Source organism: Cucumis melo, chromosome 7, assembly GCF_025177605.1.
Source record: "Cucumis melo cultivar AY chromosome 7, USDA_Cmelo_AY_1.0, whole genome shotgun sequence".
Classification (NCBI taxonomy): domain Eukaryota; kingdom Viridiplantae; phylum Streptophyta; class Magnoliopsida; order Cucurbitales; family Cucurbitaceae; genus Cucumis; species Cucumis melo.
Genome location: NC_066863.1, coordinates 2,593,768 through 2,733,846, shown reverse-complemented (window position 1 = coordinate 2,733,846; position 140,079 = coordinate 2,593,768). Strand labels below are relative to the sequence as shown.

General features: G+C 32.4%; 15 protein-coding genes and 1 long non-coding RNA gene across 25 annotated transcripts in view; 6 read left to right on the top strand and 10 right to left on the bottom strand.

The window, feature by feature from the left end:
* LOC103493492 (choline transporter protein 1) overlaps window positions 1-7,312 on the top strand; it is a 7,457-nt gene extending 145 nt beyond the window's left edge. Inside the window, exons 1-10 of the mRNA XM_008454247.3 lie at window positions 1-758; window positions 2,024-2,382; window positions 3,009-3,154; window positions 3,415-3,598; window positions 3,924-3,997; window positions 4,075-4,188; window positions 4,451-4,807; window positions 5,096-5,356; window positions 5,527-5,754; window positions 6,815-7,312. The exon at window positions 1-758 is cut by the window's left edge and continues 145 nt beyond it. Of these exons, the coding sequence (XP_008452469.1) occupies window positions 574-758; window positions 2,024-2,382; window positions 3,009-3,154; window positions 3,415-3,598; window positions 3,924-3,997; window positions 4,075-4,188; window positions 4,451-4,807; window positions 5,096-5,356; window positions 5,527-5,754; window positions 6,815-7,015 (2,109 nt within the window). The 5' untranslated portion in view covers window positions 1-573 and the 3' untranslated portion in view covers window positions 7,016-7,312. The remainder of the gene's footprint in view (window positions 759-2,023; window positions 2,383-3,008; window positions 3,155-3,414; window positions 3,599-3,923; window positions 3,998-4,074; window positions 4,189-4,450; window positions 4,808-5,095; window positions 5,357-5,526; window positions 5,755-6,814) is intronic.
* A 723-nt stretch (window positions 7,313-8,035) lies between these two features.
* LOC103493493 (MLO-like protein 11) lies at window positions 8,036-16,909 on the bottom strand. Its single transcript, XM_008454248.3, has 15 exons — window positions 15,579-16,909; window positions 15,273-15,330; window positions 14,951-15,186; window positions 14,722-14,838; window positions 14,018-14,078; window positions 13,192-13,286; window positions 12,237-12,311; window positions 11,830-11,915; window positions 11,324-11,373; window positions 11,068-11,108; window positions 10,800-10,970; window positions 10,616-10,651; window positions 10,287-10,354; window positions 10,120-10,180; window positions 8,036-9,501 (listed from the first exon to the last, which is right to left on the bottom strand). The coding sequence occupies exons 1-15, from the start codon at window positions 15,705-15,707 to the stop codon at window positions 9,079-9,081; spliced, it is 1,707 nt and encodes a 568-aa protein (XP_008452470.1). The 5' UTR covers window positions 15,708-16,909; the 3' UTR covers window positions 8,036-9,078.
* A 9,985-nt stretch (window positions 16,910-26,894) lies between these two features.
* Window positions 26,895-31,781, top strand: LOC103493494 (ultraviolet-B receptor UVR8). Of its 2 annotated transcripts, XM_051087917.1 has the most exons (8): window positions 26,901-27,063; window positions 27,739-27,927; window positions 28,246-28,935; window positions 29,376-29,585; window positions 30,141-30,251; window positions 30,533-30,901; window positions 31,014-31,121; window positions 31,281-31,781. In XM_051087917.1, the coding sequence occupies exons 3-8, from the start codon at window positions 28,597-28,599 to the stop codon at window positions 31,617-31,619; spliced, it is 1,476 nt and encodes a 491-aa protein (XP_050943874.1). In that variant the 5' UTR covers window positions 26,901-27,063; window positions 27,739-27,927; window positions 28,246-28,596; the 3' UTR covers window positions 31,620-31,781. The 2 variants fall into 2 exon arrangements, with proteins under 2 accessions (XP_008452473.2, XP_050943874.1); XM_008454251.3 differs by lacking the exon at window positions 27,739-27,927 and having other exon boundaries at window positions 26,895-27,063.
* A 1,323-nt stretch (window positions 31,782-33,104) lies between these two features.
* On the bottom strand, window positions 33,105-35,133 carry LOC103493495 (CBS domain-containing protein CBSX5). Its single transcript, XM_008454252.3, has 2 exons — window positions 34,602-35,133; window positions 33,105-34,197 (listed from the first exon to the last, which is right to left on the bottom strand). The coding sequence occupies exons 1-2, from the start codon at window positions 34,967-34,969 to the stop codon at window positions 33,360-33,362; spliced, it is 1,206 nt and encodes a 401-aa protein (XP_008452474.2). The 5' UTR covers window positions 34,970-35,133; the 3' UTR covers window positions 33,105-33,359.
* Window positions 35,134-39,016: 3,883 nt separating this feature from the next.
* LOC127150331 (uncharacterized) lies at window positions 39,017-40,665 on the bottom strand. The gene is made up of 2 exons (XR_007822608.1): window positions 40,530-40,665; window positions 39,017-39,831 (listed from the first exon to the last, which is right to left on the bottom strand). It is a non-coding gene; the product is annotated as an uncharacterized LOC127150331 (long non-coding RNA).
* Window positions 40,666-54,379: 13,714 nt separating this feature from the next.
* Window positions 54,380-56,263, top strand: LOC103493498 (stem-specific protein TSJT1). The gene is made up of 4 exons (XM_008454256.3): window positions 54,380-54,782; window positions 54,867-55,107; window positions 55,243-55,363; window positions 55,805-56,263. The coding sequence occupies exons 1-4, from the start codon at window positions 54,574-54,576 to the stop codon at window positions 55,993-55,995; spliced, it is 762 nt and encodes a 253-aa protein (XP_008452478.2). The 5' UTR covers window positions 54,380-54,573; the 3' UTR covers window positions 55,996-56,263.
* Window positions 56,264-56,364: 101 nt separating this feature from the next.
* Window positions 56,365-59,265, top strand: LOC103493496 (lanC-like protein GCL2). 3 transcript variants are annotated; one of them, XM_008454253.3, is made up of 7 exons: window positions 56,365-56,510; window positions 56,710-57,043; window positions 57,138-57,316; window positions 57,960-58,071; window positions 58,170-58,295; window positions 58,372-58,686; window positions 58,786-59,265. In XM_008454253.3, exons 2-7 carry the CDS (start codon window positions 56,867-56,869, stop codon window positions 59,122-59,124), a joined length of 1,248 nt encoding a protein of 415 aa, XP_008452475.2. In that variant the 5' UTR covers window positions 56,365-56,510; window positions 56,710-56,866; the 3' UTR covers window positions 59,125-59,265. The 3 variants fall into 3 exon arrangements, with proteins under 3 accessions (XP_008452475.2, XP_050943872.1, XP_008452476.2); XM_051087915.1 differs by having other exon boundaries at window positions 56,374-56,510; window positions 58,170-58,286; XM_008454254.3 differs by lacking the exon at window positions 56,365-56,510 and having other exon boundaries at window positions 56,605-57,043; window positions 58,170-58,286.
* A 2,448-nt stretch (window positions 59,266-61,713) lies between these two features.
* LOC103493499 (protochlorophyllide reductase, chloroplastic) lies at window positions 61,714-63,856 on the bottom strand. Of its 2 annotated transcripts, none has more exons than XM_008454257.3 (5): window positions 63,474-63,856; window positions 63,256-63,354; window positions 62,573-63,104; window positions 62,134-62,492; window positions 61,714-62,038 (listed from the first exon to the last, which is right to left on the bottom strand). In XM_008454257.3, the coding sequence occupies exons 1-5, from the start codon at window positions 63,525-63,527 to the stop codon at window positions 61,883-61,885; spliced, it is 1,200 nt and encodes a 399-aa protein (XP_008452479.1). In that variant the 5' UTR covers window positions 63,528-63,856; the 3' UTR covers window positions 61,714-61,882. The 2 variants fall into 2 exon arrangements, with proteins under 2 accessions (XP_008452479.1, XP_050943871.1); XM_051087914.1 differs by having other exon boundaries at window positions 63,253-63,354; window positions 63,474-63,693.
* A 3,667-nt stretch (window positions 63,857-67,523) lies between these two features.
* LOC103493501 (uncharacterized) lies at window positions 67,524-77,892 on the bottom strand. Of its 2 annotated transcripts, XM_008454259.3 has the most exons (8): window positions 76,635-77,892; window positions 75,436-76,538; window positions 70,604-70,694; window positions 70,191-70,348; window positions 70,049-70,100; window positions 69,853-69,935; window positions 69,604-69,697; window positions 67,524-68,719 (listed from the first exon to the last, which is right to left on the bottom strand). In XM_008454259.3, the coding sequence occupies exons 1-8, from the start codon at window positions 77,110-77,112 to the stop codon at window positions 68,118-68,120; spliced, it is 2,661 nt and encodes an 886-aa protein (XP_008452481.2). In that variant the 5' UTR covers window positions 77,113-77,892; the 3' UTR covers window positions 67,524-68,117. The 2 variants fall into 2 exon arrangements, with proteins under 2 accessions (XP_008452481.2, XP_008452480.2); XM_008454258.3 differs by having other exon boundaries at window positions 75,436-77,892.
* Window positions 77,893-90,738: 12,846 nt separating this feature from the next.
* Window positions 90,739-92,896, bottom strand: LOC103493502 (uncharacterized). Its single transcript, XM_008454260.3, has 3 exons — window positions 92,541-92,896; window positions 91,415-91,620; window positions 90,739-91,312 (listed from the first exon to the last, which is right to left on the bottom strand). Exons 1-3 carry the CDS (start codon window positions 92,628-92,630, stop codon window positions 91,054-91,056), a joined length of 555 nt encoding a protein of 184 aa, XP_008452482.1. The 5' UTR covers window positions 92,631-92,896; the 3' UTR covers window positions 90,739-91,053.
* A 1,860-nt stretch (window positions 92,897-94,756) lies between these two features.
* On the bottom strand, window positions 94,757-101,558 carry LOC103493503 (COP1-interacting protein 7). 4 transcript variants are annotated; one of them, XR_538465.3, is made up of 11 exons: window positions 100,596-101,558; window positions 100,322-100,504; window positions 100,065-100,165; window positions 99,822-99,874; window positions 99,666-99,721; window positions 99,432-99,584; window positions 98,695-98,915; window positions 96,706-98,453; window positions 95,909-96,239; window positions 95,703-95,813; window positions 94,757-95,051 (listed from the first exon to the last, which is right to left on the bottom strand). XR_538465.3 is itself a non-coding variant. In XM_008454263.3 (10 exons), exons 1-10 carry the CDS (start codon window positions 100,652-100,654, stop codon window positions 95,037-95,039), a joined length of 3,126 nt encoding a protein of 1,041 aa, XP_008452485.2. In that variant the 5' UTR covers window positions 100,655-101,558; the 3' UTR covers window positions 94,757-95,036. The 4 variants fall into 4 exon arrangements, 3 of the variants coding, with proteins under 3 accessions (XP_008452485.2, XP_008452486.2, XP_008452483.2); XM_008454263.3 differs by having other exon boundaries at window positions 95,703-96,239; XM_008454264.3 differs by having other exon boundaries at window positions 94,757-95,813.
* Window positions 101,559-108,904: 7,346 nt separating this feature from the next.
* Window positions 108,905-113,737, bottom strand: LOC103493887 (beta-glucosidase 18-like). 2 transcript variants are annotated; one of them, XM_008454842.3, is made up of 12 exons: window positions 113,571-113,737; window positions 113,420-113,486; window positions 113,278-113,336; window positions 113,116-113,191; window positions 112,808-112,882; window positions 112,231-112,318; window positions 111,504-111,756; window positions 111,291-111,406; window positions 110,271-110,523; window positions 109,706-109,808; window positions 109,497-109,605; window positions 108,905-109,320 (listed from the first exon to the last, which is right to left on the bottom strand). In XM_008454842.3, exons 1-12 carry the CDS (start codon window positions 113,703-113,705, stop codon window positions 109,080-109,082), a joined length of 1,575 nt encoding a protein of 524 aa, XP_008453064.3. In that variant the 5' UTR covers window positions 113,706-113,737; the 3' UTR covers window positions 108,905-109,079. The 2 variants fall into 2 exon arrangements, with proteins under 2 accessions (XP_008453064.3, XP_050943869.1); XM_051087912.1 differs by lacking the exon at window positions 113,571-113,737 and having other exon boundaries at window positions 113,116-113,187; window positions 113,420-113,492.
* A 4,629-nt stretch (window positions 113,738-118,366) lies between these two features.
* On the bottom strand, window positions 118,367-121,103 carry LOC127150295 (uncharacterized). The gene is made up of 3 exons (XM_051087703.1): window positions 120,005-121,103; window positions 118,961-119,742; window positions 118,367-118,792 (listed from the first exon to the last, which is right to left on the bottom strand). The coding sequence occupies exons 1-3, from the start codon at window positions 120,939-120,941 to the stop codon at window positions 118,367-118,369; spliced, it is 2,145 nt and encodes a 714-aa protein (XP_050943660.1). The 5' UTR covers window positions 120,942-121,103.
* Window positions 121,104-123,793: 2,690 nt separating this feature from the next.
* On the top strand, window positions 123,794-126,714 carry LOC103493505 (ent-kaurene oxidase). Its single transcript, XM_008454266.3, has 8 exons — window positions 123,794-124,315; window positions 124,437-124,597; window positions 124,700-124,861; window positions 124,959-125,099; window positions 125,231-125,485; window positions 125,565-125,726; window positions 125,842-126,036; window positions 126,109-126,714. Exons 1-8 carry the CDS (start codon window positions 124,147-124,149, stop codon window positions 126,421-126,423), a joined length of 1,560 nt encoding a protein of 519 aa, XP_008452488.2. The 5' UTR covers window positions 123,794-124,146; the 3' UTR covers window positions 126,424-126,714.
* LOC103493504 (lysine histidine transporter-like 8) lies at window positions 126,646-130,786 on the bottom strand. Its single transcript, XM_008454265.2, has 5 exons — window positions 130,258-130,786; window positions 128,340-128,473; window positions 127,726-128,153; window positions 127,501-127,632; window positions 126,646-127,389 (listed from the first exon to the last, which is right to left on the bottom strand). The coding sequence occupies exons 1-5, from the start codon at window positions 130,638-130,640 to the stop codon at window positions 126,904-126,906; spliced, it is 1,563 nt and encodes a 520-aa protein (XP_008452487.1). The 5' UTR covers window positions 130,641-130,786; the 3' UTR covers window positions 126,646-126,903.
* A 5,994-nt stretch (window positions 130,787-136,780) lies between these two features.
* LOC103493506 (thylakoidal processing peptidase 1, chloroplastic-like) lies at window positions 136,781-139,472 on the top strand. The gene is made up of 6 exons (XM_008454267.3): window positions 136,781-137,832; window positions 138,326-138,394; window positions 138,490-138,558; window positions 138,691-138,777; window positions 138,873-138,940; window positions 139,121-139,472. Exons 1-6 carry the CDS (start codon window positions 137,128-137,130, stop codon window positions 139,236-139,238), a joined length of 1,116 nt encoding a protein of 371 aa, XP_008452489.2. The 5' UTR covers window positions 136,781-137,127; the 3' UTR covers window positions 139,239-139,472.
* Window positions 139,473-140,079: the final 607 nt, after the last annotated feature.

Here is a 140,079-nt window from a genome sequence, read left to right as displayed (position 1 = left end):
CCTTGTCAGCTTTGTGGTGGAATAAACAGAGTTTAAATCAATCCTATAAAGCCTAATTGTAATATTTGAGTTTTAATATCTAATACTCCCATACCGGCTGTTCTGGCTCGGCAGTCGGCTCCACTCAAATTTCTCTGTTTTAGAGGGAAAAAAATCACTTCTTTATCAAAATCTAATGTTTGCCCATCACAAATTAAAGATCTTTATTCCATTTATTCTACTTTCTTTTACTCACAAATGTCTTTAATTCATTCAAATTTGTGTCTTTCTTTAATTTGCTCTTTAGCTGAGCCTTTTCTTGAAGTTGAAACGCCTCTCTAAAACACTATAGTATCTTTGTCCAGAAGTCCCAAAGGAAAAAAGAAAAAAAAAAAAAAAAAAAAAGGAAGAAAAACTTAGCAGAAAGATTCCAAATCTGAAACCCTTTTCTTTGTTGCTTTTCTATTCAGACTGTAACCCCCATTGAAGCTTTACTTTGCCCTCATTCTACTGCCTTCTTGAAGCTTTACTTTCTTTCTTGCATTTGATTCTCTCTCTGTTTCTGCTTGGAAGGGGAAACCAGTGTGTGTGAAGATGAGGGGTCCTTTAGGGGCAGTGATTGGGAGGTACCCTTCAAGTGATGGAAATGCCCAAATGGGTGGAATTATCAGGCATAATAGAAAATGCAGAGACATTGTGTTTCTTGTGATCTTTATTGCTTTCTGGGTGGGGATGATTGTTAACTCAAGCTTTGGATTTAACCAAGGAAACCCATTAAGGTATGGAATCTGATGATAGTCTCCTCTTTTACTTCACAACTTCATGAGTACTGTTAATTCTTGCACATTTTCTTTTCCATTCATGGAGGTCCCAGAAAAATCTCTGAAGTGCTTTCCCATTTTGCAGATTTCCCTTCTCCCTTCTCATTTTCTCTATCATCTTCGTTTCTACTAATTTCAAACTTCTTGCTCTATTAACTTTTGCTCGTTAGGATGAGTTCGAGCTCGTCTTGCTCACTCTTTTGTTACTATATCTGGCTATGTCAATGTCTCGTCTTCAATTTTCTTTTACTTATCTCACTGTTTGCCAGTTTTGCAACCTTTCCTACTGTCGATTAGAACTGGTGGGTGCAACTTTGAATTGACATATGGCTGATATTTTTTAACGGTTGGAAATTTCAAGAATTTTCCATTGTTTTTCACACGTTATGTACTAGTTCGTCCTCTCAACGTGGAGTTCTACTATATCATCACTACCCACCTGACATTTTCCTTCGTAGTATATTGTATAAACTATCACTCAATGTTTGGCTAGATAGCTGCTGTTGGTTTCATTGGGCCTTCTTTGTTTTTCCCCTTTTTTAATTTGGAGGAGGTTTTGCATGTGGGTAGGATGGGACATATCCATTCTCTAGTTTTCCATGCTCTCCCTTCTTTATAAGCTTATGTGAAAACTGACAACGATGAACTGTACCCTGCAAGCTTCATACAAAACCCATTGAACTGAAGAACCAAGTACTCCCTTGCCCCTTGTCTTGCGTCGTCACAATAACTTCCATTCGCCACGGTTCTTCCATTTATCCACCGTGATATTGTTGAATAATTCTTGTTTAATTTCTTTCAATAGTAACAATTTGATGATTCCAATTTGTATTAATTGTGGAGGAACTAAATTTAGTCCTTTTAAGTTTTAAGTCATAAGTCACAATGAGTTGGAGTGTGTTCATGAGTGCTTCCAAGAGTAGTATTTTGAAAGAAATAACTTTTTGTACGAGCACATTTGATAAAACACCAGGCATTTAAAATGAATTTTTAGTATTTCTAAAAATCCTAAAAGTATGCTTAGATATGTAGTCAAGTTCTTTGAAAAATTTCAAAAGTCATGTAACTTGTTGACACCCTTTTGCTTTCTTTCTGCCATTAAATTCTTGAAATTGTAACAAAAACTGCTTGGTTGTTCCCTTTTCTACTTATTGTTTACCTTCTCCTTTTCTTTTTAATTAGCCTCATTTGAGTTGGCCTTTGTGCTACCGTTTATTTATCAGGCTTACATATGGACTAGACTACAAAGGAAATGTCTGTGGTGACAAGCATGCTAATCCTGGCCTTCGTGAATTGGAGCTTAAATATTGGTTGAATCCTAATCAGGTTTATCAAAGTGGTCTGAAAGACAGTCAATTTAAGTTGGCAGATGCTCGGAGTATATGCTTGATGGATTGCCCGACTCCTTCAGAAGATTCTCTAAACTGGGTTTGTGATTATCCAGAAGGTGAAATACGCCTCTCAATGGATGATTGGATAGACAGGAACTACGATTACTTCGAGTTCCTAACGCCTGAGATGAGGAACAGCTCTGTTAACCTTCAGGGTCCTTGTTACCCTGTCATTTTTCCTAGTGTAAATGGTAAGTAAAATTGAGCTATCTTGATGCTATTGTTATTTTCAAACCTTTTGATCTGGTATTGAATGGTTCACTTCTAGATTCTCTTGGATACAGCAAATCTTTCAAGCTTTTCTTCTTGGGTTACAGCATCTATTCTCTGTATGTTCTTGTATTCGTAGTAATAAAGTCTACATGTTCCTAACTTGCTTTAGTCCTTTAACACTTTAGGGTGTTAGGGTGTGCTTGGATCAACTTCCTTTGTTTGCTAACAAATAATAATAATTTCTGAATCAACTAAATTGGTTTGTAATCATTTTTAAAAGACTCACTTTAAAACTATGATGGGTTGGCCTAGTGGTTAAAAGGAGACAATCTCAACTAGGGCTCATTTTGGTTGTAAGGCAGACAAGTTTTTCCGTGAGATTAGTTCCACAAATATTAACAAAAAAGATCCACTTAAAAGTTGATTTATTCAAGAAGTGATTGACTGGTAATCACTTTGTAAAATAAGAAGTGCAACCAAACTACTTTTGATTTTGCAACCAAAAACAATTTTTATGAAAGTATTTTACTAACTTTTTTCTCCATAAAAATTGTATAAATTGGAAGGTTCACTGAACTCACCCTTAGAATGATGTCTTTCTCAGTTTATTGGAGCTGCCAGTTCCTCGATCGTCCCTCAAATGTGTCTTTAACACATTGGAAGCTGATGGGTGGAATGAACATAGATGCAGATTTGATCATTGATAAATCTATTCATAAGTCAACCAACTCTCGGTCATCTGTGTTAAAGGTATACTAGATTTTCTTTTCTGTAAATTATTCTTAACCCTGTTTCTATAATATATGCATTCATGCATATATCTTACAAAAAATTCACTATTAAATCACAAGTCTACTTATTTAGTAAATGTAAAGTGTCATATAAGCTCAAAAGTTCCATTTTGAAATTGCAAGGTTCTTTCAAATAACATCCTTAGCATCTGAACTTTGTTTGTTGTGTCTTACCGTTTCTGAAGTTTTTACTTGTTCTCTGCTCTACTCTACTCACAGAGATACATGGCGGATATTGGGAAATCATGGCCGGTATTGATCGTTTGTGGAGGAATTTTGCCTCTATTTTTGGCAGTGATTTGGTTGCTAATGATTCGTCATTTTGTCGCTGCAATGCCGTGGGTAACAGTTGTCCTATTTAACATTCTCATCATATCAGTCACAATGTTTTACTACCTCAAAGGTGAGGAACATGTTTTCTCCATCTTTCTACTTGGTGCTCAATGATTTCAAGTTTTGATTCAGTCAAACTTTAAAAATATTGAAAATCCTGTATTATAGTGGAACTCTTTCATATGAAAACTGAAGTTTTTGTCAGACTTTTAAAAGGAATGCAATCCATTTTTAAATGATTCTTCTTTGCTATACCAAAGATGCGTTTAGTTGAAATCAAACTTCTAATATCTGATAGAATTTCCAAAACCTCAAATGTTGTGAAGTTATACTATTTAGGTCAAAGTTGTGTCTTGTATTAGCATTACTGATTGCTATTATCTTTATTGCTATAGCTGGATGGATAGGAAATGATGCTATAACTCCCATCATTGGTGATCATGATCCTTATGTCCACATATATGGAAGGGTATGCAACCAAATCTCGTGAGCCTTTTTGATAAAAAATCTCATCTGATTCCAATCACTCAATTGATTATTGTTCAGGAGCTCAATCATATGCGCGCTGCTGCTGTTCTAATGACTTTTGTTATGGTGGTCTCTGTTCTTACGTCAATTGCCATCATCCGCCGAATCATAATGGCTACATCTGTCCTCAAGGCAAGTACTATACTGTACATGTATAAGTGGAAAAAGAATTGATGTTGATTATTTGCAGCAATTATCACAAACTAGAGTCCTCATTTTAAGTATATATAGTTCATTTGGCCTTCAACTTTAGCATTCAAGTTTTTTTCTTTTGATTTCGTTGTCTATTTATCACATATTTCCACCCATTTTGTCAATGCTTTCTTAGTTTCTGAACAGATTAATATAGTATAATACCATTATTTCATTTGAGTTTTTTACACCTTGTGTGCAGGTTGCTGCAAAGGTGATTGGGGAAGTTCAAGCACTCATAATCTTTCCCATCATACCTTATGCCATCCTTGCAATTTTTTATATGTTATGGCTGTCAGCTGCGCTTCATCTCTTCAGCTCTGGTCAGGTTGTCCAGAATAATTGCAACTCAAACTGCTGTGCCTATGATCTTGCTTCAAAACTGGTGAACTGCAATCGCTGTTGTGGTTATAGCATCCGTTATACTCGTCATATCGACATTGCCATCTTTTTCCATCTATTTGGTTGTTATTGGGCTACTCAATTTTTTGTGGCATGCTCTTCAACAGTTATTGCTGGTTCCGTTGCCTCCTACTATTGGGCTCGTGGTGAAACTTCGGTAAGTTACTAAGGATGGGTTGACATATCCAACGATTCTCAACTTATTTTAGGGCTATAGGTTCTTGCTGTCGATCCACGCCAACTATCTTGTTCTATTTGTTTGTTTCACCCTAAAAGCATTCCATTTAACTACTTTGGACTTAATTTCAAGTATGACAACGTCCACATTATAATTATGATTTTTACATAATAGTCTCATGTCTACTCTATAAATTTATCATTCTTGTGCATGCAATTCTTTGAAGATTATTCCCTCTTTAATGCTTATTGTTTTTGGTTATTGCAGCCTGAAATTCCATTTCTTCCAGTTTTCTCCTCAATGAAACGGCTAGCAAGATATAACCTTGGATCCATGGCTCTTGGTTCCTTGACTGTGTCGTTTATGGAATCAATTCGTTTCATACTTGAGTCTATTCGTCGCAAATTGAAAGTTGCAAGTACCACACCAGATAGTCGGATTGGCAGAGCAGTACATAATACGTCTCGGTTTTGCCTGAGATGCATAGAGTGGATCATCAAATCTGTTAACCGTAATGCATATATAATGGTAAATTGATACCCATTTACTTGGTCTAAATTATCTGTCATCATTGATTCCAATATAGTAGACAGCAAAGATCACAATGGTGTTAGTTTCCAGAATAAAAGTTCAGCAATCTCTCTACAATGTTTAATTGTGTTGAATAACTGTTTTCCATGCTATTCTTGTTCATGTAGATTGCGATAACGGGCAAGAGCTTTTGCAAGGCATCTGCTATTGCAACAGAGTTGATCATTAACAACATCCTTCGGATCGGAAGAGTGAATGTGATTGGAGATGTCATTCTGTTCCTTGGGAAACTGTGTGTCAGCCTCTCAAGTGCTCTTTTTGCATTCCTCATGTTGGATACCCACAAATACAGATCTGCTCATAACAAGATTTCTTCCCCATTGTTTCCTGTCCTGGTAAGTTCTTTTGTTTATTTGCTTAGTTCAGACTCGAAGAGCTGATAAAGAGGGAAGAGCAATCAAACTTATAATCTTATATATTTCATTTTATTTTTTTCATATAGTTGTTTTGGGGGATAAAAAGAGAAAAATAGTCTAACATAGATCTTTAAAAATTTATTAACTAAATAAATGACGAATTGATGAATTATTTAATAAATACATGACTAATAAGCGCGCACACAGATACGATACACAAATACAACATGATGACACACCATATTTTAAAAATCTAGGACACGACACGGCAATGACACATTTATTAAAATACTCACTTTTAAAATATATATTTATCATTTTTATAGTAAAAGAAAATTTATAGTAAATGAATTGATGCATTTATATGCTTAAGCATATAACTTAATTTGATGTATTTCATACTCAAAAGTTATTATTATTGTTTTATGTGTCTTTTTAGTCTACTCAACAAGTGTTCTATGCATGTCTAATACATTTGTTCCACTAGCAAGCGTCCGATAGGTGTCCACCAAGTGTCAGAGTGTTTAAGTGTCTGACACGGACACGCTATCCAAATTGAAGTATCCGTGCTTCTTATACACAACCATACGTAAGTTTTAAGTCACCACTAAACCCAAAAGCTTAGTTACAATAAATTTAACTATATTAATTCTTTAAGACTGCTTCTCACTTGGATTAAAAATCTGGGAGAAAGATACTGCAAGAGCTTGAATACATGATTTTTTATTCATCTCATATTTTGTTAAATCACTACTTAAGTTACTTAACCTAATGAGTTGTGGTAAATTTAATATATCAATATAGTATCAACATGATCGAAGGTCTACCTATTTCATATTCCTTGTGATAACATACCCAATCCAAAGTAGGCCGTTTCAATTGAGAACCCACTAAACGTGCCACTCTCGTTGTGATTTACTAACACTGGATCCTTAATTTGAAGATCTTAAAGCACAAAAGATTGTAGTTTCATACATATAATCTCATTGGCTAAAACTGCAAAATTTCTCATTCAAATCGTTTTTTCGCTTCGAAACAGGTTTGCTGGGGCCTAGGCTATGTGGTTGCCACACTTTTCTTTGGAGTGGTGGAGATGTCCATTGATACAATAATTCTTTCCTTTTGTCAAGATTCTGAAGAACATCAAGGCACAGCTCAGTATGCTCCTCCTCTTCTCATGGAGACTCTCAATGATCAAAATGAGATGCAGAGACTTACACAAGGACCTCCAAGTTCATAGCCTTCACCTTTTACTTTTTTTTTTATGCCCTTGATAATATTACCAAAATAGCCTTCACCTTCACCTGTTGCTATCATCTCCAACCCTTCATTGTTAGAGTTTTCCCACTGTAAATAATCAATTTCTTGGCAGTGTGGAAGTTGGGGGAAAAGTGATAGAGAAGAGACAGAAAGGGAAAACCTTTAGGCCTTTTTTCTTTTCTTTTGGGTAGGTTACTATTTTTGTTACTTGTTAGTGAGAAACTTTGGACATGGTACTACATAATTATTTGCAATGACATTAGTTAATATTATATGAGGTTCTTGTTGTCTCATGTTCTTTGCATCTAGTTTTGTTGCAATTTTTTCTTCTTTTTTTCGTTTTTCTTGGTAATTGGAGAGTAGTTTGGGAGAAGTGTAGGTTCTTTTTGAGTGTTTGTACTCTATTTCGATTCGGTTAAGTAAAACAAACCCAATGGTTTTGGTCAATATATTATTACTTGAGATATGAACCAAGTTTTCTCACACCATAAAACATTATCTTTATTTCTTAGATGATATATAACTAAAATTATTTTCATCCATCATCTTAAGCTTTTCGATCAATTAGTAATTTAAGAATTTCATCTAACTTTGTTCTCCCGGGGTATCTTAGTGAAAGAATTTGAAACATTTGAAGATAACTTTCAAGTTCTTGAGATTCATATTAAAAAATTCATAACTTAAAACTTAGAATCTCAACTAAAAAAGATGGTGAATTTTGTTTATGTATTTTTCTAACTAAAAAATCTTATAAATAATCAAATTTACATTAAAAATCCCTTGCACTTTGGAAAGAATCTTGTTGCTTGGAAATTCATGCAACAAAGACCCAAGAACTTCGAGCAATAACCTCACACAATGATGGCCTCCGGACTCTTAGGCCAAACCGATGCAAATGCTATTGTTGCCTTATCAATCGCTTCTCCAAACTCAACAAACTCCCCACCCTATAAATTGCAAAAAGCCCTTCGACTTTGAGAAGCACACAAAGTAGTCAACTTTCTCCTCAAAAGATAGACCAAAGTTTCAAGAAAATGGCTGTTACAAAAACTAGTTTACTGGTTGGTCTCTTGGCGTTTCTTTGCTTAAGCCTCAGCTCTGCCAATCGAATCCTCAAGAACAATGATGCTGAAAACCAACTAATAGGTGACAATGTGCCTTCTGGAAAAGAAAACCACCAACAAAATTCCAGCCATACTGAGTTGAAAAGTATATCAACAGGCAGCATACCAAAAACCAGTTCCATTGGTACAATAAATGGCGATTGCTGCAGCTATGGCACCAATTGTGGAGGATATTCTTGTCAGACCTGCGGATGCGGTGGAGGCTCTAGTTGCCAATCTTGCAACACTTGTTCTTCATGCCAATGGCAGGGATGTCATGGTTGCCAAGAATGGCAGGGATGTCATGGTTGCCAGGAATGTCAAGGGTGCCAGGGATGTCAAACATGCCAGGGATGCCAGAGTTGTGGGTGCCAAGCCCACATGGACGATTCTAAGGTCAAACAGGATTCTAAGGTCAAACAGGATTCTAAGGTCAAACAGGATTCAATTCAAACGGGTGAACCTGAACCATCCATGGTTACAATTGTTCCACCAGTCCAGCCAACAGATCATGACATAAAATCCAGTGGGGGATCAAATCAGGGCATAAAATCCAATGGCGGTCTGGTTTAGAGTTTATATCTTATCTCAAAGAAATGTCTTCTTGTAGCTTTTAATAAAAGCTCCATTCATGGAGTTCATTTTCTAATAAACTGATGAAATATAGAAAGTCAGGAAACACTTATATAATTGGAGTCTATACTTCCTTACATTGTTGGGACAAAATATTACAATACAAGCAGTTTCATGTACTGTTTTCTACAAATACAAACTCAGTATCCTATAAACAAATCTCTAGGATCTCACTCTGAACACTTCTTCGGATTTCAATTTTGTTTGTACTAACTTACATGGCACTTTTATAGTTTCTTTCACTAAAGTTTGATTCTAATTATATGGTACTTCTATAGCTTTGTTTACTAGCTGCATCTTTTTTTTTTTATCTCGGCAAAGATGAGCTTCTTAAAATGTTTTCGGCATCGAAGTTTTGAGCCGGCATAGATGAGGTTCTTAAAGGGGCTCCGCCATTGAAGTTTTGAGCCACAGGCAATGAAAGAGACACAGAGGGTTGAAGAAGGGGAGTTCTAACTGCACGTGATGCATCATTAGTAACAGAGGCGGACCCATTTGCTGCAGTAGGTGGCTGCATCTCAATTATGGCATAGCCAGGAGCAGCTTTAGGTGTATCAACAAGTTGGTTGTCGTCGTCCTCAAGTGACATCACAGTGCTTGTTTCCGTGTGGATTGTGGCATCATCAGTAAATATCCGGAGCCTTCTCTTCCTTCTAGCTGACTTACCCCACCCATGGATTGTTTCCCTTATTCTTTGAGGAATTAAGGCAGCCTTGTAGTTTGTTCCCATCTGCAAAACAAATATGGCAGAAGGAAACAAAATAAAGCAAAAAAAGATGAACCCCAGCCAATAGGAAATGGCAAACTGCAAATGATTGCATTTGGATGTTGTCATTAAGGTCAATCCTCCCATATACTACTAACCAGATAAAATTTCCCACCCTTGAAAACTCTCTTTGCACAAGTCAACATAGATGGCAATAATCCGAGAATGTGGGAACAAGGTACCAGAAAAAAGAGAAAAAAAATATATGAGAAAAGCTCTCCGCTTGCTCCACCTCCTCTGGTGTTCTCTTACCTAACAGTTCTCTTGACTAACTAACAGCCTATTACAGCGGCAGTCCAGTCCTCTTGGGCATCTTGCACTGCCATTTCCCCATATATATTCATGTTATTGCTCATCCATATTCCCCAAAAGTAGTGAATGCCACTCTAGTAGCAAAATCCTACTTTTCTTTACTACCCAAACGCTTCAATACAAAGACCTATTAGGGAGATGAAACTCAAAGAAATTGATAAGAGCCCACCCAAAAAGAAACTATATTTGTCTTAGTCTAATGACTTACACCAAGGATATCCATAATATTAATCAAACAATCGGAATGTAAGATATCACGCCTTAGATTACCTGAGTAACCAGTGCGTATAAGGGCAAGGTGCTATAGCTGCAAAGAAACTGTCCAGCAAAACTACGAAAAAGATAGAAGTAACATTTTCAGAATGCTTAATCTCGCACCACACAGTTAACATGGTTACTATTTGAGGTTGTGATTGTTACAAGTTAAAAATTCATACCCCAAGATTAGTCTTACATAGACAAGCAGATGATTGCTAATGAAGCAAGAACTATATCCAAATTGCCACTGTAACCAAATTAAACAAGATAATAGTTATGGCATTATGGGGGAGAAAACAAGAAGAAAGAATGCTCTGGAGCACCAAGAAAGGGTGAGAAAAAGTCATGAAGTTTTGACGGAAACTATATAATGTGAGCCCTTATTCTCTTCTTGATTTTTAGCCCATATACTTCAAAATCTCTTGTTAATGCCACATGCTTCCTATTTCACTAGAGGGACTGTTCTTTTCTGAGATCAAAGAAACCATGACTAGAGAAAAGGAAGTACCCAGAACCAGAAGAACGAAGCCAATTCGAAAGCATTCTGCAAGAGAATTGAGAGAAAAGGGGATAATACCATGAATATTGGTTTCTTTTATTAAAAAAACTAAAAACTATGGACAGATAAATTATTTTTCTTTCTGACGTAAGATGTCAACATGTAGGAGACATTGTCAATAATGAAGACTTGCCTGGAAAAGAACAAAATGGATCAAGGACAACAGAAGTTCAGGCTTCTTAAACCAGAAAAGATCATCACGGGGCCTCAGCTTTGCTCCAGAAAAGAATCCGGTTATACCAGCATTCTCCAACGTCAAAGTTGCAATAACATGCTGTAACTTTGTGCCCACCAAAAGAACAAGCTGTATACAAAATGAAAAGTAGTAATAGATCAACCGTCTTCAACCAGATGCAAACTGCAGCTTTTGAGGGGGAGAGAGAGAGAGAGAGAGGGCTCACAGTAACAGGAATAGTTGCTATCCAAAAGTAAAGGTTGGAGCCTGAAAGATGGCAAAAGAGATCAAATAGTAATGTGAGCTCAATTTATAGGGAAAAAACAGATAATTGCAGTTTAGAATTGGATTTAAAAAAACAAGGCGAAGGACAATCAATCAGCTCAGGTAAATAAATAAAACAGGATAATGGAGAATTAGTGAAAATGAAGAATGCTTTGATGAGAAAGAAATTACGATATTTCTAACAGGATTTATTATACCTTTCACATTAAACAGCAAAAAAGCAACGACAAATCCCCATAATGGACCACTGCAAAAAAAGTGAACGGGGAATTAGCTTTCTTAATTCCCAAAAGAATAAAATAAGAAATTTAGCTATGTTTGGTATTGAAACTTCAGAAATATTGTGGCAGAAATCACATTTCTTTCAATATATTCTAAAATTTTAGTTCCTGAAAAAACAACATCGAGATGCGAAAAGAAGAGCACAGAAACTATTTCTGGATGCCTTAAAAAATTTTCCTATTTCACCCAAGGGTGAAACAATTGAAACTAATACAAGAAAAATTACTTTGTTTGAGGATTCCTATAAAATGACAATCCCCACAAATAACAGAGGAGAAAATTTCCTTCTTGTGACAATATGATATCAAAGAGTAATAACTGAACCTGAACTCCTTTATCTTGATAGCAATGATTAAGGAAAAATGGCAGAATTACCACATGCATAAAGTCCTAAAATAAAAGTAACTGACACTTCAATTACCTCACACCAACTATTCTCTGGAATTCTTCTTCCATAGAACGAACCATGTAGCTATGGAAATCATATTTTGACGAGAGGTTGTGATTCTGCAATTAATAAGATGTAGGAAATCATATGATGACTAAAAGATTATTATTTTTATCATTAATTGTTTAATTATTAGAATACAAGTAGCTGAAAATTTGAGAATGTTACAGTTCTAAAGTGCAGTGTAATTGGTAATTGGTAAACACATGAAATAAAATTAGCAACCGAAACAAATAATTTGCTTTTACTATTTGAAAATCTAAACTAAGAGATGACAACAGAAAGAAAGAGATGAAAAAAGAAAACAGAAGAAAATTATAACTAGATGGCAAGGAATAAAAGCCAAAAAAATCATAGAGCACTTAAACATATAAGTGTACCGTGATGAAGCCTTTGCGAAGTGTAAGGTAGTCAGAACGAACAACAGAACGCCCAAATTGCCTAAAGAAACAGGTCTACAATCATATAATCATGTCAAAGAAGAGTTAATGCCGATATTTATGTGAATAGCAGTATAATTTCAATAAAACAGGACGAAAAGGACTAAAATATATCAAGTGTATATGAAGGCCAAGTTCAAAGGAACTAAAATATATCAAGTGTATATGAAGGCCAAGTTCAAAGGAAAATACTTTCTTTTTTAAATGACAGATGGTTTCCACCAGATTAGGAGGCAGACATAATCTTAAGGAACTATCAACCGATCCTAAGACATTTAAGATTAGAAATCACATTAGACATTAATATTTAATTTTTAACGAAAACATGAAATCATAACTTCAAAAAGCATTCAAAGTCCCAACTTTTTCTTTGATCACTGGACTGACTATTGACCATAGTCATTGACCATCACTTCGAGAAATCTAATTCACAACTTCAATTGTTCTCACTGGATAGTCAACAATTTGTTGATAACTCCAAACTAATTAACCAGGAATATAAAACACATCATTTGAATCAGTGGTTCAGAATAGGGTAAAAAGGGTATATTGTGGTTCAGTAAGATCAGATCGTGTGTAAACCAAATTTTGTTGATGTGTAGTTTTTAGCATCAAAATTTAAAGTATGTCAATAACTTCTCATTGTTCTCTAATTTATAAACAAAAACATAGGATCATTAAAGAGGGGTTGCCGTTCGCCTATTCCCCATTTTCCTTTGATTTCCTTACGCTCATTAAAGCATATACTTGGTCTGAAAACACCCAATATTTTTACTAAGTAGCCCTTGCAGATATACACTGATGAAGTAAGAGCAGATATAACCAAAATAGTGGTCGGTCTATGAATAGAGGCATCATGCGGCATGGTCTAAATGAAAACAAGTTCAATGCTTACCATCCAGATAAGAAAGCTATTCCTGGTTAAAGGATTGGAGGTGTGATATTGTACAAAGGTAGATTGTCTCTGCATTATCTTTTTTTTCGTTGTATCTATAATAATAGTAGAGAAATAATTGTCAGTTCACCCAAAATAATAATCTGAACCGACAAGAGAAAGTGAAGAGTGGTCATGCTAAATACCAAATTATCAATTACAAATAACCACTACACAAAAATGGTCTCTTGGAACAGAGAGTTTCTGTTCAAGGAGGTTCCTTGTGGACTCCTGGTGTTGCTTAGACTTCGGTGAGAGAATTGCAAATGCCCAATAATTACTTAAATAATATAAGGATGTCAACGAGGTAAGGACAATCTAAGAAAGATACTAACAATTAAATGTGAGTACTCATTAGGACTTAGAACTATAATCGAGCTTATCAGTAGATTCCCATCCAAACATTCTTCTTTTGCATATTTTTGTCTCTGAACAATTTGATCTGAAGTTTATGAGCACAGCAAGATGGTTTATTTAAAAAATTGAAGTCCTTGAGAATTTCTATAAAACAAAAATCCTTCAGAAGTTCAGATGCAAGATATCATACAGTACAGGACTAAGATGTGAAAGCTAGAAGACAAGAATAGGAAGTATTGTGGTCAATGGACAAAGAAATCTTTAAAATATTTGAACTGGAATCTGATATTATGGCTGGGGATATGGGCTTGGCATATGGTTGGAGATATCCTCCAAAGTTTTGGGTTTGAACTCCCAGATTCCTTGAGAACTCTAAGATAGCTAGAGTTACATGCTAAAGAATCACACATAACATTATCATATAGCTCACCGTTGAATAAATCATGGTGGTCCATGTGAGCTTCATTTTCCCATTCTCTCCAACTGTGGATCTGGTCAAATTATAAAATGTCAACCGTTAGAATAAATACTAAAAGTTATAATTTGTATATATCTCCTATATATTTTTAAAGAAAAATGCAAATATTTTATTTCATAATGGTGGACTAGTCAAGGCCTCAAATTGTTAACACACACACACACACACAAAACCCTAGAAATACACAAATAGAGATTGGATTTAATATCAGATAGGTCTATTCAACTTTCACTTGGTATGAATCAAAGTTATGAATGTTCAGTGCATGACAAACAAACGGTACTAAGATCCAACTCCCTTTACAAATATAGAAATCAGAAGGATTCCTATTATTTCTGATTTCTATTATGCCTAAACATCACGCATTATGTCCTAACAGTTAAAATTCTATTCAGTGACATAATCAAGGTTAAAAGAAATTGTTGCTATCTCAAATAAAAAAGAAACCAAAGTAATAATAAGATAAAAATCAATTTAGTCTGTATGATTTTAGAGAGTGGAGTTGACTGTTTGAATGAAGAAAATCGATGATTTAAACTATTGAAAAAAACAAAAGTAAATTAAACTATCACCAAAATCCCGTTGTATAAATTTCCTGAAACTGATTAATTTTTCAGAAAGATTTAGTGTAAATTGACTATGAAAAAATATCTAACCTTCACAATTGCCAGCAACATGGTTAAGCAACTATAAGAAATATGAGTAACTGCCATCACAAAGATAAAGCGATGCAATTGCTCAAGTCCCTCATATGAAACAAAGGGCTCATGACCCTGCACAATGACGAAAGTTTCAAATTTTAATTGACTATCGGGATGGAAGAAGACAATTTTCATAACTTTATAATTTTTTTTCAAAAAAACAATAATAACAATCATAACGTGCCTCTTTGCATCTATCTTTGTTCACAGTTAGCATCCTCCTATTCAAATGTGGGAAAACAGAAGCCATAAATAGCTTTCGCTTCTCAGATGAAGAATTATCTGCATTTTGTTCATCAATTTCCGACCGAGAGCATGGAATAAAAGATGTATCATAAAACTTGGATGGAATGCAGATATTTGATATCAGACTTGATGTTGCCGTCAGAAGCAAAGAAATAAAACCAAGCAGCATTAACTCTGCAAAGGCAAACAATGGGAGTTATAATGAGCAAAATAAGCTATTCTTGTCTGAGGTGATTGAGCATATAACATAGGCTAGTTACCTTCTTTCATTTTCTCCACTGCCTCAAATAAGGGTTTTCTATGAGTTTTTCCCAGCCACTGAGAGAAAAAGTAACAAACACATGTAATGATTAGAACAAAATCTGCAGTAGCTGTAGCAAAACACTATGTTTCAGGGAAATAATGTCTGAGTCTCTAAGGTACTTCTTAGCCAGAATATGTATCTTTTAAAGAGTAGAATCTCATGAGTACAAACCTGAGACTAAAAAGTTTCATAAGTATACTACTTTTGACCAATTGACATGCCAGATGTGTAAAGCATAAGAAGCAGTGAGAAATATACTTACAGAGCTTAGCCTATGAATGGAGCGTTCTACGAGCAATGAAACCGCAACGAAAATGGTCAACACGGAAGCAACAGACCAAGTAGGCGTCAGAGCCAGAGATCTCCCCTCCTGGGAGGCATTTTCAGCCATTTCCAACAAATCTCAAAGATTACAAGCTAAAAGCTAAACTCTCAAAGTTTCCAGTCCACCAGTATGAGTAGACTTTGCCAGATTTACAGTGAAAGAAAGAAAATAGAAGAGAGAAGAAAAAACTTAGTTCCCTAGATTAAAAAGGACATATTCCTATGAGTTTATGTATCACGAACTGATATAGGAAAAAGAGTATCAGTTGACATTTAAGATTTAATAAGGCCTCGTAGAAGAGACAAGCACAAATTTAATTTTCCAGGCTTCTCCAACCAATATCAGAAAAGATCAAATTTTCCCTCTGAAACAAACGTAATATAACCAACTGGACCTAGAAGGAACGTCAACAAATCTTCTTCTTTTTTTTTTATCCCTTTAAAAGAAAAAGGCAAACTTCCTGGCATTCCAGTTTGATAAAGTGAGATTGGAAATACCCCACAAATGAAACAGCTTCTTTGAACCTGAAATCGATCCAACAGAAAAAAAATTCTGAAAGAACAAATCATCATGTTCTGAGGAAGCAAGAAGAACCCATCGGTGAATGCTTTTACTTAATATGACTGAATCTAATGTACTCAAATTTCCTAAGATCCCCTTGAAATCTCACTGACATTCCCATTAAGAATCCAGAAGCTGACTCTGAAAAGCCCCATTCAGCTGCTTTCTACTTCACCTCCAAAAGCAGATGCAAAAGAGACAAATCCAACTCAAAGTGACAGCTGATTCCAAAAAGAAAACGATATATATAAATCAACAGCGAAAAGGATTTGGAGAAAAGAAGCCTCGGACTAAGGTTTATTATTAATAAATAAATGACAACCCCATGTGCACAAACTTCTTGGGGCTGACAAAGACGCAACTTCTTTAGTATTATTAACCCCCCCACAGAAAATGACGCAAGGCAACGTAATCAACAATAAACCAGTGCAATATATGAAGAAAAGGAACCAAATAGGAAAGTCCCAGATGCCATAAATGCAAGAAAAGGCACACAGAAGCCAGGAGAAATGCCATGAATTTGATTATGATTGGCTTTGACAAATGACAGTGTTCTTTTTTCTTGGTTTTCATTTTCTCACGACTCCGCAGATTGAGGAACCAGTAAAATATAAAAGAACCCTTTTTGTGATTTGGGTATGTGAAAAAGATTAAATAGAGAAGAGAAGAGGAAACTGTTCAACATGATTGTGTTTTCATTCTCTCATCTTATTGCTTTTTCCTCTTATTTTTCATCAGACGTACAATTTTTTGTTCGGATAAAAAACTAAATAACCAAGAAAATTTTGGAGAATGGATAAGAAAAAAGCACATGAGATGGCAATGAAAATAGGAAAAAAGAAAAATAAAAGGAGAGAGCAAAAAGAAAGAAGAAAAATGCAAAAAAAAAAAGAAAAAGAAAAAAAAAACTAACAAAAGAAACAAGAACGAACACAATGTGAAGAATAGAGAAAGAATGAAGGTTAAAGTATAATTTCATAGAATGATAATATTAGTAAAAAGGTCATTTTTCATTTGAAGAGCCCTCTATACAACTATTTTATTACATTCCTTGGTTCATTTCTTCGGTAGAGATAGTTGTCATGATTGGTTATGTATTGTGTGATTTGATCATTGTCTAGAAAGGGGTCTCATTCTGCAATAATTTAGTACTGTGCTATTGAGATAGGTCATTTCCTTTATGTCGATGAGACATGAAATTGGTTTGAGGTTTGGTAGGGATGATAGTGTGACCCAACTTCCTTCCAGGTATGTTTTTAATTAAGTCATCTTCATTTATTGCAATTTATTATTTTACAAAAGAAAATAATATTTAAATTAGTAAAGAAATAAGGATAAAATAAACATCCCATATAATTAAAAATTTTGACTAGGGATTAATAAAATCTAATTGAAATGTCTATGTAGTTTAAAACTTTTATTGACTATCTAATACCAAATGAAAAATATAATTTTGAAATTATATCCAACTCATGATAGTATACAATGTTATTAGAGATATGAATAGCAAGTTTTCAAAGGTAGGTATTGACAAAAATATAAAAATTTCGATCTTAATTATAGAAACGTCGAATGAAATATTGATAAAATTAAATCATCAACTATTTGAAAATGTAAATAGATGGTCTATGATAATTTAAGCGGTCTTTTAAAAAAATAACAAAACGACCAAATATTTCGAAAACGGAAAAGTGCAGAGGCCCATCGTGTAAAATAAAAAAAATGTCCCATCAACCGCGCCATTAATAACGGGCGCATAATATATTTTGCTACGTTTAACGGTGGAGGATCGTTTAGGTATGACTAAAATTTATATTTTAAATTGTATCGTTTAATTTTGTTACATTTAAATTTGGTTATAGTATCGTTTAGATTTGATCAGCTTAGATTTGTCTAACCGATGAGATTTTTCTAATCCATGATTTTTTTTACACGATCGTTTATATTTGACTGCTTCAATTTAAATGATTTTTTTTTGCAAGATTTTTTTATACACGATCTTTTGCTATTTTGTACAGTACGGAAGAAAGACAATGAAAAGAAAACGTAGTGAAAAAAAAAGAGTTAAAAAAGAATAAGAAGAAATCGCAACGAGAAAGACCATGAAAGAATAGGAAAAGAAGAAAGACGATAAATCGCAGCGAGAAACACTATAAAATAGACAAATTGAAAGATACATATTATGAGATTTTGGTTTTAAGTGTGAGATTGGACTATACTATTTGATTGAAGACTGTTAAGATACCCTTGGACCAAAGGTGTAGGTAATTGGAAGTTAAGAAAATGGATAAATAAAGAGAGTTTTTGTTGAAGGGTTGAGATTGGACTTTAACTTTTGTATTTAAGAGGTCTGGACATTCTTTGGAATATGAAGTAAAAATCTTTGTTGAAGAGTTCATAAAATGAATTAAGTTACGAGATCGTAGAATTTTTGTTTAAAGTTTGAGATTAGACTACAACTTTTCTATTGAAGATACCTAGACACTCTGTAGATGAAAATGGTCAAATGAAGAGAATTTTGATTTAAGGTTGGATATGGAACTTTCAGATGTGGATTGAAGAGGTATGACCATTATTTGGATTACAATGTAAAAAAATTGGTTGAGGAGTTCATGGAATTAACAAATTAAATAATACATAAGATAAGAGATTTTTTGTTGACTATTACTTTCTGATTGGAGGCACATAGACATTCTTTGGATAAAAGTATAGATAATTGGAGTCGAAGTTGAGGAAATGAACAAATAAAGAGAATCTTTGTTTAAGGTTGGAGATTAAACATCAATGTTTAGATTGAAGAGGCCTAGGCATTCTTTGGATTACAAATTTACAAATTAAACTTGGTTGAAAAGTTCATAAATGGATAAATTAAGAGATAAATTAAGAGATCCTATCATATAAGAGAATTTTGGTTTGAAGTTTGAGATTGAACTATTCTGTTTGATTGAAGACACTTAGGATTTCTTTGAACAAAAGTGTAGATAATTGGAAGTGAAGAAAATAAACAAATAAGGAGAATTTTAGTTGAAGGTTGAAGATTGGACTTGTATTAGAGAGGCCTAATCTTCCTTTGGATTGTTTAGTAAAAACTTGGTTGAAGAGATACATGATAAATAGAACTTTTGTTTGAAGTTTAAGATTGGAATACAACTTTTTTATTTAAGATAACTAAGAATTTTTTGGACGAAAGTGTAGATATAAGTGGAATAAAGTTAATAAAATTGACAAATAAGGAGAATTTTGGTTTAAGGTTGGAGATTGACTTCAACATTTGGGTTGAAGATACCTAGCCTTGCTTTGGATTATAATGTAAAAAGTTGGTTGAAGATTTTAATAAAATCGACAAACTAAGAGGTGCATAGGATATGAGATTGTTGTTTCAAGTGTGATATTGGAATATACAATTTGATTGAATTTCGTGAGTTAGTCGGGATTAGGGATTGGTAACCTTAGAATTTGTAACAGAACTTTGTTGGCAAGCTGGCTTTTGTGCTTCTATCTTGAATCTAATTTTCTTTGTCATAGGATTATTTATTGTGAGCAAGCATGGTCCCTATCCTTTTAAGTGGACGACGTTAGGGGTAAAAGACACTTTCCGAAACCCGTGGAAGGATATTTTTCTTGAGCTCTCTTCTTTTTCTTGATTTACTTGTTGTCTTGCCGACGTTCAGGGCACTTACTTTTGGGAGCACCATGGGTAGGGGAGAATGCCCTTTGTTCGATTTTTTCACAACTGTATCATTTATCCACTTCATAAAATAGTACTATCTTGAATCTTTTGGTGAGATATGAGAATTCTGTTGTTCTCTTTTTTGTTTCGTTATAATTTTTGTTTCGTTATAATTTTGACCAAAAGGGAAACGACGGAGGTGGCTTCTTTTTTTCCTTGCTTTTGAGAGGGGAGAATGGATGTTCATGTTTGGAACGCTAATCCTAGTCAGGGTTTCTCCTGTAGTCTCAGCTTAGTCTATTGTTGGATTCTACTCCCTTAAAGAGTCAATTTTTGATGTGGTGTGGAGGACAAAGGTTCCTAAGAAAGTTAGGTTTTTAATCTGGCAAGACTTGCTTGGTTGGGTTACTATTGTTGATAGGCTTGTTTGGGCCTTTTTATTGCATGGTAGAGGAAGATCTTGATCATCTTTTTCGGGATTGCCAGTTTGCGAGGACCGTGTTGTGCTCTTTCATTCAAGAGTTCGATGTTAGCTTTGCTGGTTTGCGGAGTGTCAGAGCAACACGTTGAGGAGTTCCTCCTTCATTCGCCTTTTAGACATAGGGGTGTGTGCAGTAATTTGGGACATTTGGAGTGAGAGGAATGATAAAGGGTGTTACAGGGTAGAGAGATGGGTCATGGTAAGATTTGGTCCTTACTCCTTAGTTAGATTTCAAGTGTCTCTTTAGGCTTCGATATCGAAGAATTTTTGTAACTATTCTATAGGTAATATTTTACTTAGTTGGTCCCTCATTTTGTAGGTGGGGTGGTTTTGGTGGGTTGATATTTTTGTATTTCATTGTACTCTTTCGTTTTTTTCTCAATGAAAGTTGTTGATTTCATAAAAAAAAAGTGTTGATACTCGGGAATGAAGAAAATGGACAAACAAAGAGAGTTTGGTTGAAGGTTTGAGATTGGACTTCAACATTTGAACCGAAGAGGCCTTCCCATTCTTTGGATTATACCCTTCAGACTTGACAAAGGTAGATAATTGGAAACAAAGTTATGAAAATTGGCAAATAAGGAGAACTTTAGTTTAAAGTTGGAGATTTGACTTTAACATTTGGATTGAAGAGACCAAACCATGCTTTGGATTATAACGTAAAAACTTGGTTGAAGAGTTCATAGAATAGACAAATTGGTTGAAGAGTTTATAAAATAGACAAATTAAGGAATACAGAAAATAAGAGATTTTGGTTTGAAGTGTGAGATTGGACTATACTATTTGATTGAAGACACTTAGGATTTTTTTGGGAGAAAAGTGTAGATAATTGGAAGTGAAAAAAATGGACAAATAAGGAGAGCTTTGGTTGAAGGTTGGAGATTGGACTTCAACATTTGTATAGAAGGAGCCTAGTCTTTCTTTGGAATATAAACTAAAAACTTTGTTGAAGAGTTCATAAAATAGACAATTTAATAGATGAGATAAAAAAGATGATAGTTTGAAATTTGAGATTGTACTACAATTTTTTGATCGAAGATATTTGAGATTGGACTTCAACATTTGTATTAGAGAGGCCTAACCATTCTTAGGATTATAAGGTAAAAATTTCGTTGGAAGCTTCGCAGAATGGACAAATTAAGGGATGATTACACAAAATAATAGAATTTTGATTCGAAGTTTTAGATTGGACTACAACCTCTTGATTAAAGACACCTGAAAATTAGTAGTTGTTCATTGACATCTCTTTTACTGAGATGTAAAGAACCTCTTTCCATTTTCTCTTCTCTGTTTTTATATCTTAACCCTCCCTAATTTGTTTTGTTCATTTTTTCTAATTTTTATTTTTGTTGATATGTAATTTTCCGTATTATAACCTCTTCTGAGTTGTGAGTTATGAACATGGGTATCTGAATATGGACTAATGAAAAAACAATTAATTGTTTAGGTTGTATCTTAAGTTTACTTGCATTGATTTTTCTTACCATATTTCTTTCTTTAAGTTAAATTGTTTTATATATTTTTCTTATTCAATTGTTTAGTGATATCGATGAAACATTCAATTTGTGTGGTGTTTTAACTTGTTCTTTGGGATGAACATTGTTGATTGATATTGAATTTCATCTGTTTAATGCCTTTGGAAAAGTGGAGATTTTGCTATTATATGATTAAAAATAATGTGATAGTTTTCTAAATGTCAAGAAAATCCTTATTTAAGGATTGTACATTCACATACAAAGACTAGAATATAATGGTTATTTAATTGTTACTAATATATTATGAAGCGCATTAGTTTCCAAAGATTTGGTTTAACTATGTTCTGATTGTTCTATGATGTTAGCATCATAAATATTCTGCATACATGCTCCTATAGCTAAGATTACTGATCTTTAAAATAAACTCTTTCGGATTTAGTTGTATGTATTAGATGAAGTGAAAGTTGTTGACATATTGGTGTGAGTTTTATCTTGCATGCTTATTCTTATCTACTTTTAGCCATGACTGCAACCATGATTTGGGTCTTATGGTGAGCTATTTTTCAGAAGATGGGAGTGATGTGAAACATGATATAATTTTTGTTGGTTTTTAAATCTATTTGTAGAGCATTAAACATCCTAAAAATTTAGTGTTGTATTAAAATCATGTAAAACAAAATCATCATTTCTCAATTCACGTGTGTCATTCCGTGCAATATTCTCTAGATCGTTCCAATTTCATGAGATGTCCCCAAAGGGATAAAACAAAATCTTTCATTTAATAGTATGTTCAATTGTGCTGTCAAATGTTTATTCTAGTTTCTCTTCTAACCAAGTTATTTGACTACCTATTGATTCCTATGTTATTTGGTGATGGTATCTAATTCAACATTGTTCAATATTTCAAAAAATAGTCTGTCATTGATACGATGCTATTATTTTAAGGCTTTCTGTGAGCTGTTAACCTAATGAAAACTAAAGGTAATTCTGATAATTTAATTGTTAGTGGCAGAGGCAGAATACTACAGTGAATATATCTTTGCTTATGAGTATTTACTATTTATCAGTATGTGGAATTATGGGGGGTGTTTTGTTAGATTGCACAAACATTTTGGTAGCTTATGTCAAAGTAATTGTGCAAACATTGAGAGCATGGAATAAAAGATGTATCATAGAACTTAGATGAAATGCAGATATTTGATATCAGACTTGATGTTGCCGTCAGAAGCAAAGAAATAAAACCAAGCAGCATTAACTCTGCAAAGGCAAACAAGGGGAGTTTAATGAGCAAAATAAGCTATTCTTGTCTGAGGTGATTGAGCATATAACATAGGCTAGTTACCTTCTTTCATTTTCTCCACTGCCTCGAATAAGGGTTTTCTATGAGTTTTTCCCAAAGCCACCGAGAAAAAGTAACAAACACATGTAACAATTAGAACAGAATTTGCAGTAGCTGTAGCACGACGCAATGTTTCAGGGATATGATGTATGAGTCTCTAAAGTACTTAGCCAGAATATGTATCTTTAAAGAATCTCGTGAGTACAAACCTGAGACTAAAAGTTTCAGAAGTATACTACTTTTGACCAAATGACATGCCAGATAGTTTGTGTAAAGCATAAGAAGCAGTGAGAAATATACTTCAGCCTAGCCTATGAATGGAGTGTTCTACAACCAATGAAACCGCGACGAAAATGGTTAACACGGAAGCAACAGACCAAGTAGGCGTCAGAGCCAGAAATCTCCCCACTGGGAGGCATTTTCAGCCATTTCCAACAAATCTCAATGTTTCTAGTCATGCACCAGTATGAGTAGACTTTGCCAAATTTACAGTGAGAGAAAGAAAATAGAAGAGAGAAGAAAAAACTTAGTTCCCAAGATAAGGACATATTCATGTTAGTTGACATTTAAGATTTAATAAGACCTCGTGGAAGAGACGAGCACCAATTTAATTTTTCAGGCTTCTCCAACCAATATCAGAACAGATCAAATTTTCCACCTAAACAAATGTAATGTAACCAACTGGACCCAGAAGGAACTCCAACAAATCTTTTTTTTTTTTCCTTTTAAAAGAAAAAAAAGGTAAACTTCCAGTTTGACAAATTTCCTAAGATACCCTTGATATCTCACGGACATCCCCAATAAAAATCCAGAAACTGACTCTGAAAATCCCCATTCAGCTGCTTTCTACTTCACCTCCAAAAGCAGATGCAAAAGAGACAAATCCAACTCGAAGTGACAGCAGATTCCAAAAAAAAACGATATATATAAAGGGTTTGGAAAAAAGCCTCGGACTAAGGTTTGTTATTAATATAAATGACAACCCCATGTGAACAAACTTCTTGGGGCTGACAAAGACGCAACTTCATTAGTATTATTAACCCCCCAACGGAAAATGATTCAAGGCGTCGTAATCAAGAATAAACCAGTGAAATATATGAAGAAAAATAACCAAATAGGAAAGACCCAGATGCCATAAATGCAAGAAAGGCACACAGAAGGCAGGAGAGATGCCATGAATGTGATTATGATTGGCTTTGACAAATGACAGTCCTTTCTTCTCGGTTTTCATTTTCTCATGACTCCGTAGATTGAGGAACCAGTAAAATATAAAAAAAAAAAAACCCTTTTCGTGATTTAGGTATGTGAAAAAGATTAAATAGAGAAGAGGAGAGGAAACTGTTCAACATGTTTGTGTTTCCAACAATTAAGGGAAAATGAATGCGATGGGAATTGATGGCTTTGAGGGCCGACAATTCTTGCTTCCTCGTTGCTGCAATCATAGATGATCACTGGTTATTGAATCTTCGTAAAATTTTATAATTTTTTTTTTTTCTATCAAGGATTGAATATCTTAACTAATTGAATCAACATACATACGTGCTTTATAAACACGACAATTGATTAATATTATATAGTTAGCTTATATAACACGTAAGACGTAAAGAAATAACTAAGTAAAACTTTTTTTTTATTCTATTTGAATTGTTGGCAATTTGATGTTCCCAATCACTATGGTGATACAAAATTTCATGCCTTAGTTAAGAAATCAAAAGCCCAAATTCCATTGTTGGACTGTTAGAACATTCTCATTTTTTTGGATCTTGAGCTAAAAGTGATTTTGAACTCTTCAAACATGCTTAGCCACTAAGGAATATGACAGACTTTGGTTTGAAAAACTCATATTTCTTTTACTTTAGACATGAAAATGAACAATGATAGCTAAAAGTATTTATTGATTGAAAAAGTCAAATTAGGAAGGGAGAATCAATTTGAAATTAATGCATTAAATATACTATATTTTAATAATTCAAAATTATTATTGATTATATAAAATTATAAAATTTATTATACGGAAAGAATTTTGAATTTTGAAGTCAGTGATTCTAACCCTTTCAGAATCATATCTAAGCCTGTCGATGATCCATTTTCTTTTCGTAAACTCATTTTTCTCAAATCTCTTCTTCCATTTTCTTCTAGTAAATCCATTTTAACACCGTCTTACCTTTTTCTTCAGGTCTGCAAAGTATGAAACTGCTTGGTGGACTAAGGAGAGAACGTTGATCTCGTTTCTTCCTCTTGCTTCTCACCCATCATTTTGATTTTTTTCCCTTATCATTTATTCTTTACGCTCCTCCTTAGATTCTTTCTCCCACTTCTTTAGTCTCATTCTCTCTTCTTGATCTCACTTAGATATGGAGAAGAACGTCAAAGAAGAACATAAATGTCAATTAACTATTTTAAATAAAATTGCAAACCATGAGCATGAATCGAGAAATTAAGGGCTCGTTTGGTAACTTTCTTTATTTCTTGTTCCTTGTTTCTTTTTTTAGAACAAAAAAACAAAAATGTGTTTGATCATGTTTCTTGAAGAAAAAAAAATAATAAATGTTTCTTGTTTACTGATTGTCTTCGAGATTTATTTTTTTTATTTTATTCACATCTAATTTAATTAGACATTTAATATATGTCATCTATTAAACATAAAAAAATAAAATTATCAAAAGTTTATTCATTTAAAACAAAGAAGTATCAACGCACAAATAAAAATAATAACATAAACATAAAATTGTATCTATCCTTCAAATTTTGTTAAATTTGATTGACAATATCATCTCTTACTCGACCATTTTCTTAGATGATGTAGACCCACTTCTTAATCCATCAATTTCAATAACCTCATCGATATTTTGTGACATGTAGAATATAATATTAATTTTAATGTAAGTTATCATGTCTTCAATATTCATAATTAAAAAAACAAAACAAAATTTAACCTTTAACTCTGCTACCTATGCTTTAGAGACAAACCCACAAAGAGAAATGACAAAAGTTATGAATGCGGGGAAGAGAAAGAGTAGGCGAAAACTATACATCTGCGAAAAGGAATGGTTCGGGTTGTAGAAGAAGACGATGAGAGGAAGAGGAAGATGATGATTATTTGGGAAAGACTATGGAGATAAGAGAAAAAGGAAACCAATAAAAATGATTGAAAAATAGAACGGAAGAAACCATTTTTTTTCCCAATAATTACTTATAAAATGGAAAGTTTCTGCTTTTTTAGAACGATAAATAAGTAACGTTATCGAACACCTTCCTTTTCATAAAAAATGAAAACAGAAACAGGAAATAGGTTACCAAAAAAGCCCTAAAGAAGTATAATCGGTAGAAGTTGCTACGTCGGGTATCTTAGTCAAAGACAGAAACAAAACAAACAAGAAAAAAACGACCAAAAAACAAGAGAAGAGGAAGAAATGACATAACCAAAAGACAAAAAAAAAAAAAAAAAAAAACATTTGCTTTCAAAATCTACTGTTAAAGTTCATTTGGTCTCCCGTCTCACTCCTTTCACAACATTTCTCCTAATTTTAGTTCTTATTAAAAATAATGGATAAAATGTTACATCATTATAATTTTTTACATATAAATGATTTTATTAAATTAATGTCAAAGATTTGAAAAAAGAAAACAAAACAAAAAACATTGATGCAAAATTTAAGTATTAAAAAAAGTAAAACTTTGGACTTTGGAAAAGTAATATAAATATAAATATGTATTTATTAACGAAAGAGGAAAGGGAGAAACTTGGGAGCATATTCTGTCTTAAAATTGAAGCTTTTTGTGTTTGTGTGCATATTGAAGGGGCATTCCATTTCCTACTCTCTCCAGAAATCGAGGAGGATTTTGCACTTTCTTCTAAAAGTCAGAGCTCAACCATCTCAATTCTCAATCCGCAGGTTTCATTCCTTTCCTTTCTTCCAATTCATTCTGTATACACTCAGTCAGCAGATAGTTTTCTTCATTTTAATTGTTGTTTACAGTGATTTGCCTAAAACAAGATCTGAATTGTTACGAAATCGATTATAATCCATAATGTCTAGCTGAAATCTCGAAGGATCTTGTTTGAAATGCTGTATATTAACTATTGACTGATTATCTGGGGTGGACTCTAGTAGTTTATTTCTCGGAGAGAAGGCAAAATTTTGTGTATGGAAGTAGGAAAATTGGGTATTTTTTTCAGGAATTATGATTAAACTCTTAAAGGGTTTTCAATTTGACATTTGGGTTTGCTGAAATCTGAATTTGTTGCGTTTTTAGCAATTTTTCTGAACGCACGAGCTTCTTTTATGGAACGAAGAATTTTGACCTAAAACAATGGTTTTCTGCGAATTACTCTTTATTTTATCAGACACATCGTCTGAATCCTTTGATTTTTGTTTTGAAATGATCTTCCTTGAAACGGAGAAAACAGAGTATGTTATTTGGAGAGAGAAAGAACTTTAAGGAAAGTTCTGTGTTCATCTGCCTCTCCCTTTCGCTTAGTTAAAGTCCAATTTCGTCCCCAATACACTTCCCCTCTCATTCCTGTTCCTTTTGTCATTGAAGGTAATTGAATCTTAGCTTTTCTGCAGAAAAGCGAGACCGGCACTTATAAGCTTTGTAATCATCACTCTGGCCTGCTCTCTCTGTCTCTTTCTGTTGTCGAGAAACCAAAGTTGTCGCTTATTAACATTCCCACTCTTCCTCCTTTTCATTTGTCATTGACGTGTTTAATTTGAAGTTTTCTGCAGAAAAGTCAGTGACCGGCACTAAAAAGCCTTGTAATAATCTCTCCTGTCTCTGATTCCAGTATTAATCTCAATTTATTGCATGCTTGGTCCTGTTCTAGACATTGCAATCATAAAGTCTCTTTCTTCTCTCATCAACATCATCGTTCATTTTCAAATTCATTGCTTTTCCTTTCATTAGCAGCATTGGTTACCAGAAGTAATTAATTATGGTTATCTCAACTACTTTTAAGCATGAACCACCTTTGGCTATTGGGTCAACTTGAAATTTGTTACTGCTGTTTTGTCATTATCTTTGAGGTAGTTTCCAGCATTCTGATTTTTTTCTACTGGCTTTTTTGATTTTTGCAGGAAAGAAAATTGTATTTCTTCAAATTTGGGATAACTTGTGCGGGTGTCATTTGTCCCAACTGATGATTTGTTTCCAATCACTGTACTCATTAAGGCTGAAATTCTTTTCAAGAACGCCTTTTTTGTACTCTATTTCCCATATTTTCCTTCCTTCTGATGTGTTCTTTATATGTTGCTTTAACTGCTTGAGATTTCGCCTAAAAATTTGACAACCCTTTGCGTGTTGGCCATAATTGGTTACATCTGTCAGCATCTGTGTAATTAGCTGGGAATCAGTTTTAACTGTATTTCAGGGGGATTTTTAGTTGAGATTTCATTCAAGCTTGGAAACCCATAGATTTGGCTGAAAACATGGCTAAATGGCTTCATTCAACTACATTTGTGGATTTGCCTTCACATTTGATCTTAGAAGTTCTAATGTCTGGTCGGTTGAACGCTCGTGATCTTGTTTGCTTGGAGTTGACTTGCAAGTTGTTTGGAGGGAGTCATGAGCTGTACCCTCTCAAGTTTCGGTCATTAGTTGATTTTGCAGCATTTCAATTATGTATATCACACAGCATTTATTCTGGAATGGGAGAGGATTCCCGAAAACAACTCTTTGATCGCTGTCAAGGGAAGTGGAAACGGGTTTTTCGGTTCTTGCAACTGGTGGATAAATCTTCCAACATAGTTGAGACCTCAGAAGGCAATGTATTATTTCTTCTAGAATTATTTTGCGTTTCAATCAAAATCATAAAACATTAAATATTGCAAAGGCTTTTCCCCCTGAATTAAAATGTTCTAGTTGTCATATTTGTCCATTTTTATTTTACAAATGGAGAATTTGATTGATAAGACATTACTAAGTAGTACAATTAGAGTTCACATTGTTGTATTGAATGAGTATACTAACCCAAAATATTTTTTATAGTCAGAGGCAATGATCGTCTTTTCAACTTTTAAGATGTGTAAAAACTGATCTGTCATGTCGGAGTATTTTTGTTGTAGCCGACTTTACTGGAATAGGATCCATTCTATAGATTGTACATTTGTGTCAATGAGTTTTAAGATTACATTTGCTGGAGATTCTTTTTTAAACATATGATTTGTGAAAGATAATTTGAAGTTATTTCCTATTTATTTTATACCAGATGCAGATTGCAACTGGAAGATATCATACGCTACTTATCAGCAATGGATCAGTATACTCTTGTGGTTCCAGCTTATGTGGTGTTCTTGGTCATGGCTCTGAGACTACGCAATGTGTAACATTTACCCGAATTAATTTTCCACCTTCTATATATGTTGAACAAGTTTCGGCTTCTCACAATCATGCTGCATTTGTCACACAGTCCGGACAGGTCAACAATTCAATCTTGTTGGATTGGATCTATGTTATAACTGTTACCTGTTTGATCTGCTATATACTGTTTTCATGCCTGTTTGATACATATTTTGTGCTTCCCCTCTCCATATAAGGATGTTTTTTTAGTATCTTTCTAATCCCATATAAAATGTACATTTTTAACTGTTGGTATTGCTCTACTTATTTGATCGGTGAGTATAAGAAAAGTTGATGTCTATGAGTTCCTGTATTATAGAATTTTGATAGTCTTATTGCTAATTTGAATTATTAGAAGTACCATGTTGGAAATTGGAGACTCTTATCTTCCATTCTCAAACCTTAAATAGCTGTAACGAATCTTTAAACTTCATAGTGTTTAGATTGATGCCTTACTAGTGCGTGAAAGGATTCAAAGGAACAGGTGTTGGCAGGTCGTTGTTAACTAGATTTTTTTTGCAGTAGTTGTTTCATGTATCTCGTTGACACTGTACTACATGCTTTTATGGATGTCACTCTCAATTACTGTCTTTGAATTTTTGGTAATCTTAATATGGCTTGTCTTCACCAATAGGTTTTCACCTGCGGGGATAATTCATCATTTTGTTGTGGCCATAGAGATACAAGCTGTCGAATCTTTAGACCTAGACTTGTTGAAGCATTAAATGGAATTCCTTGCAAGCAGGTAAATATGCTTTTAATCTTTGTTTAATTTGTCAAATATATTTTCCTTCCGTGAATTGTTTGAATTCAGGCTGAGGATAGAACTAAATGTAGTTAACCACTTGACAACAACGTGCCTTAATGTACATGTACTCTTTTTTGGAGTGGATTCACATATCTCATTGATGCAATGAAGCATTACAAAAGAAGGGAACTAAAGCCGTAGATACCTCCATAAACATGCATTCATGCTTGGTTGTAACGATAAATTACTTGGTAATTGTGGTATTAAATTTTCTTCAGGTATCTGTGGGGCATAACTTTTCAGTGTTTTTAACAAGACAAGGCCACGTCTATACATGTGGAACAAACACATATGGTCAGCTTGGCCACGGCAATACTCTAGAGGGACCTACTCCAAAGATTGTTCAAGGGCTTGTAGAAATTGGATCTGTAATTCAGATTGCAGCTGGTCCAAGCTACGTATTGGCCGTAGTTAATGATGGGAGAGTTTACTCTTTTGGGTCAGGATCTAACTTTTGCCTTGGCCATGGAGAGCAGCACAATGAGTTCCAGCCTCGTGTCCTACAGACATTTCGATTGAAGAATATTCATGTTGTTTCAGTATCTGCTGGTGACGAGCATGCTGTTGCATTAGATTCCAATGGACTTGTTAGTTCCTGCAACTTTGAACATATTAACCATATTAACATCCTATGTTTTAGTTTAGGCGAATCATTGTAAGAACAGTTATGACATCGATTTTGTTGATTTCTCATTACAGGTATACACTTGGGGAAAGGGCTACTGTGGTGCTCTGGGCCATGGAGATGAGATTGATAAGACTTTTCCTCAACCTCTGAACAGCCTTAAGAACCACCTTGCAGTGCAGGTTTGGATCATCACTAAACCAAAACTGTTGATGCATAGCTCATAGCACAAAGCTTTAAATATTAGATGTTAAATATTAGATGTTCCATATCTTACATAAACTGTGTTAGGATATAGGATCGTGTTATTAAGGGCTCGTCTGATAATGTTAGTGTTTCAGGTATGTGCAAGAAAGAGGAAAACTTTTGTGCTGGTGGACACTGGTATTGTTCACGGTTTCGGGTGGATGGGGTTTGGTAGCCTTGGATTTCCAGACAGAGGAGTATCTGACAAAGTTTTGAGACCTCGAAGCCTCGACAGCTTAAGAGTTCACCGTGTTTCTCAAATCAGCACCGGGCTGTACCACACTGTCGTGGTTACCGAGAAAGGAAAAATATTCGGCTTCGGAGACAATGAACGCGCACAACTGGGACATGAATCTCTGAGAGGATGCCTTGAACCCACAGAAATCTTTATCCATGATTTGGATGATGAGAATATTGTTTCAGAATCTGGGTAGTTAGCCTAGAAGTTATCTTCACTTTAGATATTTGTAATTTTATGTTTGATATTAACATTTCCAATCACTATTGTCAACTTATTCATCATCCAGTTGATTTGTAGTATTTTCTCTGTGTGAGACTAAAAATATTCTAATTTATCTCAGTTTTACGGTTCTTTATGACCAAAGTTATTTGTTCTGATAAGAAATAAAATTTTAAAATAGGTAAGTTCCTAATCAATAAGGTAGAGTTAAAAGCGGACAATTTCAGAAAATAGTAGAGGGTTGAGATTCTTATTTATCGTCTTGGTCGTTCCATTATGTAGGACAAAAACTAGTTCCATCTAAATTTTGCATGAAACATTGAGATAAAATTAAGATGTTTAAGGGTGCGTTTGGGGGAGGGAAAGAGTTATGGGGGAAAAGGATTATAATAATCCTAGGATTATGATAATCCTAGTGTTATGATAATATGTGTTTGGGGGAAAGAATATAAAAGGTAGTATTATAATAGTATGTGTTTGGGGGAGAGATTATGATAATAGTGTTATAGTAATATGTGTTTGGGGGAAGGATTATGATTGTAGTAATTTAAAAAATAATAATAGAATTTAGATTGGGTTATTTAGGTAGGGTAACGTAGGGTTGTAAGAAAGTAAAAATAGGATAAGATAGGGTTATTTAGGGATTAGGATTATTTATCATATTCCTTGGGCCAAACACGGTTTGGCCCAATTTCCTAATCCTTTTCCCTCTAAAACCCCACCCCAAACACGCCCTAAAAGTTTCAAATAGTTGAAATCTTTGTTACATTTAAAATCATTCTAAAACATGTTTTTGGTATTTCAAAATTAATTGAGTTTAGATAAAAGATAAAAAGAGAAAACTGTAAAGAGATGACATAAAGTTGGATGTATAAGGGTTTCAACCGCACTTATACAAGTAAAGAAGATCTTAAATACAAAACCTAGGTCCAATGGTCCATTTTACACAAGGAAAAAAACCTAGACTAATTATCAAAAACTATTACATAATATTAAATACTGTAACATACCTAACATAAAATACAATAACATTATATAGTCTAACAAAAATCAATACCAATGATACAAAAATTGTTACAAGTACATTCTATTTTGATATTGCATTACACATTGGGGAATCATTTTGTGATCCGAAGGAAGATCCAAATCTGATATGCTTCAGTAGAGGTTGAGTAGAGAAGGAGAACGACAGATGAACAAAAGAACTTAATCTTGCCTCTTGGTACTTTATTGTCCAAATGACAAAAATTGACCAATATTCAAATGACACGTAACACATTCTATAATTGTTTTATCATTCATGAGCTGTCATCCCATCTCATGAAAATGGTTACCTTTTTATTTTCTATGATCCCACTTTCACAATACTCAAGGATTTGTTTGAATTAATTAATCATGGTAATTTCATCATTAGTTAAACCTTCAAAAAGAAGCATTATATTATAAAGGCAAAAAGTGCTATCACAGAAAACTCTCTATTATATCTGCATTCTCTTTTCTTAAGCTTTTAGAATACAAGGGCTGAAACATGTAGATCCCGAAAGTTTATAGACAAACAAAAGAAAACATCACAAACAATACGTAACTTATGGATTTTAGTGCCCCAAATATGTCTCAATTTGGTAACACAGGTTCCAACTATTGAGTGTTTTATTTTTTAGACAAGGGATGAGGGGGAGAGGTGCAAAATTTCTAAGCCAAATGGCCTGAAAATCTACTCACTAGTTTCTAGATGTTCTCTAAAAACTTTTAACATATCAAGGAATGTGACCATTCCAATCAAACTGCAGTCATCTTCAATAACCCAAACATAGTTTACTCTATGCGCGATTGCCTGGATCATAACAGCTACCAAGGAGCTTCTTGGATGACAAACTATGGCCTCAGCACGACGTGTAATTCGTGCCGAGTAACTTGATGATCTCCTACACCTTCTCGATCTCGGAGATGGCGAGAACTCCTCATCCGATGATGAGGAAGTGAAAGATGCAAACCCAATTGAGGATGGTGAGTTAGTAAATTCCTCCAACATTCCTTCCAACTTGCTGTCTTTCAACCTAGCTTTCACAAGCTTAACAAGATCTTCAGGAGGACCCCCACAGTCAATGTAGGCCATCAGGTCTCCGGATGACAAGGTCATTATGGCAGCTGCAACGGCCTTGTCGCAACCAGCAAGGGCAAAAGGTGAGATCTCACCGATCAGAATTCCATCACCATCGATGACTGCGACCGAGGTTTGGTTGGTGATGCTGCGGGAAATGGCTCCAATGGCAGAAGAGGCAGGGGAGTGGTAGTCTACTGATAAGGCATTGGTGCCAATGATGCCAAGACTGTCAAGGGAGAGGGCAGCAATGGGGGAAAAAAAGCCAATTGAGCTGAGGAGATATCTGATTATATCTTCCTGAGTCAACCAGCAAAATTCAAGGCCACCATGGATGGCATTTGGGGAGTTCTTGAGCTGTTTTCTTCTTGAATTGCTTCCTAGTTTAGTCTTGATTGGGACAACTAGATTTTGAGCACCTTGGAGAACCAAATCAATGGCTTCTAGCAAGCTGGAATAAGAATATGAACACACAAACTTCAATTAACTTCATCTTCAATTCAAGAACATCGCAGAACTCTTTTATTCTCTTTCTGAATTCAGTATCATATAAAGTTTCTGAAGAAAAGTACATGCTAAACTATTTGGGGAAACAATTTTCTCATGAATAGCAAGAAAAACAACAAACAAGCCAAACAGAGTTCGAAAGAAAAGTTAGGAACACTTATTTGAGATCAGTAACTGACAAAACTTTAGACACCCAACTGAAGAATCTCAATATCGAACAAAAACATCAACAGAAACGCAGCAGCTAACAATTTTCTCACGAAAACCAATCAATTAAAGTTACTGCTGAAACAATCCCTAAAGCAGAACAGAATAAAAAGAAAGTTTTCATCAAATTGATCGTTATACCTAGCAGAGGGCTCCAAATGCATCACGATTCCAGGAATTTGAGGCAAAATCTCAGAGACAGAAGTTTGCAATGCAGCCGAAGGGGACAACAAATTCTCCTCCTTACAGAGATAGCAAACCACATCCACCATACACAGCTTCCCAACACACCGGCAGCACTCAAAATCGCCACCGACAGCACCACCATCGACACCGCCGCTGCAACCGCTCTTCGGCAAATGACAATCCCAGACACTGACGAAGTAATCGTGGGAGAACTGGAGAGCGAGCAAGGCGTCGGCGAGGGTTGCGGACAAGGACAGCGGCCTCAGCGCAGGCTTGCCGAGACAGAGATCAGAAACGTCATGCGAAAACAAGCTCACTGCCATACAAAAGCTAAGAGAGAAGAGTTTGAGAAAACCCGAAACAGAAGTGAATATAGGAGAAGGGCGGAGAAAAAGAGGCGGGTGGTGACCGGCGAGGTTGGAAGATCGGAGAAGATGGAGAAGAAAAGTGGTGAAGTTATGGAATATTTATATTAAGAGAGTTAAAAGAAACTGAAAATGGTATTATGAGATGTACGGTACTCTAAAAGGGTACCCAAAATAAAACATAACTCGGCCCCACTCCCCTTTTCTTTTCTTTTCTTTTTAATATTTTTAATTTAAATTACTTTTTAATATTCAAGTTATTTTGATGATTGTCTGTGCAAACACAAACTCTTAGTTAGTTATTGAGATTATGTCTCCTTCTTGCCATTCAGCCGATTCACGATGTTTTACACAAACACATATTATTATAATCAAAACTAAAATAATATACATTCAAAACACAAACTATTTATAATAACTCAATTTTTATCCCAAACATTCTTTTATATTTTTTGTTTTCTCTTTTTCAATACTCTCATCAAAAAGAGAAATATTTAGGTATAAATCGTCTTCTTAAGAGATATACAAAAATAAATAGTAATGAAAATATAAATGATAGCAAATTTTTTACATTTAATTTTGAGGATAATGAAAAATTAGTGAAAGTTAATTTAATTTGTTTAAATTAATTTATAAATATTAAATGAGAGTCCTTAAAGTTAGAATCGTAAATTTAAAGCCTTACCACCAAATTAAAACAAAACAAAAAAAAAACTTAAAAGTAAAAATGTACTATTTTCTAAAATCTATGACGACAATAGAGTTTAACTCAAAACTCGCAACAATTTAAAATTTATGAATATGATCAAAACTAGATCCAAATTTAGAAGAAAAAAAAAAGTACTTATCCCCTTTTTCTTTAATGAATTTTGCTTTTAAACTAACACGAGCACTATCCATATTTTTAGCCTCACTTGTTGTCGTTAGAAGATCGGTACTTATTGGAAAAAAAAAATGAGGTTGTAATTAAGTATTATTTATCGATGATAAATAAACATAAACATCAACTTTATAGAAATAGGATCAAACAAATCATTATTAAGTCTAACGATATTAAAGTTGGCTTTGTTAAGATCCAAAATTTTAAAAGAGCTCACATAACACCATAACAACGTCACAAAGTCACAAATAAAGAAATCCACCAAATATAAGAAAAACACGGCTAAATATATAAGAAAACACATCTTAAATGTCAAAGCACGTATCAAAAGCATATAGCATCCTTGAATATGCATAAAGAAAAAAAAAGATAGAATCTCAAATTACTACCTCGAAAGTCGATAGTTTCTCTCACCTTTCAATTCTTAGAATTAAATGATAATGATAATAAGGGGTCTTTTAAAAAATATAACAAAGAGACAAAATATTTACACCCTATAGAACCATTCTAAAAACGGAAAAAATCCACAAGTCCATGATGAAAAATATCAAAAATGTCCCGATAACCACATCGTCAACAATGCGCATAATATATTTGGTACATTTAGTTTTGATCGTTTAGATTTGACTCCAAATTTAAATGATTTCTTTTCAAAATCTTTTATATTTGATACACGATTTTAAATCAAATAAATGGCAAACCTTTTGACTTTTTCATTTAGGGTCGTAAATATTTTATATTTATAAAAACTTTTCTAATAATAATTTACTTTAGGAAAAATAAAAAACAAAAACAGGCTCACAAGGAAAATTGTCAAATGTTCGTAGTTTTCTTCCTTCTCATCATATAAGACATAAATAAAAAAGTGATTTAAGTTTCTAAAAGATGCTTTCTTTTTTCGAAATTTAGCATGATTTCTATCAAGTAAAAAGAGGAAAAAAACTATACCTAGAAATATTATTTATAAACTTTAATCTTTAAAAGCAAAATAGTTATTACATAGGTTTTAATACTAAGAAATTTAGAAGTAATTTAATTGGGTGCTTTTTTTTTTTTCTAAAGAAAGGTAGTGGTTAATAAAGTACCACCTACTCAACAAATAAATTATATACACACATACACATATATAAAAGACAATAAGCAAAATGCTGGGAAGGTTTTAAATAATCTTAAATGAAAGAAAGATGAGTAAGCTACTTATGATAGTTGGAACCAGTGATCCATAGCTTAATAATTTTAATCATTCAAGAGTGCAAAAAGATTCATTTATTCACCTACTCAACCTACCAAAAAGATTCATATATATATATATATATATATATATATATATATATATATATATATATATATATATATATATATATATATATATATATATATCATGTTTTAATAAGTATAGCACGATTGATATGTTTTCGTGTTAGTGACAATAAAACTTATAATTCGACTCTTTTTAGTTTTTATTGAACAAAAAAGAAAACTTGAATTTCGAGTCTCTCTAGAAGATGTAAAGTAAATAATTTTCATATTCATAGTTGTACTGTTTAAGCTTCAATCATCTAGTTTTTCTTTTTCTCTGTCTCAACTTCAACTTATCTTGAGAGTTTCTTACAATGGTTATTATGGCAGAAAAGCCTTAAAATATATATAGATGATAGTGGATTACAATAATTATTTTCAAACTGAAAAAAAAATTAAAATTATTATTATTATTATTTTTAATTTCAAAAGACTTTGTGTCGCTTTTAAAAATATATTTCTCACATATAAAAACAAACTGAAAATAATTCATGAGTGATAATAGTATTTATAAACTGAGTTGTTTCTCTCATTACCAAATGACTTTGAGATGGACCCCAATAATATCAAACATAGCATGAGAACTCATAAAACCAAAATGGAGTAAACACAAAAAATGTATCATTTCGAAATCAAAGGAACTCACGAACTACTTCTTTCTGTCTACACTCTTAAATTTTGAAATAATATTAATTTATAAATTGAACAAATGTTTTCATAGATTCAAATTTTAAATTTTCATGAGTGTACCAATTTATATCCTCCTCCTCATAGTACATCTAAATATGAGATCTTTTCAAAAATATAAAAAAAAACATCAAAATAACAATTTCAAAAACATAAAAAGATAAGAGGCCCATCGTATAAAATTTAAAAAATGTCTCGTCAACCACCCCATCAATAACACGCACCTAATATGTTTGTGAATTTGGTTATTGTTTGATATAGGATCGTTTAGATATGATCTTTTGGTACACGTTTAGATTTTTTTAAACATTTGGCTACTCTAATTCGTTTTTTTTTTCAAGATTCTTTATAGTATTTTTTTTACGATAGTTTACATTTGCTTACTCCAATCTAAATAATTTTTTTTCAAGATTCACAATCTTTTATTCTTTTTTTATTTACATTTGGCTACTCCAATCTAAATGATTTTTTTTTTAAGATTTTTATACACAATCTTTTAGATTTTGCTATTTTTTTACACGTAAAAAAAAGAAATCGCAGAGGAAAAAAAGGAGAAAAAATATAAAGACAATGGAAAAGAAAAAAAAAAAAAAATGATGGAAAGATTAAATGAGAATGACAGAAGAAAGATGAAAGAACAAATCTGAAATATTTAAAAAAATAACTAACTTTATTCTGCATATAGTTTTGTGGTTTGTTTCAAGTTTTTATCATAGCAATTTGTTGTATTTATAAATTATTGTTTGTTTTTAAGGAAAAAAACAAAATAAAAATTCGTTTTTTAATTTTTGCTTTTAGCAATACATCAGCATACTTTTTAGAAATAAATAAATAAAACGGATAGTGTGGGTCCACCACGTGGGAGTGGGAAAGTGACCGACACACGTCGTTCGGTCCCCTATCGTATCATCCCCGACCGCTGCCCTCTCTATACCTTTTCTTTCTTCTTTTTGGCCTTTTACAAAAACCATCCCTATTAACCAATACGATTCTAAATTTTTTAAAAGGGTTATAATTCACAATAATTATAAATAAAATTTAGACTTACAATCAGATTTTATTTTTTTATTAATTAATCTAAACTTAATAAAAAGTATTAAAATTCTAAATTGAATTAGAATTAACATAAAATTGAAAAATATTACAAAAATACCAAGTTAAATTTATTATTAATTAAAATATTAAAAAAGTACACGTTCTAAGTAGTTCAAATATAAATTACATCAATGATACAAAGTAAAAATGATAACTTAAACATAATTCAAAGCGTCGACGCCAGTTTCTCAACTTCTGCACATTGCATCAACATCACTGTAGCTAGTATGATCATAGGGACATGGACAAGATGTGCAAAGAGGAAAATCGAACATTATTACAAGTTGTGTCGAGAGAAACACGGGATTGCTTCAAACAGAAAGAACTCTTACTCTAGTGGTTCCAGAAAAATTGATTTGAAAGAGAGGAACAGAAAATGACAAAATCGAAAATTGAACAGGTAAGCCATAGAAAGTTTCTCACATGCATATTACCTAATATGTTAGTAAAAAACTTTCTATGACTTACCTATTCGGTTATCGATTTTGTCATTTTCTGCTCCTCTCTTCGAAATCAATTTTCTGAACCACTAGAGACGTTTGATATCCAAAAATTGCTCAGCAACAGTCGGACAAGTGGGGAATGCTGGGGCAAACCAGAAAAGTTTGGGTAGAGTCGGATCTAAATGTTGGCTAGGTAAGCGTCCTGTAGTAAGAGGAGTAGTTATGAACCTTGTAGACCATCCCCATGTGAGTTATGGTTCTTTCTGTTTCAAGCAAGCTTATATTTCTTTGGATGCGGTTCGTAATAATGTCCAACTACCATTTTTATACATGTTGCCTATGTCTCTACGATCAAATTAGCTAAAATAATGTTCAACTTCCCTTCCTCTGTTTGAGTTCCTCCGTTGCACATAATGCTGAAATACACAACAAGTTCGATATCAAAAATAGGTACAATATACATACAACAGAACGCACATTTGTAGAAAATAAATGAACAACCATCAATATACATTCAAAATTGTCAACATACATACAACAGAACAACCGTCAACATACATTCAGAAGCATTAACATACATACAACAAAACAACCATCGACATATATTCAAAAGCATTAACATATATACAACAAAACAACCATCAACATATATTCAAAAGCATCAATATACATTCAACAACATCAACATACATTCAACATCATCAACATACATACAACAATATCAACATACATACAACAAAACCCAATGTCTAGATTTGCAATGTCCTCAATGTTCAGATTTGAAAATGTCCATACAACAACATCCCATTTTTGTCTCTCTCACACTCTTGTGTTGTCTATTCCAGTGTTACTATTTATCTTGTTACGACATAGTGTGCGACTTGTGGTGTTCTATGTTACATATACCGTTTAATTGTTATTGCATGCTAAAGAAGTAAAGAATGATGGGGCAATGCCAATATATATGTTTATTAAACTAATAAGAACATAATGATCTAATCGTTGGGTTTTGGTAAGAATAAGAGAAAAGATAAAATTTATATATTTGAAAGGAATAAGAAAATCACCAGTTCTAACATCTAAAAGAAATTAATTGGAATAGTTTTAAATTTACCGAAAATGGAAGAATGGCGGTGAGGGAGATGGTGGCGAGAGCAAGGCACAACAGAAGAACGGACCTTCAACGGTAGTGAGAGAGGGCAAGGTATGATGGAAGAATGGAGAAGAACGGAGAAGGTGGATCGAATTTTTGAAATTTCAGTTCTATCTTTTAGAAAACTAAAATGGAATATATAGGAGAACTTTCGACGTTGTTATCTATTCGTCGAGAATAGTTAGATCAAGTCCCGACAAATCACTAATATCGTCGAGACTAGGTAATTAATTATTCCTGACGCTACATGCATGGCGTCGGGGATCTTGCTCTAACACATAATTAATGTTTAAGTTTATCCCAACGTCTCGTGTAACCCGTTGGGAACTATCTACCTATTTTTAACGCCATGCATGGACCGTTGGGGATCTTTCTCTTTCACATAAAAATGTTTTGAGTTTATCCCGATGTCCTGTGTAACTCGTCAGGAACTATGTTTGTATTTCTAACGTCATTTGATAAACGTCGAGACTTGCTTCTTTTTTCTGACGTTTTTCATGAAATGTCGGGCAAAGATGATATTAAAATAATAATTTTTTCGTGTCCCGATGTGTGGATTTCAGCGTTGGGAATAGCCGTTTGTCCTGATGTTTTGTCCTCCGACGTCATTTTGTGCGTCGAAAAAACCCTAATTTCTTGTAGTGGTACAAAATGTTTAGGAAATCACGAGTTTATCCTACGTTGGAAAGGTTTAGCTAGGAAAGTCATGAGTTTTTCCTACATTAAAAAGGTTTTGGAAATTAGTCATGGACTATAAAAAGAGTTTGTGTCTTTGATTTTCAATTGTTCCAATTTGAAACACTTTATGCTTAGTGTGCTAACTCTAATTAAATCCATTTTGTATTCTTCAGTTTGAAAATGTGAAAAAGGTATGAGATGTGTCAAAAAAATTTGAAAGAGTGCTCTTGTATCTGGGGTTGAAAGAGAGAAAATTATTTTGTGTGATAGTAGCAATTTTTCACACATATATATATAGTTGATCATTTTCTAGTTTGTGGTTTTTCTTCGTGTAAGTTTTCCACATAAATTTTGGATGAGTCTTGTCTTCTTTGTCTTCCTTTACATTTAGCTTCCTTCAACTTTTTCTTCCTCTTCCCTTAACTTGATCCTTTAAGACTTCCCAGGACATAGGCTTTGTCTGGCCATCTAATCCATGCAAGTGTGCCAAAATAACTCTCTTTAGAACAAAAATTTTTTTTAAAGAAAGGGTTTCTTTTTCCAACAACTTCTATAAGTGATATAGTTTATCTCACTAATAGAATTCTACCAATGATATGGTTTGTTAGCGACATATTTTCAAAAAGTGAATCTAAATTTTGTTATACCTGCAAATATTTTTTGCCTGGTTGTTATATTTCCAGTTGTCCCCTTATGAATATTTGAAGTTCTTAACGTTTGTATAATATTGGGTTTCTTCCTTTCCTTCATTTTTTTTCTTTGAAGCAAGCAACACAAAACAAACGATCAACTATGCATTACACCCTTCAAGAAAAAGGAGAACAACATAATCTAGAAAAATATGTTTTCCTAATCAAAAAACAACTTTAAGATGAGGCTAAGTTGCGATAGAATGAGCAAATTTGTTCTCCTTTCAAAAAATATGACAAAAATAAGTAACATTAATAATGCTTCTAACATAAAGTATATATTATATATATGATCGAGACTCCACTCATAACTAAAAGCGAAAAATCAACTGCTAATCAATTATGAAGTTTGAAATAAATATAGAGAAGGACCATGCAATATGCCAAAAGGACTAAAGGAGATGGTATATGTCCATAATGTGAAAACCTATCTCCAAAGTCCAAATTTTAAAATACACAAATACTTGTTGGTGGAAAGCTTCTTATATTATAAGTTATCGTTGTCATCTTATAATTGAGAGTTTATTAGGTCATGCCTATTGAATATTCTCAAAAGCCACGTTCTCCTTATTTAAAAAAATGGATTTTTGATCACGTTCAATTTATATATATATAATATAATATAATATATTTTTTTCATACAACAATAAAAGATTAAGAGATTCAAATCTTTTACCTTTAAGATGAGAAGTTATTATCCGGTACTATTGAGCTAATGTGTATATATTATCTATATACGTTATTTCACAATGAATTATTAGTGTTTGTAGTAATATAGTTTTTATAGTTTAAATTTTGTAATAATTTAACTTTCGAAAAAAGATATTATAAATATTGATAGTAAAATCATTTTGGAGACAAATGTGTTAATAAATGAAATCCGTTTGAGAGGTCAACTTTTGATCTATTTGGATGCATGACTTTAGGCCATGATTAGTTCAAGTTTTTATAAACTTTTGTTGTTTATTATATCATATTAAATGAAATAACAAGCAAGGTTTTTACCAAAGTAAATTAGCCACATTTTTGCTGTAGAAAAAGTTATTTAACTTTGTCACTATTTAAAATATCAATATTAAAAAAAAAAAAAAAAAACCTTGATTTAATAAAGAAATGGATAACTTTTATAAAATAAAATAAAAAAAGGTATAATAATATTCATGAAATAACCAATATAATATACCTACCAAATTGAGTAATAATATATAAGGAAAATGGCATTAAGGATATCAAAGCTGTGCTTGCTTCTTGTGCTTATTACTTATCAATGCCAAAATGCTGCTTATTATAAGTTATATAATAAGGCTTCATTTTAATATATACATATACACATATTAATAAAATTAGAATACATATATAGTTTAACATTCATTTGGTTTGTGGTAAAAGAAAAGGAATATTCTCACATGGCCTCTGACTTTGGGAATCCCTTTGTGTTTTTTTCTTCTTTAATGAAGACAAGAAAGCCAATAATAAATAAAGAACTATTTGAAGAAAAAAAATAAAAAAAAATTGTTTTTGTAGTCAATTGATGATGATGGGCATGTGTATGTGTGAGACAGAGAATCAATTCTTAACTTACCAATTTTGAATCCAAATCCATTTTCGTTTCTTCCAAAACAAAACAAAATATCAAAGAAGAAAACAGTGATTAAAACGAGATCTAAAATTTTGAAACATTAAGAAAATGGATATATGAACAATGTTTGAGGAATATGCATGATGGAGGTAATGAATGAAACGAAGTCTTACACACCACATAATTGAAGACTTGAAGTGAAGGAGTGTTTTGATAGATATCCTAAAGTGAGCATATAATTTTAAAGGAAATTGTATTCGGTATCACTATAAAATTATGTTTTAGCAATTTTTGTACATACTTTTTAAATTTTGTAAATATTGCAAATTTTAATTTTTAAAATATTTTGGAGATATTGTCTACTTTAAAATTTTTATTATTTCTAAACCGCTCCCATATATTCTTTCTCTCTTTATTGATCATCTCCCTTTGATGCTTCATCTTCTACTTTCTCTTCTTCTTTTTTGTAAACCTCTATATCATATTTGTATTTATAATAAAAAAAATTAATTTAATAATAAAAAATATTTATTTTTTTCAAACACTATTTTTCGATTGGTTTTCTGTAGATTCTCTCAAAAATTAAAATAATAATAATAAAAAAAACTATCGTTTGTTCAATCTCCGTTTTCAACATCTTTATCTTCTTTCTTTTTACCATTTTTATCCAGATTTTTTATCATCATTTTTTGTTAAATCTAAGTTCTTTCTTCATACTTCTTTCAAATGGTTGCTTCCAAACACGACAACATTCTCACTTTTTAAAATACATTCCATCTTAAATATTTTATTATTCTCAAACTACTATTCAATAACTTATTTCTTCTCCCGTTTTTAAGGCCCCAATCATTATTTTTTCTCCAACTTTGTATCAGTTTTGTACATTAGTGTTGTGATGTACTTATACTATATGTATTAGTAGGTTGATGTACTTACTAAATGATTTCCATTTTTTTCAAATTTTATGCAATTAAATGTAGTATTATTAAGTATATGAATGATGTAATTTAGTCTAGCAAACATATAATATGTATCAAAATGTACTAGTGAAGTATATTAAGTATATCATCAGAATCTCAAGTATATCAAGTGTATTTTAATCAATCGAGCGTATCGATAAATATAAAAAATATACCAAATAGTACATCAAGGATATCAAACATATGAACTACATCAAATGTATTAAATCTGTCGAGTGTATCGGTGAAAGTATAAAATGTTCATCAATGGTGTATTAAGTGTATCAAACTTATTAACTACTGTATTAAACCTAATCAAGTGTATCGATAATGTAATGTATCATGCTTAGTGCATCAAGTGTCCTTAATTGATTGAGTGTATTTTCAAAGTTTAACAAATGTAACAACATATCAAGTGTATCAAACCAATGATGTGTATCAAGTGTTATTTAATTCATCGAATGTATTAGCAAAACATAACAAGTGTATCAACAACATAACAAGTGTATCAACAACATACCAAGTATATCAACAACACATCAAGTGATGCGTGAAAATGTTGATAATTCTAATGGGTAGATTTGTAATTTTTCATTTTTCAAATGTGGGTTAGACTTGAATTTTGCTATTTTTACAAATTTAAAAATGGTGTACTATCAACCTAATTTATCAAACTAATTTTGCTAAATTTAACCGTGTGATTAATTTTAACTATATAATTTTGGTTTACTATAATTATATATAAATAAAGAATTTGAAAATTGAGGTGGCGAAAGGAGAGAGAATAAAAGGAATAAGGAAAAAGGAAAAAGTGAGATGTGAGGCATTGTCCCTCCGTACCTTTCACATGCTGACAGATAAGTACAACTACGACTTTCAAAACCCCTAATTTGGCTCTTTCTACCCTTTTTTCTTTTTATATATATATATACACATTTATAAACATCAATTTAAATTCTAAAGTATAGAGTTGTTTTGATTTGATTAGAAATTAATAAATCTATTTAAATCGATAAATTTGATAAGTGTATTTAAATAAAATATAATTGAGGGTTTATGTTGATATTGATCGTAAATTGACATATTTATAAAATTTCAAAGTTCGAATCGATACAATTATTAGTTTGAGATTTAAATTGATACAACTTTTAAAGTTTAGGGTTTAAATCGATATAGTTATTAGTCGTTTAAGATATAAATGAATACAATTCCATGTAAATTGATATTTTTCCTATACTTTTTTCTTTAAAAATTCAAATCGATATCTACAACGTTCTCTAATAAAAAATTATGATCTATTAATCAAACATGTATGTGTTTAAAATTACTTTTAGACTCTATACTTTCACAAATACAACAATTTAATCCGTTTGTAACAATTTAGTTACTAAATTTTACCGTATAACAATGTCGTCTAACAACTTAGCCTCTACTATAGAATTAAAGTGTGAAAATAAAATATCAATAGACATTACTTAGAAACTCGATAATTTTATAAAATAAAATATCTACATAAAAAAACGCTAAAAATCGAAATTAAATTTTATTTGTGTTGAAGATTAAATTATTACAAATTTCAAATAATAAGAACTAAATTGTTATATAAAAAATTAAAGAACTAATTTTATTTACTAATGTCGACCTCTTATCGATATTTTCACACACATTTTTATATAATCAAAATTATTAACATTTTTTAATAAACTATCAATATTTAAAACATATATATCGTGATTGATTTGAAGAGATGATGTTGATGTAGATTATTTTCTTTTACGGCATTTACTGCATAAATGTTGAACATATAAACTTGGTACATATCATTCATGTGTGGTTTTGTTTTAATCATGTGTGTGGTTGAGTTTTTGTCTCCTATCCAAATTACTTTTGTTTAGAGTAATGGTGATGTTTTAACTTTTATAATAATATTGATACTTGTCAATCAAATGTATGAATGGATTGATCTAACGATTTGGTGGTATGAGGTTTTGTCTCAAAATCAATAAGTAATGAATATTATTGGGACAATAATCAATCCTCACGGTTTTTTCAGTCTAAGATTCTCAACTTTGGTTCCACAATTTTATTTCAAAATTTTTAGATTTTATGTTCAGCTTTGTTTTAAACAATGCGTCTTTTAACCTCTTACTAAATACTAAAATTAAAAAGTAAATTAATAAATTGATTGAAAATCTAAATATAATTTCAAAAGTGGAAGTAAAAAAAGAAAAAAAAAATCATGACAAGGTTAAAAAATAGAAAGAGATATTCTTCCAATTTTAGGTTTAGACTTTAATATGTTTAAGTGCAATTTTTGAATGGTTAAAACCAAATTTATTACCTTCATTATTTGAGATTTCTATTTTATTTTAAACTTGAATGAAGAAGTTGAGTAAATGGTACTTAATATTTATTAATATATTATGATAGCAATTGATTTTTGTTTCCATCTATATAGTCTATTTGATTATAAATTTGGATATATAATATTATATTGTTTTTGTAACAATCAAAATCCTCTTGTATCATCTCTACCTACTCTTTGTTACAAAGTAAACATCATTAATTGTTCTTAGAACAACATACAATTATTGTCCCATAAATCATCCCTTCATGTCTTAATTAATGAGTTTATACATATACACCAATCAATTAATCACAAACAATCTATAAATAATAGCAAAAAAAAAAAAAAAAAAGAAAAAAAGCAATTAAAATTTAGAGAAAAGAAAGGCATCTTTTATTTCTACATCAACACAAAGGACACTAAGTCATTTTTATCTTTCCACATAAATAAAATTGCTTGGCTGTCCTTTTAGCAATTTTTGTGGTATGGGGTTTTCTATGCCATTTAATTTTCTTTTCTTTTTAGTAAATTCAAATTACTTTTAGTTTTTCTAATAAAATAAAAGTATATTAATATTCTTAAATCAAACTCATACTCACTTTACTCTTACAACAAAATTCAGAGTGCAAAGAAAAAAAAAAAATACAATTGATATGGATAGCAGTTTAGTTTTAGTTTTGATTTTCTCTCCATTTCTTATTGTGAGTTTCATTGTTCTCAAGTAAAAAAGTAAAATTTTTTGGTGAAATTTTAAAAACAAAAGTAAGTTTTGAAAAATTTATTCGTTTTAATTTTAAAAATTTGGTTTGGGCTTTAGAACGCGGGTAGGGACAGAACCAAATGATTACTAAACGGACCTAAAAAACAGTTTCCAAAATTTTGTTTGAATTTGCCTAAATATTAAAGTATGTGTTTTATTAAAGGCTTAACCAATTATTAATTAGCAGATTCATCAAAGTAGTTTGGTTATGTTTTAATAGATTTTTACTACATGGAAAATGATCGTACAATATTATTATTAGGCCCATGTGGGAGCTTTTAGAATTATTAGGGCCCAGCCTATCTTCAGGTCCATTTTATTTGAGAAGATTGGGTCCGGGCTTATTTTAAGGCCCATTTACTACTGCATTTACTTCTACATGGTTTTTTTTTTATCGACCAACATTTATTACATAGTTTATCGTTGATAGACTCTTAGATTTTGACAGATTTTGCTATATTTGCAAATTTTTTTTAAAATATTGTTATATACTTAATTATTTTGAATATAATTGATACATTTGCAACTATCCTTTTATTATTATAGGAAACGTAAATAATTTTATATTTTATTATATCTATGAATATTAACCTATACTTATTTTTGAAAATGAGAAGAGAAAAGAGAAAACAAGAATGGGAGGGTGAAAGAGAGGGAGAAGTATGTATAATTTTCTTCAAATAATATTACATTTTAAATAAAAAAATTCATTGAGGCCTATGATTTTATTTTCATCCATTCTAGAAATACTCTCAGTTTTTTAATTTTACAAAACGAGACCTTCTTCTTCACCTCACGCAGCGAGTTTCATCGAATGTCTTCTTCTTTATCTCAATTTCTCCTTCTTCATATTCCTCATCAGCAACAAATTGCATTGGACGGTGGTCACTGACGACGTCGTATCCTTCTTCGTTCCCTTCACAGTGGCGACGACGACGGTGGTAGTAGGACTCCATGTATCCATCTCCTTCGTTTTTTGCTTCTTTTTCTTCTTCTCCTCCTCCCAAAATCATATTTTTCTTCTTCCTTTTCTTGCGTGTTTTTTTATTTTTATTCCTCGGCAATTCTTCTTCTTTCTTCTTCTTATTCTTTTCGATAATTATTTGTTTAATTTGTACTTGAATTTCTTCTTCCTATTATTCTAGGGATCTGTCTTATTATTATTATTATTATTATTATTATTTGGTATCATCTTCTTCAATCATCATCTTTCATGTCTATTTCTATGGCCAAGTTTTATTATAGAAGAACATTGTCAACGGTTTACAACAGTTGTGTTCGACCTATTGAAGTCCATTTTGATTGGAGAGTTGAAGATGATGTCATGAAAATAATACCTTATATTGTTAGTAGATGTAAAGTTGGAAGACCTAGAAAACCAATAATTTCATATGTAGGTGAATCTAAAAGTTCATCAAAATATAGTTGTGATCGTAAATGTCATAATTATAGAGCCGGCAAACTTGACCCAATAAACCAAATGATGTAATCATTATTTTTGTATTGTAATACATATATAAACAGATGAACTGTCACCTTTCAGTTTATGAATGATATTTTCTGATTTCTTATGTTCTTGAGTTGTAAATATTTTCTGATTGACAACAGTTGCTTCCTAATAAGAATCTAATAAAACTTTATCTCTCATAAACTTAGTAGAATAAAATAAAAACACAAACTCGGAGGAATTGGATATTTTTCGATTTGCAATTATAGATGTAAAAGGCTTGACAATGATCTTATTCTTGTCTATCTATCTTTGTCTCTATCTTAGATAGACATTGATATATAACTATCATCATCTATCTCAAATACACAATGATAGTATTCTATATTTGTCTATCAGACAATGATAAAGTACTATCACTCTCTATCTTTGTCTATATTTCAGTAGAATTAAACAAAAACAACAAACCAAGAACTACAACCAAATCATTGAAACCCATTTATTGAAGTCTATTTTGGATAGGCAACAACAGTGGATCTCATTCTATCTTGGATAGAAAATGATAAAAAATTATCACTTTCGATCTTAAATAGGCAATGATAGTGACCTATCTCTATCTATTTAATTAGGATAGAAAATGAGATAGATCTTTATCATTGTCCACCATCCAAGAAAAATTAGCAAAATTAAACAAATGAATTGATGTTAGAGTCTATGAATGATATTTTCTAATTTATTATATTCTTAAGTTATAAATATTTGTAATGGTACCTTCAATTTTCAACCACAACAACTATTAAGTATTCTACCCTTATCTATATCATATAGACTCTGATAGTATTTTACATTAGTTTATCTTAAATAGACAATGATAAAACTATATCTATGTCTATTTAAGATAGACAACGATAATGGTGGGTTGAGAATCACAAAAATTATGTTAACTGAGATCCTTTTTAGTATTTCACACCACGGGTTTGGGCTTTTTACTTTTGCAAAATCTTTCTATAGAAGGTAAATATTTTTTTTTACTATATTTAAGAAGACCCTATAAATATAACATATTTTTAAATTTAGAAAACCACACCTCTTCTAAAAGAGAATATCATTTGATAAAGATGTCGAAGGACACAAACCTGGGTCGAGCAATATGATCATCGAATTGACCACAAATCTATCCTAAAATATGTGGGTTTTTTAACTAAGTTTTTGAAAGATCGAAAGAAAATGCCTACTTTGACTAGGAAATTTCACAAATATCCTAAAAAAAAATTTCTTGATTAGAATTTTGTATATTTTTAAGAAAAATTTAACCTTATCATTAATATTAATTATATGGGTATTTTGAATTTAAATAGTATATATTTCCTTATTTACATTATATTGATTACTAATATCTAATTCATAACTTTCTTAATTATTATATTAATTAATGTAAAATGTTAATTATTAATAAAAAAACGTTACCTTATATAATTTATTTTCATTTATCATCAAATAATATATCTTTTAATATGGAAATAATTTTCAAAATAGATATTGATTAATTCGGTTATTAATTCTTCATTCGCCACTTGATTAATTCGGTAGTACCTCTTGATTAATTCTTCATCTGCTGGCTAAATCATTTTAATTCTTCATCTGTCACCATCAACTTCTTCAATTTTCTCACTGGTAATATCTACAGTCATCAAATTCCGGTACATCGTCCATTTTTTGCCGCCAGCAACTTATCGAATTTGTTCACCAATTCCGGTTAGTTGTCTTCCTCAATTTATTCCGGTTAGTTGTCTTCCTCGATTCCTTCCAATTAGCCGTCTTCCTCAACCGCCGGCAACTTTCATTCTCCTCATACTTCCGGTTAGTTCTCTTCCTCAATTCCTTATATTTTTCAGTATTCCATTACATCGTAGTTTTCCTAAAACGTTTAATCTTATATTCCAAAATACTTGTTTTAGATATATATTACTTCATATATACAATAATGCATATAATTTTACATACATTCGCTAAGGAATATGAATTATCTATTATGTGAATAATGCATATAATTTTATATATACCCCTTCATATATGCAATAATACATATAAATTGACATACAGTAACAAATGAATGTGATATGTATGTTCTGTGATTTTTTATATATATACCCTTCATAAATACAATAATACATATAAATTGACATATAGTAACCGATCAATATGATATGTGTATTATGTGATTTCCTATAAATATACTAGGGGTGAGCATGGTGGGTCGAAAAACTGAAACAAACGACCGAAACCCAACGAACTGAAGTCGGACGGTCGAAATAGTACAATTGGCGATTGGGTTTCGGTTCTAGAAACTCAAAAACTGAGAGGTCGGTCAGTCGGTTTGAACCGACCTATGTATTTTTTTAAAAAATAATATATATATATATATATATATATATGCATATTATATAATTATAAGTTTAAGTTTAAAAAGAGAAATAAAATAAAATAATGCGATTCTTAATTTTTAAAACCGTTTATCAAAGAAAATTTTGCTCCAACCATAAACCACATAATATTTGTAAAAGGAAATTTAAAGGTCAAAGAAAAAAAGAAATTGAATCTATATATCTCACATTTCAAAAAACAAAGGAAAAAAAGAAAAGAAAAAGAAAAAAGAAAGGGAGGAAAAGAAAAGAAAGTAAAAAACATAGGAGGAGGAGGAAGAAGAAGAAGAAAACCGACCAAAACCGACCGACTGCACGACTATCGAACCGGCCGGTTTTGTTGGAAGCAGTGGCTGAAGTCGGTTTTGCAACATATGTACCGACTTGTGGTCGGTTTGGGGGCGGTTTGATCGAAAAACCAACCCCGACCGCCCGCTGCTCACCCCTAATATATACCCCTTCTTATTTACCATAATACATATATATATGGACATCCAGTAGCCGAGGAAGATTATATGATTTTTTAGTGATTTAGTATATATATACCCCTCCTTAATTACAACATAAATTATTAGTGACATATATTTCTAATACATTTCGTTAGGATGGTCAAAATTGTAGACTTTAAAGAAATTTGAGGCTGCGTTGCAAATATACCTCATTTTATTTCATATAAGACTGAAGAAATATAGACTCACCGGAATGGGAGATTGCTTCGCAACATAGTGGAAGACGGTGTCAGCACTGTCGGAGACGAAGAATGAAAACCCTAATGTGAGCAAAGAATGGAAGACGACGAATGACCGGGAGATTTTTGAAAAAATGATGGTAGTTTTCGCCGAACAGAGTGCAAATTCTTTATACGTGCAAATAGTTTCCCCTTTTCACTCATCTCCAAAGCTTTCCTTTTCAATTTTTTTCGTTTACATTAAATAAATAAGGGTATTAAAGTAAATTTACCCATTCTTTTGTGAAATAAAATAGTCCATTTAGGACTTTTATGTAATATATTAGGAAGAAATGTCCATTATGTAATATCATATAGCAATTTAGGCTATTTTAGTTAAAAGCCCTAACTTTTTTATACATAAACTAAAAGGTTTACTTTCGGTAGTAAAACTTTGACCCTTAAACTTCTAAAATTTTAAAATGGAACCCTCAATCTTAGCATAATTTTAAAAATTAGACCCTAAAATGATAAAAACTAAACACTCAAACTTAATACAATTGTTATAAATTCTACAATGATATAATTAGGAAGGTCCAAGTTTAACACTCGTATAAATTTGAAGGCTCAACTTTTACAACTAAAAATTTGAAAGTATAATTACAACTATTACCAGAATCTTAAACTTGTTAAATATAATACTCATTACATAAGTCCTACATGATTCGTTTCCGTCAAACCCAAACTTCAAATTCATGAAAACTATAACACTATAGTTTTCCATAATTAAACTACGACAAATACATGAAAACAAAAGAATTAGAGAGTATGAAATTATATATGTTAAAAGTTAAAGAAATAGTGGTAAAAGAAGAAACCAATGTGTAGAATATTTTTTGGATAGGGCAAGGGCATGAGGTATTTCTAGGTGCTAGGGTCTAGCTCTTCTTTTGAGAAGACACCCACAGATTTGGGAAAGAAGAAAGAATAGCAAACTCTGCTGATGTGGCTATGACTTTTTCCGTTTTTGGATAACTTCTTCCATACCAAACCATATCTTAATCCACTCCCATATTTCTTTAATATATTCCTTTTCAAATAGAAAATATAAAGTTCTTCATATTCTCAAAAAACAACACTATTTTATGTTTTCTTGTATCTAAGATTTTGAAATTTAAGATTTAAAATGCAATATATCATGTTATAAAGCCATGTTTTTATAACAATTCTGCTTAACGTAAAATGTGCTCATAATTTAATTTAATTAATAATAGTATGTTATCAAGTAATATTTAGTGGATAACTAAAATTAACTTGTAGATACAGTATCAAATATATAATTATTTTAATTAGATTTTAATTTCTAAATCTACTGTCACACTCATATTTAAAAACATAAAATATAATTGTTTTTTAATTAAATTCATTAGTGTAAAACTAGTCACATTTATCTCTGTTGAGAATAATTTGTAAAATTATTGGTTTATCTATTTGGAAATATCATAGACTGGATTTGCAACTTTTAAGACCTCTAATTTTGGTCTATAGGTGAGTTTATTCTCATTTTGAACTTAAAGTCTATTATATATAATTGATCTTTTATTTTTATTTTATATTTCATTAGGAAGAAAAAAAAGATTTAATTCAACAATAATCGACATAATTTTTTAATCGAATTTAAACTAAACAGTCTCATCAAATTAGTGGTTAACCTACAGTGTTTCAGTGTTAAATAGTGTGTATAATTTATAATTTATAATTTAATGTCAATCTCAATATGCTTTTATCATTGCCCTCACAAGTCCTTAATATTTGATAATTCTTTTTTCTTTTTCAAATACCACTGTCTAGGCAGATAGATTCACACTTCTAAATTTTTGGGCTTTCATAAGAGCAATATAAAGAACAAAATTAGATATTAGAATTAAAGAGGTTTACTTTTATACTTTTAAATATATTTTTCATACACCAATTTAATTTTTTTTATTTTTAAAAATAGAGATTCTTCATAAACTATTTTATATTTTCTACTTTTTACTTTTTAAAATTAAAAACATCAAATAAATTTATTTATTGAAAAACAAAAAAGAAAATAGGCTTAATTTTTAAGACAATAGAAAATAGAACAGAGCTATACCCTTCTCAAACAAAATTCAAACATGAATATCCCTAATCTTAATTTCCACAAATTCTAGAAAAAAAAATCAAATTTATGAAGAGAGAGATAAGGCCACATTGAAAACGAGAACCTTATCCCATCTCATCCCATCCCACAAAACTCCACGCCCACAATAATTACACAACATTGCCATACCATACCATCTTTTGTCTTTCTTTCTTCTTTTAGATACTCCGTTTTATGTTTTATCTATATATATATATAAGGCAGATTTTGGCTTAACCTACTCTCTTCTCCTATCGATTTTGATGAACCCATTAATTTCCATTTCTGAAAAATGTTAGCCATTTTCCACCAAACTTTTGCACACCCACCTGAGGAACTTAAGAGCCCTGCCTCTTTCAGTGGCTCTAAGGCCCCTAAGCTTCCTCAAGAAACACTCGATGACTTCATTACTCGTCATCCTCAAAACACTTTCTCTGTTAACTTCGGCCAAGCCGCTGTTCTTGCTTATGTTTCTCCCCAATCCTTTTCAGTACACCAAAGGTAATTTCAAGCTTAAACGGATGGGATGGATTATTTATGTTGATGGGTTTATGGTAAAAATTGTTTTTGTGGGTGAATTTGCAGGCTGTTCTGTGGGTTTGATGAAATATACTGTCTGTTCTTGGGAAGTTTGAACAACCTATGTGCACTGAATAAACAATATGGTCTATCGAAAGGCTCAAATGAGGCTATGTTTTTGATCGAGGCGTATAGGACACTTAGAGACAGAGGTCCTTACCCAGCTGATCAGGTCATTAAGGACCTTGATGGCAGCTTTGCCTTTGTTGTTTACGATAGCAGGGCTGGTGCTGTTTTTGCTGCCTTGGTATACTCTCTCTCTCTCCATCTTTTTTTTTTTTTTTTTTTTTTTTTTTTTTTTTTTTTTAATGAGCTTCTTAGCAAGAGTTTGTGTGAATTGCTACAAATTGCTTTGAAAGACTGGTTTTTGATAATCAAACAGGGTGCTGATGGGGGAGTGAAGCTCTATTGGGGAATTGCAGCAGATGGGTCAGTGGTGATATCAGATGATGTGGATGTCATCAAAGAAGGCTGTGCTAAATCATATGCCCCATTCCCAACTGGTAATCCACTCTAATCTACAAATACATTGGCAAAGGAAAATCACATCACCTGATCTGCAAGTGTTTGAACAGTGAATTTGTTGTCCCAGAAACAAATAATATACTAGAGTTTAGGGTGATCATCTAAACGGCAAGACTGTTTCTTAAAACCGAATCGAATACTCAATGAAATTAAAAAAATTCAAGAAATTTAAAATCAAATTGAAACGAAATAAAACCATTTCTAACTATTATATATTTATTTTTGTATTTATATACCTAAATCGTTTTAAAAATCGAATTTAAAATGGAACCGAACTCCACGAATATGGTTCGGTTCGTTTGGTCGCCAAACCAAACCAAACCGTTTTCTTGGACAACAAATTCACACCAAGGCAGGTGAGATTTTGCCTTAGTTCAATTATTGCATGAACTCATAAATTTGAATGAATGAATGAGCAGGATGCATGTTCCATAGTGAAGGAGGGTTAATGAGTTTTGAGCATCCAATGAACAAAATGAAAGCAATGCCTAGAATTGACAGTGAAGGAGCAATGTGTGGAGCTAACTTCAAGGTTGATGTTTACACAAGAGTTAATAGCATTCCAAGGAGAGGCAGTGAAGCTAATTGGGCTGAATGGGACACAAACTAGCTACCTACCTGATACACATTTACAATTTCTCTCCTCTCTGTGTGGATTTTGCTGCTGTTTTCACAATTTACCTCTCTTCTAAGTCCTAACATCTCTTTCTCACCTCCAATGGCTTGTAATTATTTTAGACAATAAAATTTCTCTTTCCCTTTATTACTTAGTTCATATATGTAAATAAACAGACAAAACTCATATCTTCTCAGAGAAACTATTTCGTTTCATTTCATTGTGAGGAAATATATCAAACACCTTGTCGGCACTATTTACATTTCTCTGTTTTCTTTTCGTAGTTGTATATTTCTTGTCTAATAGAGCTTGAATTGTCTCAAAATTCATCCAAACTCAAATATCTAAAACACTTAAAAGCATGAAAAGAGTTCAAAAAAACAATGTGTGAGATAGATATCAGAATGGGGTTTCAAGTTTCTTACCTCTTAAAATAGGTTGAACGAGGTTGATTTCAATTTGTTCTTCCACCATCGCGAAGTGAAGAATATGATCATACCCAAATCAAGGTAAGTAGTAAAATGAAATGAAATTCAAAGTACACAAACAAACATTAAATTAAGTTATCAGTATGTTATCTATCATATTTGGGTATTTGTAAATATTTTTCGAAACTTTTGTATATTTAAAATATTTCTTTTCATAGATTTTTTAGAAATATCGAAGTCCGGATAAGAATATTGGAAAAGTAACTTCGTATTTAAACAGACGAACACGTGTTTTCCCCGGCAGCCGATTCATCAGCAGCAACCGACTAAACTGCTTCCGAAATCCTCAATTCACTCTCTCTGGTGCACCGTCTCAACGTCCCTCACCTTCTTTTTCATTGAGGATCGGAACCACCATCTGAGAAGCACACGCAGAAATGGCAGACCGATTCTTTCCAAACCCAATGCCACGCTTCCCTGCCGAAGCACCGCCGGACGAACTCGTATCATCCCATTCTTATTCCGCCACTCTCATTCCGACAGAGCTCCTTTCACTTCCCGACGCTGCACTTTTCGATCGCCTTAGACAGACAGCTCTCAACCTCAAAGAAACGGTATCTTTATCTACTCGCTTCGTTTTGAGAAATTTCCGGTGGTTTTATGCTTTTCTAGGGTTCTGTTTTTTTGGCCTGAGATTTGTAGTTTTAGGTCGTGAGAGAGACGTGGACGTTGAGTGGAAGGCATCCGCAGGATTATACTTTGTATACTGGAGCATTAGGAACGGCTTTCCTGGCTTTGAAATCGTTCCTTGTTTTTAAAAATGAGAATGATCTCAAATTGTGCTCTGAGATTGTCGCTGCCTGTGAGTCTTTATCTAAAAAATCGAGGTAATCTTTGGATTCAATTTTTTTGGTCCGAATTTTGTTTTGTTCTTTACATTTTAGTTTGATCTTATGGATTGTCCCGGTATTAGTGAATGAAGTTCTTTCCGATTGTGTATTTAATGAGTTTATGTAAATATGAAAAATGGTTAACTGTTGAGAGAGACTATTAGTAAGACCGAATCAAATTAGATGACTGCAATGGAAATTCTGAAACTACAAAATAAACGATGGAAATGTATAGTTCAATGGTCTAATCTGAGGACTGAAATGATGGAGATATATTTGTTGATTTTGAATTCTGGTGAAATTGGTTATTTCTGAGGTCTGAAATGCCAATTCTGAAGCTACAAAATAGAAAATGGAAGTGTAGAGTTCAATCCAATCTTTCTTGTCTGATGTGGGAGATATATGTGTTGATTTTGAGTTCTGGTGAAATTGGTTATTTTGAGGACTGAAATGCAAATTCTGAAGCTTCAAAGTAAAATATTGAAATGTATAGTTCAATCTAATCTTTCTTGCATGATGTGGAGATGCACGTGTTGACTTTGAGTTATGGTGGAATTGGTCAATTTGGAATGTTGTATTTCAGCTCGTTCCTAATGTATCTGCCAATCATTTCCTCAATCTCTTTTCACTTGCTCTGCAGACATGTGACATTTATCTGTGGCCGAGCTGGAGTTTGTGCTCTTGGTGCAGTTGCAGCAAAGTTCGCTAATGATGGAATGCTAGTTGACCATTACTTGGAAAAGTTTAAAGATGTAATGCTTTTACATCATTGTTTTCATGTTGGCTTCTTTCCATTTCTATGCTTATGAATATGAATTTTGAGATTCCATTTATATGTCTGTGAGAACAGATCAAACTACCTAGCGATTTACCAAATGAACTGCTATATGGCCGAGCAGGGTTCTTATGGGCCTGCTTATTCCTAAACAAGCACATTGGACGGAACACGATATCTAACACTTTTATGGTATTTCATGTTGGTCTCATACTCTCAATTGACCTTAAATTGAGAATCTGCAGAATTTCCTCATCTAATGGATTGTTTTGGGTAGAGATCAGTGGTGGATGAAGTCATGGAGGCTGGTAGAAGATTGGGTCAGAAGAGTAAATCTCCTTTAATGTATGAATGGCATGGGAAGAAGTACTGGGGTGCTGCCCATGGATTGGCTGGAATTATGCATGTCTTGATGGACATGGAACTAAAACCAGATGAGGTTGAGGATGTCAAGAATACGTTACGTTACATGATAAAAAATCGATTTCTAAGTGGCAATTATCCTTCTAGCGAAGAAAGCGAATCTGATCGTCTGGTGCATTGGTGCCATGGGGCTCCTGGGGTTGCACTTACACTCGGAAAAGCAGCTGAGGTATCCATTATCAGTCTTGTCTTTAGATCTATATTACTAAAGATCCAAAGTAACCATAGTTCTCATCTCTATGTTTACATCTACACTACACTACACCAGGTTTTTGGAGATGATGAGTTTCTGCAAGCGGCAATAGATGCTGGGGAAGTCGTCTGGAACCGTGGTTTGCTGAAACGGGTTGGCATCTGCCATGGAATTAGTGGTAACACATACGTGTTTCTTTCACTTTACCGATTAACTGGTGATCTCATGTACTTACACAGAGCGAAAGCATTTGCATGCTTTCTGCATCAGAATGCAGAAAAGCTAATTTCAGAAGGGAAGATGCATTCTGGTGATTGTCCTTATTCCTTGTTTGAAGGAATTGGGGGAATGGCATATCTCTTTCTTGACATGGTTGAGCCATATGCAGCAAAGTTCCCATCTTATGAACTGTAAAGTTTTATTTAACACTTACCTTAGACATCTGCATGTACAAATAAGTTCAGAGTTTTTATTTTGTAAAGTTTGTAACAGTTGTACTTATGCCTTTGGGACTTTTGCACACCCTTTTTTAATAAATATACAATATTGTACGTATGTTTTTTTTTTCTTTTTTTGGAATTTTGTCTATTGTTTTATAAGTTCAAATGCTACTTTCCAACATTTTCAACTATCCGACTCTTTTTTCTTTTCCATTCATTTTAGTCTCTTCGAAAAACTGAATCCTAACAAACAGGATTGTTTTATATAAAAAGAAAAAAATTAGTATATATTTATTAGAAAAATGAATTACAAATTTCGTGGACCGAATTTGCAAATTTATTTATTTATTTATTTATTACAAAATTCGTATTTAGAAAAAACTGGAACAGATTGGGGCATTTTTAAGGCTTTTATTTTATTATTTTTCAACCAATTAAATATAATTGAACATTATCACTTGTAAATATTCTGTTAAATTAAATTTAACTCGGTCTCTTTCGGGAGTGTTTGGCAAACGTGGACAAAGTGTCAAAACATAGCAAAATTTGGATAATTAAAAATGACAAATTTGATTTGAAAAAATATTTATAAAATATACCAAAACTTGAAATATCTGTCATTTTAATTTTGCTATATATTATAAATAATTTTATATATTTTAGGAAAATTTTTATGAAGATAATGAAATACTAAATTATTTACGGTTGTGTAACAAATCTCATAAAATTAGTTAAAAAGCGATTTGTTTCGTCTACTTTTTTTTCTACTGTGATTTTTTTATCATTGTCTCTTATTTTTTTAAGTCGTTTAAATTTGGGTAACTAAATATCGTGTAAAAAAAATACTATCGTGTATATAGAATTTTGAAAAAATCAGTAGTCTAAGTTAGAATAGCCAAATATAAACGATGATGTAAAAAAGTAAACGAAGCTATAAAAAACAAACAATTGCGTACCAAAATAATTAAAAAAATCGTTTATCCAAATCTAAACGGTCGTGTACTAAAGAATCATAAAAAAATAAATGATCGTGTAGACAAATCTAAACGATCGTGTAAAAAAATAATCTAAAATGTGTAAAAAAGTAAACGATCGCATGTAAATTTTTTTTAAAAAACTCGTTTAGTCAAATCTAAATGATCGTGTACCAAAACAAAAACGATTTGATTATCTAAATCTAAACGATCGTGTAACTAATTTTAAACGTAACGAAATTAAAAACCGTGGAATCAAATTAAACGATATAATTAAAAGAATAATTGTCAAATTAAATATCCAAAACTAAACGATCGTGTACCAAACAATAGTCAAATCTAAACAATCGTGTATCAAATATATTACGCACGTTTTGTACCAAATATATTATACGTACTTTGTTAACGGGGCATTTTTGGTATTTTATACTGTAGACGACTTGTGAGTTTTTTTCATTTTCGAAATTGTTAAATATTTTGCCGCTTTGTTCTATTCCTAAGAAAAACCCCACTATTTTACTATATTTAAAAAATTCTAAAAAAATTAAAACTTACCATTTTAAAAACATATATTTATTGTGATTCTGATGTTTTAATTAATAACTTAACAACTATACTATTAAATACACAAATTAAGTAACTCTTTGTCAAAGCAAGTGGTTTTACTTGATAGCTTTCCTTGTCTTCTGATTCATCCTCTAATATAAAGCCTTTAATGGCTTTCCTCTCTTATATCCTCTTATTCCTCTTTTCTTTTCCTTACAAGTTTCTTCAATATTTTGGACCTTAGCTCCATCCAAGATCTTTTGGCTCTCTCTTTAGCCCTATCTCTCTTATTTCTAAGAGGTCTTCCTCCACTAATAAGTGTTTTCGAAAACTTCATTTATTCTAGTATAGGCGGTAGATCTATATTTTTTTTATTTTGAATCATTCTTCACTTATGATTTTTGTTTTTATTTTCTTGTTCGTTAATTCATTAATTCAAAAAACCTAATATTAGGAACCTACTAAAAGGAAGAAAGGAAAAAATGAATTGATATACTTTTTCTTTTATTGGATTTGGATCCACCAGGACTAACACGGTTCACTCTTAATACTGAAATAGGTTCCTTACAAGAAAGAATTATTTCTACCAAGGAAGGATTCATAACTTCTATTTAAATTGTTTACGTACAAGTGGACTTTTTGATCGATCCTACTCCTGCCGCCTCATTTGGATGCTACTATGTATACAAAAAAACTTAAATAACATACTTTCTTTCACTAATCATGTGACCTTTCTAAATAAGTTAAAAGGTTTATTATTTATATTATATTTACGTATAACATTTTATTACTTATTTCGTACGTTACATATATTTTCTTATGGTGCAATAAAAATGTTGATTTATTTCTATGTTCTAGATATTGGGTTGAACAATGGTACTATACTACGAGCAATCTATCCGAATGACGCAATTAATCCGCTCACGAAGTTCACCTGTATTATGAAGGGTGTATGTTTGACGAAGTTCATCTGTATTATGAAGGGTATATGTTTGATGCACAAGTTTAGATAGAAAAAAAAAATGCGAGAAGATGCCTGAAAGTTGGGAACGTTGAGAGTTTTATTAGCGACTAAACTCAAGTCAACCAACTACTTTTACAACAGAAAATTTGTTTACACAACACAACATCACAGTTACAAACTCCCGCAACTCACAATGAGCTTCAGTTTTAGCGATGAAAGACCATTATAAGAACTTCAAGCTTCACATTTTAAGCCAAACCAACAAGTTTCTCACTCAAGTCCCACACTTTCCGAGCTTTCTCTGCATCACTTGCTTCCTGAGACAACTGGTTCTCAAATGAAGCCGAGTTCTTGTTCCAGCTCCAATATACACCTGATTTTGTCAAGCTCGGCTCACTCACAACCTGCATTACAAGCAACCAATCAGACTCTTTAACGGATATATACGACCAAACATTTTGACATTGTTTTCGTTGCCTATGCTGAAGTTTCAAGCTACCTGAGCTAGTCTTTTTCCTGCTTCATCTTCTGAAACATAGCCCTTGGTGATGAACTTCTGGAATGGAGGGAAAAGTAATCTGAACAAGGGAATGTGCTCTCTGAACAAACCAGTTGTAGCTATGCATCCGGGGTAGAGGGAAGCAAATGTTATGCCGGTTTCCTCGTGATATCGCCTGTGGAACTCTTGCATAGTGAGCATGTTGCATACTTTGCTGTCCTTGTATGCCTTGGCCCCATCAAACTCACCACCGTCAATCATCGAAGAGCTGTTTAGGCCGTTTAATCCTCCAGCAAGTCCTCTAAGGTCACCAAGGTTGGCCTTAGGAGGTACATTTCCGGCCAAGGTATTTGTGTTCCCTGATCACGAAAATGTCAAAATTTAGCACAACAATAAGGCAATTACAAGACTGAGCACAACCACAAACAATAGAATGTACCGGTAATCGATCCGACAATGATGAGACGTTTTGAGGGGTAATCAGATTTGTTCAAATCCTCTAACAACAAACGGGAAAGGAGGAAATGACCAAGATGGTTAGTTCCAACACTAAGTTCAAAACCTTCAGCAGTGAAAGTAGGCTCTTTAGCAGTTGGTAGGTAAACAGCAGCATTGCACACCAACACATCAAGCGGCCTGCCAGACTGCCTGAAGTTGTCAACAAACTGGCGAACGCTGTCGAGCGAGGCAAGGTCCAAATGCATAACAGTGTAGTTTTCCTTGGCAATGCCCGCAGATTTAGCAGCTCTTTCAGCCTTGAGAAAGTCTCTACAAGCCATAATGACATGCCATTTTCCAGTTTCAGCCAAAGCCTTGGCTGTGGCTAATCCCAACCCAGAAGAGGCTCCAGTGATCACAACACTACCCTTTCTTAGAGTTTTCTTCCCATCTGGAGCAGCTTTGTTAACTGCTGGACTTTCGGTAGCAGTTGTCTGAGCCCTTATTGCACCAATCTGCTGGTTCAATTCTCTCTGGCATTTTATCAAATACAGAAAATCCACTGCAATTCAGCTTGAATGAAAGTGAAACCAAACCATCCCATCAACAAAAAAAATCTAACACAATCATGAACCAACAAATTCCCACAGCAAAGAAATACAAAAAATTAGAAGCACCCACTACCTTACACCTCAAAGTAGATGAACTGAATTCAGATTTGAGATGGTCTGAGAATGAAATCCCAAACAAACTAGAATCTTTCAAGCATACACTAGATTTCCCCTGCAAATCAAAAGAAACCCACATGCATTCAAATCAAAATGTGAAAATAAACACAACCCAAATTGAAGAAACACATCTCTCTAATGTTTGTGGGTACAAAAAGAAAAAAAGAGACAGACCTCTTTAGGAACAGAAAGAGCAGGGGAAACCAGAGAAGCAGCTTGGAGAGCCATTAGAACAAAAAGGGAACAACCAGAGAGCAAAAAATTGATGGTCTTAAATTATCTTAAGCATTTGGAAGAGAATATCTAGAGAGTGTATATATAGAAAGAAAGATCATGAAGACATTGCATAACAAAAAGGAGTCATGGATGTAAGACACCAAAAATGAGAAAGGATAAGATAATTGGTGAAGTGTGGGCTTCTTCCATATCAATTTGATGCAACCAATCAGAATTTGAGAACTGGATTTCCTTAGATTTTTTTTTTTCTTTTGTTTTAAAATAAAAATATAACGAACAAAAGGATGAGAAAATGGTATTATGGGATGAAAATCGCCAAAATTGAAAGTGATAGGAAATGGGTCGTTCTTTACTTCAAGTGATTAAATTTCGTTTTCTTCTTCTATTTTCAACCCTTTCCCTTTTTCTTTTTTTCTCTTTTTATTTTTCTATCAGTGATTAAATTTTGATTCAAAGTTTAAACATATATATAATATAATAAGCAAAACAAAAAATTGACTTAGAAATGAAATTATTTACGCTGTAATCATAATAGAAATTTGTCAAAAATAACAAATTTGATAAAATATTTACGACATATAGCAAAATTTTGCAGATTCTATCAATAATATACATTGATAAATATTGAAAAGCTTTCATCAGTGACAGTAATAAAAGTCTTGATAAAATCTAAAATTTTACAATAACTTATAAATATTTTAATTTATTTTTCTATTTTTAAAAATGTCTCAATTATATAATTAATTATAATTATTAAGAGATGTTTTCAAATATATAATAAGATAGTTTTTTCTATTATTATTATTATTATTATTATTATTATTTCTCCTACTTTTTATCAAGTTTTTTTCCCTTCTCAATGGTCTTTTTGTCGAAACATTTTTTTTAATTATTTGTATTTTCTCTAGCTAAATTTTTTTCTTCTTTCCGGCTTTGTTTCTCTTACTAAAATTTTCTATTTCAAATTTATAAAGGAATTTGAAAACTCAATTCTTATTTTTTTTTTTACTAAGCCTTTTATTTTTAAATTTATTTTATTAAAAAGTCTTATCTCGTCAAATTTAAGGTGATTTTTAATTTAATTATCTTAAATTATTTAAGGTATAAGTTGGTTTATTTAGGATTAGATTACGAGGGATGTTAATTAAGTTAAATTGGAGTATTAATAAAAATATGATTCGATGATGGAATGTTGGTTAAATAATTAAATATACGTATAAGGTTATATATATATATTATATCGAAAATGACTTTGAGATGTATGTAATTTTATATACTAGAAGAACGACACAAGATTCTCATATCATTTTCGGACAAAAAAATATTGAAAAGATCTCAAAGCCTACTTGAGCAAGGACCTAAATTTTTTTTAAGAAGTTCTTTGAGACAACATCTTTTTGGAAGCATACATTACAAATACAACCGAAAGTAATGCACATCAGAAGGTAACCTATGAATGTCGGTTGATTAACCTATTTCTTAGGTGGATTTTCTTACTTTGATTCATAAGTCAACAAGGAAATTTTCCACCATATTTTCTTCTCAAGAAGACAATATGGGTATAGCACCTTTGAAAACCTCTACAAGAATGTAACCAATCTAAAAAGCATCCTACAATCTAAGGTAACCAAACTCAGCATTTCAAAGTATTAAATAGATCAAATTTATTTTTGAAACCTTTGAATCCATTTCATTTCACACAGAAACAGAAATAAAATCTCCATTTGGACAGTCATCAGTTCAAACCCAACTGACCACAATGTCGAAACTAGTAATAGTAGTTTTTAAGCGACCTAATCTATTCTCAAATATGGACACTAAACAATACCAGGACAATATGCATTACAAATCAAATAATAACATGTAATACTTCACTATGTTATTGCTTGGACACTTCAAAGAATTTCCTTAACTTTGTTCTTTGCTCTGTTATCTTCTATACCTTCCATCCAATAAAAGAAATAAGCCAACATAACTACCAAATTTAGGTAAGAGGAAGCGTAATTGTGACTCCCGTCTTGCATTGCCAAGTGACATTATCATAAATAAATTCTTAGAACTTAAAAGAATATTTTTAATAAAAAAAAAAAATCAGAGATTAATAGAAAAGCATAAAGCAAAGGCCTAAGTTGGATTGAGAACTTCATTCACACAAAGTGTAAACCACATGAAATTTGATTTTCTAAAATGTTAGGGAAACAACCAAGAGTTTATTTAATTACTTACTGCTCTTTAAAAACTAATGTTAACACATTGTTGCTTCTTCTTCTTCTATTTTCTCTTCATTCTTGTTTTTCAAATAGTTTTCATAAATACAAAAATAGTACTCTACTGAATGACCGAAGAAAAATGTTCAAGATGTAATATACTAAGTTTTTGTCTCGAACACCATGAACAAAGTTGAAGAAACGATCAACAACAAAACGAGAAGCTCAAAAACAACCTAAGCAGAAGAAGTTTAGTTATGGTAGTTAAAATACATGAAACTTCTCAAACAATTTTATATGACTTTTTCTTTTCTTTTTACATGCTTATATCATTTTTTTAATATGCTTATACCATTTGGACAATCATCTTTTTTTTTTCTAATGGTAAAGAAGTTCAGTTATCGATCGATTAGTTTAGCATTTCCTTTTTTTCATTTTTTCTAAAATTAGGAGAATAAGTGGTAAAAGAAAATTATCTATTTATATTTTATAAGTAAATCATGACTTTATTGATTTATAATTTTCTTTTAAGTTTTATTTAGACTAGTAAATAACACGTGCAATGTACGTGACAATCGCATGTGAAAAATTATAGTTTTAACTAACTTAATTTTATAAAAACGGAGTCGACATTTCAATATTTTCATATTTATATCATTCTCATATTCATACTGAAATGACTAAAAAATTAATGGTATAGTTAGAAATTTCAAACATTTTCAAAAAGAAATTATTTTAATTACAATTTCAAATGAAAGTGTACTTTTTTTTAATGCAAATATGAGATTGAATATTTCGATCATATATGCATGTATCATTCCTATCAAAACAATGATTCAATAAAATAAATATCATAATTATATTAGATTTTTTTTCTAAAAAATGTGGAAAATTACTAATTAAAACTGAACAACTTAATTAATATTAATTATATTTAATAAATACTAAAAAAATGATTATATTCATTCATAATTAATTTAAATTTCAATCATAAATTAAAGTGAAGAATTTTTTTATATATTTTTTAAAAAATAAATATACACAAAGGCTTCAAACTACATTTTTTTTTTTTTAATTTGGATCTATAATTCTTTGCATGATCATATATTTTATAAATAATAGTCATGGGTCATAAAAAAGCAATATTATAGGCATGTTTGTATTTTTAAACATCAAAGCCCCTAGGTCAACAAATTGTTTATCTTTACCATGCTACTGTTATCTTCTTTGGAGTTCTCATGCTTTCCTTGTTCAACAACACTTAGCTTGTTTTCTTCTTTTAATATGCTAATTTTTCGTTGCATTTTTTATTTACCTCCTTGTAACAAAAGGTGAGTTGAATACATAAACTCACCAAGTGTTAAAGTAACAACACTCCATTAAATTGAATCTATAAGTCTCTGTAAAATTTGATTAGAGATTGGAGTGAGTTATGTTACTTCTGTAATACTTGCTTGCAGTGAATTTTTCCTTCAAGAATAAAAGTACTCTTCGATTTCTCCATTTATCTTCTTCTGTGTCTTTTTGTTTTTCTATTGATCGAATGTATTTTTGAAATGTTTATGTTGTTGTTACAACATATAGATGATCAAACCTATAACTACAAAATCAATAGTACAACCATTTTTGCTTATGCTTTTTCTTTTTTCATTTTTTTCTAATTTCCACTTTTATCTTTCACAGTGAAATTCACCCTTTCTTATGTCTTATTTTCATGTACAATCTTATGCTCTTTCATATAAATCATCAATACTTAGACCATTACATTGAGACAGAAATATAGCTAGAAACTTCAATTCAATCACTACACCTTTGTAATTTTGTAAGAGAAACAATAATTCTCAAAACCAATTCAGACAACATTCAACTTTAAAAAATTTCTTTTTTTTTTTCTTTTTTTTTTTGTTGCTCCCCTCCTTTGCAATTCAATAAAGCTTTCGCAGTGCTCAAAACTCTACAATTCCCGATTACAGAAATTACATCATCTGTTGCTAAATCCATAGTGTAAATTTTCTTTCTTTGTTTTTTTTCTTTTTTTTTTTTTTCCTTCCCCTTTTTCAGTTTTTTCCCTTCACAAATCTATACTTTTTCCCGCCACTCCCTACCGGACTGGCTCTCGGTATTGCCCCGCCCGACGAGCACAAGCACAGGGTAACAAGAAACTTAATTGTGCTAACATTACAAATCTCACCCAACATTGTCTCTGTACACATATATTCCAATCAATGGGGAGGAAAGGAATCTATAGCAGATGGCAATGGCATTTGAAGTTTTGTTTTTCCAACTCCACTCCCCTTTCCTTTCCTTTCCTTCCTTTGCCTTCCCATTTGGGGTTGGTTTTTGAAGAGGGCTTTCAACGCAATTTCATACCTCTTTAAATCTTAACTGGAAATCCAAAATTTTGGAACGTTCTGATTTCTCCTCGAAGACCTGCAGTTACGATCACCATACCCCATGCTGATGATCCTTGAAACATTCCGCTGGCAATGTCCATGCTGGAATGAGGGCTACGGTTGTTCCGAGTGTTCAGAACGAGCTTTTCCTCTGGCCATGTTGCTGAGATTCTGTCAAAGAAGTAGCTGTTTGTTGCACTTGAAAGAGTTCCATGAAGAGGGCTGTTGGTGCAACCAGATGCCAATACTGAATCCTCGCTGCCGTTTTCGGCCTCCACAGGTGAAGGGGGATGGTTAGCGGAGGAGACTTCATCGATATGGTTTTCAATCACATTGTCATCTCCACAATAATCATCGTTAAGTCCCCATGTATCACCCATACCAGGCCAAGGAATAGCCACAGAGACATCCTGACAGTGGAAATGCTCGTATGATCGAACGACTGTCACACCTTTACTCCTACTAGGTCGAGAATCTGCTTCATGCTTCCATACGTACACATGAGAATCCTCACTGGCTGATATCACATACCTGCCATTCGAGGAAAGGCAGGCAGAGATTTGGCTGTTTGTATTTCGGAACCCTGTTACCAACTCAAAACTCTTAAATAGTACACAACGAACCACTGATATAAGAATTATCATTCTTGGATCTAAGCTGGGACAAACGGGGGATTTCAATAAAATCTCAACGTCACTACCATGTTTAAAGTACACATGAAAACGCCTCACATGCAGTATACCAAAAAATCCAATACCACCAATTCAATATGAGGCAAGAACTGTCTAGGTCAATTCAACTGGTCTTCCCCACTGTTTGGACTACATATTGCTATGATTTATGAACTGATGCCCAGTGAAGTGAGTTTTACTGCTTCGGTCAAAAACCCAAAAGCAAGGAATAAAGACAGAGGAATCGAACTCATATATGGCCAGAAAAATAATGTTTGCTGAGAAACAAAAATTCGTTTGGAATGATCATCTCTAGAACTTCATTGAAGCGTGGGATATGAACTAGGATGACTAACTTGTGGGGCCATGAGCCAGAGCCAATTTTTACGCAGTAATGCAAAATCTGGTGGGATTGTAGGACCAAAAGCAAGGACTAAAGGCAAAAGAAAAACTCATATGTTCATAACAGTATAGCTAGAGGAAGATCAATCTGCAGTGAGGAAAATATTTAATGGCTATGATCCTATCGAAGAACTAGTTCTACTCACTGGGTTGAAATGATGATGGCTAAGATTGAGAAGTCATGAGCCAAAATTGAGCAGAGTCAATTGAGGGTGTGAAAATGAAACTGTAAACAACTTCTTGAAGTGTAGGCGAAGAGGCATCAACCCATATTTTAGGAGCTTACCACAAAGCAAGTCCAATTGGCTGAACCATTAGTCATGGTTTTAACTCATATGCTAGGAAGCGGAAAAAGTAAACTTAAAAGCTCATCTTAATGGAACTTCAATCATACCTTTAAATCTCTGGACCAGATCAACACCATCAACCACTCGGATGCGTGAATCTGCAGATGTAATGAGCACTTCTGAAGAACTTCCTGGAGCAAACTGTTAATTGGAAACGATCAGCAACTGAAAGGAAGTTCAGTATTCCATGCGCTTTGGTTGAGTCTAGGGGTATGGTAGTACCAACGGCTTTTGATTCCCTTGTACTAAGCAACATATAGAAGAAAAAACTCAATCAAATAAACCCATGAAATTACCTGGAACCCAGTTATTTTCTTGTGACTAGATTTTTTCTTCTTGTTTTGCAGATTTATCTCACTTTTTTGCTGCATCTTGTTCTCTGGGAAAAAATTGAACATATTATCATTCAGTCTCAAATGCACAAAATAACTGTCAGTCAATTGGGACTTAGGAAAGGAAGGAATGATTGGTTTGACAGAGAGTAAAATATACCCGAAGTACTGTACAATCGGCAGCTTCCCTTGTAAGAACCAACCAATGCACCCTTTAACAGTGGGGGAAAAAAATTCTTTTTGAGCAATAAATAGGACTAAAGGTTTTTACAGAAACAAGGAAGAGTTATCAACTATAAAACCTTGCCATCAGGTGTATAGCAAGCAGCAGTCACCATCTCATGCAAGTCGCTCCAGTCAACAACTTGATGATCTGGGATACTCCATATACGAACTTTCGCATCTAACGATCCACTAATGAAGTATCTATCGTCAATAGGATTAAACTGGATGCAAGTTACTGTGGCAGGGTACATATGAGAAATCTATTAGCTATATAAGACAGTTCAGGAAACCATAGAAGAAAAAAACTTTCCTGGGATTTTAGATAATCAAATTACCCCAGGGTTTTGTTTTCATTGTTAAATCCTCTTAGACTTACCATGTACCACCATTTTTAATTGAATTAGGCACATAGTTTTACTTTTACCACAGAAAGCTGAAAAAAAGAGGGGAAAAAAGACCAAAGCCAGAGAAATAAAGGAAGTGAACTTACCATAATCACTGTGCGAAAAGATTTTCAAACAGGTGTCGCGTGACAAGTGCCAGAGCCGCACAGTTTTATCCATTGAAGACGAGAGCAAATGCTGGTAAAATAAAAAACAAAGATTTACACTACAAGATTTAGGCTAGGAATGAGTCTGACAATTAATTCAACGGAACATTCAGTTTATACTTCTAAAGAAATTTTTAGAATAATAAGAACTAAATCAATACAGGCCAATTCGAATAATAAAGCTTCCTTTTATATGGGGAATTATTATTGGAATCTACACCAACGTATGTCAACCAAAATGCAAGCTTGCAAGTTTTAAAGTTCCAAACAGTGGAAGAGAAAACTGAAAGAACAGAGGAAACTTTCAGTAAACAAAAAATAACAGTATAATATTATAACACTATACAACATCCTAATTTCCATATAATTAGGTGACACCACTGGTAGGGAATGCTCTCCTTATCACAGCCATTTTCGTCGTCCCACCATGTATCCTAGATCTAGTATCCCAGACTTTTGACCGTCTCACGACATATTCTGCTTCAATACTCGCTGGTTCAATTAGCATCTGACCTTATTTATGGCTCATAGATGAAAATGAAATGGATCTGGAACAGTGATATTTAAAGCAAAAAAGAGAAAATCCAGAAGGCTAGGGGAAAAAATGTGGGAAATTTTTTTATTTTTTTAATTATTATTATTATTATTAGTTTAAAGAGGATTGTTTTAATTGAAGAGTACAATAAAAATAAAATTATATAAATGAAGAACATAGTTTCTTTCTTTTTTTTTTTTTTTTTTTGACGAGAATATAGTGTTATGAAGGAGGAGACAATTAAACAGTATAATAATAATAATAATAATAATGGAAATTATTTTACATGAAAAACATCTGAAAATATCTAAAATATAGCAAAATATTACAATCTATCTATTGATAGACCCGATAGTCTAATATTTTGCTACATTTTGTAAATATTGTGGTTTATTTTGCTATAATTGAGAATAACCCTATTAATAATGATAACGATAATGGTTTTTAAATAGAAAAGGAAAAATAAATTGAATAACTATAAAGGGATTCTGGCTATTTTCTTCCCAAATAAACAAAAGGAAAAAATGCTTCAAAATTACAAGGTGTGCCATAGCACGCACCCTCCAAAAGATGCTTCGCCTCCCGTTCATTGTGCCCCACGCCTAGATGCGCCTACACGTGCAATTCATATCTCTGCACTGGAAGATGCAGCTTCTAACTATCTACTGTAACTATACTTGGGGAAAAAATAATCTCATCCAAAGTAAACCTAAATAGACATCTGAATGAAAAATATCTATTGCACAGAATATGATAAACCATGGATATAAGTTTCAAAATAGACGTTCACCAATTTCTACATGCTCAAGTGGCATGGCAATGGATAGATGTTTCCTGGTTCTAATCATCAACGAAATACAAGCCAAGCAAAAAGTTCGAATAGTGATCATCAAAATATGGGGAAATTCAAGAAATGGGAGGAATATTAAGAGTTTTTTTTTTCAAGTATAGGCCCGCTGGCAAGGAGCATTCTGGTGCAAGGCTCGCACATTTTTGTAGCATGGATTATATCCTCTCCAAAACTAAAGGAGAGGAGATCACCAAAAAAACGGTCTCTGATTGTGATTAGTTAGAAGGAGAAAGTGCAACTCTCTAGACAAAATATATTATCTAGCAATCAACTTCAACTTCTCTTTTCTTTATTTATTTTTTATATAGAAACTAATATTTCATGATGAACTCAACCTCATCCATGGACAACCTTTTTTCCTCTTTTAACAAACATTTGTCCACTATTCCTCAATCCCCACTACTCCTTTCAAGCCAAAAAACCCCAGCATTGTTCAACGCCCATTGAATTTTAGTTTTCCGTTTTCGAATTGTAAATATTCACATAAGACATTTATGGACACTAAACGGAGCATCAGTGGAAATTGGAAAGCCAGAAACTGGTCCACCAAATAAGGCTTTGATCTTCTCCACTTCTATTGTACACTTCGGGAGAGACTGCCAAATTCAGGATATACTTCTCAACTTCATCAAGCTAATTGAATTTTCCAAGGGCTTCCTAACATTAATTATGGCTCCATCTATCCCGTTCCAAAACTTCATGAATACTTACCAGATGGTTAGTAGTAATCCTGTGGAGTCTAGGAAATTTGATATACAAAGCATTATCATCAAGCTATTCTTTATCAAAAAAAAAAGAAGAAGAAGAAGAAAGAAATCATCAAGCTATTCATCTTCATACACTTGAATAATATATTGGCCTAAAGAAGAAGCAACAAACAGGAGTTCATTTTGGTCACGGACTTCATGGTACTAGTAAATGAAATTCTAGGAAGGCACCATATATTTCTGCATAACATGGAGTCAATAACATAAATCTCAACTGCTCATTTGTTTTTCCCAAAGCTATAGGAATATAGGTACCATAGGCATCTAAATTTACCAAGAGACACTCTTGGCCTAACCAAAAAGCATCGTTCCTGAACTTGCTCAAGTGATTTTGTATTATAAAGATCTGTATCCTTCAAAATCAAGCCATTTAAATGCCACATTCTTACATCTAACGTAAGGTTTCTATACCGAAGCGCAGTTAAGCATCATCTAGTTCACTAAGAAACTCTCATCATCTACATCAGAAACATTGCAAACAAAATCCCTCAGACTGTCTTCAAGAACTTCTTACAAAATTCCATTCTCTTTTTCCTCTAGAGTTCTATTTCACTGTTATACAAAATACCCTTCAACTTCGAGATTTCTTTTAAAAGTTCCATTTTTTACCCTTGACCTTTGAAATTTGTTTTAAAAAATAACCTTGTAGTTTGAAAAATACACTTCCTATTAAAGCAAATAGGTTGACAACGATAAGGCATCCTTCCTAAAGCCAATGAGCTTTCTGGGAAATGCTCCAATTGGTGTAAATCAAAAGGAGAGTGTACATATATATACATACATATATATCTAAAAGATTTTCAAAAAGCACACCAAAGCAATGCCAGAAATATTAACAAGATAATTAGGTCTCTAAACAAATATGAGAAACCTCCTATTCTTTCCAACCAACATTCCTATGTAGAGTTGTCGCAGCACTACCACAATGTTACTCACTATCTATTTAAAAGGGTAGCCACATATTAGTTGCTCATTTCATGCATTCTTCTAGGAAAATAGGAGTGTAGAACAAAGATGGCTACTACATAAGTCTATAAATTGCAAGAGAAGCGACATTGGAGAAGCGACATTGGAGAAACGAGTGATTAGGATTCTTTTTGCTCTTTACATTTACACAAGATAAAAGTGGAAGCCATCTGATTGTCTGACGAGTATTGAATCCCCCTAGAGCCAGTGTCAATAAGAACAAATGACCTTCCTAATCCTGATCACCACATATGTGCAAACCAGCTTTTCTGAATATAGATATTAAGAATTTATCAGCCCAAGGCATGCTTTTTTCACTCCTTTTAAACTAACACACATCCCTCATCCATATCATCAAGTTAATTATACAAGCCCTGGAAGGATACTTTTTTCTTAAAAGTTGTTTTCTTGTTTCTTATAGTTTATTTTCACAGTGGGCCCGGTTTTCAGAACACTACTTTTTTTCTCAGAACACTTATAATCTTTCTTCTTCCAAAACAGTGGACTTTATCAATAGTAATTTTGAGTGCACAATATGGACCTTAGCATTTACCAGTTATCCAAAACAGTCCTTGAAAAAAATTTGTAACAATAGTGAAAAAACTATTTTTATATTAGCTCTCAATCAGTCCAAATATTTTGCAGTTCAAGAAACATATTGCTCTTCCAAGTCAAGTAAATATGACAAAGTAGAAGAAATAAGTATTAAAGTGTGCCCAACTTACGTCTAATAAGATATCGTCCCCTTCTAAACATAAAAAAAGTTGGAGCAGCAACAATATTAGCTGCCACCATAAAGCAAGCAGCATAATTTTAAATGCCAATACCTTCTTCACCATGCTGGCATTTTTAATTTCCTTTTAGATACAACTTCACTGTTATCCACATCACTTGTACATTATCACAAGTGCTAGTCCCATCTGTTATTAATTTCTAATATATTACGAAAGTTTCAAAAGCTCAAGTTGTTAGATTAAAGGCCGTCTATTCATTCAAATTAATTCCCTATCCCCCTCTACCAAATGAAATTTGGCTTCAAAATTGACCAACGGGGGATAAATGGAAATTGTTTAGTTTAGAAATACGGACGAATGACACAAATATTTGAAATCAGGGTCTCCAATACCATATTCAGAGTGCCATTCTACCACTTCTAGACCCTGCCACCAAGTAAATGCCCCGGCCTAGAGACTTCAGTTATCATCTGGAGGGTTCAACATAAGGAACTAAAACCAAGTTGAATTCCTTCTCTAATCAGTCCAAACCTTAAATTTAACATAATATACACAATAATTAGCCTGTCCACATAATATCTCTACCAAATTAGCTCTAAGTAATGGAAGTGACTTTCAAAAGTTATGACCAGATGAAATTTCTTTCCATCTTGTTCAGATGTGAACTAGACAAAATCATTCCCTTGCATTCTAGTTCACTTTAATCAGTTTCACGACAATATATCTGCCTAGGAATTTTCCATATAAATTGCTTTTTGTAAAAAAAACTCTCAAATAGCAAAACTATATAATGTCAATATTCCTAGGGATCTAAAAGGTACCGATTTGAAGATGGATTTAAGAGAACACCACACGAAACATCCAGAATATTGAGAGCACTAGAAAACAAAACATAAGTAGTTATTCAATCACAAACTAACCTGAGATTTAGACCAAGATAGGTCAAGCACAACATCAAGATGCCCCTGGAATGAACAGATAGGTTTCTCTGAAAGCCCAAATACAGTGTCCGGCACTATCACATGTTCCAAGCTCACTGATTTCCGGCTAATAGAAGATCTCCCTCTTCTCTTCTTCTCATGATGGTTATCTACATTTGGAGATAATGAAGCGGGCTCAGGTGACTCATTAGCTGCAAATAAGAAACTCAAGTTCCCATCTTCAGGTTTCTCCATCAGTAGATCGCCCTTTTTCTCCGACTCAACGACCTGCCAAACATGAATGATACGGTCCTCTCCTGCACTTGCGAGGTACTTTCCATCCAAACTAAACTTAATGGTCCATATTGACCCACTGTGGGCCTGTATCTCTTGGCTCTTGTAGAGTGCAGACAGTTCTTTACTTGATTTTCCATACTGCCGAACTCTAACTCTCTCTGGTCCATGAAAGGAAACATCTTGACTATCATCTGTTGCAGAGCTTGACCTCCGTCCACCTTTCTCAGATGATGTATCCCTCTCATCACTGCTACGTCTCTCCTTTTGACCCTTCACCGTGCTAGCAACACTCTTTATGCTCTTAAACCAGCCTCCTTTCTTTTTCAATTTCGAACTGCTACCGGTATCCCCATTTGCATTTAAATCGACATTATCATTACAGCCGTCTTCCACATTCTGCCGCCGCATCAGTTCTTGAACAATAGGTGAATGTCCAACACACATCTCAAACTCCTCCATGGTCAACTGTCTCCCAGTCCCCACTTCCTTGAGCTTGTTCCACATGCCATCTTCAGTAATCTCGTTCACAACAAACTCTTTCCCATTGTCAAGATCTTTGATAGTGCAGGCTTCCTCATTGACCTTTCCACTAGTAGAACAAGCCGAATCCCCGCTAACCTCTCGTCTATTCACACCATTCTGAGACATCAACGATGGATCAGGATCCCAATTGGCATTCACAACCGAAGAATCACTTCGAATCTCATCCGCCCATCTGCAATTTTTTCCAGAAGGCGGCTTATGCTGTGAAGCAGCGAAAGAAACCGACGGTGCTCCATCACTCTTACAGCTTCGGGACTTAACAACTACACGATTACGGTTATTTGCAAATGAAGTAGTGGTCTCATTGACCGAATGAAATGAAAGAATTGAAGGAGAATTAATGGACGACGAATAATTACACTGGTTATTATTATCACTGCCGGAAGTTTGTGAAGAGCTCATGCTCCTGTTACAATCTGCAGAACCATCCGATTTGGAGCGGATGATTGCAGGGGGCTGCTGTTGTTGACTAGTCAAATAATCCGACGACACCGATCGACCAAAATCGCCAACACCCTTTTCTTTATGATCCAACTCCAAGGCGGTATTAGCCCGTGAAAGAGAAGGGTCACCGCTAAGACCCATTTCTCGAAGAAGACGACTACGGCGTTCCAACACAGAAGCCGGCTCAGAGATCCAAATATCATAGTTGGAAACAGCCATTGGGAATTTGGGTATCGGAAAAGGGTGTTCAGAATCATAATTAGGGGAGTTGACGATTGAATCTCTATCATCATCGGAATTGGAAGTGGAACATGAACCTGAGGAAGCAATGCGATCAAGGGACTCGTAAAAACACTCTTCTTCGTCGTCTTCGTCCACGGATTTGTTCATCATTCAAAGGGCATTGCCATCTCAAAGGAAAATGCCCCAAAAAACGATCAGATCAGAGATGGGGTTCGCTAAATACCGTTCCTAATGTATAATCAATCAATCAAACGTTAAACCCAAATGGGTATTCCCCAATAAGAATCAAGAACACAAAAAAAAGAAAGAAAAACAAAAGAAGAAGACAGAGGAATTTAAAGGGATCGGAGAAGAAGGAAGAATATGGAAGTATTATGTAAAGGATTTATGGTTGGTTAATCAGATCCAACAAAAGAGCAGGGAAAGGAGAAAAGGGAACGAAGCCCTATGCTGGGGTTGTGCAAAAGAGTTGGATTTTGCGCTGTCTATGTTTGGAACTTTGGAGAAACTATAACAAACCCAGAAACCAACACTCACACAGAGAAAGAGAAACAAAAAAGAAAGAAAGAAAAAAAAAAAACAGAAACGGATTGGGGATTCTGCCAATGTCAAAATATGGGATTCAGCAACGAAATTTGGTGTATGAACAACACCACCAACAACAACAACTGGGTACTCTAAAAGAAAACCATTAAATTAGAATTATGGAACAAGAACATGGAAACCTCTTTTAACATTTTTACATTTTCTTTTCAAACACAGACAATCAGAATTTCTTTTTCTCTCTCAATTAAAATTGTAAATATTAATAATAATTAGGAAAAGGAAAAAAGAAAAGCATTTAGAATGGAAGAACCAAAGATGTCACTCCTCCAACAGTTTTACTGTACTAAACCAACCAAGCCTCAGCTTCTTCTCAATTCTCATACCCATTCTATATTTTTTTAATCAAATTAATTTCATTGCCTAATCTACCTTTTTCCTTCTTCTCTCTCTCTTTTTTCCTGCCTTATTTTGTCTTTTATGCCAACACTAATCAAATATCTTATAACTTACCTCTCTTTTATCTAAACACTCCGTTTAAATTGACTTTTTAAATATTTCGAATAAATTTTTTCCTTCGACATTTAGAAGTCTCAATATTTATCATTAACTTATTATTAAAAAAAAACTCTCTATTTGTATAATATTAATGAGCAATGATGTAACTAATATATATATGAGTCGAACCTCAATTCGAGCACAAGTCAACTAATTAAAAGGTATATCTTCCATCAAGAGGTTATAAGTTTGAAACACCGTCACCAAACTAAAAATGACTACTAAATATATTTTGTAGCACAGCAAAAACTTTAATCTTAAGAAGGACAACCGTATTAATTACCGTTAAAATAAACTCATTTTAACTAGTATATGATAAGTTATATCTCAACTTTAAATAAGAATTTTGTTTTAAGATGGAAGGGAAGGTATAAAAATTTGAAATTTGGACATGAGGGAAAATAGTGTAGATGAATTATTAAAGAAAAACATTGAATGAGAATAAATAACAAAAAGTAAAAGTAAATGGGCTTTTGGAAGCCCAAGAAAAGGAAGAGATGGAAAAGGCACAAATGTACAACCAAATATGGCCAACTAGTTACTGTACTCCCCAACCATCGTCAACCTGTCCAGCCCATTACTGGTAACTGAAGGTGACACCCCAAGGCTATAACTCCTTTAGGGACCATCTTATCAATGCCTTCCCATGCAATATATTTTTCTTTTTCATCTCTCTCCTCTCTCTCTCTCTCTCTAAAACTACCCTTGGTAGATAGCTCCATTACTTTGCCTTGACTCCAAATCCACACCTTCAGTAACTTATTGCTCGTTTTTCACACGTTGATCTTCAATATCACCGAACAACACTAATGTACGTATCCTTACCGAAATCTGTGTAACATATTTTGAGTATCGATTATTTGCTTGATTCGATGTAGGAGAAACCCCCTAGGTTCATAGTTGAAGTAACGAGAATCGAACGAGACGGAGAATTATGAGAGTTAGGTGGGGAATGAGAGAGTAGAGTACAAAGAAAAATATAGAGACTTAGGGGAGAGGGAATAGGGAAGAGTAGGGATAGTAACAATGTTGTTGTCCATAGAAACAAAAGTCAAAAGCATTCAATTTCATTGGGTGATGTTTCAATCCCATCAGATATTTGTTTGTACCATTTCATCAAAAATAACAATTTTCATTATGGGAATCGTGAAACTGCGTCGTTTAGTAACTATGTGTTGATTCAATTTTTCGTTCCACGTCATCTACTATTTTGTTTCATATTTTCAACTTTTCGTCAAATTTTAACTAAGTTTTTTCTTCAAAGATATTTTTGAGATGTTAGTGAAATTAAATTTCAAAATAAATGACAAAATTTGATGATATATATATATATATATATATATATATATATATATATATATATATATATATAATTGAACTTGAGCTATAGAATTGTAGCCATTTTAAAAATTCATTTATTAAGTATAATTATTGTCGATATAGGTTTTATGTATTAATGTAAGGTTTTCATCCCAATAAATTATAATTTATAGTATAGGACAGATTTTATATAGACATATAGAGAAATAATGAGTGATTCTGTTTTGTTTTGAATTTAAATGTTTTTTTTTTTTTTAGGTTGTGATTGATAATACCTACATGTTTGATGATATCATGGTTTTTTGTTTTTTCCAATTTAATTGTCCTTCTTTTCCCTATCAATTTTAATTCTTGAACAGGAAAAAAACTTGATTTATATAAATAATCAATTGATATGATAAGCAGTTCTGTGGACTATGGGGCAAAGATACAAAAATATTTTTTTTTATATTGTGGATATGAATTTTGTTATGATACTTTTTTTTTAGATTGTTTGACGAAAAAATTGTCGAAAATATTAATAAATATAATAAAATATAACAATATATCGATGCTAGATATTGATAGACATCGGTCAACCAGTAATGTATGATAGTATCCAATGTATATTACGGATGATAGACCATGTAAAATTCAAATGCATGGACTCATAATGTAATGTAAATAAGGTAGTATAAAATAATTTCGATATAAGAATTTAGATGTTTACTTGAAACAATGGTATGATTCAAACGATATTTTTTCAAATTAAGTTTGAAAGACGGTACTAATTGATCTACTCAAGCTACCGAGCATCATTTATATTATATTACAAATAAGGATGTGAAATAAACATTTAAGATACTATATCAATTGTAGATTATTATTTAATTGTACTAAAGTCTCGATCAATAAACCAACAAAATCTTAAGTTCAACTGGTATTTATATTTATTGAAGATCGCTTCCTCATCTTTAAATTTATACTAAAAATATATATCAATCAATAAGATGGGATATAATGTAAATCTTTGTTTAGAAGTAATAAGTTATCATTAATAATATCTAAATACACATTTTACATTTTAATATAACAAAAATACCTATTAGATAGTGATGTTGACCTAAAATTAGTCAAATTTAATCAATTTAAACCTTAAAATTTTCATTTAATCAAAGTATACTATAAAATTTCAATTTCATCAAATTATATTAACATGATACAACATAAATTATTCTATAAAGTCCTTAATTTCAATAAAATAAATTCTTTACAAATATATACGATGTTGAATAACTTTATAAAAATTAATAAATATCAACAAAAACAAACGTACAATTTCATAAAAATTTTAGAGTTATAATGGGTGTTTGAAGATTTATTATTTAGAAAATAAATATTTTTCTAAAGAAATACAAGTGAATGAGAAGCATTAGGTAAGATTTTAAAAAAGAAAAAGAAAATAGAAGTAAGTGATTATATATCGTTTGACCATTGGGAATAACATAAACCAAAAAGGAAAAAATAGATGATGAACAAATGAAATATGTAATTGGGAATCTCTGAAAAGACTTTTGGATAAAGCTGAAAATATATAAATAAAAAGGCCTGTCCTTTCAACAAAATCAGTGATAAAAGTTTTCTTGTGTTGTAAATACAAATGGATTTCTTTTTTCTTAAAATTTTAAATTTCTTGAATTTTTGTTTCATTGTTCAATTTTCATTTACGGTTTTTTAGATATAAAATTATGTCCATATTTATGTCTTCTTGTACCTATTTAAAGTTGTACTTATGAACTTAGTTCGTATATAAGAGTTATTGGGATTTGAAAGCACACAACCATAGGCTTTGTGTTATTGATTATTGTGATACTTTGGTGGAATTGGAGCAGCCTTTATCTGATTGGCTCAGTGATCTCCATACACAATTTGTTTAGGTCAAATGAATTGTTCATTGTCACTGTACTTTCTTAATTACATCCCATGTATATCTCTATATTAGGTTTTAATACTTTATGAAAATGCATTCATAAATTCAAACAAAAATGGGAATCATCGTACCTCTTTGTTAACAGTAGAAGGATAACCAAATATAAATACAAACATCTCTCACCATCTCACCAAATCCAAGAAAAAAATATTCTACGATCGAATAGCATTATCTTTTACAAAGTTGTAAGCTAAAAGTTAGTCGAAAGATCACACTTGGCAAAAGTAATTAACTATAGGATATGGTTTTCGTTGATGGACTAGAGTGTGAAATTTTAGTCTAACTCAAATTGAATCTTTCAAAAAGTGAAGTTACATTTGCAAGACTCGTCCTAATAGCATACGTTTCTAAGTTCGTAATCGATAGACCATTTTTTTTTTTAATGAACTTTATGGTAATTAACAACCTATACACCCATGAAATACCAAACAATAATAAAAAATTTCATTAATTCTTAAACTTTGAGAGGATTCCATTTTCTTGGTCATTTATAATGAAACATTTTAGGTTACAAATTTTAACACAAATCCTTAAGATTGACTCGTTTTTAAATTAGGGAGTATTGTACATAAATACTCATGTTTTGGTTGTTGATTATAATAAAAATGAACGAGCACAACTTTATTTATATATATATATATATATATATATATATATATATATTAAAGTTGCCATGATCTATCAACGATGACTAAAACAAACTTTTCTACATGTTAAAAGATCAAATTACAAGTAAGCTTATAAGATTTTAAACTTATATATTATAGGAGAACTATTGTAATCGACAAAATTGTTGAAAGCATTTATAAAATATAGCAAATTTTTAGATTCTATCAATGATATCCTCGATAGAAGTTTATCAATGATAAATATGAAATTTTACTATATTTTGATTCATTTTGCTATGTCTAAAAATGTTTTCTTTTTCATTTAGATTATGCAGTTTGGGTTAAGATCATGAATTTTAAGTATCGACTCATAATACAAAAACTAAATGATATTTGTTAAAAAAACGACCAAAATCCCACTTTAGATAAAGGAATAATGATCTTGGGTATATAAGTGAGGACAACTATCTCGTCTTTTGGGATGATATCAAAGGGTTTTGCTTTTGGGGTAATTTTTAAATATTATTATAAGCTTAAGAGTTCATTTTAACACTTTAAGAAGTTTGGACCTAATTGTCACTATTGAAAGTTTGAAGGTGTAATTACAACTACCACTATACTTTAGGGTTCGTTTTTGTGATTTTTTCTTTAAAATATTTATTTAGTTTAATAAATAATTATTACGTGTTTGTCTTTATTTGTTACTATATATTATATTGAGTAAAGACTGAACCTCCGACATCTAAAAAATAGATCCATCCAAATTTGTGAATGAATTTAGCTAAGAATGTATACCTAAAGTGGATAATATCATACCATTGTAAAAATATTTAAAGAATTTATTGTCCAAATAATATTGAAACATGAGATTAAACAATTTCACTAAGAGATTGTCCAAATCCAAAGTAAAGGATCATGAAATTTTCATAGAAAAAGAAGAGAGAAATGTTCCATTTGGTCACAATGTAGCTTCTGGAAGAAATATATTTATAAAAATAAAATATTAGAAGATTTATATATATAAAGTAGATAAATTTAAATATTTGTGTAAGACTAAGAATCCTCCTTCCCACTATGTACATATAGACAATCTCTTTGGATGCTTTTTAATTATCATTAATAATTATTCATTAACAAATTCTAATTCAATAAAACCTCGTGCCTTGATTCCTACAGCCTGTATTAGAATTTAAATATGACTATTAAAATATTTTACTTTTTCTAATTAATATGATTATAATTTTATCCTCCTTTAAAAAAAATATATTATTTTTTATTTTTTAAATGAAGAAATTGTAATGTTAGATGTAGTTTAATTTGGGAAAGATTTTAATTACTATTTAGAAAAACTATATGAATTTGCACTTTTTTAAATTATATAATTAAAGATTTGAAAACGAGATTTGTTAAAAACCGTAAAATTGACCGAATATTTACTTTCCATCGCAATTTTTTTGTCATGAAGAGGATTTTTTTTTTTTTTTTAGTATTATTATTCTTAGAAACCCCATTTTAAGAGATAAAAACCAATACAAAACAATTAGGAAAATAAATTTCCAAAAAGAAAATTCCCAAACATGTGTTTTTGTGTTGAAAGACATTTTGCATTAAAAAAAAAAAAGTTTTAAAAAGTCAATTACAAGTTGTCTACCAATATATTTTCTTGAAGAGGAATGATTTGTTAAGATAGGACAAATAATTTTGTTTCTTATGATATGTCTTAACTCATAAGGTCAATGGTTATAAGATTAAATTTTGAAGAAGTGCTTTATGCATAAAATATCTAATTGTTCCGTAGAGAGTTGATGAAAATTTTTTGAATCAGTCATAAGTTACCACATCATTTTTCAATTTAATAATAAAATTACAAATCATCAAATTTCGGTCGAACTAATTAAATATCGAAGATACAAACATTCTTTTAAGGCTTCAACTTCAAAAATAAAAACATTGAATATTCCATTTCTTAAAATCAAATGTACGCCTCAACCGAAAGAAAATTAGAGAATCAAGTACTAATAAGAGACCAAATCATATTTAGAACAAATCTACATCTAACATAAATTTAATTCGATAAAATACGTTCCTTTATAAGAAATAATAGTGTTAGTTGAGGTCAAATAAGTAAAATATATATTAAATCACCGAAGCCTAAAAGCAATGACACAAGTAAGAATTATATATGTTAATTATTATTATCTAATTTAAGAAAAGAATAATGTTAATTATTAATTAAATATATATATATATATATATATATATATATATATATATATATATATATATATATATATATATATATATATATATAAAGGAACAAATAAATGATATCCATTCAATTATGGAATCTTTTCAAAATTATAAAAAATCGAAAAAATATTTAGACTTTACTCTTCCAAAAACCAAAAATGTCTAAAAAATTTACTGTATAAAATACAAAAATGTATGTAATATATTTGCGGTCGTTTAGATTTGGTTATTATTTGATACGATTGTTAACAATTGGATTCAAATTTCTAAAAGTGTTAAAATTAAACTCTTAAGCTTACGATATTTGTAAAAATTGAATTTTCAAATTTATATAATCAAACTATTGAGTATTGGCCATTAAATAAACGATTTGATTTGATTAGAACTTTAAACGTAATAAGCCAACGGTATAACCAAAAGTGTACAATAATGTAGAATGTTGATTGATTATATATGTGATGACAATGAATTAGAAGGAAGCAAAATTAAAAGAAAGATTCATAGCGTTTGGTCATGACTCATGTTGATATAGAGAATTGACTTTTCTTAAATTAAGAAATGAGAGAATTGTTAAAGGCAACCTTCTTGCCTCATTGTACTAAGACAATGCATCTTTTTGTCAAAATCAGTTTCTTTGTCCAAATTCAAAGAGCAAGAATCTGTCACACAACCCTAAACCAATCATTTTTCAAAGCCCCATGATCATAGGGGTCTCTTTATAGCTACCCCAAATACTCACATTTCACATTACCCTCACCATCTACCCTCCAAAACATATACTGTTTGTTTGCAGAGGCCAAGTTGTAAGACCACAATACAATAATTATCATAAATAAACAATAATGTTAATGCTTGAATTATGTCCGCATATGTTGTCGTTGGGAGTTCCTGGTGGACTTGATTTTAATTTTGACTTTGATTCTCTTCGGTATGATCTCGCCTTTTGAGCTCGACTACGCAACAGATCTCTCGCATAAGTATGCAATATACATTTTTTAGGTTTATGTGAAGTATGTAATTCGACAAAAGAAATAAGATCAATTAATGACTTTTTTAAATATTACTTACTTTACGTCTTCAAGAGTTTTTGAGTGGGGGTTATTTACAAAACGTTATTCCTCTTATACTTGTCTTTTAGTTACGTGTAACGTTGGTAAACTAAAAGTTGTTTCCAGCATTATGTATCAGACCGAGCTTAATTTTCGACTAAAACATGGCTCTTCTTGACACCGTGGGAACTTGAATTTTCACAAATAAACATTGGATCTTGCCTTAGGCAAGACTCAACAAATAAAAAGAAACACATATAAACAAAGTCAATTATTGAAAAAATGTTTCTATTCCTTCAAGTATTGCAATACATAATTACACTTAACCTTTCACGAACGTCTGAAAACATACTATTTACGAAGTCCATTAGAATGTTGAGCATCAACACTTGTTTAGATCAAGTTTAAAAGACAACATTTAAGCATGTGTCGATTTTTCTTTTAACATCAAATGTTTTAAAACAAGAGGAAAATTTCGGTGAATCTTTTAATAATTTAACAAAAAAAAAAGAAATTGGTTTAGACATTCTCACAAACATGTGGTGTTGGTATTGGCCACGGCCACAAACAAGCGTGTGAGAGAAACATGATATTGAATTCAAAGCTGTCTAAATTAATCCTGTTTAATTTTCTCTTCCAAGCTTTAAAGCCAACCCCATTGAGCTGGTTTCTTATTATTCAAACAATAATCCCACAATAACTTTCACCAACCAAAATTTAAAAATAAAAGCCATTAATTAAACCAACAATCACCAATTACGTCACCCTCAATCACAACCGTCAAAAATCTAATTACTCATCTTATTCTTAATATAGTATTAAAATCTATAAAATTCAAATAAATATTTGATTCTTTTTATCATCAAGATGAAATTACAAACCTATCTAATATAGTATCTACCCAAATTGTATAAAAAAGAGTGGGTATTTAGAAGAAAAAAGGTAAGATAGCATGTGGGTATGTGCTGTTTTGTGGTACAGTTTTTGTTCATTAAATTACAAAGAAGCAATTTGAAGAAGGAAGGCACTATTACTGTACATGGAGGAACGTCCGCAAGTTTGAGATTCTTGGCTTATAGTCAGTCATGCCAACCACGGACATGTTGGAGCAGTTGAATTACTCTATATAGTTCAATCATAATAATCGATACATACTCTAATTTAATTCGTATATTTCAACAGTAAATTTTTAATAATATGAAAAATATCGATTTAGACTATAGTATAGGAATGTATCAATTTGAACCTTAAATTCTAAACTTTGGGTGTCATATCAATTTAAATCACAAATGTATCAATTGCACAAATAAAATTTTAGAAACAAATTTTACTCAATAAACCCGACTAATTACATATTACCATATTTAGCAACAAAATTTGTGTTTTAAGTGATTTAATCCGATCATAAGATTTATAAAGAAAATTTTAAAGTAAGAAAGGACTAAATAACTGAAAAAAAAAAAGTTAATTTCATCTCTATATATTAAATAATTTATTAAGAATTAAATACTCAATCAAGCTATTAGGGCTATCTTTATATTATATAATATACGTAACAATTATTTGGGTCATGCTAACACATAATCTAACACATGAAAAAAAGTATCATTGTGATTAGAGTATATTAAAGAGTTGTTCATGAGCTAATAATTAAATCTAATTCCCCCTTTTTTTTAAAAAAAAGATCTAATATGATAAAATAAGTTTGTTTTATTAACGGGTTTTCAATCCCCCTCTTGATGTTTCTGATTTGCTTTTGAATATATGGGACTTGATAAAAATGTTTTTACTAATGTTTCTTTCTATTTTATCCATCAATCGAGACTAAAGTAGTGCAGAATTTTACTCATGAATCTTATGATGTTGTCTTTTCTTGATCTTCCAATTTTTCCGACTTAGTTGATTTCTTATTGTTCTTCTAGTATCAAAAATTTTATTCTTTAATATCAAGATGACAGACACTGATTATTTATTCTTGTTTATAAATTAGAAAAGAGAAATACAAGTTAAATTAAATTAAACAAAAATGTGTTATTAGCCTAATTTATCATTAATAACATATAACAAGCCATTAATCATGTGCAATGTTGTAATTAGACTTTATAGTTTTTAGAAAAACAATATAATGATATGGACAAACAACACATGTGCAAGTTAGAGATGTTATTGTTTTATAAATATCTTGAAATCCTTAATTTTATGAATTAAAATTTGAACTTAAATCTATTGAAATGGTTATAATTTGATACATATATGCATCATTAATTATATATATTCAACAAACTTTTCTTCTATATCATGAAAATGATCACAATTGATTATAAATTCTTAGATAATACAACTAATTAATAACGTTTAAATCTTGAGACAAATTTTAGAAAGAAAAACAAAAGCTTTGAAATTTACTTTTCATTAGTTTTAAGTTTTAGTTTGAACATACAATATATATTAATCAAATTAAGATAAACAAAAAGGCTATTTAATTATATGACCATAATTCCTTTTATAATACTAAGAATTTAAATATACTTAATATTATTTATCAGTTTTGATGAATCAAAGTTTAGCCCAATGAAAAAAGTATTAATTATTTCTGGCTAAAAAGAAAATTAAAATTTTAAATGAAAGTACCATATTCAAATTATATGTACTTCTCTATTTATATATATGTTGATAGGCTTATATAAGTTATACCCTTGTTTTGTTATAATTATTATTTAGAAAAGCACACCACTATTCATAGCTATTTATAGCACTCACCAATTATATTGGAGTTCTTTAGTTTTAATACTTTTATTTTCTTAAAAAAATATTTAAATATAAATAAATAAATAAATAAATTGTTTTTAAATATTCTACTCGTAATGTCTATTTTAAAATTATATTGTATTTGTAAATATTTTTGTTATTTACATTTTTAACTATTATAATTAAAAATTATCACAAAATTTTCGTAGGTTTTAAAATGATGATGGATATTATTTCGTTGAGAAAACTAATAAATAAAATAATAAAAATATCTATCGAATACTTGTTTGGGCTTAATGGACTCTTATATCATATTTTATAATATGAGATTTTATCTCAAAAACAATTGATAACGAGAGAAGTAGCTCATTTATTTTAGGGATACTTGCAAATATAGCAATTATATTCAAAATAATGAAATATATGGCAACATTTTTTAAAAAAATGCAAATATAACAAAATATGTCAAAATCTATCAATAATAAGAGTATGTCACTGATAGACCATGCAACAAATATTGGTTTATCACTGATAAACTATAAGAATCTATCAATGATAGAAGCCTATCATCGATAAACTTTGCTATATTTGTAATTTTTTAAAAATATTACTACATATTTAATAATTATTCTAAAAATTGTTACTGTTATAATTACCATTTATTCTTTAATTACCATTTATTTTATAAAGAAGGTGAGTTCTATTGATTTTTTTAATAGAGATCCTCGATATCCTAACTATTTAGAAATTCATGAAAATAATAATAATAATTCATGAAAATAATAATGATTGCAATAAAGTTGGAGTTGTTGGGAACAAGATAAATTACACCAATCTTGATATTATAAGGTCACATCATTCTCCACATTGGGTAATGTCCAAAACAAAAATGAATGCTACGTTTTGCTTTGTCACTATGCCTCATGTCCTATGTTTCTATTCCTCAAAATCATTCTTCTATTTCTTTATATATATATATATATATATATATGTACGTATGTATGTATATATATATATGTATGTATTAACAATATTCTTGAGGAGGGAGCAATATAACCAAAAATTTAATAAGGAAAGCATGGAAAATGAGGTATAAACAACACAAATAAATAAAACTACATAATTAAATTTTTCTTAAATATAGTGTTTAAGTATAACTCAATTAATTAAGATGTATATTCTGTATTAAAAAATCTTTGTACATCTAAATATTATTGGATATTTAAAATATATACGTGTTTTTTAATAATCGTCTTTTTTTCTTCTGAAATAATATCAAAGCATAGTTCATATAGTTAAACATTCGTACTTTCGACTAAAATCTTAAAGATTCGAATTTCCATCTACACATACTGACCTTAGGGTAAGGGAAAAAAAAAAAAGAGAAATTATATTTAATGATCTTAAAGTATTACTGCACTTGGTAAAAGGATAATAATTTGATTTTTATTCATTATTTGATTATGCTTTATTTTAATTATCGATTTTGTAAAATAAGCTTAGTTGAATGATAATTGATATTACATTATTTTCAAGTTGAAGGTTTGATTCTTCATTTTCCTGGGTTTGATGTCGATAGGAAAGGTAAATTGATATTTCCATCACAATATAGAAAAAATCACAAATCATAAAAAAATAAACTTCGAAATATAAATAATAAACATGTTTACTTATTTGAAAATAATATAATATTTATTTACTAACGTTTTTATTATTTTTTTAAAAATATCCATCAAAACTGAAATTTCTGTAAAATTAACACTTCAATGTATTCATCAACATCATTATTTTAAATTCTGGTTAAAACATAAAATTTTACAAAATCTCACGAAATTTCAAAAAAAAAAACATTCTCATTGAAACATAATAAAACAATTACTAGTTAATTAAAAAAATTCACATCGATAGATCTATTAGACTAACCCTTTGTGTTAATAGTCAAATACATTTTTATTTGACAATTAGTAGTATATTAATTACAACAATAAATATTGAGATTGTCTGTCTCCGTGATATGATTGTGTGTTGATAGTTAAATAAATTCAAAACTATGTTATTATTTTAAAATTTTTATTTTTAATTCAATTAGTGAGAAAATTAGTGTAGAATTAATTTTTCTTTCTTTTTAAGCCGAAGGGTATTTCTAAAACTTTTCGATAGCTAAAAAATATTTTAAAAATAAAACCTTAAAGGTTCCATCCAAAATAACGATAAAGGATATTTTTTTAACCGTTTTTAAAGTTTAATCTTAAATTTTTTAAAAGTTTAGGGATATTTAGATTGGCATTTCTTTTTGAATTTAAGCAAAAATTAATTATTGATTTTGGTGCAAAGAAAATATGACATGAATATGGCCCAAAGGAGCATCATAGCTATTGATACGAAATATTGGAGGGAGCATTTGATTAATGGATAGTTAAGTGAAAAGCCGAACTTCTAGCTTCGATTCCAAAATTGAAGTGTTGAAAAATGAGGTTTAAATATGATATTTTAAACAAAATAAAAAGAAAAATGCAAACAGAACCTTATAATTTGTGTTTTTGCAAATCACTACCCCCTTTTTAGTGGATGCCGAAGAGGACCTCATATTGGGCCCATAATAAGAACTAAGAAGAGCACTAAAACATGAATATGAGAATCTGAATGCCTGCCTTCAGCAAGTGGAGTGGAGGGATCACATACAGACATGGGAATTGAGGGTTTTCTATGCAAATTGGCATAATTTTCTAAGTTTCTTCTGGAATATATCAAATACCCATTGATAAAAAATGGAAAACACAAGAACATATATGTCACTGAGGTCTCATAAAAAATACAACTATTTGTAGGAAGTCTCTTATTGTCAATACAAATGTAACAATCCACCCAATATGAAAAAGAAAAAAGCCCAGCAGCCCTGGTTAAAATAACTACACAGTAAAAATTATGATACTGACATTTCTTCCTAACTAAAACCAGTAGTTGATATGTAAAATTATCTCAAAATCGGCCTGGGAATGTCGATGGAAGCTTAAGTGTAACCTATTAAGCTTGACTAAACATTCACTCATTTGTAGGTTCCCATGCCAACGCCAGTTTCTCCGCCGTATGGAAGAAAGCTTTCTCTTGCCTTTGAGTAGAATACATAGTAGAGTTCTGATACAATTGCATTGAGGAAAATGAATGCTGCACCAGCACCGAAAACTCCCTTCCTCAAAGTTCGGCATGATGGAGGATTGTCACCGAACATGGTTCGGTACTTGGTGTGGTAGGCATTCCTTACTGAACCCGCAAACAAGCAAACCTCAGCAATGAAGAAAAACACCCTGCAAGATTGTGTGTGTATTGGGTTAAGATACTTTAGTTTGAAGTTTTCTGCTCAAAGCTAAACTGATGGAGTGAAGATCACAAATAGGTTCATCACTTACCAGCAGATTATGAATAGGATAACAGCCGATGCCCTTGAACCTCCAGGACTTAACGACTTTCCACAACAAAAGCATCGGCTAGCTGCCATTATGAGGGTCTGGCTGGCCATGAGAAGTAGAAAAGCACCAACTCCATAGCCTGTTGAGACGTCAGAATCATACACACAATAGTTGTAGTCCTTTTCTTTATCTTGCACGACGTTAGCCTGTCATCAAACAATATTTACACAATGCATTACTTCTTAACAATCAACCAATTTGCAGATAAATTTACCAACACCACTCAAAATCAATGTAACATTATCATATAGGCATTACTAATCAGTTGAAACCAACTACTTGATCTTTTAAGCAAAGAAGAAGCCAAAAGGGTACAGAACAAATCGAGTTATCGACTTTGCTTGTTCAAATATACAGGCTTCCCTTTGATACAGCTTATCAGCAAGATCAGATTCATGGCAATTGGAATGAGTGGGTGATGGTGGAAACACAAGAGAAGAGCCATCTCAATTTTACCATTGTCAAACGCCTGGACCTTTTCGAATCAGTGTGCTTAGTACGAAGCAGAGAAATCTATGGAAGTTCCCTTCTATTTCACTTAACAGTTCAGAGTTGCATTTTGGAAAAGCCAAAATATAGTGACTATTGAATTATCAATAATCTTGGTATTCTTAGTTAGTTTGCTTCAAATAATGAAAATATCAATAATCTTCTCACCATTTCTCTTGACATTATGATTATACTTGCATAATATTAATACCAATAGATTATCATTTTCCATTTTCCTGCTTTGTAACTACTAAAGCCACAATTGCGAACCCTAATGAATGGAAAAGACTAATACCTCATTCATCAACAATGAACAAACTAAAAATTTAAAGCAGAAACCTAAAAACCATTGCTAGGTAGTAGATAAGAAAAACTCAGAGAAGCCAAGATTCTTCTGCCATCTATTCTCGATTTTCCAATACAAATTTCAGCAAACCCAGAACGACCCACAAACAGAATCAGAGAAAAAAAACAGACCCAGAAGCAAAGAACCCCAATCGACAAAATTTGCAGTAAAAAGCACAAAAGAAAATGACAATGGAACGAGTGAGAGAGACAGAGAGAGACTGAAGCTTACAGTGCTTCTTCTTTGCTCAGCGGCAACAGCCAGGCCAAAAGCAATAACATCAAGAACAAAAACTATAATCAGAATCAATTTGGAAGCCATTGATTGAGGAAATTGTGTGCTCCAAAGCTTAATTTCCCCAGATCTGCCCTGTTATCTGTTTTCTACTCAATTGTTGAGCAGATTCAGCAATGTTTCTCTGTGTACTGTCTCTCTCTTCTGGTTGGGGTTTATATGAGTAACAGAGAGGAAGCTCTGCACTGGTGAATATGAAAACAGTGAAGAAGAAGCAAAAAAATTAGAAAGAGAAAAGAACTTCTCAACATCTTTCATTACCCAAATCCCCATTATGCCCATACTGTGTTCAAATTTCAAAAGTGTGATGAGTATAATTAATTCAATAGTCCAAAAAAATAAAAGTAAAAAACTGAGCTTTCAAAGTGTTATGTTCCAACCAACCCAAGAGATTTTGTCTTTGTGAATGATATGAATGATGGTGGCTGTATAGCTTAATTAGATTACATATATATTATTACAAATCTAAATTAGGTTAAATTATAAAAATTGTTCATGAAAAATATATTCTTAAAACTTTTAAAAATTCAAAAAAATACTTAAGTTTCAGAAGGAAATCATTAATTTTTTGTTTAAAAATACTATTTAAAAATTTCATAAATACTCTTAGAGTTCATGAACATCGTAAAAGTTGATAGGTATATTTTTTATAATTTAGTCTTTAAAAATTATCTAAATGAAAAAAAAAATATTAACTCATTCTTCTACATCCACTATATGTTATGACAACTCATCAAATTGTGAGATAAAATCGATAATCTTTGCAATGGTAATAATTGGTATTAGCATGTAAGGTTGAAGCTCTACTATGCATTGTTATATTAAAAAATAAATGAGTAGAAAAAACTAACTATAAATCTACAAATCGTAGAAAGCTTGATTCAATGATATTGTCATGACTTTTCTTTTCGATTTTCGAATTCTATCACTTGAAGATATAATAACCTCGAAGTCTGATTATATATATATAAGGAAAATGTAAGTTGAAATCTACAAATACTGTGATGACCCACCATGTTTAGAACTAAAAAAGTAAAATAAAAGCAATAGATTAGGGGAAACAATTTTCTTTTCTTTTTTGCTAAAAAAGAAAGAAAAAAGAGAAGGGTAAAATGGGAAATTTGGAGGGAAGAATTAGATGCGTCACCTGACTGTCGGTGGGGGAAAATGAAAGTGTAATAGAGAAGGAAAGAGATGCTTCCAGAACAATTAAAAGCTCACCAGCTTTCTTTCTTCATTTCCAATTATGTCCTCTAAGAAACACAACCAAAAATCCAATGCCTCATATTACTTCTTTCTCTATCCAAATCAATGGTTAGGATTCAAACAAAGCACCATCACGTAACTGAGTCCCAGTTGTCAATCTAATACAGTCTGTACACAGATCACTTCATAATACTAATCATCCAATCACAGTCTGCCATGTCATCGTATTATTACTAAAACTCTTTGGGCCCAGACATGTCTAGATCTAGATCCTTGGAGGATGTTTTGTTTTGTGTTTTACATCTTCATAATAATAATAATATTACACTTGACTTATGACTTTACGTCTTCATCTATCCTCTATTTTTTACGTTTAAATATCTTAAATTTAGTCTGCTGTTGTTTACCAAATAGGTAGTAACATACATACCATTGTTCTAAATTTTGTCAATGGAAGAGAGTCCAAGTATCTTTTTACTCACAAAATGATTATGGGTAGTTTCATGTACAAAAGAGAGATGATCATATCTATCGTCTTTGAAAAGTATAAAATAACTCAAATATATGATAATTTATTAAGAATTCGATAATTAAAGATAAGTATAGAAAATGTAAACGAAAGTGAAACGTGATGGTTCAGTAACAAGTATGTTGGGTTACTTTAACAGAAAAAATGAGAGAATCATTTTAGCATTGGAGAGATGTCAAATTTCATATTGCATAAGCACTTTAAAGATTAAATAGTGCATCTTTCGTACGCATTTTAACCCTATAGACAAAAACATAAATAATGTAAATAACATGATTATGTAAGTTAGGTAAGTTGCCCCTAAATTATTAACATAATCCCTAAATGAAAGGGTATTTCATCTTTTCATTCATTTCGATCTTTTTCAACAAAGAAACTAAAAGAAACAGTTGGGGGGAGAAAACAAGAAGGGAAAGAATGCAGTTCAAAAGTGATTATTTTGTTTGAATTACAAACATAATTTATGAACAGAACTTACAATTATTACACTGTATAACATTATACAAACTGAATAAGGAAACAATGCCTTTTATAACTCTCAGGAAAAAAAATGAAGAAACTTTACCTTTTACAACTCCAATAGAAAAGGGGTAAGAAAATGAAACAATATTAAATTACAACACAAATCCAAACATGGCAGCATCATCATCCATGGCCTTATTAAGAACAAGGATCATCTATTTGCTTCGTCTCAGTCATCACTCACGTATTATCTGCAGAATAATCAAACAATTTAAGCAGTCCATCCAACATGGTTTACTGAACAACTCAATCTCAACAAACAACTCAAGACAATCATCGGCTAGCACGGAATTGAATTAACGAGAGAATAGAGAGATGAAGGATCATTCTGTGGAAGTGTTTCAGGTTTTACGTCCAAAAAAGAGCAGCTTTCTAAATCCTTTAGGTGCTTTAGGAGAGTTTTCATCACTCATCCATTTCTTCCTGGAGTGGGTTGTATACTCCGAGATCATCTCGTTACTCAAGGGAGGAGGAGTTGAGATTTCGATCTCAGAAATTTCGGGTGTGACTACAATATGATCAGCTACCCCATTTTCTCCAGTATTCAAGACTGAAGGGCCTAAGGCTTTGTCGGACAAAACCACAAAATCGACCATCTTTCCAGGAGTAAGTTCATTGTGACCATTAGAAATATTTTTTTCTTCGCTAAGAACTAAAGGTGCTTTAGATAAATTGATATCATCGTCATCATCAACTTTAAACTGATTTTGTTCAAGTTTATCTTCGATGAGGACAGACAAAACCTTGTCATTTGAATTAGCATCACCACTTCTGTCAACTAATGCATCTCCTTGAGTAATAAAAGTTTCATCATTTTTCTCGACTGAATGGGTAGTGTGTACCTCCTTAATATCTTCCATATCATCATCGATGTTGTCGATTGATTGAGTTGCATTCCGTATTTCTGACTCAGCTCGTAATGCTGCTACGTCTTCCCTGCCATCCGTTGTTGTCTGGCCATAAGAATCAGAAGAAAGTGCCTTACTCAATTTCTTGTGCCCGTTTTTTAAATTGGAAGGTTTTACTTTGTTCGAGATAAGGTTCTTACTGTCAGTTTTAGGGAGCTTTTCCGCTGAGGTAGGAGTCCTAATGCCATTTGCTCTCGAGATTGGCTTATTTGGTTGAACTGATGGTGATTGAGTTGAAGATACTTTCTGAGGTGTACGAGCAGTTGCAAGGCGATCTATGGTTGAACTCCTAAGTACAGGCTTAGGTGACTTCTTGGCTTCTTGAACCTGGGATTGGCTTTTTGGCTTCTCAATCTTAGATACACCAGGCTTAGAACTCGCAGTACCAAACTTACTAGAAGCACTCCTTTCAGCAATTCTTTTCTGGCGTTGAATCGCCAATTCTTCCATTCTCCTTCTGGTTTCTTCTTCCTGTAACATTAGGACAAACATAGAAAAGCAAAACGAAGTAGTTAAAATTTGAAAATCATCCATGAACATGTTATTGCTCATTTTCTTTCTCAAGGAAAATGAAAATTTTAACTTTAACTTGATCTCTCTCAGAAAAACATCAACAAATGAGAAAAGGAAAGTGAAAAAGTTTACACATCCAAAATAAAAAACAATGGGGGACAAAACTTGCCTCGGGAATTTTGTGAGACCATATTTATGCCAAAAATATGATGGAATTCAGAACTCTAGCGACAGAAAGTTTAAGAAGATAAAGATTTAAAGAGAATGACTTTGCAGTAGTTCAGTGTGCAGAGTGCATTTTGGTAGAAGCTAAAATGGATGTTTTGCAAGAGAATTTTGACTGAATGTAAGTGCAAAAAGGCAAGAAAACCATATGTAAATGTGTGTGCACGTGTATTTGAAGATTGAGTTCATATCAAAATACCTTCTCATATTTGCTCTTAGGAACGGTACTTCTGCTTCCAGAAAGTGGTTTTCTTGTTCTTGATTGAACATCATATTTGCCCTTAACAAGAGATCCACCCAAAGCTTTGGGTTTTGCATCTTTACTTGGAACTTTGCCCCCAGGTTCTTTGTTTTTACTGTTCTTCTCCAAACCAGGTGACTCGTTATCATCACCTCCGTTGGCTTCAATATCATTGTGCTTACCATTAGCCAAGGTCGAAAAATTATTTTCATAGTCCATTTCCGGGGTCCAAGATGCAACCGTATGATCTGCAGCTATATCTCGATCGAGCATCATGTAAAGGTCATCTGGTTCACTGACACCAAAATTTGCAGGCTTATCATCTTTTGAGGTTTCTTGTTTGACATACTCATTTTCAGCATCCCCAACAATGTCCGACACCATGCTTATGTCTCGTCTAGATTGAAAGTCAGATTGGTCATCTACTAATGATCGAGTCTGAATCATGAAAGAGTCATCCCCCAAAACATCTTTCTTGTTTTTCTCTGCGTAGAAATGGTCTTGAGCTGCTGAAGAGAAGTCAGTGTCGTAAACTCTGGGACCAACGTTTTGATACTGATTTTGAGATTTATCAGCTGGATTGCTGACAAACCAATCACCTTCTCTTTGATTTTTCATTCTGGAAGACACATTGGTAAAATCGGACACCATGGAATGCACATTGTTCCCTGATTCTCCACTTCTTTGTGAAAATAATAGTTCTTCATATGTACTTTCTCTTCTATTAATTGGGTTGGCAATATCACCAGCTTCAAAATTTTCAATATGTGTTCTCCCTTCATTACCTGAATTCCTATCTGTCACAAGGAAAGAATCACCTGAAACTTCGCGCTGTCTCGGTGCTTTCTCTGATTCCAAGTTTAGCATAGGTGACCTTCCCTCAGATTTGAGTGTAAAATGGCCGTCTTGATTCTGAACTGAGGACAGCTCACCAGAGTTATCCGGCTCCTTTTCTCTCATGAGAAGAGTCTGGAAAGTATCCCATGGGCTACTGATCTTTTCTCCCTCCGAATTGTTCAATACCCGGTTGGTCTCCTGTCCTTCAGAATCATTTAAGCCATCGGAGTTTCCATAGCCATTCTGTTTCTTTTGGTGTCGACCAGTTGATTTATGTCTTTTCTCCAATGTCCCAACTGCTTCCTCTACCTGCTGTTTGATGGAATCCCCATCAATAAATTCACCCTCATCCGATGAGCCATCCTCTGAGTTGCTGCCCTTTTCACCATTCCTCTTTGAGGTTATGTAATTGATATTTCGTATAACAACTGTTCTTGAGGATTTCTTTCCATGCCTTTTCTTACGTATCTTTTCCGTTGAATATTGCTTTTTATCGTCATCAGATTGTTCATCTGATTCACTGTCTGCACTGGATTCACTGGACTCTGTAGTTCCTTCTTGATCTGAAGATCTGTGAACCTCCTTGTGTGAAAGTTTCTTCTTGTTCCTATGAGATTTAGAAGCCCTACGTCCATTGGGTTCTCGATCAGAAGCAATACTTGAGTCTTCGGCATTTGATTGCCATTGCATACTCCCCGGGTAATATGGTGGTGGCATCTGCATTCCAGGCATAAGATATCCTTGATATGGAGGATATAAAGGACCTTGAAAGTTGTGCATATACTGAGGAGGAAGATTGGGCCATGTCATTGGCACTTGAGCTTTCCCATTCAATAGTGGAATTTGTCCTGATTTCGGAACACTTCCATCTGCATATATTTCAACCATAAAAAATTAAACCGATCAGAGATCTGTTTGCACAAGCATGTTTCTCTTTCTTGTTATAAGAAAGCAATTCTAACCCAATAATTAGTTTTCAGAAAAATCAACAGCCTAGGAGGAACATGTATTGAATTTACAATGTCCACAAATATGGTGTATATGTGAATCAAGGCCTCGAAAGCTAAATATCCATGGTTTCATTAATTAGAAAACTCATATGCACCATACCTTGATTGTTATCTAAACTTCCTTGACTTGCAGTCGAATCAGATCTTGATGCTTGAGCATTCCCGTTAGTTTCGTTGTCTTCACCGGCTAGTATGATACCAGAAGTTTCTGAGTAAGGAAATGCTGGCTGAGAGAATGCCTGCATAGCTGCTATTTCGTCTATCCAGAGCTTATCTTCATTCTTTCGCTTGCATAAGTCCACAAAGTTTATACATGCTTCCCTAAATCAAGAAAATTATACTACTTAATGATTTATCTAATATTTAAATAAATACTCTCTCCAAAAAGCAAAAGCAAAGCCTCAAGAGACAACAATCCATCTTTTTAAGGAGTAACACAACAAAGTTACTATCATAGGTGAAACTGTAAATAAGTTCAAGATTATCAACAAAAGAGAAATGGCAGAAACCGATTTAAACATAAAATAAGCAAAAGTCTAAAAGGTAAAAAATGCCACCTACTTGTCATCAATCCTAATAGTGGATTGGCTTGATGTTCTATTCATCATTCAAAAATGAACTTTTGTTCAAGATGACAAGTACTATCTTTGTCAAAAGATTAACATGGTTAAAGAAATATGAGCCAAGATACAAGCTCGTCAACTTGTTGTTTACTCATTCAATAATATACTTGTTTTAATGCTGAACAGATGGATAAAAAAGCCGACATTTCCTAGTCTTCTGATCAAAAAATAAATTATTTTGACCAATCAAACCCATGAATGGCAAAATAAATACCTCAAACGTGAAGCTCCAAAAGCATCAGCAAAAGATATAAGATCATCAATATGATCCAGCTCATATCCTGCAACTAAAGCACGGGCATAAGCCATTGCTTGCTCCTTGTGCAGCACTGCCTTTCGAGTCTCCAGAACACGTTGAAGACGGATCCTGTAGATTACCCATTACTGAAAAGTCAGGACATTATAGAATATACATTTATTAAATTTAACACATGAATGCTGCTATTACTTGGGATTCTCCTTTGATGCAGCATCGTCATTATGTTCATCGGAATCACTCTTCACCTGTTTGCCACAACCCAATCACAATAAAAGGTCCATTATCATTGCATGAACATCCACAAGACATTACATCTCCAGGGAAATGACAAAACAAACGACTTACCCTCACGGTGGGGCTAGATCTTTTAGAGTTCCAATCAGCAGCCGTCGTGTTTCCTGTAAATTGGACGTCAAAGATCATAAGATGCATCAAGCATAGAATTCAAAGAGTCTATAATCCTAAATCCCAAAATTGCAGAAAAACTAAATAGCTTCAGTTAATATTTGAAGTATAAAGGACATTGCAGGAACACAATTTACAAACCAAGAAAACAACTAGACAGAGATGAGAAATCCTAAGCATTACCGTCTGCATCTGTGGATATAGAATTCTCGATCTGTACAATCTCCTTCTCTGTAGTAACAAATCTCTCAAGAACCTCTGGCGTGCTAACAAATCTCACGAATCTGTATCAACAAATCCCCAACAGAGTGAGATTATGCAAATGACAAACCAGCCATTGGATCCAGCACACTAAGACTCTGACTTCAAATTCTAATAATCTTCTCAACTGAATCCACAATGAGATAATGAAGCAGAGTTGAAGAGAATGAAGAAATGACCTCTGAAGAGTTCCCTTAGTGAACCAGGAAGCGTTTGATCCTGAAACTGGGCGAAGAGTAATGGAGTAACCCCCTTTAGAAATCTGATCTTTAGCACATTTGAGGTGGGAGAGAAATGGCTGAAGAAGCCCAGATGCCAGTTTCTCTTTGACACCTCCATTGGCAGAGATAACCAATTCACACCTTCAACAAACAAACAAACAACACCAAAATCAAAACAAAACCCAGATACAAAAACAAGAAAAAAATCTCAAAAAACTCCAGAAAAATCAACCTGGTTCTAGTGGGAGTGAGCTGAAACAAAGCATGATCCAAACGGGTACGAGGATCCATTGAAACCCCCTCAGCAAAAAGAAAACAGAGAGAAGAGAAAAATCAAGTGAGAAGTATTATTTCACAAATGGGTCATAGCCTCAACAGCCCATTCATTGAATCAAAGCCAGGAAACAGTAGACATTCGTTGCAATGTTTCACTGGAATCTCCACATGGAAGAGTTGAAACAGAGAGAAAGAGAGAGAGGAGAGAATAGGAAAGAATGTATAATCGCCAGCAGAATCGATAGAGCTGGCACATGGGAAAGAGAGTGAAGAGCAGAGAGAATGAGAAGAAGAAGGATTTTTTTAGTCCATTATTGAAAAAAGTGGGTCCATGTGAAATTGCCGACAAATTCGTAGGTCTTCTTCACTTACCCACAAAAAAAATTCCCAATTGAACTCTTGGGTAATTGAATTCCACTCTTTATCTGAAACAATGATTCGAAGGGGGCGGTTCTAACAAATGCTTTCAGAGACAAAAACAGCAATGGCGATGGTGGGGCTAACAGAGAGAGGCAGTTGAAAAAGGAAGCTTTATTGAAGTGTTCTTATTTTCCTTCTTTCTTTACTTTGTCATTTTCATAGCAAGATTCAGAGAGAAAGAAGAGTGAAGAAGTGGCCAAAGAATAATCAAAGAAGCAAGCACCAACCGCAAGCTTAGATTTTCAGGCAGCTATGATTTCATTTCAAAGAGGAAAAAAAAAGGTTTTAAAGGTTTTCAGTTTTCTTCTACAACACTACTGTTTCAGAGCTTTTAGATTGAGATGAAGATGATGATGATGATGATGATGATGATGGTTGTACATCTACTCATCTTTTCATTCTTAGAAATACTAATAAATTGTTGAGATTTTTATATGGGTGATCCAAATTTTTCTACTCGTAGACGATTACTTATTGTAATTTCCACCACATTTGTGTGGTTATCAACTCCACCATCAACTTATCATCTAATTTAGATGTATCATATAATTTTTTTATTTTTGAAAAAATCTCTTAATTTGACATCTATGCAAATGCTTTTAATTTATAGCCATTCGAACAAATTTGTACATTATAACATTTTTAAAAATACATTCAAATATCATAATTTATAAATCAACCTAGACTATTATCTGTATCTATTATAATACAGCATACGTTTATGTTTTTATCCGTAGTCTTATATTTGAAAACAATTTATGTTTTTATTCTAGACTACTTTTATTAAAAGTGTTTAAGTAGAGATTATTCTTTTTAAAGTAATTTTTTCAAATGATTTCAAACAAACTTGGTATGTTGGATAAAATTAGGGTTGGTTTCTAATCTAACGATGTATATTTATAGTTAAAATATGATGAATAAAATTAAATAGCTTTTGATTGCTTGCACTCAATTAGGAGTAATTAAATTAGAAATAAAGTTGTAATTAGTTGCAACAAACTATAGACACAACAAATAATGAAATAATCTAAAATCATAATTGATTTGTGATATTGGTTTGATAATATAATTAATCAACACTTCATTATGCTCAATGAGATTTTCTAATTGAATTAGATAGAATGTCACAATCATATTGGACAATTAAATCAAAATGGAATTTCTTTTGTTTCCTTTCAGAAGAAAAATAAAAAAAGATGGAAGTTTTCCTCTTTTTAACTTTCATCCTTTGTCAAATTGAATCTAACCTTAATCTTAATCTAAATTATTTTTTCTTAAGAAAGAAACCAAACCTAAATATCTCAACTCCCATCTGTTAGTGAAAATTTTCCACCGAAATTTGGAGTTAAAAGTAAACTTCTTCGAGAAATGACACTAAAAATTAGGGTCTTATTCGTAAAGTTATAAAAGTTAAATGTATACTACTACAAAATATCTATAATATGTAAGAAATTTATATTAATAATTATAATAAAGATCTATATGTTGTCTTATTTTATAAAAATGATTATTAGAAATGATGAATTATAGTTTAATTAAGCCACAATCAAAGTTTAAGTAATTATTTATAATATCAATTTCATAAAGTTTTTCAAAATATCCATTGATGTTGATATTTTCATAAAATCAAGACATCGATATTTCCATCGGTTTCACATATATTCTAACCTTTTTATTTTGAAATTGGTAATTTAAGTTTTATAACATTTTAGATGTGGTTTTGTCTTAATTTTGAGTAATGACATTTTTTTGCCTTTTATGGAAAAAATCTCATATCCTAATTCTCGTAACTTTTCAAATGGATATCAATAGTCGTAAGTATACATTTATTGATATTAAGATCATGAAAGATCATGGAAATTTAATTGATTTCTACCACATTTGTACATGTATTTATGTTAAAGAAAGTTACAAATATAATATTTTTAAGAAAAAAACAAACTTTAGTTAAATTAATATATTGTGTGACAAAACAAATAAGATTAGATTATGTCATGTCCGTATCTTATTAATTTTGTCAATAAAAGTATTGCCTTAAAAATATATCCCTTTTTGAATAAATTTTCATAACTCAATATATATATATATATTGTTATCTTTATATTATTGAAATTGACAAATTGTATCAATTTTTTTCATGGACCATTTAAACGGTCTTTCAATTATTAGAAAGGTAACACCTTGGCGTTCTGGAGGTGTAAGTCTGTAACGCCCAACAAATTCGATATTTCTTTTTTTGTTTTGTCCATTGTCATTAATATTAAGTGTGGTTATGGGAATTTTAAATTTATTGGAAGAACCTTACCATTTTAATTTTCTCGAGTAATTAGGTTGGGAATCCTTATTTTGTTTAAGATAATAAGTATTTTTTTTTTTTTTTTTTGTTGGAAATAATTGGGGAAGCCCTTATTAAACTAAAGTGGGTTTTTTTTTATTATTGAAGTTAGGGGTGAAATAATCTAATTAATGGATTAGCAAATTAATTATTTGCCTTGGAAAGGGTCAAGGGTGGTTTAATTGAAGAGAGAGAAAAGGGGGTAATTGAAGAGAGAGAAAGAGGGTTTATTGATTTCTTTTATTATTTTAAATTCTTTTAAAAAGGAGGCATTGGGAGACGTGAGACTCCTCATCTCCCCAAAGAAGAAAAACCCTAGCCGCCGCCACTCTCCGCGCCGCCGCCAGCTTCAAACACAAGCGTCGGAGCCGGCCGCAGTAGAGCCGAACCACCCTCCCAGCCGCGCCGCGTCTGCAAGCCGAAGCCGGAACTCGCCGAGACAGCCGAAGCCGATCAGCCGCGCGTCTGCAAGCCGAAGCCGGAACTCGCCAAGACAGCCGAAGCCGGAACTCGCCGAGACAGCCGAAGCCGGAACTCGCCGAGCCAGCCGAAACCGGAACTCGCCGCGCCGCTTCGATCTGAGGAGGACAGCCGAGCCGCGTCGCGCCGCTCCGATCAAGCCGAAGGGAGCCGCTTAGATCCGCGCACGTCGGGCATCCGCGCACAGCCGTCTCCCGCAGCCGCCACTCGAAGCCGATCCGCCGCGCGTGCCTCCAGCCGACGAACCCGAACCCGGAGCCGCTCCACATCCGCGCGCCCGAAGCCGAAGCCGAACCCGCGTCGGCCAGCCCTCTCCGCGTACAGCCGCGCCGCGTCCAGCCCATCAAGCCGAGCCGCACGCGTGCAGCTCCTGCGCCGAGCCGAGCCGCGCCTGCTGCCGAGCCGAGCCGATCCTTACCCTTCCAGCCAAACCAAGCCGAGCCGATCCCTACCTTTGGAGCCACACAGATTTTGGCCGTTCCCCACGTTCCTTGGTAAGTTTTGGAAAGTAATTGGGATTTGGTATACCCAACGAAGAGGAATTTTAGTTTTCTTTTTAAATAAGTCATTGGTTGAATTAAATTATCTTTCTGAAAGGGGGCCGGTTGGACAAATTGGTGTTGGAGCGTAGGATCATTTCTCGACTTAAAGGGGCTAACGCAACCTTGATTTCGGGGTAAGTTGCCTCAAACGACTCTTGGGTCTCTGTTCCTTGAAGGTTAGGTTTAATTGTTGTCTCTAATCTTTTAGGGCCCTGCTGCTTGGAAAGCACACCTTTTTCCACTTTTAGAACTCGTCAAGTAAATCTCCAGGTAAGAGATTCTACTACTAGCTCCATGCTTAGAATTATGAGACTATATATACTCCAATTTTGCATGTTGAGGATTAGACGGTACGATGCCTGAAATCAATGTTAGTATGATGTAAATGACGATATGGTTATACTATAGCCTGTTATGTGTGGCGAGAGCTGTTATAGCTATACGACAAATGTCGAGACGGAGAGTGTAGAGATGATTTATGTGATATGTTATATGCTGATGCCATGTGTATGTATACTGCAATTAGGGTACCTGTTAGCTTAATCTGTTAGAGTCGTACCTGCATGGGTGTCCTTCGGGATCACCACCTATTGAGGACTGTGTGGTCCGACGGGACACCAGTCTAGCATGGATATAGATATGACTCGAGTGACTCGACGGGGTCCTCGCATCCCGACTGTCCTAGGTGTCCCCCGGGGCACCGAAGACCAGAGATACGTTCCTACGGGAGCGCATGTTGCACGTGTTCGGGAACGTGCCAGAGATTGGGTACCGGTTACAGGACTCTGACAGGAAGTTAACAGGCACCTAGTGGGACTAGTAGTGGGTCCCTTACTGAGTATTTTTATACTCACTCTCTTCATTTCATGTTTTCAGGTAGAGGACGAGGCAAGGGTAAGGGCAAGCTGGCGAGCGACCCGAAGTGACCGTGGCGAGCCATAGAGACTACTGCTTCCGCTTATCCTTATTTTAGACTTTCGTATTTGAGTTTGAGTACTTTTCATTACTTATCATCTTTTTATGTAGATAGGGCCCGAGTAGGACTTTAGAACGCATTACACCTTTTTGCATAACTACCTTGTTTAAATTTTCATAAATAAAATTTCTTAAACCTTATGCGTTTTTAATAAATTTTATGACTTAAACCACTTGTTCTATATTTAGTAATGACTTCGATTCAGTATAAGGAGTTGGGTCGTTACAAGGTCGTAATCGATGTGTTATATGTTGTTGAATCTTAAGGTTTTGATTCCATGGACGTGGAGTTTGATATCTTTGGCACCAACATGACTATTGAAGGAGGAAGAAGATGGAGGTGGAGATTCTTGTATTAAATACAAATGGGATAAGGGAGCAATTCCAACGTGTTCGTTATTTACAAAATCATATGAACATATCGTTTGGTCTTTTTAGCGCTTAATGAAATATGATCTTAAGTGTGATTGAGAAGATTTTCCTGATTGAATCTGTTGATGATAAAATGTTTAGATAAAACTATATTATTATTTTATTTAAAAATGGACTCTCACATTACTTAGAAAGCAAAATGGAAGCTCCAAATACTCATATTTTGAGTTGTAAGTTTGGGTTCAAAAGGGGTTTCCCAAGTCTGGGTAAGAAGATAGACAAATGTGGCTTTGTCAATTATAACTTAATTTTGAACTTTTTCTCGTAACTAAATTTGGACTGTTGAACTCGTTTTTTACGATTAAACTGTTACCAACATTACATTTCTTCCACTATATATCCTACTTTGGTTCTCTTTTGAAATCATAGAAAATAAAAACTATTATCTTCTTTTTCTACTTTGTTCTGTTTTGAATTTTGAGTAACTATCTATTAGAGTGTTGGTTTTCTGTTCGGTTCTAGTGCAACTCTGATCGATAAACAAAGGCTGTTTTATTCTAGGGACGACGAGGTAATTCAGAAATGTTTGCATATCTAACAGAGCCTCGAAACATTTTAAAGAAAGGGAGATCTGTGACTCAGTCATACTACTAAAGAGTTTTTATTTTGCAAATTTATCCTTCTGACGTACAGTTCTATTGAAGTGTTTCAATAAAATCCATCGACTAGCTATGGTGGATTATAACTCTATTAATTCTTGTTAGTTTTTCATTACCGTTGTTATAAAAACAAAGATTATTACGAAAACTAATTTTTTTTTTTACTAAATTGTTACTTGTTTGAAAATTTATCGTTCAAGAGAATATTTTGAATTTTATTGATTAAATTGTGATTGAGAAATTTAAATGAAGCGATTATGTCACTCATTGATATTAAAAAAAGAAAGAACAAAAAGGGTTAAATATATAATGTTAATATAGAGTTAAAGAGTGGAAGAATGGAGCTCATATTAGCTGGATTATTATGACCATTTGTCTCTATGAGTGTTACATTATACCAAAACTTACAATGACCCATCAAAAGATTAAAACACTTTCCATTATTATATAGATAATGACATGAAATTGTACCAACCTTCATTTATCTTCTTCCTTATTTTCGGATTTTCTTTTTCATTATATCAAAAACAAAATTTTTGCTTTTCCACTCTTTTTAATTGTTTTTTTCGATATTTTACTTTTTTACAAACTATGATTCTTAGGTTAAAAATTTGAATCGAAATCTTTTCTCTTCTATATTATATCAAAAAATATATTACGTAAAACCTTGTTAAAAATTAGTTATATAATAGAGTTGATATTTTGAAATTTGACAAAATTTCAAAAATATTCTTAAAAAAAAAAAAGAAAATAAAATAAAACTATCTTCATTAAATGTGACCTAAAAGAAAAGGGGTAAAAATTAAAGAAATGTGAATGTAATTAATTGTGCAATTGATTGAGTTATTGACACCTACTTTATCCAAAATTAAATCACATGAACAAATTAGACAAATAAATAATTGGAGAAATTGGTAGCTCCCACCCACTAAGCACAATTGTTTGAATTAAAATAGATTAATAACAAAGTGTAGTTGCATAATTATTATTATTATTATTATTATTATACTTTTTATTGTTGTTTTATTAAGAAATTAATTGGTGACAACCCAAATAAATAAATAAAGAAATAAAGGGTTGGTTGGCCTTGATCTGAAGCATCCAAAATATCCTTTCATTATATTAAATCTTCTTTAATAAACCTACACATTTATTAGGTCCCCAACATATTACATTTCTCCATCTACTCAAAATAAAACAATTATATGTAGTGTAGGGCTAAATATATATATGTATTTATTGTTTTTAAAAATGAGAAATTCATCGGAGTTTGGGCAAAATATTTAAACTTCGTACAAAGATCGAGCGTTAGGAATTTTAACACTCTTTTTTCTATATTGTATCAAACTTGCTTTTATGATAATGATTTTCAAATTCAACTAATAAAATGATAAGGTTGGATTGGAATATGACTGTTTTCAAATATAGAAAATTTTCAAGATCTTTCTAGGACGAATCGTGATATTTTGCTCAAAAGTCTTTTCACTTAAAATAAATTTTTATGGAAAATGTTGATAAAATGTTTGGTTGCAATTAATAGTTTTTTTAGTTTATAAATAAAATATTTTTTTAAAAAATATACTCGAATTAATAAATAAAAATATTTCTCATTTTCAAGTGAAATGAAAATAGGATCAGAATTGTTATAGAAAGCAAAGAAAATGAAACTATTTACAAAATATAACAATAAAAAACTTAAATAGATTAGAGAAAGTTAGATCGATTTTTAAATAATTTCAATATTTTGATATTCTTAAAAATATTCCATAAAAATATCTATCTTAATATTCTATTCGAGTCATTTATCTTTTTGTTGCTATTTTTTAAAAATTAATTCATCAAAATTTTAACGTATGTATACATTATAACAACATCGAGTTATACCAAGTTGTCCATTGCATCGTCCGTGCTACAGCTAGTTTGGGGGTTCCTTTTGTGCAAGATTGCTCTACCCTTGAAGAGGTAGAGAGATTATGGAAGTTTGCTTTTCTTCCATGGTTAGTGAATATTGTATCGGAGGAGGAGGTTTCTATTTACTTGGCCTATTTGTATTTCTTTTTCAATAAAACAAACAAGACATCGACCTATATCATGTTGACACATTCCTACAAATTTAACACAATGTTTATCCTTCAACCTAAATAGTTTGATTGAAAAGGCACAAATTGGAGTAACATGGAGTCAATTTCTTTTCTCTATAAATTTTCTTATAAAGAAAAAGAAATAAATGAATAATGAAAAAGAGTTGGATGAAAGGATAAGGCCATGAAATTCATGAGAGTCATAGAAAGAAAGAAAAAAGAGAGAGAATTAAAAAGATAGAAACCACCTCAAAAGGCACTTGAAATCCAACCACTTTCTTGTGAGAAAAAAAGCTTCAAACTTTCATTTATATATTTCTTTTATATTCACCTCATTTTTAAGACTTTTAACTGCCCATAAACCCTAAATAAATTATAAATAAAAATTTAAAACAAGATGATTTTGAAAAAAAAATCAAACCAATTCAAACCAACTTAATCCGTTTAGTTCATAATCATCTTCACATTATATGAGATGGGGAGATCGAACTTCTAACTTCGAGATTAATAACATAAGTAGAGGTACGCTCATTCTGGCGTGTATACATATATTTTTACAAAAATACATAGGTTGTGTTAATCATAGGTGAGAGAATGAAAGGTATTTTTTTTTTTATCTATAATGGAAGAAGATTTAGTAAGTTGATGTAGGTTGCCGCCAAGGAAGGAAGCAAACCAATGGGCCGAAAGTTTGGGGTGTCGTTCAAGTGTTTGAAAGTCCACATACCAAAGCCCAAACCTTGTAGTGAATCCATCGATCCATTCAAAGTTGTCCATTAAGGACCATACAAAATACCCTCTCACATCAGCACCATTCCTGTCATCAAAAATCTCTTTTAAACATATTAACAATTTGTTCCCCATACAAGTAATTGGTAACACCTTAGTTCCTATAATAAAAAATCCTAATATAAATCGACACTTAATTTTTTATATATATATACACACATTGTAAATTTCATGGACCAAAAATGTAATTATACTTTAATTTACCTCATTGCTCTAACCAAGGAAGCAAGGTAGTTCTTATGGAAATTGACTCGTTTCGTGTCATTTATTATGTCTTCAAGTGTCTTTCCATCGGATGGTGGCATAGAATATCCTTTAAAAGAAAATCAATATCTTAAAATTTGGGAGAAACTTTGGTTATTTAGAACGGAAATTTTGAACAATAGATATACTTTCAACTTAGCTTAGCATACCATTTTCGGTGACAACGATGGGGTTGTTGGGATACCTTTGTCTGATATAGTTGATGATTTTTTCCAAACCTCTTGGAACAACAAAGAATCTGTCTACTCCCGTCTGTTGCATAAAATGGTAATTTTGCTTTTTAGTGTAACAAGCGGAGAAGTAAAGATCTAGACGTCCAATTTCAAATAAGGTAGTAATGCTAATTATCACTATATTACGCTCTCTTCAGTATATAATTATGCTATTTATTTCTAAACAATTCTTAATGCAATTTTTAAAACTGCTTTTTTCTTTCTTCCCTAAAGATAGTTTGTATAATATGTTTTCATTTTCATGGTAATTACTAAACTATGATCATTTTTTGTAGTTCATATAATATGCTTATATTATGACACTAAAGTTTTGATGACTAAATTGCATTTTAACCTTAATTGTGAATTTGAAACTTAGAAAGGATCACATAGAACTTTTTAAAAGCTTAACAAAGTTACAATAAGGTGAGAGCGTAAGATATGGACATTTTATATCGATAATGGATAAACAAAAGAAGATGGAGAAGAGAAAAGAGCATACTGGATCTCCAATGGAAACAGAATCTCGATACCCCGTGGTGTCAAGAAATCCTTTTATGGGGCGATCTCCACCATTAGAGCAGGGAGAATGAAGACAATCTTTTGTATAAAGTGTGGTATAGTGATTGACACAAATGTAGTCCAAACTTCCTTTTATAATACTTTTCTCTGTCTTCGAGAAACTTGGAAGTTGACTTCCAAAAACTTCTCGCATTTCCTTAGGGTAATCTCCATACACGATAGGATCATATACCCTATTCATGTTTAAAAATTAAATTTGATCTAAGTAGCTTTAATCACCTGTTTGAGGAGTGCTTTTATCTTTAAAAAGATAGATAATATATATATATATATATATTAAGTAATTATAATGATTAGCAATTTCAGGAACAAGGAACAATAAATAAGTGTATAATAATAATTGAAAAAAAATTGCAAATATAGCAAAGTCCATGAATGATGTTCTTCCATCGTTGATATTCTTATGGTTTATTAGAGATATACTAATATTTACGATATGGTCTATCAATAAAACTCCTATCACTAATATATTTCAATAAACTTTATTATATTTACAATTTTTAAAATATTGTTGTATATATCATATTTTAAATCTAATTGTTATATTAGCAACGGAATAGGAAAAAATGTAATATAAAAACAATGATAATACAAATAACTCATGATAAATGGTACCATTAAGTAATGCCGAAACTATTTATAAAATATAGTAAAATTAATCAAAACTCTTATAAAATTTTCTCAATTTAAATATTTTCTTATATTTTAGGAATAGTCACATTTTTTTTGGTTGTGTTATGCATAACAATTTTTCTTTAAACAAAATAAAATAAAAATAAACTAAAACATTTACAAAATATAGCAAAATTTTATATCTATCGCTAATAAACTTCTATTATATTGTTATTCTATTATATTGTTATTTATGAATAGAGATAGAAAGAAGTTCTATCATTCAGAAAAGTAAAAGCATAAAGATAGATAGAAAAAGAAAACTAACCAGGCAAAGTTGAAAATCAAGGCTCTGTCCACAGCTTCTATATCAAATTCATGATTGGTTAGCGGTTCATACATGTGACCAACCGCCGTTATTCCTATGGATCCACCTTGTTTTTTCTACAACAATATAATATTTGAAAGTTATATTGAACATCTAACCTCTTAAAGTACTAAAAATCTATACAGGAAGAACAAAAGAAGAGAAGAAAGTTACCTGAAAATGGGTGCGATAGAGGAAAACGGCCTTGGCATGGGCAAGCAACATGTTGTGCATGACAATGAGAGGCTCAATATCAGAATTCCCAGCAGAACAGTTTCCAAAAGGCGGCGAGCAGTGGGCTGGTGGGTAAACTCCTCTTATATAAGCCATCAATGTCACCAAATTTGGCTCGTTTATTGTAATCCAATGCTTCACTCGATCTCCAAACTCTTCGAAACAAATTTTTGCAAAATACACAAAATCTTCCCTAAAATAAACAATTTCATCGTCCCAAATATGTTATCTTATATCCACAAAGAGAAAAGAATAAAAATAGATGGTAAAAAATATCTCGAGTCTCTTAAATTTAACGAAAGCAACAACTTAATCCCTACGGTAATAAACTCAGTAAAATTAAGTATCAATGTTTACTAAGTAGTGGAGTAGACTTCATAGCTTGTAAAGAAATTTGATCCACAGCCAAATCACAGTTGTACAGTATAATGACTATACACAATTGAGACTTTTCATAACATCAACCAAATCACAATTGTAAAGTGTAATGACCAAATTGTTACTTGATAAAGATTGATGGTTAAATGGTTACAAATTCAACATGCATGGATTGAATAGTTATAAAAAAAAAAAAAAAAAAAAAAAAAAAAAAAAAAAAAAAAAAAAAAGTTTCAGGACTAAATTATTGACTATATGAAAACACAGTTAAAATGAAGAGAGAAATTACTGCATTTGAGAGCTCATCCAACTTCCATATCTTTTGTCAAGTTCATCAGGGAGATCATGATGGTGAATTGTCACGAACGGTTCTATGCCTGTCCCATTTATTTCTCTTTCTCAAATACTATAGTAACTTTTCCAATTTCAATGTAGGTTCAAAATGGTTTAATTAAGTGTTTATATAAACATTTCTTTTACTCTTATAAATACTTATCTAAACACTTAAAAAAAGTCATTAACATTTAATACTTGGTTTTAATGTGATACGATAAATAATACTTGGTTTTTAATAACCTTTTTTTAACCGCATTGAAATTTAATACTTGGTTTTAATGTGATACAATAAATAATTTTGAGTTTGGTATGATATGATAAATTGTTTTTTTTTCCTACATATATTTTTTATTACATGCATGATATGATGTACATTTTAAATTAATTGAGGTATGCTCGCTTATGGTGTTCGTGAATTTTTTTTCCCATACACAATCACAAATAAGGGAAATATGACAAACTTTAACTATAATATAACAAACAAATATGATGAAAATTTAACCCAAGAAAAGGAAATGTGGGAGAAGTACCTTTAAGCAACAAATTGTCAATGATTTTGTTGTAGAAGATTATCCCTCTTCTATTAACGTCACCAAATCTTCCTTCTATATGATATAATTATTGCAAACTACAATTATTAATATTTCTTTTCAAAATTAACATAAAGATTAAAACTATATGGTTAACTTTTTTTTCTTCTTAATTTTGCAATAAAGACATTTACATTATTGCATAATAATGTTATTCACATTACTAATCTAAAGACTAAATAAACAAACATATATATAATTGAGTTTTAAGGAAGAAAAAGAAAATGCAAAGAGAGAGAAGAACTTACTGGGCAAAATTCGGGTCCAAGAAATGGAAAACCGATAAGCATTCATCGCCATAGAACTCATCAGTTCAATATCTTCCTACCAAAATCAAACACCAAAAATCACCTCTAAAACACTTCCTTTTTTTTTCTTTTTCATCGGAATGCTATAGAAATAGAGAGTACCGTAAACCGGTGGTAGTGATCGTCGGCCACATCTCCGGTGTCATTGTCCTTAATTTTTCCTGCAAATTCCATGAAATTGTTTTTGAGGCAAATCGAAGAACTGGGTTTGAATCAAAATGGCAAATTAGAAAGTGGGTTTAACCTGGAATATGAGAAAAAACATCCCAATTACTCTTTCCCCTTCCATCTTCAACAAAACCCCCTTCAATCTGCACACACAAATTTTTGAAGTTAAAGCCCCAGAAAAATTCAGATCAAGAAATAGAAGAATTGAAGGAAGATGAAGAGTGTACCTGGTAGGAGGATGTGGAAGTTCCAAAGAAGAAATGGTTTGGAAAATCTGATCTTTTGATTTCTTCGTCTTGGGCAAAACTTTGAGCGGAAAGGAAAAGGATGAGGAGAAATTGAAGGGTTTTGATGAGGGCCATGTGGTGCTCTTAGAAGACCAATTTCCAAAACTATATTTATTGAGTTTAAAATGATTGGAGTGCCATTGTTTTCAATCACATATGTACGATTGGTTTTGGTGTTTCTTTAGTTTTCTAACACTTTTCTTTTTAATTTGATGATAATTCGTTGTATTAATGTATGATTTTTATTTGATATCATTGAACGGATTGAAACTAAGCAATATGTAATTAGATTAAAAAGCTTTTTTTATTTTTTAATTTTACCCTAACAAAACAAAATGGTTATTCTTCCGAGAGTGAATTAAAAATAGTATTATCTACTTGCATCAACACTTTGTGAATTTATTCATTCATTCTTGAAAACCAACTCGTTTGCAATTGAAAAACACAATTTGATCTCGATATTTGATGCTTTATGCTTTATATTATATTCTCTATAAATTCGATCTTCGATCATCGATATTCGATACTAGATATTGACTATTAAATATTAGATGCTCAATACTCAATATTAGATGTTTTACGAAAAATGTAGAAAAACAAAAAGAAGAAATCTAAAAAAAGACATAAAAGGAAAAAAAAAAGTATAAAATTGGAAGAATAAATGAAAAGAAAAACGCAAAAACGAATAGTAAAAAAAGAAGAAAAAAACAAAAAAAGAAAAATAAATTGCAAAACAAAAAAGAGAATATTTAAGAGAAAATAATTAGCGCAAGAGAAAATAAGGGTCGAGTGGGTATATAGCATTTGACCCAAAATATATTAAGGATGTAGCAAAAATTATAAAAAATTGCAAATATGGCAATTTTTAATGAAAAAGACGAAATTACCCCTACATATATTTTCTTCCACTTTCTTCGCGTTTCAAGCAGATTCTTCGTGGGAAAGTGCAGACGATTCTTCGCGACTGTAGTCCGTTTCATCCTCTTCCTATTTTCTTCCACTTTCTTCCTCCCATTTGGTTTTTCGGTGCCGGTACTTTCCTCCTCTTTCTATTTTCTTCCACTTTCTTCCTACTTCCATTTGGTTTTCCGGTGCCGGTGCCGTTCTGGCCTAATACTTTCTTCTATTTTATTTTCCTTCCGCCACGCTGCAGGTACTATTTTCTTCTATTTTGTTTTTATTCCACCGCACTACATTCTACGCTGTGTTTTTCAGTTTGTGTCTATCAATGATGTGTTTCTATCACTGATTTAGGGTTTAACTTGTTTATGTTGAAATGTTTAACATGCAGATCTGTTTTAGGTTTGTGTGTTAGTGTATAGGGTTAGGGTCTATCGGTGATATATTTGTATCACTGATAGTCTTGAGGGATATTTAGTTTGTTTGCATTGGGATGTTAGTAGATAACCATTTAACGGGCATTGTTGTTGCCTAGGGTCTATCGTTGATATGTTTCAATCCCTGATAGTCTTCGAAGATGTTTAGCCTGTTTGACTTGGGAAATTAGTAAAAGCTCTAGTCTAATTTAGATTTTGTGTGTTATGTTGCTTAGGGTCTGTCAGTGATAAGTTTCTATCACTGATTAATGAATTTGGAGGATGTTTAACTGGTTTATGATGGAATGTATAACATGCTGATCTGTTTTAGGTTTGTGTGTTAGTGTATAGGGTTAGGGTCTATCAGTGATAATTTAGTTTAATGTATATTTTTAGTTTAGTGTATAGGTTTGTGTGTTAGTGTATATTTTTATGTGATGTTGTTTATGTTCTATCAGTGATATGTTTCTATCAGCTTGAAGGATGTTTTACTTTGTTTATGTTGGATTGTTATTATATGTTTGTATCACTGATATGTTGGGGGATGTTTAGTTCATTGGGTTGATGTGTTTGTTGTAATTTTAATAGATGGATAAGAAAAAAGATATTATGGAAAGCGAACCAAATGAAAAATGTGCAAAAAGAGTCTCAACACATGAACCTTCATCAAGCAAAAAGAAGATAAAAAAAGAGAAGGTATTCCATTATATATATATATATATATATTGTTTTGTTTCTAAGTTAGTATGTTGCATATTTGTAACAATTATTTTGCTCTAAACAGGGAAAACAATTAATTATTTCCAAAGAAATGTGGAAGTCAACCTTAAGAATCACTGTGTACTGTAATCTACAAACTTCTGACCATATTATCGAAAGTTTATCACCTAGTTGTCTAGACTTGTTTAAAGAAGGACCATTTGGGCACTTGTTAAATTTAAAAATGACAAAAATACCTTTACAACTATTAGCACACTTGATTAGAAGACAATGTGTCTCAACGGACAACAATGTTCTTCTTTTCAACATCGAAGGTAACATTGTGGAGTTTGGACTGCGAGATTTTTGTTTGATTACAGGATTAAATTGTGGTGAATATCCTATAGAAGATGTTTTAGATGCAACGGAAGAAAATGAGTCTATGGTTAAACAATTGTTTTTTAGAAATAACACTTCCATTAGTAGACAAGAATTGAAGACTGCTTTTAACTATCACTGTAAATCCTGCACCGATGAAGAAGAGCTAGTAAAATTAGCCAACCTTTACTTCTTGTACAATGTTTTAATTCCTAAACAAAATCACAATATGTTGGATTTAAAACATGTAAAGATGTTGGATGATAAAGAGAAGTTTAGGAATTATCCTTGGGGAAGGTTGTGCTTCAGTCTTACAAAGCAATTCATTCAAAATGCGGTGAAATCCAAAAGAAAGTCTAAGAACTTAGAAACAGAATCTAAAGCGTGTGCCTTTCTACAAGGCTTCCCTATGGTTCTAGCTTACTGGGCATACGAAATACTTCCTCAACTTGCTAGTGGGTATGTGACAAGAATAGGGAAAGGGTGTCCAAGAATATTAAATTGGGAATCCAGTGAACAACTCGATTGGCAAGATCTTGAAGATAACATCTTTCTGGAAAAAAATGTAAGTTTCATTTGTTTTCGTTTCTAGTATTTTTCTAAATTTGTTGTTACTAAGTGATAGATCCATATCAGTGATAGATCCTTATCAATGATAGATCCTTATCAGTGATAGATCCATATCAGTGATAGATCCTTATCAGTTATAGATCCATATCAGTGATAGTTTCTTTCTTGTTTAACACTGATTATATATTTTGTTTTTTAGCTATCTGTGGTCCCCATTGTTGCATCAGAAGAAGAAATGAAATCTGAGTACTTCAGATATTTTTTGGAATTAGAAAATGATAAATTGGATGAAGAAGCATGTGCTATGAAGGAAAGCAATATGGCAGAAAGAATATCTTCTTTACATGAAGATATTCAAGATTTAAAAAAACAACACAAAGAAGATTTAGAGTGCTTGAAGAAGGGACAAGAGGAGATTGTTCGTTTGTTACTTTCACTGACAGAAGTGGTAAATCAAAGACTTTCGCACAAATGTGAAAGTGAAAAACAATTTCAAGAGCCCTTGGAAAAGAATCCTCCTCCACCAATAAGTTTAGAAATGATTGATGCTGATGTTGATAAAGAGAAAGAGGTAAAATTACTAATAGTTCTTTTACTTTTATTTTTTCCAAGACTATTATGTTTGTGTGTGAAAAGTCTATCAATGGTAGAATTGTATCAATGATAGACTATTCTTTCTATGATTTAAGTCTATTAGTGATAGACTATTCTGAAATTTCAATTCTGATTCAAAAGTCTATCAATGATAGGATATTGACAATTTCTATAATTCTTTTCATTGCAATACTAATATTAATATCTGCAAAAGATTGAAGATAATGAGGAAACCAAGGAAGATGATAATCATCGTGAAAATAAGTCAAAAATGGTGCATGACACATCAAACAAAGTGAAGGTATTATAATAATCACATTTTGTTGTTTTATGATAGACTTAATGTATATATGTAGATAAACTCTAATTCAATATTATATATTTTCAGGTTGTTCAAGAAAAGGCAAAAGTGAAAATTATGGAAATAGCGACGAATATTGAAAAAGCTAGGCCGAAGAGACAACCTAAACCATCAAAGAAAGTGTTGGAGAATGTGAAAGAACAAAAGAATGTAAGAGGCAAGAAGAATGATTCTCCAAAACCAACAAGATATTCTCCTAGAATAAGGGATCTAGCACCTAGTTTTGATTTGCAAATCTCTCAATTATAAGTAGATGGATATTGTAGTGCAGTAGTTTTGTTGATATTTGTGGTAGACTTCACATTGCAAATCTCTTAATATTTAGTAGATAGATATTGTAGTGCAATAGTTGTTTTGTGGATGTTTGTGACAGAGTTCACATTGGACCTTCATATGCTGTTAGTTGATTTTACCATATTAATCAAGAAAAAGTTTTTTGTCTGTCTTTGTTTGCATTGAGATTAGTATTTATTGAACCATTCCTTTCATCAACTAAATCCCTTCTAGTTCCTTCAGTTGTACATTGGTTCCTATCATTGGTGATGACTACACAATAAAGTCTATCCTTGATAGAAACTATCTATGATAGACTTTATAGTGGATTACTTCATATTATTACTTTACAAAATCTATTGTTGATAGAAACTATGTGTGATAGACTTTACAATAAAGTCACTTTTACTTTTATAGTCTTGAGAAAAAGGTAGATTATTATTGAACGGTTTGAATCAAACAAATAGAAAGTATTTACTACACACACAAAATAAATGCTCTATATGCTAAAGCTAAAAGTTTATTATAGAAAACATAATATCACGTCACTGTAAAAATGGTGGAAATTTGCAATTTCTACAATTGTGACCAGCACGATGACAATGGCTGCATCTTGAGTGACTTTTCTTCTCGCCAATTGATAATATTCTTTGTTTTCGCGGTCGTCCTGCTCGACGCTTGAAAGTTGGAGGTAGTATGTTATTCTCAATCCCAATAGATTTCCAATTGGCATGGTTCCCAACCGGACGAACTGATCCAGTATAAGTTGAAATCAAAGTACTTGACAAAAAATACTTGGAAACAAAAGAGTAAGTATTCATATTACGCCCACGAAGAACAGCAAGAGCGTGGGCACATGGAATTTCATCAAGATCCCAAACGCGACAGGTACATGATTTGCAATCTAACCGTACAATAAATTGTTTTCTTCCATCAATCACTTGAAATTCAACATCATTAATAGCATTAACCTGAAGAAAAAAAAACTTAGTCAACATATATGGTTTATCCCTGATAGAATCTATCGCTGATATAAACAATCACTGATAAGAATCTATCAGCGATAGAGACTATCATTGATAGGTCTTGTTACATTACCCTTTAACTAAATAAATAAACATTGAAACACAAAAACTTACTGTGAAGCTTCTTGAGTTTTGATGTTGAATTCGTAATTCTCCCTCAGCCCAACTAGTTAAAACAGTTCTCATACAACATGCAACTTTTCTTCGATCATAAAACCAATTTTGAAGTATTTGTCTGATAGAATCGAGTAATGCTGCAACGGGCAAATCTCTAGATTCTTTTAGAACTGCATTTAAGCTTTCTGAAATGTTTGTAGTCATCATTTGATATCTTTTCCTTGTACAATATGCTCGAGCCCACTTTTCAAAACTAACCTTACTAAGATAGTCTCGTATACTAGGATACATAGACTCCATCCATCTCATGTTAGTCTCAAAATCAACAACTGTATATGCTTTTCCACATCTAAAGAAGAGCTTATCAATTATAGGGTCCTTATATATCAACTTCAAACTTTTTAGAAGGTGTTGCAAACAAACGCAATATTCAGCATTTGGAAAAACATTATGAACACTTTTTGGGATACTTAAATGTCGATCAGATATTACAACTAAATCTTCCCGATCCCCTAAACTATTCTTTATATTCTCAAAAAACCATCTCCATGATGCATCATTTTCAGAATCTACAATACTAAAGGCCAATGGGAAAATTTGATTATTACCATCAATTGTTGAGGCTGTCAAAAGAGTTCCACCATATTTAGATTTCAAAAATGTACCGTCAACTGATATATTGGGCCTACAATATTTCCATCCTTCAATGCATGCTCCAATAGCCATAAAACAGTACTTAAAATGTCCCTCTGTATCAGTTTCATAAGCAGTGAATGAACCTGAAATAAAAAATATTATTAAAATGTCCCTCTGTATCAGTTTTACTATAGGTCTGTCACTGATATGGTTTATCACTGATAGACCACCATAACACCAGTCGTCTGATGATATGCTCATTTACTATAAGGCCTATCACTGATAGAACTTGTCAGTGATAGACCATATCATTAAAAGCTTGATTGATGATATATAAATTGTAAGAATAAAAATATCATTAAAAGCTTGATTGATGATATATAAATTGTAAGAATAAAAACATACCTGGGTTAATTTCTTTTAGTTTCATGAAAAAGTTTGGAATCAAGGCATAAGATTCTTTTGCTTCACCATTCAAAGAATTCATAACAAGTTCCTTTGCCCTCCACGCTTTATAGTAGCTAACATTTACACCAAGTTTAGTACGCATGTGAATCATAATATCATTTGGAGTTGAACGATCAAAAGAACTAAAGTCTTTTCCAATACAATCACTAATCAGTGATGCAGATGCTTGTTTATGAGTAGTTTGAATAACATTTATGGAGCAATTGTGATTAGCAATATACTTCCTTAGCCGCCATAATTCCCCACCCTTGTAACGAGATGCACGAACATACCATGGACAATTATCTTGGGAGCACTTAAACTCAATAGATTTAGAATTTGATCTCACAGTCTTGAACTCAAAGTTGTTCTTTATAGCAATGTAGTAAAATGACTTTGATAGTAATTCCTTGCTAGCAAACATATCCTTTTCTTTCAAATCAAATGTAGAAGACAAGCTACTAACATGAATATCCGTAAGAATTTGAAAATCGTCATCAATGGAAGAAGAAGGCAGCAAAGAACACAAATTATCCATCCCACTGTCAACAACACTAGACCATTCTAAATCCATATCAGGGACATGAGCAATAGCATGGGCAACTAATGGATGTCTTGTAATTTGCCCTTTAACTAAACTTAGAAACCAAGTAACATCTTTATCCTCTTGAATTTGAACCACAGTTTGAATATTAGTGATACCATAATCCAATAAAATTGACAGTTGTATTGAAGAAGGAGATGCATCAAATAGAACTTCTCTTAATATCAAACTCACAAAATTTTCAAAAGACATCATCTCATCAACCAATACACCTGTAGTCTTGTAATTCAAGTAACTATTTGTATCATCCCACTGTCCACTGTGAAACACTACTATGGGAAGTTTAATCATAATTCCAAATTACTGCAGAATGTGCAAAAAATAGTGTATTAGTGCTAGAAGACAAAGTGTCTATCAGTGATAGACTTGTATCATAGCGTATTAGTGATAGACTTCTATCAGTGATACACTAGGATACAAGTCTATCACTATCATTAATAAATGAAAATGATAGACATGTAATTCTGCAAGAAGATGAATTTATATCCAAGATTACAAACAGAAAAACTAAAATACTAAAAAGAAAGAATCTAAAGATTTAACGAAACTAAAATGAAAGACTACATACCAGATGATTTAACGAAACTAAAATGAAAGACTACATACCAGATGGTTGGAGGCGGAAGAAGTTGTGGTTGGAGACTGAAGATGACGACTGGTTGGAGACCGAAGATGACGACTGGTTGGAGGCGGAAGAAGGCGTCGTTGGAGGCGAACGAAGGCGTCGTTGGAGGCGGAACAAGGCGTCGTGCGGAAGAAGGCGTCGTGCGGAAGAAGGCGTTCTTGAGAATGGTAAGGCGGAAGAAGTGAGAAAATCGTGGAGAATATATTGGAGAGGGAGAAAATCACGCAGACGAATGGAGGAGGAGAAATTCGCGCCAGGATTGTTTTTAAAACAAGGGTAAAATTGGAATATATTTTTAAAAAATCATCAATTTGCTATATTTGCAAATTGTTTCATAAATTGCCATATCCTTAATATTTTATACCAAATCTGTTATACATTACAAAAACTCAGAAAATAATTATTTACGATTACTTTCTTCTTCAAAGTAAAACTGTTCAAAATAACAAGATATTTACGATTCCTACAAAAATCGAGTAGAATATATTTTCGTATTTTAGTGGTTATATTTATGGAGTATAAATAATTTGTCTTTTTAGAAAACTTCATGATCATTTTTTTTCACTTTTATTTTCCACCAAGTATTTTTTTTTTTTTCATCTCCAAATCAAAATTGGGTATATTTTGAAATTAGAAAATTTTATTTATTTTATTTAAAAAAATTAATCGGTTTTGTTTAATGATTTGGATATTAGATAATAAAAAATTAATAGTTGGAAAGCTTCAATAAAATAGAAAATATATATATATATATATAGATTGGTGGTTGAAAAAAAGGAAGTGATATTAAATTAAATCCAAAGAAAGAAAGTTACCCACACCCACATCACATCCCATAATTAATTGGTAATGAAATTCATCCTTTTTAGACATTAATAAAATTTATTTGGATAAACAATGAAACTTTGCACCAAAAATAAAAAACATTTAAGGAATCTTTTTTATTTTAATTCTCCCATTGCACGGTTGGAATCTAATTTATTTAATAACACCAAATGCTTCCATCTTTAAAATAATCACTCTTTGTTTTGTTTTTTAATATTAAATGCATAAACACTTATTCCCATACTTATATTTTGCTCCTATTTTAAAATTTTAAAGTTCAACTTTGAAAAAAAAATACTTTTTTATTTTTTTTTATTTTTTAGAATTTGGCTAAAAATGTATCTTTTCTTTTTAAATTCATACAAATCATGGTAAGAAAGTGAAACGGAATAGACTTAATCTTTGAAAACAAAATAATTAAACCCCCATTTCATAACAATCTTAAACACTTATTTCAACCTTAATTTTTTCCGTTTGTTATTTACAATCTAATAGTTTAAAAGAACAGATCTACTAATTCTTTGATTCCAGTTAGTAAAAGGGATCTTGAACTAAGAAATAGATTCTAAAAGCTAAACTAAAAAAGGGTATCCTGAGCAATTTCAATAATCGGGTTCATTGATATTCCTGGTATAGTAGATGCTATCACACATACAATCATACTCAATTGATGGAATTGTTTGATCTTAAAGGAGATCTTCTATAATTTCGCACTAGAAGAAAAGCACCTATACCTAACAAAATTAAGTGAATACCCAAACTGGTAGTCATTTTATTTCTATCTTTCCAAACATAACCGAAGAATCAGAACTTCATATGGGTTCGAATCCTATTCAGAGGTCCACTAGAGATCAGAAATTGTTGAAGAAAGAACAAGATGCTTCTTTTGTCCCTTCCAGGCGATCGGAAAATAAAGAAATAGTTAATATATTCAAGATAATTACGTATTTACAAAATACCATCTCAATTCATCCTATTTCATCAGATCCGGGATGTGATATGGCCAAACTTGATCAACCATTAACGAGTAATCCTAATGTGGGAGGATTTAGTTAGGGAGATGCGGAAACCCCATCCCTCTCTTTCCTTTTTTCGCCCGAATCCCATTTGTTTCGAACTTTCTCTTTTTTTAAAACTAAAAAAACAGCTCAAGAAAAATAATTATTCATTTTCTTTCTTAAAAATTTAATTATTATATTTTAAAAAATGAAAATTAATAATCATAAAAATTAAAAACGAAATAGTTACCGAACCAAATCTTTATTTTTTTTAGATAAAAAATTGTGTTTGGTTTTCTAGACAGTTAGCAACAAACATTACAATTTTTAGTAAAGAGAAAACAAGAAATAAGTTCATTAAAACTCCATTATAGGCCGGTGGGATTTCAGTTTTTGAAAAAGATGCCTAAAACATCTCTACTATCTTTAAAAAAATTTATTTTGCTATCTAATTTTTCTATTATTGTTTTAAATTTAAAAAACCAAATCAAAATGAAATTCTATAAAAAAGATATAACAAATGAAACAAAAAAAATAAAATGGGTATGAAATAGAAGTAATAAAGTTTGTAGGTATAGGTGGTTAATACATGCAAAGTATTTGTAAAGGAATATTGAAAGAGATAAAAATGAAAAAGTGAAGGTTTGACCAATTTAAAAATGGATGACAGAGTGCCAAACATTAATCCAACATATTCTCAAACATGTCCATATTGCATGTTTGTGATTTTAGTTCAACTTCCAAAGTGATCGTATCAAAAGAAAAAAGAAACAATGGAATCGCACTGAAACCACTAACTTACAACAACAAGAAACGGAGCACAATATTTTAGATTTTTCGTTTTTTTGCTCAAATGGAAAAACAATTAAGAATCATAGAGTTTGTTTTTGTTTGGCGTATTCGCTGGCTTTTCTTTGCATGTCTTGCACAAATGCCAACGCAGTTCTTCTTTTCCCCCATTAAATTCCTCAATTTTATAAGAATCTCCGTCTTCTTCTTCTTTTCATTCTGCCACTCCCTCTGTTTTCACTGACCTCAGAGTTCGAAAATGGCGGTTGTTACTGATCCCCTTGCTTCTATGCAACTTCTCGCCAATACCCTTCCAGCTCCGCCGTATGCGGCCGCCGCCGTTCTGGGTGGCGTCTCTCTGGTGCTTTCTGTGTTTCTTGTTGCTGATTGTAGAAAGAAACGTCGGAATTTTCTCCCTCCGGTGCCGGGTAATCATCGTGTTCTTGTCTCTCTGTTTTTCAATCATGATGAAATCTCATTTTGACTATTGGGTTTTTAGCGAAAATTGGTGATTTGATGAATTTGGGAATTTTGGTTTGCTTTTTGTAGCGGTCCCGGGGGTTCCGGTGTTGGGGAATCTGTTGCAGTTGAAGGAGAAGAAGCCTCACAAGACATTTGCTCGATGGGCCGAGACGTACGGTCCGGTTTATTCAATAAGAACCGGCGCTTCCACTGTGATTGTTCTCAACACCACAGAGGTTGCCAAAGAGGTAAAAATAAAATAAAATCCCGGCTGTTTTTCCAGCGAAGTTTTGGGCTCTGTTTTATGATTCTAACCATGATGCTTTGTTTTGGTGTTGATTGTTTTTAAGGCTATGGTGACGAGGTATGGTTCGATTTCGAGTCGAAAGCTAAGCAAAGCTCTTACAATCTTGACTGCTGATAAGTGTATGGTTGCTATGAGTGATTACAATGAGTTTCACAAGATGGTGAAGAGATATATATTGGCTAATGTGTTGGGGGCTAATGCTCAGGTTGTTTGTTTCTTCTTCTTCTTTCTTCTTTCTTCTTTATTGTTCATTTCATTTGGGTTAAATCTTATAGTTTGATTTGTTTCGTTTCTTTTCTCAGAAGAAACACAGACAAAGGAGAGACGCCATGATCGAGAATATTTCTAGGGAGTTGTTTGCTCATGTGAAGGAGTTTCCATCAGACACTGTTAATTTTCGGAAGATCTTCGAATCCGAACTCTTTCGTCTCGCGCTTAAAGAAGTGAGTTGATTATGTTCTTCTGTTGAATGCAAAACTTGGGATGAATTGGATGTGTGTGTGTGTGTGTGTGTGTGGTAGATGGAAAGGAAGGTGGATAAATATGGCTAACTTTCATGATTTCGTTAACGTAGACGCTTGGTAAGGATATTGAGTCGATATATGTCGATGGGCTCGGTACGACATTGCCGAGGGAAGATCTGTTTAGGATTTTAGTGATTGATCCAATGGAGGGTGCGATTGAGGTTGATTGGAGGGATTTCTTCCCATATTTGAGATGGATTCCAAACAAGAGTGTGGAGAATAAAATAAGGAATATGGATTTTCGAAGGCGAATGACAATGAAGAGCCTAATCCAGGAGCCGAAGAGACGAATTGCAGCAGGGGAGGTAGTTCTTCCTTCCTTCTCTTGAATTGAAATGAGGCTGTCTATCTACTTTCTTTTGACTTGGCTTGAATCTCTAACAGGAGACGAATTGCTATGCCGATTTCTTGTTATCTGAAGCGAAAACACTTACCGAGGATCAAATATCCATGTTGCTTTGGGAGACGATCATTGAAACTTCCGACACAACTCTAGTTGTAACAGAGTGGGCTATGTATGAACTTTCAAAAGATCCAAAACGACAGGCAATTTCCGAATGAAACTACCATTTTTTGGTGTTTTTTTCTTTTTTCTAGTCTTTCCTATCCTAAAGATAATCAAAACCAATATACATTCTCTTAAAAACTCTTGACATCGCAGGACTATCTATATCAGCAAATACAGAGTGTTTGTGGATCTTCAACGCTTACTGAAGAAAACTTGTCACAGCTTCCATATCTGACTGCTATTTTTCATGAAACTCTTCGGAAGCATAGTCCGGTCCCAGTCGTCCCATTACGGTATGCGCATGAAGACACCCAGCTAGGCGGGTACTTTGTTCCTGCAGGGAGTGAGGTGAGCTATCCTACAACCCTGAAACCTAAGTGCAATTTGATACAACAATGTCTTATGATGTTTCGTTTTCAGATCGCTGTGAACATTTACGCGTGCAACATGGACAAGAATCATTGGGAAAACCCTGAGGAATGGAAGCCAGAGAGGTTTCTGGATGAGAAGTATGATCCAATGGATTTGCACAAAACCATGGCCTTTGGAGGAGGGAAGAGGGTGTGTGCAGGTGCTCTCAAGGCAATGCTGATAGCTTGCACAACCATTGGAAGAATGGTTCAAGAGTTTGAGTGGAAGCTGAGAGAAGGAGAAGAGGAGAAGGTCGACACTCTTGGCCTCACCGCTCGCAAGCTCCAGCCACTGCACGTAGTCATAAAACCGAGAAACAACTAATAAAACTTCCCCCTCATGTCCTAAGTACCTAGAATCTAACTCTTTGGACACTCTTAGCCTCTTGTTGAAGAGAAACTAGTGTGTTTCAGGGCTGTTTAGAACTACAACTATCGTTTTATAATAGGTGTGCACAGATCGAATTTTAGCTCATAATAAGTTTGAATTTTAGCTCAAAGATAGTCGAGGTGATGTGTGTTGCATATGATATGGTAATTGAATGTGTTTTCCTACAAACAAGAGATTTTGATATCATAAATGAAACCATTAACAGTGATTGATAAGAGTAACAAACCGGATTTTCCACGTCTCCATAGAGAATTTTATAAACTTTTTAGCTATATCCACAAAGATGTCGATACTACTATGTCGATCACGTACGTAGCATGAGATGGCACGCCTTTAGGAAAATCTCATTTGCTTAGAAATTCAAGTTGACATTCTTGCTATATATTATGATGCTCTGCTCTGATGATTCTTCGATCAACTGGGTTTGAAGAACTTCAACTTAAGTCCACTGTTTACCAAACTCCATATTCCTCCAATTGAGAAAGCCAAGCTAAAAGCAATGCCTAGCCAACCCAATGTCCAGTGGAAGTACCAATTGAAACTGAACTTCGTAGGCTTTTTTATGAGAACCCACATGAAGCAAGGGTAAGCAAATGTGACTGGAAGAGTGAGTCCTCCAAGCAGACCAGCTAAACTGGAGAGGAAAGGAAGTGCTACTCCTATAAAGAAGTTGACAAATCCATAGAAAACACGGAAACCAGAACGAACCCAGATTGAGCAAGGGCGGTTTGTGCGACTTGTGTAGCTAGCTTCAAAGCTGTCAAAAACAGGCATCGAGTAAATTTGGAAACTGCTTAGACAATTGAACACAACTAGAAGGAAGGTGATGGCAAGAAGCCCTCTGGGAATATCATGGCTGTGAAATGCATATATAGCATTGAGCATCCCTCCTGAAGGCATCTACGAAGCAATATCCCATATAAGAAAAGGTGAATACTGCGAAGCAATATTCCATATAAAAAAAAGGTGAATACGATTGTTTTTCGAAACAATTAATCAAAAGATACTCACAAGATTTCCATAAGCCCAATATCCTCCGATAGCAACTGGAAACAAACAAGCTGCAATGAAGAAATAGGCAACTTTGGCCCCTCTCCACATGGGAACATGAGCAGGGTGCTTAAAAGTTGATGGCATTGTTGACTGAGATAACAAAACAAACATAATTCAGATTCAACGAAAAAGAGCAACTCGATGAAACGGTTAAGAGTCTAGAAAGAAATGCAAACGGCATACCTGAATTTCCAAAACCAAGTTATGGCCTCTGAAAGCAAAGGCTACGATTCCAAGTGCATTCATGACGGAGAAAACAGAGGAAGAAGCCGATGGCATCGAAAGGGGTTCGTATGAGATGGTTGGGGGCCTTTGCTGGCTAACAGAGAGGACCCAAACCATGGTGGAGTAAGTGATGGCAGTCACAGCTCCAATAAGGGAAAGTCCAGCAATTGAGTTGAGGTTTGGCAATTGAGAAAGAACAATGCAGAGAGATGTAAATACAAGGTACCACTCTACAGTTGTTAAAGGATTTGATGAACAGAGTGGCCCACAGACTATTTGGAAAAAGAGTTTCATTGTCTCTCCTCCAATGAGAATCAATGCCGTTGCAGTTCCTGCTGATAGATAGACAGTAGGAAATACAGCAAGCCATACACCCAATCTTTCCCCTGAAAATCATACAACAAAATCCTTTAACCAACGTGTATGATACGCTTCAATGTTGATTAGACGCATTGTTTAACCATGTTTCTAACAGCCATTGATGGCAGTTGTCCCTAAAATTTTCTTAAGGAAATGACATACAAGTCTACAAAAGTTGCTATTTGATCTGTCAAGTCGTACGGGAGTCTTACCAAATGCTGCTTCAGCAAGCTCCACATATCTGTTGTACCTTTTGCCTGGAACTGCTTCATGAAGTTGAACTAGGATCCAAAGGGTATAAAGTTGCCAGCAATAGGCTATGGTTAGTGATAGTATACCCCAGCTCCTACAAAGTTACCACGAAAAACAGATAATATCAAGTCAGAGATGGTTACATCAAATCTACTATGAAATTGAAACTGTGTCTTGTCTCTTTCACTACACCCAGTAACTCATAGAAAGGGTTTGATTTGGGGACCATGACAAGTAACATGTTAAGTTACAATTTTAACCTTCATATATTTGGAAGGTTTCTCAAGTACTTATATTATAGTTAAATTTTTCCAAAACATCACCGTGGTTACAGATTTTCTTAATATATGGTAAAGAGTATTAATGTTCAACATCCAAAATAAAAGATGTAATGTAAAAAATAATGCTAACATATAATGTTGAAGAAGATTTAACCAAACTATAAAGACACATTTGAAATTGATAGTGAGGCTTAAATAGTAATTTAACTTTAGTAATAGAACAAAAGCTAACACTTACAAAAACTTGTTTTTCCTTTTCTTTTACGAAATAATGATTTAGTGGCTGAAATTATGGCAGGTGGGCACCCTGGAAAACAGAAAGTAGGGATATTTCGAGTAGGACCCTAGAAAGATTATAAATTTCTGTCTTAATTCATTAAAAAGCATCCAAAGAAAAGATGACCCACCAGAAACGAAGATGTCGCATTTCGTTTGTAATTATATAACATCAGGAACAAAAGCGTCTTCGAATCAAAATATACATAAAACAACTTTAGTGAATCGAAAGTTTTGACTAAGTAGACCCCAATACCCATTATCCTTCGCAAAATTTCCCATTAGCTTTATTCTTGGTGGGTGGGACAAGGAGAACCATGTTGCAAAAAAAGGACATATTGTTCATCTAAATTGAAACCTACTTTAGGTAACTATGGAATATCAGCGAGTTTTCTAAATCTACAAAATTTGTTAAACATTCAATAAACCAAAAAGAAAAGTAAATAAATAAGTTGATGGGCTAAAACTTATCTTGTAATTAGAATCCTACAGCCGCCACCAAACATTTCACTGCTGTAGATTTCTTTCTAGAATAAAATTAGAAAAATTGTCTTCTCTCTTTGTTTCAAAGTTTTTTCCCCCATCTGTTCATTTTCTTACTTAACTCTCCTTATATGTTTGGAAAGAATGGTACTAGCCTACACACTAATCAGCATGAACTCCTCTACCCTTAACATTGAGTATTTTTACTGGTATAATTCCTTTATATTTAACTGATGAATTGGCCAACTAAAATTTTATTAGCCACTAAAATACGAGAAATTATTTGAGGAGGTAGCTATCATTTTGCAGTATTGGACGTGAGAAAGAAAAACTGTAGAAGTATGCCAGATGTACATCTAGTCACACTTGTGGAGGCCTTATTCATCTTAAAACAAGAAGAGTCATGCAACAGCTTAAGTGTTTTACATAAGTGTTTTACATTGGTGTTCAAGTCAATTTGCGTCCATTTGACTAATCTAATTGGACAACTTGTTTGACTCTACGACAGTTAAAAATTCGTAAAATATTAAACACTAGCTATTTGGCTAGCATTGATTTAACCTATAACCTCTTTTTGGAGCTTCGTCAAGGTTGTTAAATACTAGTTAGACTGTAACTCGACTATTTCACCGGATGACTTCAAAACCCATGGAGTATTAAAATCAGGTAATATGGCTGAACTATACCTCCTCAAAGTAAGTCTGTTATTAAAACGATCACCTTGTTGACCAGTAGACTAACCCATAAGGGTTATTTTTCGTTAACAAATTAACACAATGATAGAACTTGGAAGCTACCTTGAATAATGAGGTGAAAAGTTTAAAGTTAAAGAAGGTACCAGCCAAGGAAAGCGAAGGCAACGGGCAGAACGAGAGCCTGGAAGCCAATACCAGCATTAAGGTTATGAAAAGCAGCGTAGTGAGCATTACCATTACGCGACTCGGTAATGGGAAGCCAAGCATCTTGTGGGTTAAGCTTAGTGAGATGACCCACTTCCTCTAAATAACCCTTCATATTAATAAGAACCCTTTTCATGGGAGTCCCAATGGGGCTCAAAAACCTCGGCGAAATGAACGACGTCGGAGTCCATGCCGTGGAAGACTTAGCTTCTTTAGAAGGCGGCCTAGGCGACCTCTGACCCGTCGGCGTGAGAATCTCCGGCGTGGAAACTCGTGGGGTCGCCGGAATGGAAATAAGCTCCGTCTCCGGCCTCTCTTCCATAGGGGTAAATAGTTGTGATCTTCAGTTGAGCAATGGAACTGAGGGCATTTGATAATATAGAGAGAATGAAGAAAGAAGTGGGAGTAAAGTGAAAGTGAAAGTGGAAAATGGAGAATGATTGATTGATTGAGGAGGTTGGGGGAAGAGAATGATGAATGATGCTTAATTTTGTTTTTGCAACAAAGACAAAAGAAATAGTAAAAAAATTTCAAAACCTGTTTGCTTTTTGGCTTCAATCTTTTTGGAGTGTAAGTAAACATTATGCTACGCGCCACATCAACGCTCTCTCTTCAATTCACCAATCGTTCTATTTTACCTAACCTTTTTTTTCTCTTTCAATTAATTTGCTTTTGAAAGCATTATTACATTTATTTATTTCATGCGAATTTGAAGGTTTAAATAAAAGTGTGCTAATTAATTACTCTAATTTTCAACCATTATTGTACTAACAAAGCAGATTTTTTAGAGACTTTATGTCTTAAATTAAATATCTTAGAGGTAAAGGTGGGAGTCAAATAGCATTACAATTGACTTGGATTAAAATTCAATTATTTTTCTAAAATTTCGATTCATTCAACCCGACATGAATTTCTCATATTATTATATTATAATTCATATTTATTTCAAGTTTGTAATTGATAGGTTAATTTTAAATATGTAACATTTGAATTTTATGAAAATTTAAGTATTTTAAGTTAATAAAAAAATATTTAAATAAATAAGGCAACACTCAACCCATCTCAATGTGAATTTTAAGGGTTGGTTGGGTTGAAGATTCTATCACGATTGTTTGGCTTACCATTTTGGCCAACTCTAAAAATGATTGGATTTGTCCAAAAAGGAATTCATTCAAACTCAACTGTTGATTATAGAAATTTGATCAAAAATGTCCAATAAAAGCATTTTAGTCGTTCCATTTTTTTAAACTCAAGCTTTAAAATAAGTCAAAAAAATATTTAATTTATTTATAAAAAAGAAAAGGAAAAGAAAAAAGAAGAAGGCGCGTGATGCATACGTGGAAGGAGTTGGGAGTGGAATGGAGATGGTGAGTGAGTGGGAAAATGTACGAAAATTTAGGAGAGAAGATTAGCGTGAGCGAGGAGTGAGGAGGAGGCCTCCCCGACATGAGCATGTGGTCTGCCCTCGCCTGGCGTGGTCATCGAGCAGAGCCCACACTCCTGACCCGCGTGCCCACCCCAACTCGGCTCTCGGGTCTCGGGTCAACTCACAGAAACCAAACCATTTTCTTATTATTCTTTTCTTCATCCCTTTCCCTCCTCCGCCGAAAGAACAGACTTCGTCGGTCCCCCCCGGCGCCTTCGCCTTTCATCATTTATTTATCTATTTCTTTAACAAAACTAATGGAACATAATAATAATAATAATAATACTCTCTATAATAATCATTTTGATTATGCATGCCTTCCATTTTTCAAGATTATTAGACTATACATAATATGTCGCGTAATTAATGTTTAAACTAAAAATAATGGAATATATAGCTTAATGATAAATTTCTTAAAACATTAAAATATCTACACCTAACTACTATTTCAAATATTTCTTCCCAGTTTCTCATAATTAAAAGCTATGAGTGATAGTTGTCATCGATTGATATATATCGTTGTTGATCATTTTCAGCTTGAAGAATGCATTATCAGTTTCTATCATTGGTAACCTTTTTCAATGATCGATATCGAAAGATGAATTTAAAGTTTTGTAAAAATTTATGGCATTGTTTGGACAAATATTATCTAAAACTATAATAACCAACTCTTGCTACAGTTAGATATTATTTAAAAGTCTCTCATCACCTATGGTAAACACTATTTCAAAACTCCCTATTTGTTACCGTTTTACTATTTGTTATTCATCATTTTTTACGAGCTTTGTTACACATACCGTAAATACTTCACTAGTTTATTATATTTAGAAAAGTTTCCTTTTTTTTTTATTATTTGCTACGGTGTTTATTATTTATTTATCAAACCATAATAGTCTATACACCAGACACGTGATATCATAACTCAAATTAAAATAATCTACACCAAATAACATAAAATATTATAATTAAACTATATTAATTTAGAACTATAATAACTCACTATTTGTCTCAAACACTTTATTAGTTGATGGGTGTGTATTTATTATTATTGTAAATATTTTATATTTGTGTTATATTTTAATTTGTTCTCTGAATGTGCTATTTGGTATGATTTTGCATTTAATATGGTATTGATTTTGAACTTGGGAGGCGAATGAAGATCGTTTTTGCCTTTATGGGCCTTCCGTTCTAAACCAAGCCTATTGAAATCGGTGTCTTAGCTATTATTATTTTGTTTGTTGTCGATGCGTCTTTTGTAGGTTTGATTGTCAACCTACTTGTTCTAGCATCATCTTACTTTTTTGGTTGACACACAAGTAGTGTCATGGTTCTGTTTATAAGACTACTTGTTCATCCAATCTGAGATTGTGTAATGAAATTATTTTAATGCTCGTATTTGGTTACACGTAACTTCAACTACCTAAAGATAGTTTGTGAGGCTTGAAGGACGTAAGATGCGATCCGACTCAACTATTTCATAATTGGCATATAATCATCGAATTGTTTAGTAGGCTTGAAAATATAATTTTTTAGATTTACAATAAACTCCTTCTCTTGCACATACTTTAAAATGCGATGTTTGAAGATTTGAACTTCCAAATTCAGAAAAAAGCAAGTATATATGAATTCCTACTTATGTTCGCAGCTGGCGATTAGATAATAGTATGTCAATGTAACTTAAAATATATATATATATATATATATATATTTGTGCTGTTATTTTATCAACTCAATTCAAATTTGATATAAAATTTCTTTACAAAAAAGTATGCTCTTATTTATTTATAGTATGTGAGTTGGGATAATCAAATCCCTTACCTTAAATCGGCCGGTACATGTGTGTTTACAACATTTGAATTATGTTTATTGTGACATATCTTAAAAAAATATTAGTGACAACATTACACAACGATCTTCTTAACAAACATGTACACACTAAGTATGCATGCATAGGTTCACAATATAATAGTTTATTAATTTTTTTATTAAATTACAAGTTTACCCCATTAACGTTTAAATTTATATCTAATAGAGTCGTTGACTTTAAAACTGTTTACTCTACTTCAAATTGATAAAACACTATATATTTAAGGTTTCAATTATAATAATCGATATTCTAAATATTAGTGTTTACTCTTTTTTATCTTTTGCTCGTAAATTTTTTCTACTTATTAAAGTGTTAATTATTTATTATTGATATTAAACTAATTTACTTTCAATCATAAATTAATACAATAACTAAGTCAACTATAATAACTTAGTCAACCAAAAGAACATCCCCTAGAACTCAAACTTAAGGTGGAGGAGAAATAAAGGTTTGACCTTCGCCACATAAACCTTTTCTTTTCTTTATTTGTTTCACCAACAAATGAGATGGCTGACGTAAGCGGGTATGTCACCTTGGAACTAACAATATTTACATTATCTATATAATATATAGTTTTTATATTCAAATTTGGTAGTCTTACCCCTAAACCCTTGATTTGACAAAACTAACTCTTACTTCTTAGTATATCGTTAAAACAATACTAAAGTTCTAATTTGTTGTTTCAAACAATAATTTACTTTTATATATGTACATAGTTTTTTGGATAGTTATCGTTTGATAATAAAATTGTTAAAAATATTTATAAAATATAATAAAATTTTAGATTATAGTTATGATAAGTATTGATAATCATCGATAATATTAAGATAACGATAGAAGTTTATTAGTATCTATTAACGATAAATTTGAAATTTTGTTATATTTTGTAAATGCTTTGATTTTCTTTCCTATATTTAAAAATATATCCATCGCTTTCTTTATTTGAAGTGATGTTTCAAATTTTGTGTTTTATATGTTTGAATATGGATAATTTGTCAATTTATTGGGTGGATTTGTTTTCCATATCCTCAATTTCAATTATCGTTTACTTTTGTTTTACTCGGTCTTAGTTTACCTTTAAACTCAACCAATAATACTATTAGGGTATATAAATTTGAAATACTTTATTTTTCTATTGTATGTCATTTTGTTATTGTTTTTAAAAATTAAATCTATAAATACTACCTTGATCTTTACTGTTATAATCATATTCTATAAATGGTTTTCAGAATCTTGTTAAGATTTTAACTACTGTATTTAATAAAAAATGTAAATAACTATAGACATGGACAAAAAATCAACTTAGTTAAAAAAAAACGATTACAAAACAAAATCTTGACGTCGCCTATGTTAAAAATAGTTTGAGACTATTAAAATATAAATCAAGAAGACTTTGAAAATTAGACTATTCTACTAAAATCGAACCACGTTCACGTTAATAATAAAGTTTGAAGGCTTGAAATAAGTTCCACTTGAGATTTTTTTCTTCGTTTATGTTATAGAGTCTCTTCGGTACGAGTAGATACATACAAGTATCAGTTGTACTAAAGTTTGATGAGTGGGTGACCCTATCATCGGGCCCGAGCAATTTAAGTTTGAATGAAAATATGTGTGTTTGACCGAAAGACTTTTGCGTTGGTGAGTTAAGAAGAGAAGGGATGGGATGGGTGAAATGTGAACAAGGGATATTATTGTCATTTGGTTAGGTGAGGTGTCCCATTTGTTTGGACGTCCAGGAAGTTCGCAGGAAGCATCGGAGCGTGGGAGCCACATATTATTATATTATTATATTGAAAAGAGTCTAAAAAGTTGCCCAAAATATGTTTCAATTTCAAATGCCCATCCCTTACTCATATATTTACTGCCATGCCACCCTTCTTAACCTCCTTTTTCTTTTCCTTTTAATTTTCATACTAAATAATTTATTATAAAACTAAATAAATACTTTTATAATAAAAGTTTGAAAAATATTTTAGTTAATTTTGCTATATTTTAAAATGTTAAAAAATAAATTGTGGAAGAAAATAGGCAAAGGTAAATTGTTGTCGTAAGTGATAAATTTTTTAAAAAGATATTTACAATATAAATAATAAACAATCGGCAGACAAGTTTACAAAAAGTTGAGTATAAAATTTTGCTAGATTTTGTAAATAACATTATTTATTATTATTATTTTGTCTTTATCGCGTAACTTTCGAGTCAAAACACCTAAAATTGCTCATTTTGGATTAAGAGAGCTTTGAAAGCTAAGTAATAAACTGTCAAGATCGATTGTTTTGTGGGTCAATATTTTGTAATATCTTTTGCTATCACTTTAGATCATTGACCAAATTAAATTTATGTTCCAATCAATTTTTTTTTTTCATATGGTACGTTATTATAGTTCACATTTTATTTGAGGTCCCTTTAACGTCAAACTTTATATGTGAGAATACATTAATTATTTTGTTGTTTGTTTGGTAAGGTGAATGAGGAGACGACAACTCATAATATTTTTTTTCTTTACTTGTAAAGTTTTGAACAAATTTGGTTGAGTGACTTTTCATGGACTTGATCTACGATGAATTTCTCTTTACTGATTATTATTAATTATCATCTTTTGGTGTCTTCGTGATTACGTAAATTTTTTTCTCAAATAAAAGTTTTCCTTTTGCATCTTAAAATAATTATTGATCAATGGGTTGAGTCCGATTCAAATCATTTTCTAACCTCATGCAAGGAAGAATTTTGGGTGACTCATGGTTCATAGACATCTTCTACTCCGTCGATCAGTTGAAAAACAAAAGGAGTTAGTTTTGAAAAATTTGAATTCAAGAATTAAAAAAAAAATATAATTTTAAGTGTTAAACCGACCTGATCGATCGAGTGATCCTTACTCATTGATGTCGAGGTAATAAAACCAACTTCGACCGATTGATGATCACCCCTACAATTTACAAATGACTCCGACAATGGTCAAGATTAAATACTATTTAAGAAGAGGTCAAATGTGATGTAGATGGATTTGGGGACGAAAGGGCAGTTTGGAGATTTAACAACTTAAAAACGAGTATTGTAAAAACGAATATTTAAAGGAAAAGAAAAGAAAAAAGAGAGAATATTTAAGGGAGTGGCAAAATCGTTAATAGAATCAAAAGAGAAGGCTAAATTCGTTAATGAGCATCTTCTTTGTAACCTATGGACGCAATGTGTATGGTGAAATTTTCTCTCCTACAACGAGAATCTTCCCGCCGTCGCTTCGAGAGAGATCGCCGGGAGAAATTACGCCGTTCCTTAGATCCGATCACTGGCTCTTACTATAGACGTTGCTTATGCCTTTTCAAGACGCTTATTGTTTCGAATTTTCTCTCTCGATTTAGCGGTGTTTTTTTATTCTTCTTCTATGTCGCTGGCTCAGCTTGATTTTTCTGCAGAAATGGCGGTCGTGGGCTTATAGTTATTCGTTTTTATACGTTGCTAGTCAGTGAGGGCTCTCTGATTTTTTAGAGGTTTGTTGGGGGTTTTCAGATTGTAGATATGGCTATCAGGGTTACCGTCTCCTTCTCGGGTTACGTCGCTCAAAATCTTGCATCCTCTGCCGGAATTCGTGTCGGTAATTGTCGCGCTGTTCATGAATGCTGGATTCGATCTCGAATTTTTGGCTCAAATCAGAAGCCGGAATTTGATCCTGCTGGTTCGGTGCGCAATTATCATTCCGACGTTCTTCCGTCTAATTCGAGATGTTGGGTGAAGAATTCGGCATCTGCGCTTGGCACTATCGCCGGAGAAATTGTTGATGAAAGCTGTAGAAACCCAATTGTTCTAGGTTTGATTTCGCTTATGAAATCTGCTGTAGGTACTTCCGTTTCCTCGCCAATGGCCATGGGCGTATTTGGTGTTTCTTCCTTTGAAGCATCTTCGATTATCCCATTTTTACAGGGGTCGAAGACGGTTACCGGTAATGAATCGATTTCGGGCTCAGCGGGCGATGAAATTGAAAGTTATGGAGTTTTTGACTGTGTAATGGACGAGGGCATGAGCCAGCCGCCCAATCCTTCGCAGTTAGAGAAGAGTAGCTGGATATCACGGTTCTTGAATAACTGTTCTGAGGATGCCAAGGCCATTGCTACAGCTTTGACTGTTAGTGTGCTTTTTCGCTCCTCCTTGGCTGAGCCAAGATCCATACCTTCTTCATCAATGTATCCAACCCTTGATGTGGGCGATCGCATCTTGGCTGAAAAGGTCAGACAACGTTCTTTTACTGAAATTTTAGTTTTAAATATCTGATAGAACTAGAAGAGAATGTTCGTTAGACTATTGGGTAGGTAATTGTATGTTTGGATTTATATGGAAATGTTCAAATTACTATACAAAATTTGTTTCTCGTATCTAATGTTCAAGCGCCTTGAAATTTAGCCATTATTTTCTTAGAATGATGAGCTTGTTTTAACTGTTATATGTTGAGTAACCATGGAGAAATGTGGTAGAAGTGTTTGATGGTGTTCATTGTGAGACAGAGTTTACTTTATTTTATGTCTCTTGTATAGACCCTGCTTCCTTAAAGACTTGAATTTCCTTTTTCAGTTGTCAAATGATATCTAGAGATGATAACTGAAGGAAGTGTTTGATGATTGTTGAAGAAGGATAAGTAATATCAAATATAATAAAGAACTGGTTTGAAATTATTATTGATCACTTGTTTCTTTGTTAACTTGTTCAATCTTATGATTTTCAGGTGTCATATTTTTTCAGAAAGCCGAGTGTTTCTGATATTGTCATTTTCAAGGCACCTCCAATCTTGCAGGTAGCGTCTACAATCTCTAATGTTAGTGAACGTTTTCCTCGTCCCAAAGTTTAATCAAGTTGCTTATCTCATTGAACATTCTGGTACATTTGCAGAAAATTGGTTACAAGTCAAATGACGTCTTCATCAAGAGAATTGTGGCGAAGGCTGGTGATTGTGTTGAGGTTAGATATCTTCATATGTTTGAATGATTTCCCTGGGTCTCGATTCTTCGTTCATATCGTCCCTTTTGACTACAAATCAAATTATGATGGAATTTTCCGACTCCCTAAGCTCATTTTGTTTTATTACTACAGGTACGAGATGGAAAACTCTTGGTGAATGGTGTTGCTCAAAACGAGAAGTTCATCTTAGAGCCCCTTTCTTATAACATGGATCCAGTGGTAATATACCCTGCCCCTCTACTGATTAAACACACATTTAATTTGGGAGAGCATGTCCATCAAGAAATTGTTGAATGTTATGTGTTGTATTGCAGCTTGTACCCGAAGGGTATGTTTTTGTACTGGGGGACAATCGCAACAACAGTTTTGATTCTCATAACTGGTAATTTGACTATCTCGGATTTGATTTGCCTCTATTTTCTCAGCAGATCATGTTATCATTTATACTCAGGCAAACCATTTGTTCTCATCGGGTCTGTTGTCGAATTTGTTTCTATATTGCACACAAGTTTCTACAGAATAATCGTCAGTATTGAATTGTGCTCTCATTTTGCATTTCCAGGGGTCCACTTCCTGTTGAAAACATCGTCGGTAGATCAGTGTTCCGATACTGGCCACCGTCAAAAGTTTCTGATATCATGAGTGATCAAAATGCAAAGAAAGATGTGGTAGTTTCTTGATGTTTCACCATCTAATTTTTTTGCAGAGATAGAATCCGTTCCATTTTGATATTGATTCTCAAATTACACATTCAATTTCTTTTTTGGCCATTAGATGGGAATTAGATTCATATGTAAAGTCTCTGTGGTTGATTAAGCGCCACCGTTGTATTTTGATTTCATTTGATGACAAAACAAACCATTCACATTTTAGCCTGGGAAAAAGATTCATATAAAGATGAGAGCATTTGTTCATTGTTTTCTCAAGTTTCATTTTCCCAGTTTGTATATAATTCTGAATCGCAACCTTCGTTTCATGTGTATATTGCAAAATGTTACTTCATATGTGTGTTAACCTTATGAATCTCGTTCAAATAAGTCTAATAAGTTCAGTTTTGATAAGATTATATTAAACTGCGTTGTTTACCCAATATGAAATTGTAATGTTTTTATTTTTTGATTCATAGTTGTGATTTTCCTTTGTGGTTATTTTTCATGATGTTCGGTTGTGTTGTGAATCCACATTAATGAAGTTTTGCCATTTTTTGTCAAAAAAAAAAAAAAAGAAAAGGAAAAAAAATGTCGACAATTACAAGCAACTTATATTAATGGATAATATATATTCGAAAACGTTGGTTAGTAATATTATATAGTCAATGTCAAATTGTCAACACAATAATGGACTGATTTTTTTAAAATTTTTTGAAAAGAAAAGGAGTTTGATTGAATTGGTACTTGGTAGACAAAGACATGTCTAATTTTGTTATTGGGTAATTGAGTTTGGTTGCTACATACAATTGAACAAGGTAAACTTAGGATTAATGAAACAATAATTTGAAACATTGATGCTCATTTATGTGTT

What these genes read in the sequence shown, in the direction of transcription:
- LOC103493493 (XM_008454248.3), bottom strand. Translation starts at nt 15,707, where the DNA reads ATGGCTGAAAATGCCTCCCAGGAGGGGAGATCTCTGGCTCTGACGCCT. An exon ending in CCATTCATAGGCTAAGCTCT is followed by an intron (nt 15,331 to 15,578) that starts GTAAGTATATTT and finishes TTTTTCTCTCAG; the next exon opens with TGGCTGGGAAAAACTCATAG. An exon ending in CAGAGAATAGTTGGTGTGAG is followed by an intron (nt 11,374 to 11,829) that starts GTAATTGAAGTG and finishes CTTTTTTTGCAG; the next exon opens with TGGTCCATTATGGGGATTTG.
- LOC103493494 (XM_008454251.3), top strand. Translation starts at nt 28,597, where the DNA reads ATGGCTAAATGGCTTCATTCAACTACATTTGTGGATTTGCCTTCACAT. An exon ending in CATTAGATTCCAATGGACTT is followed by an intron (nt 30,902 to 31,013) that starts GTTAGTTCCTGC and finishes TTCTCATTACAG; the next exon opens with GTATACACTTGGGGAAAGGG. An exon ending in AGAACCACCTTGCAGTGCAG is followed by an intron (nt 31,122 to 31,280) that starts GTTTGGATCATC and finishes TTAGTGTTTCAG; the next exon opens with GTATGTGCAAGAAAGAGGAA.
- LOC103493495 (XM_008454252.3), bottom strand. Translation starts at nt 34,969, where the DNA reads ATGGCAGTGAGCTTGTTTTCGCATGACGTTTCTGATCTCTGTCTCGGC. An exon ending in CATTTGGAGCCCTCTGCTAG is followed by an intron (nt 34,198 to 34,601) that starts GTATAACGATCA and finishes TTCTTATTCCAG; the next exon opens with CTTGCTAGAAGCCATTGATT.
- LOC103493498 (XM_008454256.3), top strand. Translation starts at nt 54,574, where the DNA reads ATGTTAGCCATTTTCCACCAAACTTTTGCACACCCACCTGAGGAACTT. An exon ending in TCCTTTTCAGTACACCAAAG is followed by an intron (nt 54,783 to 54,866) that starts GTAATTTCAAGC and finishes GTGAATTTGCAG; the next exon opens with GCTGTTCTGTGGGTTTGATG. An exon ending in GTGCTGTTTTTGCTGCCTTG is followed by an intron (nt 55,108 to 55,242) that starts GTATACTCTCTC and finishes ATAATCAAACAG; the next exon opens with GGTGCTGATGGGGGAGTGAA.
- LOC103493496 (XM_008454253.3), top strand. Translation starts at nt 56,867, where the DNA reads ATGGCAGACCGATTCTTTCCAAACCCAATGCCACGCTTCCCTGCCGAA. An exon ending in ACTTGGAAAAGTTTAAAGAT is followed by an intron (nt 58,072 to 58,169) that starts GTAATGCTTTTA and finishes CTGTGAGAACAG; the next exon opens with ATCAAACTACCTAGCGATTT. An exon ending in CACTCGGAAAAGCAGCTGAG is followed by an intron (nt 58,687 to 58,785) that starts GTATCCATTATC and finishes ACACTACACCAG; the next exon opens with GTTTTTGGAGATGATGAGTT.
- LOC103493499 (XM_051087914.1), bottom strand. Translation starts at nt 63,527, where the DNA reads ATGGCTCTCCAAGCTGCTTCTCTGGTTTCCCCTGCTCTTTCTGTTCCT. An exon ending in CTACTTTGAGGTGTAAGGTA is followed by an intron (nt 63,105 to 63,252) that starts GTGGGTGCTTCT and finishes ATAAAATGCCAG; the next exon opens with AGAGAATTGAACCAGCAGAT. An exon ending in CATTGTCGGATCGATTACCG is followed by an intron (nt 62,493 to 62,572) that starts GTACATTCTATT and finishes TTTCGTGATCAG; the next exon opens with GGAACACAAATACCTTGGCC.
- LOC103493501 (XM_008454258.3), bottom strand. Translation starts at nt 77,112, where the DNA reads ATGATGAACAAATCCGTGGACGAAGACGACGAAGAAGAGTGTTTTTAC. An exon ending in GCTATACACCTGATGGCAAG is followed by an intron (nt 70,101 to 70,190) that starts GTTTTATAGTTG and finishes CCACTGTTAAAG; the next exon opens with GGTGCATTGGTTGGTTCTTA. An exon ending in TCTGGTCCAGAGATTTAAAG is followed by an intron (nt 68,720 to 69,603) that starts GTATGATTGAAG and finishes AGTTGGTAACAG; the next exon opens with GGTTCCGAAATACAAACAGC.
- LOC103493502 (XM_008454260.3), bottom strand. Translation starts at nt 92,630, where the DNA reads ATGGCTTCCAAATTGATTCTGATTATAGTTTTTGTTCTTGATGTTATT. An exon ending in CTGAGCAAAGAAGAAGCACT is followed by an intron (nt 91,621 to 92,540) that starts GTAAGCTTCAGT and finishes GTTTGATGACAG; the next exon opens with GCTAACGTCGTGCAAGATAA. An exon ending in ATCCTATTCATAATCTGCTG is followed by an intron (nt 91,313 to 91,414) that starts GTAAGTGATGAA and finishes ACAATCTTGCAG; the next exon opens with GGTGTTTTTCTTCATTGCTG.
- LOC103493503 (XM_008454261.3), bottom strand. Translation starts at nt 100,654, where the DNA reads ATGGATCCTCGTACCCGTTTGGATCATGCTTTGTTTCAGCTCACTCCC. An exon ending in CTCACTCCCACTAGAACCAG is followed by an intron (nt 100,505 to 100,595) that starts GTTGATTTTTCT and finishes TGTTTGTTGAAG; the next exon opens with GTGTGAATTGGTTATCTCTG. An exon ending in TTTGGAGCTTCACGTTTGAG is followed by an intron (nt 98,916 to 99,431) that starts GTATTTATTTTG and finishes TTCTTGATTTAG; the next exon opens with GGAAGCATGTATAAACTTTG.
- LOC103493887 (XM_008454842.3), bottom strand. Translation starts at nt 113,705, where the DNA reads ATGGCCCTCATCAAAACCCTTCAATTTCTCCTCATCCTTTTCCTTTCC. An exon ending in ATCACTACCACCGGTTTACG is followed by an intron (nt 113,192 to 113,277) that starts GTACTCTCTATT and finishes TGATTTTGGTAG; the next exon opens with GAAGATATTGAACTGATGAG. An exon ending in TCTATCGCACCCATTTTCAG is followed by an intron (nt 111,407 to 111,503) that starts GTAACTTTCTTC and finishes ATATTGTTGTAG; the next exon opens with AAAAAACAAGGTGGATCCAT.
- LOC127150295 (XM_051087703.1), bottom strand. Translation starts at nt 120,941, where the DNA reads ATGATTAAACTTCCCATAGTAGTGTTTCACAGTGGACAGTGGGATGAT. An exon ending in ACTAAAAGAAATTAACCCAG is followed by an intron (nt 119,743 to 120,004) that starts GTATGTTTTTAT and finishes TTTTTATTTCAG; the next exon opens with GTTCATTCACTGCTTATGAA. An exon ending in AAAACTCAAGAAGCTTCACA is followed by an intron (nt 118,793 to 118,960) that starts GTAAGTTTTTGT and finishes TTTTTTCTTCAG; the next exon opens with GTTAATGCTATTAATGATGT.
- LOC103493505 (XM_008454266.3), top strand. Translation starts at nt 124,147, where the DNA reads ATGGCGGTTGTTACTGATCCCCTTGCTTCTATGCAACTTCTCGCCAAT. An exon ending in TTTTCTCCCTCCGGTGCCGG is followed by an intron (nt 124,316 to 124,436) that starts GTAATCATCGTG and finishes TGCTTTTTGTAG; the next exon opens with CGGTCCCGGGGGTTCCGGTG. An exon ending in TGTTGGGGGCTAATGCTCAG is followed by an intron (nt 124,862 to 124,958) that starts GTTGTTTGTTTC and finishes TTCTTTTCTCAG; the next exon opens with AAGAAACACAGACAAAGGAG.
- LOC103493504 (XM_008454265.2), bottom strand. Translation starts at nt 130,640, where the DNA reads ATGGAAGAGAGGCCGGAGACGGAGCTTATTTCCATTCCGGCGACCCCA. An exon ending in GCCTTCGCTTTCCTTGGCTG is followed by an intron (nt 128,474 to 130,257) that starts GTACCTTCTTTA and finishes GTAACTTTGTAG; the next exon opens with GAGCTGGGGTATACTATCAC. An exon ending in ATTGGGCTTATGGAAATCTT is followed by an intron (nt 127,390 to 127,500) that starts GTGAGTATCTTT and finishes ATTGCTTCGTAG; the next exon opens with ATGCCTTCAGGAGGGATGCT.
- LOC103493506 (XM_008454267.3), top strand. Translation starts at nt 137,128, where the DNA reads ATGGCTATCAGGGTTACCGTCTCCTTCTCGGGTTACGTCGCTCAAAAT. An exon ending in AGGCACCTCCAATCTTGCAG is followed by an intron (nt 138,395 to 138,489) that starts GTAGCGTCTACA and finishes GTACATTTGCAG; the next exon opens with AAAATTGGTTACAAGTCAAA. An exon ending in CTTATAACATGGATCCAGTG is followed by an intron (nt 138,778 to 138,872) that starts GTAATATACCCT and finishes GTTGTATTGCAG; the next exon opens with CTTGTACCCGAAGGGTATGT.